The 140,074-nt window shown below is 45.6% G+C and overlaps 12 protein-coding genes, 1 long non-coding RNA gene and 2 pseudogenes across 15 annotated transcripts in view; 10 read left to right on the top strand and 5 right to left on the bottom strand.

Moving 5' to 3' along the window:
* The first annotated feature begins 19,608 nt into the window (after positions 1–19,608).
* Positions 19,609–23,098, top strand: LOC133895464 (heterogeneous nuclear ribonucleoprotein Q). Of its 2 annotated transcripts, none has more exons than XM_062335795.1 (9): positions 19,609–19,678; positions 20,018–20,440; positions 20,528–20,644; positions 20,735–20,875; positions 20,955–21,134; positions 21,769–21,973; positions 22,281–22,441; positions 22,534–22,619; positions 22,718–23,098. In XM_062335795.1, exons 2-9 carry the CDS (start codon positions 20,027–20,029, stop codon positions 22,824–22,826), a joined length of 1,413 nt encoding a protein of 470 aa, XP_062191779.1. In that variant the 5' UTR covers positions 19,609–19,678; positions 20,018–20,026; the 3' UTR covers positions 22,827–23,098. The 2 variants fall into 2 exon arrangements, with proteins under 2 accessions (XP_062191779.1, XP_062191780.1); XM_062335796.1 differs by lacking the exon at positions 19,609–19,678 and adding an exon at positions 19,728–19,864.
* A 698-nt stretch (positions 23,099–23,796) lies between these two features.
* On the top strand, positions 23,797–24,536 carry LOC133895950 (uncharacterized; annotated as a pseudogene).
* Positions 24,537–31,621: 7,085 nt separating this feature from the next.
* On the top strand, positions 31,622–32,800 carry LOC133896400 (uncharacterized). Its single transcript, XR_009905749.1, has 3 exons — positions 31,622–32,124; positions 32,238–32,408; positions 32,499–32,800. It is a non-coding gene; the product is annotated as an uncharacterized LOC133896400 (long non-coding RNA).
* Positions 32,801–33,449: 649 nt separating this feature from the next.
* On the bottom strand, positions 33,450–35,164 carry LOC133895949 (endoglucanase 19-like; annotated as a pseudogene).
* Positions 35,165–42,584: 7,420 nt separating this feature from the next.
* Positions 42,585–51,151, top strand: LOC133896151 (uncharacterized). The gene is made up of 8 exons (XM_062336674.1): positions 42,585–43,195; positions 43,941–44,064; positions 44,411–44,496; positions 44,596–46,342; positions 46,989–47,095; positions 49,339–50,166; positions 50,265–50,420; positions 50,519–51,151. The coding sequence occupies exons 4-8, from the start codon at positions 46,264–46,266 to the stop codon at positions 50,903–50,905; spliced, it is 1,557 nt and encodes a 518-aa protein (XP_062192658.1). The 5' UTR covers positions 42,585–43,195; positions 43,941–44,064; positions 44,411–44,496; positions 44,596–46,263; the 3' UTR covers positions 50,906–51,151.
* Positions 51,152–55,611: 4,460 nt separating this feature from the next.
* LOC133896299 (uncharacterized) lies at positions 55,612–60,519 on the top strand. Its single transcript, XM_062336877.1, has 5 exons — positions 55,612–56,488; positions 56,923–57,035; positions 58,732–59,559; positions 59,657–59,812; positions 59,902–60,519. The coding sequence occupies exons 1-5, from the start codon at positions 56,410–56,412 to the stop codon at positions 60,286–60,288; spliced, it is 1,563 nt and encodes a 520-aa protein (XP_062192861.1). The 5' UTR covers positions 55,612–56,409; the 3' UTR covers positions 60,289–60,519.
* An 8,922-nt stretch (positions 60,520–69,441) lies between these two features.
* LOC133895808 (endoglucanase 19-like) lies at positions 69,442–71,562 on the bottom strand. Its single transcript, XM_062336326.1, has 5 exons — positions 71,326–71,562; positions 70,987–71,196; positions 70,574–70,867; positions 70,300–70,461; positions 69,442–70,199 (listed from the first exon to the last, which is right to left on the bottom strand). Exons 1-5 carry the CDS (start codon positions 71,539–71,541, stop codon positions 69,585–69,587), a joined length of 1,497 nt encoding a protein of 498 aa, XP_062192310.1. The 5' UTR covers positions 71,542–71,562; the 3' UTR covers positions 69,442–69,584.
* A 4,121-nt stretch (positions 71,563–75,683) lies between these two features.
* On the bottom strand, positions 75,684–78,151 carry LOC133896087 (beta-carotene isomerase D27, chloroplastic-like). 2 transcript variants are annotated; one of them, XM_062336601.1, is made up of 5 exons: positions 77,470–78,151; positions 77,287–77,393; positions 76,310–76,405; positions 76,069–76,199; positions 75,684–75,989 (listed from the first exon to the last, which is right to left on the bottom strand). In XM_062336601.1, exons 1-4 carry the CDS (start codon positions 78,003–78,005, stop codon positions 76,150–76,152), a joined length of 789 nt encoding a protein of 262 aa, XP_062192585.1. In that variant the 5' UTR covers positions 78,006–78,151; the 3' UTR covers positions 75,684–75,989; positions 76,069–76,149. The 2 variants fall into 2 exon arrangements, with proteins under 2 accessions (XP_062192585.1, XP_062192584.1); XM_062336600.1 differs by having other exon boundaries at positions 75,684–75,978; positions 77,470–78,150.
* A 10,681-nt stretch (positions 78,152–88,832) lies between these two features.
* Positions 88,833–90,285, bottom strand: LOC133895710 (uncharacterized). Its single transcript, XM_062336200.1, has 2 exons — positions 89,860–90,285; positions 88,833–89,761 (listed from the first exon to the last, which is right to left on the bottom strand). Coding segments are annotated over exons 1-2 (324 nt in total). The 5' UTR covers positions 90,183–90,285; the 3' UTR covers positions 88,833–89,760.
* A 10,273-nt stretch (positions 90,286–100,558) lies between these two features.
* LOC133896359 (uncharacterized) lies at positions 100,559–104,126 on the top strand. Its single transcript, XM_062336948.1, has 9 exons — positions 100,559–100,922; positions 101,005–101,149; positions 101,824–101,992; positions 102,078–102,333; positions 102,881–102,969; positions 103,094–103,276; positions 103,358–103,443; positions 103,519–103,603; positions 103,688–104,126. The coding sequence occupies exons 1-9, from the start codon at positions 100,709–100,711 to the stop codon at positions 103,820–103,822; spliced, it is 1,362 nt and encodes a 453-aa protein (XP_062192932.1). The 5' UTR covers positions 100,559–100,708; the 3' UTR covers positions 103,823–104,126.
* Positions 104,127–105,758: 1,632 nt separating this feature from the next.
* Positions 105,759–108,702, top strand: LOC133896360 (GDSL esterase/lipase At1g71691-like). The gene is made up of 5 exons (XM_062336949.1): positions 105,759–106,052; positions 107,500–107,624; positions 107,712–107,951; positions 108,071–108,320; positions 108,401–108,702. The coding sequence occupies exons 1-5, from the start codon at positions 105,800–105,802 to the stop codon at positions 108,619–108,621; spliced, it is 1,089 nt and encodes a 362-aa protein (XP_062192933.1). The 5' UTR covers positions 105,759–105,799; the 3' UTR covers positions 108,622–108,702.
* Positions 108,703–110,817: 2,115 nt separating this feature from the next.
* LOC133895616 (peroxidase 47-like) lies at positions 110,818–112,223 on the top strand. Its single transcript, XM_062336067.1, has 2 exons — positions 110,818–111,133; positions 111,268–112,223. Exons 1-2 carry the CDS (start codon positions 110,912–110,914, stop codon positions 112,003–112,005), a joined length of 960 nt encoding a protein of 319 aa, XP_062192051.1. The 5' UTR covers positions 110,818–110,911; the 3' UTR covers positions 112,006–112,223.
* Positions 112,224–124,220: 11,997 nt separating this feature from the next.
* On the top strand, positions 124,221–126,655 carry LOC133895601 (fructokinase-2). Its single transcript, XM_062336031.1, has 4 exons — positions 124,221–124,530; positions 125,433–125,978; positions 126,078–126,194; positions 126,314–126,655. Exons 1-4 carry the CDS (start codon positions 124,321–124,323, stop codon positions 126,443–126,445), a joined length of 1,005 nt encoding a protein of 334 aa, XP_062192015.1. The 5' UTR covers positions 124,221–124,320; the 3' UTR covers positions 126,446–126,655.
* Positions 126,656–127,646: 991 nt separating this feature from the next.
* LOC133895447 (uncharacterized) lies at positions 127,647–137,142 on the bottom strand. The gene is made up of 16 exons (XM_062335762.1): positions 136,852–137,142; positions 135,638–135,771; positions 135,439–135,496; positions 134,865–135,353; positions 134,240–134,374; positions 134,017–134,142; positions 133,034–133,078; positions 132,823–132,912; positions 132,602–132,741; positions 132,402–132,525; positions 131,547–131,621; positions 130,371–130,763; positions 130,203–130,295; positions 129,257–129,413; positions 128,498–128,737; positions 127,647–128,076 (listed from the first exon to the last, which is right to left on the bottom strand). Exons 1-15 carry the CDS (start codon positions 137,065–137,067, stop codon positions 128,511–128,513), a joined length of 2,502 nt encoding a protein of 833 aa, XP_062191746.1. The 5' UTR covers positions 137,068–137,142; the 3' UTR covers positions 127,647–128,076; positions 128,498–128,510.
* Positions 137,143–138,885: 1,743 nt separating this feature from the next.
* The window catches only part of LOC133895813 (E3 ubiquitin-protein ligase CHIP-like), a 4,496-nt gene continuing 3,307 nt past the window's right edge, over positions 138,886–140,074 (top strand). The window contains exon 1 of the mRNA XM_062336330.1: positions 138,886–139,146. Coding sequence (XP_062192314.1) covers positions 139,042–139,146 — 105 coding nt within the window. The 5' untranslated portion in view covers positions 138,886–139,041. The remainder of the gene's footprint in view (positions 139,147–140,074) is intronic.

Below are 140,074 nucleotides of genomic sequence, written 5' to 3'. Positions count from 1 at the left end.
GCTCCTTGTTCTTTGGCTGAGACTAGGCTCAGCCTTCCTCACAGTGTTCTCTTGCGATATGTTCTTCGTGTCGGCTCTTGGTTTCTGTTTGGCTATTCTTCATCTCTTGTCTTTTTTTCGGCCTCCCTCTCCCTATTCTCTTCCCCCCCTTTGCTTCTATGTCGCCGGCTGCCTTAAGTATTCACCGGTCGCGACATGCCCCGAACGGAAGGAGGGGGCCTGAGTTCCGAGACGCCATAAAAGGAAAGGGCGTCATCATTTCCTCTCGACTAAGTGACCGAGAGTGGAAAATGCGTCGCACGCCCGGTCATCCGTCACCATAAATGCCCTGGCAACGGGCGTCATAGAGAGGGCCCACCGGGCAATCGCAGAGCAACCGGCGTGCCCGCCCTGTCTTGTTCCCCTGCCATAGCAGCGCGGCAGACGGAACGCCTTGGTCCTTACGACGTTATCTCGAGAAAAGCCGGATAGCACGGGACGGGACCCGTGCAATTAATAACCCCACGCCTCTCTGCCAGAACGTGGCAGGAACTGACGCTGAGCGCGGCGGGAGCAGTTGGGGGTGTCAGGCCACGCATGCTCATTAAATGCGGCCTCGGGCCTTTGACTGGTTGACACCTCATCGGCGGGCCCCTCGGGGGCCTTTCGGGGTCGTCGGGGTACCGAGTGCTCGGGGTACTGTTCACCTCCCTGAGCACTCTCTCCCGAGCACTCTTGTACGGAACTTCGGGGAACCGAGTGCTCGGGGGCTGCCGCACGCAGCCCCGAGCACTCTTGTACGGACCCTCGGGGAACCGAGTGCTCGGGGGCTGCCGCACGCAGCCCCGAGCACTCTCTCCCGGAACTTATCTCTTTTGGTCGTCGGGGTACTAGGGTGCTCGGGGGTGACCGTACACCTCCCCGAGCACTTTCTTCCCGGTACTTGGATTCCATGGATCATCGGGGAACTGGGGTACTCGGGGCCCACTGACTGTGGCCCCGAGCGCCTTCTTCCGGGACTTAATCTTTTCTCATCTTACAGGAGAGATCCCGCGGATGGCGCCATGTGGTGGATGGCTGGCTCGGCCTCGGGATTCGGGGACCCCCGGTTCCTGATACACCGACAGTAGCCCCCGGGCCCATTGGCAGGCAATGTTCCAGAGACCGCGGATGGGCCCTTCATTGCGAACGAGGCCGAAGCCAGCACGGACGCCACGTGGCGAGTCTTCAGAAGGTGGTCCCTTTGGTCCGGACCTTTGGTACGGCCCAACGGGGAGCCGAATGGACGCGTGTCCACACAACTCCCGAAGGGTATGACAACAGGACAGGCGGTGCGTGATGACGGAGCAGGCGGCACGCGCGGCAGCCGCGCGAATCGAGAAAAATACGCCTGACAACCGCTGACACCGCACGACCTGCGGGAGACCCGCCTGGTGGTTGCGTCGATCGAGGAAATCGTCCCGCCGAGTGTGATATGGCAGGAGACGTTTGAATTCCTTGGGGTATAAAAGGAGGAGGGGAGCGAACCGCCCTCCTCTTTACGCCATCTCGTGATCCAGCCCTTGCTTCCTTTGCGCTCTTGAGCCCTTAGACTTTCCTCATGCGATCAGAACTTCTTCCCTTCTCCCCCGTCCAGTTCATCTCCCGTCCCGACGAAATGCAGAGAGCAGGAGGAAGCCGACGCGACAGGACTCCCGACGGCGTGTTGCCGGAGTCCCGTCTGTCGAACGAGGAGGCGGCCAAGAAGATTCGGAAGTTGCTGGTCCCCGAGGGCCAGCAGGGGGCCCTAGTGGTGACGTCGGTGAGCTTCCCGCCAGCGACCAACCGCCCGGGGCGCATCGTGCTCTTCACCTCCTTCGTGGCGGCCGGGCTGGTGCCGCCATTCTCCATGTTCTTCCTTCAAGTCCTCGACACCTACGGGATCCAGCTGGTGCACCTGAGCCCCAACTCGGTTGTCGTCCTGGCGGTCTTCGCCCACTTCTGCGAGATGTTCGTGGGGGTGGCACCATCGGTGACACTCTTCCGGCATTTCTTCGCGCGGCGATCTGCCGGGAAGAAGAGGGGCTACTCCACCGCGGACGTCGCGGGCTGCTGCAACTTCCGACTGCGGGACGGCCTGGGGGAGCGATACATCCCCTAGGTGCTGCAAAGCAAGTGGGAGGAGTGGCGACGCGATTGGTTCTACGTCGACGTCGACCCCCATGACCGTCTCACCCTGCCGGAGGTGGCGGCGGAGCCCCAGAAGGCGACCTGGGAGGTACCGCCACCGTCGGATGCGCGGCTGGAGCCGGTCTTCGAACGCATCGGGTTCCTGCGTGACGCCTGGCTCACCTCGGTGATGGTGGTGGCGGACTTCCTGCGCCGTTGCTTGGCGCCCCTGCGGGAGCGGGCCTGGCCCTGCTGGCTCTACACCGGGCCTGAGGACATCACCCGGACCCAAATCGGCGCGGACTGGGACCTGGGCACGCTGGAGTTGAGAGGCATGCTCCGGGTGGTGACCGGGGTGGATGACATGAGCCAGGCGGAGCTCCCGTGGAAAGAAATGGCGCTCTGTGCCAATCCTGAGCGGGTGGCGATCCAGGCGAAGCTGCCGGAGTTTGACGCCTAGGGGTTGGTCGACCGGCCAAGGCGTCGGAGTCCCGAGGCCGCTGAGGTCCCCGGGTTGGATGAGGCGGCCGGCGAGGGGGCTGCAAGCGGTCCGGCAAGAACTGGCGGCCCGGGCGCCGCGAGCGACGAGCCGCAGGCCAGCAGTGGGGCCGCTGCGGGCAGCAGCCGCCGCACCAGAGGAGGAGGCGCCACCGGCGCCGGAGGACCAGGGGAAGCGCCCCCGGCTCTTCATTCCTGTGCCGGAGTCCCCTCCGTCGCCGTCGCCAGGCGAGGGGGGAGCCGGGACGGCCAGCCGCCCAGCGCGGGGCCATCGGCGGGGGCGGCATCTGCGGTTCTGGAATCGTGCCTTGTTCTGCTTGGGCCCGATCCGGCGCCCGGAGACCACGCGGCGGCTTCGCAGAACCCCCGGCGGAAGAGGAGGAGGGAGGACTCCGAGCCGGCGCCATCGAGCCCGGAGTTCAGGATTCTGGCAACACGATGGCAGTACCGAAGACCCACAACCGCGTAAGTTTTGTCCTTCATTCTTTCTTGGGCGTGCTTTGCCCGAACTAAGTTCTGGATTTTGATTTTGGTCTTGTCCTGCAGGCCGCCTACGGGCGCCGCTGAGGGCCAGGGCGGCCGGAGGCGTCGAGGCCGGCGCCAGCCCCCGAGCCGAGCGCACCGGCGGAGCCAGGGCTGTCAAGCGCGACGGCAGAGTCAGGGCCAGCGGACACGGCGGCGAAGACAGGGCCGACGGACGTGGCGGCGGAGCCGGAGCCAGCGGACGCAGGGGCGGTGCTGGGGCCGACGGACGCGGCGGCCGAGAGGGGGCCGGCGGATGCGGCGGCCGAGACAGAGGCGCAGCCGCCGCCCGAACATCCAGCGCCGACCGAGCCCGCCCCAAGCGCACCGAGCGCGAAGCTGGCTACCGCGTGGCAGTTTTCGGGGACCCCGAGGCCCCCAGGGAAGGCTCGCTGGGGACCCAGCGCCCAGCTGCCGCCCAGCCAACCCGCCGAACCTCTCCCGGTCGTGCTTGGGAGCACCCAGGAGGTAATCGGGCGGCTGGAGGCGGCCGTAGCGGAGGAGATGGCGCGGCGAGAGGCGGAGCGCGCCGCTCTGGCCGCGGAAAGAGCACAGCTCGCTGTGGCGCGCGTCGCCAACAAGGACGAGTGGCGCGCCACGGAGGAGGGCTGGAAGGCCTTAGAGGAGGCCCGCGCGGAGGTCGCGCAGGAGCAGAAGGTTGTAGAGGACACCCGCGCGGAGGTTGCGCGGGAGCGGGAAGACGCCGCCGGCCTGGCCGAGGCGTCGCGGCAACAGGCTGCCGAGGCCCTTGCCAGGGAGAGGCAGGCGCAGGAGCGGGAGGAGGCGGCGGGGAACCGCGAGAGGGCAGCGGAGGACCTCCAGGCCAACCTATCTCACCAGAAAGGCGAAGTTGACCGGACCCGCGCCGAGCTCCAGCACTGGGCGGAGGAACTCCAGGACGTCGATGGGGATCTCCAACGCCGGGAGGAGGACATCGCGATCCGGGAGACCGACGCCGAGATAACGGCAGTGGACTTGGGCGCCCGGGAGGACCTGTTGGCCCGCCGGGAGGCGGAGGCTGCCGGGGAGGCGGCGGCCGCTGCTGCTAGGGAGGAACGGATCGCCAAGTCCGAGGCGGAGCTGGCCGCCCGCGAGCAGGCCTTGTCCGTCCTGGCGGGGCAGGTAAAGTTGGCCACGGGTCATGCACCCGGCGCCGGCTCTTCTGGCGCGGTCGGGGGCCAGGGGCTCGAGGAACGGCTGCGGATCGTGAAGGAGGAGCTCGAGGCCGCCTCGGTCGCGCGGGCCAGCCTGCAGCTGATGCTGGAGGACACCCTCTGGCGGATGTAGCGGTCCGTGGCGACGGCCGGACTCGGGCAACTCATCTTGGAGACGAAGGGGGGAGGCCCTGGCCGGTACGCCCTAGGCTTCCAGCAAGTCTGCGAGCGCCTCGAGGCGCTGCCCTGGGCCGTCCGGGAACTCGCCGCTCGGGAGGGGCGTGGCTTGGCCCAAGCAGTGGCCGAACACGTCCTGGCTTGCTACCGGAGCCGAGACCCGAACTTCCCGCTGGAGCCGGCTTAGGAAGGGGTGGTTGAAGCCGAGGAGGAGGCCGCCCGGGAGGCAGTTCGGAGCACCACTGCAGAAAAGATGTCAGAGTTGAAACTCATATCCAACGTACCCATCAGGACGGTGTCACCCTCCTGATCCTCGTCGGCGGTAGTATTGGCGAGCTCGAACACGCTTGGGAACGTGAGTCGCCTGCGAAGACTGCGGTGCTGACTGAGCCAGCGGTGGTCGCGGGGCACTCACCGCGGCTCCCGGCCTCGGATACGGGCACTCCCTCGAGAAATGGCCGACGCGGCCGCAGTTGAAGCACGGACCGCCTGAGCCACCGGTCACGCTCACTTGGGAGCCGGCTGGTCGTGCAGCCTGCCCCTGTGGAGCGAGGAATGTAGGACGTGGTACAAACCACATCGGTCGTGGGTAGCCAGCCGACGGCACCTGAGACTGTGGAGGCTGACTCTCAGTCCGGGCGTGCTGCGAGCTCCCGCCCACGGAAGACGAGGAACCCCTCTTCCGCCTCTTCTCCTCTTGGTGGCTCTTATAGTTGAGCTCCACCGTGATCGACGTGCTCACCAACTCGTTGAAGTCGATGAACTTATGCGCGGACAACCGGTCCTGCATCTTCGAGTTCAGGCCATTCACGAAGCGGCGCTGCTTGCGCGCATCCGTGCTGACCTCCTCGGTAGCGTATTGTGGAAGGTGGTTGAACACCTGCACGTACTCCATCACCGCCCGACCTCCTTGCTTGAGGTCCTCAAACTCCCGCCTCTTAGCCTCCATGAGGCCACTCGATATGTGAAACGAGCGGAAGGCCTCACGAAACTCCGCCCAAGACACGCGGTGATCGGCGGGGTGCATGGCTAGAAAGCCGGACCACCACGCACCCGCCGGGCCCTGAAGTTGATGGGCGGCGAAGAGCGCCTTCTTGTGATCCTCACAGCGAAGAAGGGCGAGCTTCTGCTCGATCGTCCGGAGCCAGTGATCAGCATCCAAAGGATCCTCAGCTCGCGAGAAGACCGGCGGCTGAGTCCGCAAAAAGTCCGAGAAGTCGTCTCGGCGCACGGCCCCACCTCCTCCATGAGGAGCCGCGTTGCGCACGAGAGCCTCAGGAGCGCTTGGTTCGTCTGGAGGAGAGCGTGATTCGCTTGGCGGTTCTGCTCGATCTGCATGAGCACATCCGCCATGGTTGGCGATGGAGGAGGGTTGTTCTGACCGGAACCCTCCGGAACCTCCCCACCATGCCGAGTGACAACCATTCTGAAATGTAAAACAAAAGGGGGAAACGTCAAATTCCGACTTAGCACAATGCATTCGCCGGATATACTGTTAGAATCCCGTAATACATGAACAAGTATGAATGCATGCATGAATGCCATGAAATGATGCATGCTCGAACCTAGCTACCGCTTCTTTCTCAAAATAAGAACCGCACCTGCAAGCATCAAAATCACAGGCAGTATATAACATCCAGAACGTATCCTTCGCGCTAGAAAGGGTAAGAGCGCGAACGACCCTTGTACCACATGCCGTACAAGCGACAATCCATACGTCGACAACGACGTATTCACTTCCCGTAGACCCTACGGGACATCTCGTGTAATCGCCACATGAGTAGACGACCATGTCTCCCATCACATGGTGGATGTTCATACGCTATCGCTAGCGTATTCACTTCCCGTACGGATCGCCGTACGGAACACGCCGGGTCCCTGCCTCGCATCCGGCTGAGCCCTCGGTGATTAACCGCCACCGAGCGTCGTACCTTACCTTCCGACGATGCAAAGCCGAAGATGCAATGCTCAACATGAATCAATGCAGGGTCGAAAGCGAAACAATGTGGTATAAGACATATAAATGCCACTCATAATACGCATTTTAACTTAGGGGCATAAACGATAGCAGTTTAATACATATTAAACATGAAGAGGCATAAACATAAATTGTGGGTTGTTTAGGTGGAGTTGTCGACTTGCTAAACAACGCACTAATTAGGTTTAGGCTACTAAATTAAAATGAGCTCTGATACCAAGCCTGAGCGGTAGGACCACCCGAGGACCCTGAGGGCCGAGCAGCGACCTAGGCACTGAGGCCCTCGCGGTCGAGCTACTTTTGCTTTTGATTGTCGATCTGTGACTTGAGAAAAAATAGAGAAATTATTTGCTTGGTGCGCTCTGTTAGTGCGGTACTCGTTATAGACTGCTCTCGTTTTCGACCCGAGACCTCTCAAATATCCAGATTGGTGGACAAGAGCGACAGAGGCATAACCCAGAGGTCCTGTGGTTCGGTGGCGCCCGGGTATGACAGACCAGACCAAGCACCGACAGCCCGCCCCTGGGGCCTAGGCTCCGGACTACTCGAGCAGCTCGAGCGACAGGATTACCCGAGAACCCCAGGGACTCGGTAGTACCCGGGAGCCTGCCACGACACCGAACACCACAGCCTACCATGACAGACGTAAGTCAGCGACAACTGCCCGCGCGCATACTGATCGGGATTCTTTTGTCAGCGGGGAAAATGAGAGAGCGAACTTTTCTCGCACAATCGAGCACCTCACCAGACAGATTAAACATATGGAATCCAGAAAAACGAAATTGACATACGATTACACATTGATATACATACTGTATTGACAATTTTTTTTACAAGGTTGGGTGACTTACCCAGTTAGTGGTAGCCCCCGGTCAACTTGGGCGGGCGGGCGGGGGGGGGGGGGGGGGTGGAGCCCCCAGCCTGCTTGACCTGAGCCGCGAGCATAGCCATCTACGGGAAGAACTTGCGCAGGTGCTCGATGTTCCACGGGTTGGGGAGCGGCTGCCCATCCTCTGCCGCCAACCGGAAAGAACCTTCTCGCGGGACACCGATCACGGTAAAGGGACCTTCCCACATAGGGGACAGCTTATTCCTTCCTTCGCGCGACTGGACGTGTCGGAGAACTAGATCCCCCACCTCGAGAGACCGGGCCCGGACATGGCGCTGGTGGTAGCGCCGCAGGCTTTGCTGGTAGCAGGCTACTCGGACGGCGGCACGCCGCCGGCGCTCTTCCAAGTAATCGACGTCGTCGCGCCTCTGCTGCTCCTGCTCGCCTTCAGAGTAGGCATGCACCCAAGGGGAGCCTAGAGTGAGCTCGGAGGGGAGGACCGCCTCAGCGCCGTACACGAGAAAGAAAGGAGTCTCCCCGGTAGCGCGACTCGGCGTGGTCCGGTTGGCCCATAGCACGGCGGGCAGCTCGTCGACCCACCCTTTCCCGTGCTTTGCGAGCACGTCGTAGGTCCGGGTTTTGAGCCCCTTCAGTATCTCCGCGTTGGCGCGCTCAACCTGCCCGTTACTCCGAGGATGAGCGACGGAGGCGAAGCAGAGCTTGATGCCGAGATCTTCGCAGTAGTCCCCGAACAGGGCACTTGTGAACTGAGTGCCGTTGTCGGTGATGATCCGGTTCAGGACACCAAAGCGACTGGTGATGCCGCAGATGAACTGGAGCGCCGTGTTCTTGGTCACCTTGATGACTGGGACCGCCTCCGGCCACTTGGTGAACTTATCGATGGCGACGTAGAGGTACTCATAGCCCCCGATTGCTCGGGGGAATGGACTCAGAATGTCCAGCCCCCAGACCGCGAAAGGCCACGACAGAGGGATGGTGTGAAGAGCCTGAGATGGCTGGTGAATCTGCTTTGCATGGAACTGGCACACTCTGCAGTGCCGGACCAGCTCGGAAGCATCCTGGAGAGCTGTAGGCCAGTAGAAACCTTGCCGCAAGGCCTTCCCGACCAGCGTGCGGAACGATGCATGACCACCGCACTCGCCCTCGTGGATCTCAGTGAGAAGCTCACCGCCTTCTGCCCGAGAGATGCATTTCAGGAGAACACCGCCTGCGCTACGCCGGTAGAGATCCCCAACTACTATGGCATAGCGTTTGGACTGCCGAGCAACTCTTTCGGCAGACGCCTCATCTTCGGGAAGGGACTTTTCCTTCAAGTACCCTCGGATGTCGTCCATCCACGAGGCATCTTGAGAACATTCAGCAAGTGCAGTGCACTCGCCGGACGGCGGCACCCTGACGGGGCTTCCCACTGAGGGCGCCGCCGGGGTCCCCTGAATTGAGTTTGAGGTTTCCCCTTCGTCCTATTCGGCAGGCAGGACGGAAGACCGTGTGAGTTTTTCTTCAAAGACTCTGGCAGGGACGCGCGCACGGGAGGAGGCCAGGCGGGAGAGGTCGTCGACCAGAGCGTTGTCACGGCGCGGGATGTACCGCAGCTCCAGGCCGTCGAAGCGCTTCTCCAGCTTCCTTACCGTCGCCACGTACGCCGCCATTTGAGGATCCGTGCACTGGTACTCTTTAGATACTTGGTTGACCACCAGCTGGGAGTCTCCCTTGACCAAGAGGCGACGAATCCCAAGACCCACCGCGGCCCGGAGGCCAGGGATGAGACCCTCATATTCCGCCATGTTGTTGGATGCGCGGAACTGCAGCTGCACGACGTACCGGAGTTCTTCACCCGTTGGGGAGGTGAGAACCACTCTGGCCCCCGCGCCTTTCACCGAGAGGGAACCGTCGAAATGCATGATCCAGTACCCGGGCGCATTGTGCCCGGGATATGTAGAGATCTCTTCTTGGACGACCTCAGGGACGGGCGTCCACTCTGCCACGAAGTCAGAGAGTGCCTGGCTTTTGATTGCCTGGCGGCTGACAAAGTGCAGGTCGAACTCCGCGAGATCCACCGCCCACTTGACTACACGCCCAGTGCCTTCTCGGTTCTGGAGGATGGGCCCCAGTGGGTACGTGGTAACCACCGAGACCTTGTGCGCTTGGAAATAGTGGCGCAGCTTCCGGGAAGCGATAAGCACTGCGTAGAGCAGCTTCTGAGCTTGAGGGTACCTTGTTTTTGCCTCCCGGAGGACTTCGCTGATGAAGTACACCAGTCGCTGTACCCGGTGGGACCGGATTGCGGCCTCGCCCGAGGGCCTACTACAGCCCCCAGGCTTGGCGACGTGGTCGGGGCTGACCGGGTGCTCGGGCTCTACTCCCTGGCCGGGGAGAGCCAAGTGCTCGGACTCGACTCCCTGCTCGGGAGGAGTTAAGTGCTCGTGCTCAACCCCCTGCTCAGGAGGAGCCAAGTGCTCAGGCTCAACCCCTTGCTCGGGGGGAGCCGCGAGGACTGGGTAGTGCTCGGGGGCGGCCGGGAGCTGGGACCCAGCACCTGACCCCGTGCACTCATCGCGCTCCACCACCAGCACCATGCTTACAACCTGAGGGGTGGCCGATACGTAGAGTAGCAGTGGCTCGCCTTCGGACGGGGCCACCAGCACGGGTGGTGAGGTGAGATACTTCTTCAGATCACGGAAGGCCTGCTCGGCCTCCGGCGTCCAGTCGAAACGACCAGTCTTCTTCAGAAGCTTGAAGAGGGGGAGCCCCCATTCTCCAAGTTTGGAGATGAAGCGCCTGAGGGCCGCCATGCAGCCGGCGAGACGCTGAACCTCCTTGAGCCGAGCCGGGGGTCGCATCTGCTCGATGGCCCGGATCTTCTCTGGATTGGCCTCGATTCCTCGGCTGGAAACCAAGAAACCGAGGAGCTTGCCCGCGGGTACCCCAAAGACACACTTCTCGGGGTTGAGCTTTAGGCGGGTAGTGCGGAGACTGTTGAAAGTCTCGGCAAGGTCTTCGAGTAGGGTGGCACGGTCTCGGGACTTGACCACGAGATCGTCGATGTAGGCCTCGACGTTGCGGCCAACCTGCGAATCAAGGGTGATGCGGATAGCGCGCTGGAAAGAAGACCCAGCGTTGCGCAAACCAAAAGGCATCGACATATAACAATAAGTCCCCACCGGGGTGGTGAAAGCAGTTTTTTCTTCATCCTCTACGGCCATGCGAATCTGGTGATAACCAGAGTTTGCATTAAAAAACACAAAAGATCACATCCCGCGGTTGCATCTACAATTTAATCTATGCGGGGCAAAGGAAAAGGATCTTTTGGGCAAGCCTTGTTTAGATCGGTGTAGTCCACACACATGCGGAGCTTGCCGTTGGCCTTCGGGACGATAACTGGGTTCGCCAGCCACTCGGGGTGGAGGACTTCTCGGATAAATCCGGCGTCAAGGAGCTTGCTGACTTGCTCCCGGATGAATTCCTGGCGCTCAGGCGCCTGCCGCCGGACCTTCTGCTTCACCGGGCGTGTGTCCGGGCGCACAGCCAAGTGGTGCTCAATCACCTCCCTAGGGATCCCGAGCATGTCGGACGGCTGCCATGCAAACACGTCGGCGTTAGCCCGGAGGAAGGTGACGAGCGCGCTTTCCTATTTGCCGTCCAAGTCACCGCCGATTCAGATGACCTGGGAGGCGTCTTCGCCCACCACGACCTCCTTCGTAGGAACGGAGGTGTCGGCGGTGAGTCGGGGTTTGGATGAAGAGGGTCCCGGGCCCCCTTGGCAGCCTTCGACCTCGGCCTGAGCTGAGACCAAGGCCAGGTATGATTGCTCGGCGTAGGAGACGGCACCGTCGGAGTCGGCGGTCACGGAAATGGGGCCTGATGGGCCCGGCATCTTGACCGTGAGATACGCATAGTGCGCAGCCATCATGAACTTAGCAAGCGCCGGACGCCCGAGGATGGCGTTGTAGGGGAGGGGGAGCTCCACGACATCGAAGAGGACGTTCTCCGTGCGGAAGTTATCCCGACTCCCGAAGGTCACGGGCAGCTCGACCTGCCCGAGGGGCAGGGAGTGCCCGGGTGTCATCCCGCAGAACGGAAGTGACGCCTTTAGGCGTCTGGAGGGCACCTGCAGCTTCTCGAAGGCCTCCTTGGAGAGGAGGTTGAGGCCTGCGCCCCCGTCGATCAGCACCCTGCCGACCCTTACATGGCAGATGGTGGGGGACACTACCAAGGGTAGTCGCCCCACGCCTGTAGTACTAGCGGGGTGATCGGGGCGTCCGACCATCTCAGGGGCCTGGTGGCCTCTTCGCTCGGGGTTGCCGATCATACCTCGCGCCGTATGGTCTTGATGCCGCGCCGAGAGGAAGGCGTATAGGCGCCTCCCTCGATGAAGGCGACGGTATGCTCGGGCTCCTGAAATCCGAGCTCTGTGTTGCCGGGGGTGGCCTCAGGGTCGCCTCCCCCGCGGGACTCGTCGCGCTCCCTTTGGCGCTGCTCGACGAGGCCCTTGACCGTACGACACTCCGTGAGGTCATGCCATCTGGTCTGGTGGATTGGGCACTATTTGCTTGGCTCGGGCCCCGCAAGAGCGGGGGCCCTTGCGGGAGCCGGAGCCCTAGGAGGGGCCCGGGCCGGGGCTCTCGCGGGCGCAGGCTGTCTGTTGGCGGCCGCCCGGTGTTCTTGCCGACGGTCGGGCTCTTGGGCCGGCCTTTGGGCGGGGCCCTGGGCCGGCTCGACAGGGGCGGCCTCGCGCCTCCTTCTCTTTTTCTTTTCCCGCCTGTCGGAGCGGGAAGAACTTGGTTGATCGGCGGCGGGGCGCTCGGGGCGCGGAGCGTGCCAAGCCCGAGCCTCCGCCGCCTTGGCGCACTTGTCGGCCAGCGCAAAAAGTTCCGCAGTGGTCTCGACCTCGTGCGTACCTAGCTTCTCGAGCATCCGCTCGTCGCGAACGCCCTGTCGGAAAGCAACGATGACAGCGTGGGGGGTTATCCACGGGATGGTGTTACGGACCTGGCTGAAGCGCTGAATAAAGCGCCGCAGCATCTCCCCCTCCTGCTGCTTGACGGCGTGGAGGTCGCACTCCAAGCCGGGGCACGTGAACGTGCTCTGAAAATTAGCCACGAACTGGTGGCAAAGATCATCCCAGGAGCTAATGGATCCTGGGGGTAAGTTCATGAGCCAAGAACGAGCAGAGCCTCTCAAGGCAACATGAAAATAATTAGTCATCAGCTTTTCGCTGCCACCAGCCGCCTAGACAGCGATGGTGTATATCTGGAGAACTCAATGGGGTCGATGGACCCATCGTACTTCTCCGGCAGCTCGGGAAGGAACTTGGAGGGCCATTTGACCCGGCGGAGCTCACTAGTAAAGGCACGGCAGCCGGTGCCGTACCCTGAGGCGCGGTTGGCGTTTTTGGGCGGTGAACGCCGGGGATTTGGGGAGCCACGGCGATCATAGGCCGGCAAAGAGGAGGCCTGGTCCTCAGCTTCAGCCTCCTGCCGGATCTCCCGCTGGCGCTCGAGAGTGACGCGGGCGTCTTCGAGGCCCCTCCGCTCGTTGAGGCGCAAGCGGAGGTCTTGGGCTCCGTAGGCGGCCAGGGGGCGGCGCTCCGCCTGGAGGCTCCCCGGCCTGTGTGAACGTTACCCGACGATGGGCCGATCTTGGCGGCGCCACGCTCGGTGGTGGCGCGAGAACTCTCGGCCAGCACCTCGCGGCGAGCAGTGCCGACCAGGGCAACGACTTCTTGGAGCCAGTGGCCCTCCGGGGTTTCCGCCGTCGCCTGGACAGGCGGATGCCTGAGGAGAGCGTGCGCCGCAAGCAGCGCGCTCCCGGGGCTGGCCTCACCGAAGGCGAGCCTACGCCGGAGAGACGCCCGGGTTCGGGCCGCACGGGGGCGTAATACCCTACTTCTGTATGGATACTATAACTGTCCTGAGGAAGTCCCTCAAGGATGTTGCTAGTTACAAGAATGTTGGTCTATCTAAGAGCTTGAGGCTCCTTGTTCTTTGGCTGAGACTGGGCTCAGCCTTCCTCACAGTGTTCTCTTGCGCTGTGTTCTTCGTGTCAGCTCTTGGTCTCTGTTTGGCTATTCTTCGTCTCTTGTCTTTTTTCCTGCCTCCCTCTCCCTATTCTCTTTCGCCCCCTTGCTTCTGTGCCGCCGGCTGCCTTAAGTATTCGCCGGCCGCGACGTGCCCCGAACGGAAGGAGGGGGCCCAAGTTCCGAGACGCCATAAATAGAAAGGGCGTCATTATTTCCTCTGGACGAAGTGACCGGGGGTGGAAAATGCGTCGCACGCCCGGTCATCCGTCACCATAAATGCCCTGGCAACAGGCGCCGTGGAGAGGGCTCACCGGGCAACCGCAGAGCAACCGGCGTGCCCGCCTTGTCTTGTTCCCCTGCCACAGCTGCGCGGCAGACGGAACGCCTTGGTCCTTACGACGTTATCTCGAGACAAGCCGGATAGCACGGGACGGGACCCGTGCAATTAATAACCCCACGCCTCTCTGCCAGAACGTGGCAGGAACTGACACTGAGCACGGCGGGAGCAGTTGGGGGTGTCAGGCCACGCACGCTCATTAAATGCGGCCTCGGGCCTTTGACTGGTTGACACCTCATCGGCGGGCCCCTCGGGGGCCTTTCGGGGTCGTCGGGGTACCGAGTGCTCGGGGTACTGTTCACCTCCCTGAGCACTCTCTCCCGAGCACTCTTGTACGGAACTTCGGGGAACCGAGTGCTCTGGGGCTGCCGCACGCATCCCCGAACACTCTCTCCCGAGCACTCTTGTACGGACCCTCGGGGAACCGAGTGCTCGAGGGCTGCCGCACGCAGTCCCGAGCACTCTCTCCCGGAACTTATCTCTTCTGGTCATCGGGGTACTAGGGTGCTCGGGGGTGACCGTACACCTCCCCGAGCACTTTCTTCCCGGTACTTGGATTCCGCGGATCATCGGGGAACTGGGGTGCTCGGGGACCACTAACTGTGGCCCTGAGCGCCTTCTCCCGGGACTTAATCTTTTCTCATCTTGCAGGAGAGATTCCGCGGATGGCGCCATGTGGCGGATGGCTGGCTCGGCCTCGGGATTCGGGGACCCCCGGTTCCTGATACACCGACAAAATCCAACGGAGAATTAACACTTTTAACTCGAGATTTATTTCTTCTTGAGGAATTCAAGTTATGTTGTATAGGACTATAGAGTATGAAAGTGATGGGTCACAACTATCCTACTACCTAAACTGAGCCAAATATTTGTGAATATTGTCATTAGTGACGGGTAATAACTTGACCCGTTACTAATGATTGGCCTAGGAGACCCGTCACTGATGAGTTTGTTATGAGTGACGGGTCAAAATTTGATCTTCACCAATGATTGGCTTAGGATGACCCATCACTGATGAGTTGTTATTGATGACAGGTCAAGTTTTCACCGGTCGCCAATTACTCGCCTAGGATGACCCATCACTGATGACTTATCATTAGTGACGGGTCACAACTACGACCCGTCATTTTTATCATAAGTGACGAGTCATATTACGACATATCACTTATATAGTATCTTCTTTATCTATTTTTCACGTAGTGATCAGAGTGGGCAGATGGTTTAGGCTCTTGAAACCCATGAAAGATCTCAAGGCTTCAAGATCCGTTTGGAGTTATAGGTTTGAAGGCCTCACACAAGAGGACTTAGCTTCATATGTAGGTTTTCAGACATCCGAGATATTACGTCTCTAGGGTGTCATGAGGGATTGATCTGCATATTTTGGGCATCAAACACTTGAGAGAATACGTTTCTCAGGTGCCCACACTGAGGCCTAGACATGTATGTGGGGCACCAACATGAGAAACTAAGTTGAAATGTGCCTTGATTTATTTGTGATGAGTGATTAACACTGTCATTTGTTTAGTTTGACGATCTTCGGTTTTGCATGTACTTTGATGTGATTTGAATTGATTTGGGATTTCATTTGAGCATATTGATTATGGACCAAATTTTTTCATGTAAGTTTGTCAGATAAGTTAAGAGCAAAGTTTTTGATATAAAGCTTTACTGGGGAAGTTTATTGTCTCCAACTTGTTTATTCAAGTTTGAAGCAAGTCTTGTAAGAAAGTTACCAGTATAAAGTTTTTGATGTAAGTTTGTTGCATAATTTATAAAGTTTTAGATATAAAACTTTATTTGCAAACTTTTGTGTAGAACTTGTTTGTTTAATTTAATTTACTAGGATAAACCTTTTTATTGCAAGCCTGTTATAGAAGTTACTAGGATAAAGTTTTTCATGTAAGTTTGTCAGATAAGTTAAGAGCAAAGTTTTTGATATAAAGTTTTACTGGAAAAGTTTTTGTTTCCAACTTGTTTATTCAAGTTTCAAGCAAGTCTGGTAGGAAAGTTACTAGTAGAGAGTTTTTGATGTAAGTTTGTTAGATAATTTATTAAGTTTTAGATATAAAACTTTATTTCCAAACTTTTGTGCAGAACTTTATTCCCAGAGTTTATTTTTGTAGTTTCTCAAGCTGTATCATCACAACAACTCCCCCCTCTGAGGGAGCAAGGCGCTGTCATGTCTATGGATACATTTAATTCGTCAGGAACACAAATGTGAATGTAGCGGTGCCATCCTGGGACAATGTTCTTGTTCAACCTTTCAGTGCAAGTCATGTGCAAGGTTTTTTATTTAACATTGTTGCGACCTACATAAAATATTGCTAGCTTGTGAAGGAAATTCTAACTTTTCACATATTTGGAGGAAATTCTACATTAATGCTCCCAGAGAGCTCATTACGGTTGAGGTTGATGGACTTGTGGAATAGACTATAGTACTAGTTAATTATTTTCTTTTTCACATCAGAACAATGACTGGATCTATATCAATCGGGGTGCATCTTTGATATCAGGTGCATCTCTGATATCAGTTATAGGTCCATTAACTTGGAGTCTAGCATCTGCTAATTAAGCCAGTAAGGCACATCACAGAATAGGATAAAATACTAGTTAATTGTTTTTTTTTCACATCAGAACAATGGCTGGATCTACATCAAGTAAAGGATTTGATAATTATGAAGATGGTACCTCTTCTCCAAGGAACAATTCTTCATCTGCAGGAAATAAGGAAGATATATGTGTTCATTTCTTGTTTTTTATTGCTATATTTTTCTTGTGTGCATTCATCAGCCATATTCTGATAATTTATTGTTTTTTATATTGATCCATCCTTAATTTGTTTTTTGTTGTATAGGAAACAAATATGGACATGGGCAACTGTGAATCATACAATATTGATGATTCGCCGTACTCGTCATCTCTTATAACTGAAAGCAAGGAGGTATATAAATCTGACTTGTGCTTTTGTTACCTTGTTTAGTGTATGCAATTGTCATTCTTCTGGTATATTTTTTTCTTTTTGGGATTTATTTCCTTGCAACAGAATTTTTTTTAGGTTAGAGATCAGCTACACAAAAACTTTCAGAGATGTGCATTGGATGTCTGAAATAACATTTTCCTCTTTTTTTTATTTGTTGTGGCACATAATGTGGATTTAAATATGTGATTTCTAACAATGCCATTTATCAAAAGGTAAGACACATTGTTCAGAAACTTATACAAAGGTGTTTATATTGTATTTTTGTTATTTATTTTTCTAACAAAGTTTATCATGCACATTTATCTAAACATGATAAGGTTCTAACAAAACTTATACTGAACATGATATACTAAAAAAAGTTGTCCTCAATAAGTTTAGATAACTTATCTTCATTATTTTTTTTGCGTAAGTTATAATTTATTAGTTATCAAGATAACTTATGTTTGAAAAGTTTGTGGTAAACTTATTGTAGATAACATTTTTTAAATGTTTTCAGTCAACTTATCTCAAAGAAAAGTTATCTTGAATAAGTTATCCTAAATAGTTTTCTAGGTAATATTTGCATATATAAGTTATTCGATAAACTTATACAAATAAGTTATCAACTTTTAAGGGGATAACCTTTTTTGGACGTTATTCTCGAATAAGTTTTACAAATTAGTTTTCTCAAATAAGGTATATTTGAAAAGTTATCCCGAATAAGTTTTCTAGGTAATGTTTGCATAGATAAGTTACCTAACAAATTTATATAAATAAATTATATTGAATAAGTTATCAACTTTACGGTTTATGTAAAAGGTTTTCTGGATAATTTATATCGATTTAAGTTTTCTAGATAACTTTGTTTGCATAAATTTTCCTATTAACTTTGTGTTTAAAACGATATGTTGAATAAGTTATGTTCAAACATATTTGAAATAAGGTATGTCGAAAAAGTTATATCATTTTTTTTGAATAAGTTTTCTCTGAATAAGTTTCCTATATAACTTATAGTGAGTTATATCATATTTTATAAGTTTTTTTTTGTTTTTTTACTTCTGTATCTAAGTTACGTTTAGGTTTTAGACAAAAAGCATAGATCAAGAAGATACTGTTTTCATTTGAACTATGTTATGATTTGAAAGAGAAATTTTGCTTGTTGCGTTTCTTTTTTGATTTACTTTTCAATTTAATGCACACTGAACATTTATTTATAATATGAAACTGAATATACAAACCAGTTGAAAGTGTAATTTCACTCCTCAACCCTTTTCTTACCCTTATATCCCACATCCAAAAATGATTTGATCTTCGCGCGGAAAGAGAAGCGCCGTTTGTTGCAAAAAGAGAATTAATTAGCGCTAATCATAACTACTGTACTAAATGAGTCACAGAGGAACTACCCATAAATGGTTTGTCGGTTGCTTTCCATTCATTTGCACTCCCACGAATTAGCAGCGTGCTTTGTCAGGTTGCTGTTCGAGATTATTCATGCGGAGACCTGCTAGCGCGCGCTAATTAGGCCTGTCCATTCACGAATGCTGGAGAGACATCTCCAACAATAATCTTTGTATCAAGGGAAAATGCAAAACCCCTGAAAGTCACTTGGATTTTAATTTTTCTCATAAAAGTTATTTTTTTAAAAAAACTTTTTAAAAGTTTAACTTTGTTGAAAACCCCCCTCAAAAATTCAAAAAAATAAAAAAATCGTAAAAAAAATTCTAAAACAAAATTAGAGACAATTCTAAGACCTTCTGTGAATTTTTTTTTCAAAAATAATATCCTTTGCATCATATTTTATGGAGAAAAAATTTAGAAAAAAAAAGAAAAATATGTAGCTCATTTATTAACTCATGTTATTTTAACTTTTTCATGTCTACCATTATTTTTACTAAACAAATAATTATTTAAGTAAACTAATAAAAGTGGTTTTACTAATTTTGGGGGTGTTATGAATTAGTTATGAATTAATTTATTTGCAACACATTTACTCAATCCTACACGTTACAATAACTATTTCAAGATTTCATGTATTTTTTGAAGATAGAGGATCATGTAAGAAGACTAAAAAATTTGTTTCATGATTTTTAGATTAGTATATAATTAACTGTGCATTTAACTCGAATTAATAAATGAGCTGCACATTTTTCTTTTTTTTTTCAAACTTACTCTCCATTAAATATGATGCAAAGGACATTATTTTTGAAAACAAATTTCACAAAAGCTCTTAGAATTGTCTCTAGTTTTTTTAAAGATTTTTTTTGTGATTTTTTTAATTTTTTTTGAATTTTTAGGTGTGTTTTTTAACAAAACAACTTTTAAGAGAGAAATTCAAAATCCAAGTGATTTTTGGAGGGATTTTTGCATTTTTCGCTTGTATCAAATTTGTAGTTCGAGAAATAGACCAATTGTGCGAACTGAACTATGCTGGCAATCTCGGTGAGATATGGACGCCTCTCCATTGAAATCCGCGAGAACTTCCTCACGAAACTCTTGCATTCAAAACACACCAAAAGTTTCCCAGAGGATCGAGCTGCCCATTATCCCGTTTTTAAACGAGGTTAGATCATCTTCAATCGTTTCTCGTCAGGACCCAAAATACCTTCACGAAGAAAATTTTGTTCCCTTCAGCGTTTCAACAGTTTTCCTTTATAATTCCTGTTACAAAGGAATTCTTAAGTTCATTCTCTTCAGTATATGATTATCTCTTCTTTCTCTTCATGATAAGGAAAAATAAAGAGAACGAGAAAGAGAATCACAGAAAGGAAAAAAATAAAAAATAAAAATGATTAAAGATGATCTTAGATAATGAGATGCTATGAACTGTTGGACTGTGGTTGCTGGACACAAGAGCCCAGATGGATGGTACAGGCCAATATACGGACGGGCCTCCATTCCTCCCCCATCTCGCTTTCGCAGCCCATCCAGGACGAAGAACTCGCTCGGATAGGGACCCTCCACCCGCCGCTATAAAAGCTCCCCTTCAATTCCCCTTCCACCCCACTCACCGGTGGAGGCAGCCGCACCCCCAAAAATTCCCCAACCCACACAGCTCCAGTAAGCTCCGCCTCCTCCTCCTCATCTCCTCCTCCCCCGATTCGTCGTACTGCAGTCACATACATATCAATCGGATCGAATCCTCGCACTCCACTGCTACTGATCTATATACTACTACTGCTCTTTCTCTCGCATCATGCCGCGGTTTTCGAATCTGTCGATAGGTTTTTTCCGGTTGGTTCAAAGGTAACCACGGTTCCCGACCCCCCCGCCGGTAGATCCGTAGCGCGCTTGTGCAGTTTCCTCTGTCCCGACGCGATTTCCTGCGTTTTTTTTTCCGTCGATTTTGTGGGTGGTTTCTGATTGTTATTGTTTTTGGCGATTTTTTTTTATGGTTAGGGTTTGGGGATGTCGGATCGGCAGCAGTCGGAGGAGCCGGAGGAGCAGCTGGACCTGGAGGGGGACGACGACGTCATGGACGACGACGACGGGTACCGCCGCCGCCGTGACGACTCGGAGGAGCCCGAGGAGGATGACCATGAGGAGCGGCAGGCCGAGGGCGATGGTGACGGCGACGTCGACGGGGAGGATGACGCAGGGATGGGGGCTGAGGGCGAGGAGCCAGCCGCAGGAGGAGGAGGTGGCGACGACGTGGATAAGGGGGCAACTGATGGGCCCGAGGACGAGGAGGAGAAGAAGAAGTGGGAGGAGCTGCTCGCGCTGCCGCCGCATGGGTCCGAGGTGTTCATTGGTGGCCTTCCCCGTGACATCACCGAGGAGGACCTCCGTGAGATGTGCGAGCCACTGGGAGAAATCTATGAGGTCTCTGGAACCTCTCGTCTCTTTTCGTACTGTTTTTCTGGCTTGTAACATGGAATGTGATGTGTAGCGCTGTGTGTTGAATGACAGGTGAGGTTGACGAAGGATAAGGACACAAAGGAGAACAAGGGATTCGCCTTTGTCACATTCACCGATAAGGACGCGGCACAGCGTGCTATCGAGGATGTGCAAGACAGGGAATACAAGGTAGGGTGGATCTCTGGGCTGTTGAGTTGGCTTACATTCCGTGGGAGTTATGTCATGCGGGTTGCGCTTATATTGGATGGTTTGGTGCAGGGGAGGACTTTGCGGTGCTCATTGTCACAGGCAAAGCACAGGCTATTTGTTGGGAATGTGCCCAAGGGGCTGAGTGAGGAGGAGCTGAGAAACATAATCCAGGGCAAGGGGCCAGGTGTTGTGAACATTGAGATGTTCAAGGTATGCTTTCTGATTTCGTGGCTGTTTTCCTTTGTGCAATAAAGGTTTCATATTTGCTAAAAGAGATTTTGTCTTGCAGGATCAGCACGACCCAAGCCGTAACCGTGGGTTCCTCTTTGTTGAGTATTATAACCATGCCTGCGCAGACTATGCCCGGCAGAAATTGTCATCACCAAACTTCAAGGTTGATGGAAGCCAATTGACTGTCAGCTGGGCTGAACCCAAGGGTTCAACAGATCCTTCATCTGCTGCTGCTCAGGTAGGCTCATGGCATGTACTAGCAAATAGCCTTAGGCGAACTTTCCTATTATCCTAGATGAATTAGACAGTTTATTTGTAAGTGAAGTATTGCACTTGCTTTTTTTACTGTCATCATCCGTTAGAAATTAGCTGAAGCCACTGGAAAATTAAATAAAGAAGCATGAAATATTTGAAGCTCAATAATAGTATTTGCTGATTGGTCATTTCTCACCTAGATAGTTAGATTAAAGTTTAGTACTTGTTTGTTTGGAATAAGATTAGATAGTGTTCCGAAAAGCACTAGGGGCCTGGTGCCTGGTGCCTAATCTCTGCCTAGACCACCTAGATGGCTATTCAACAATTTTAACCATTCTTTTCCTAATGTATTCCAGCAGCGCAAAATTAGGCATACCTGCATTATGAATTGAGCTTCTATGTGGAATGTTAGGAAATGAATGTGCATTGTGTTGAATCTACTTATTGACTTGCCATGGACTCAACCTGTGCAAGCTCTATTTTATAGATGCATGTATTGTTTGTTCAAGACAATCTTGGTTTGTTTTCTTTTCATGCACAAAATTTACATTGAAATACCAACCCCTTTTTTTTCTGAGGCCTTGCAATATTTACTACAATTACATTTTGTTCCACAGGTCAAGACTATATATGTGAAGAACCTACCTGAAAATGCTTCTAAGGAGAAGGTTAAGGAACTGTTCGAGAAACATGGAGAGGTCACAAAAATCGTTTTGCCACCTGCCAAGGCTGGGCATAAGAGGGATTTTGGGTTTGTTCATTTTGCTGAAAGATCAAGCGCACTGAAGGCAGTTAAAGGAAGCGAAAAATATGAAATTGATGGTAAGCTTCCCTCCCTGTTATCATCCACTCAACAGTGAAATTTAATGTTCTAGTGTTAAGGGACTTACAATTTATTTGTAATTGAATCACTTGAAAATCATATCGATTTCTATTATGCTGATTACATGGGACCTCTCAGTGTGCACTACAATTGTGTAACATACTGTGTACAAGGATTTAGTAGTTTAGTGGTTTTTGATCCTGAGGGTCATCCATTAGTAAAAGGAAGACTGTTAGTCGCTGGAATTACTTACTGTAACCTGAATAATTGCATCTGAGAGTTAACCTTTGGCTGACTAAAACACAGGTCAAGTGCTGGAAGTATCCATGGCCAAACCTTTGGCAGATAAGAAACCTGATCATTCACACAGGCCTGGAGGAGGTCCTAATTATCCTCTTCCTCCTTATGGTGGTGGCTACATGGGAGATCCTTATGGTGCTTATGGTGGCGGTCCTGCATACAACCAGGTAAGCCAAACCAACCATTCAGACAATCAGGCTGCCATCTCTGCAAGACTGCAATGTATTAATTTTCTGTTCTAACATCATTTTTTTTGCAGCCCATGATATATGGTAGGGGACCAGCACCAGCTGGAATGAGGATGGTACCAATGGTTCTTCCTGATGGTCGTCTTGGCTATGTTCTGTAAGACTATTTCTCTGCAACCCTAGTGTCAATCCAAGATTGTAAAGATGTCTGGGTGCATATCTGCGGCGCCTCACAATATGTTCTCTTGTTGACAGGCAACAACCTGGTGGAATGCCCCCTCCACCCCCACCTCGGAGGGGTGACCGAAGGGATGGTGCCAGAGGCGGTGAAGGGAGCCATAGTCGGCGATACCGCCCTTACTAGCTTTTCCTGTGCCTTGTGCTCTTCATCCAGTATAAGATCTAGCTGAGACTTGTACCATCTTTTTTTTTTTTTGCTTCCCGGTAATTTGTTTATTATGCAATGTTTGTCACCTGAAACTGCGTGATCGCATTGTATCTCATCCTGCCTCCTGGCACCTGTAGCCGTAAACCGGTAAACCGAGACGCGGATTATATGTGGACATCGGGTTGTAGCTTTGTTACCCTTTATTCGAGAGAATGCATGTGTTATGCTTCTCTTCTAACTGCAACCAATCGAATTGTTTCAAATGAACTGAAACTGGAGTGTGATTGAAGGTTTGTTCACACTTCACAGTTCTGATCGTTGCGATTCAACAGTTTGTGGCTTGTAGTGCTGGTCTGCAGGTTCTTCAGCTACTTCACGCCGATTTTTTAAAATGAACTGGTAGAACTATCTATTGTATTAAAAAAAGAGTTTTGCCTTGAATGGCTAATTTATAAGTTTTTGCGGAGGCCACAACAAAAGTTTTTGCCATGGCGGGCCACCGTTGGTGGACCGATTCGCTGTGTGTCCCAGACTGTGACTGAACCTCATAGTGAGCTATACATACATTGCGCAAGTTGCTCCCAAATTTGGTTTTGAGTTTTTTTTATGTAGTTTTTCATGCGAAGCTCCCATGTCACGAAGATGGTATCGTCATTAATTTTGACACCGTATCATTGGCAAATTACAATTTGACAAAATCTGCACAATCTTTGAAATAAGCAAACTAGGATTAGTATGGACATTTGTACAACGTTGAGAATTTGGAAGTAGTCGGGAGGAGACTTAAGGTCTGTTTGTTTTTTATTTTAATTGTGGATTTTAGCTTCAAAAATCAGAATTTAAAATAAATAGGACGATTCTACGATTCATAATTTGAGATGAGATTATACCACAATCCAAAATCCAGGAAAAGACTGCTTCTAGCAGATTGACATATTTACCCACCATGCCATTACAAAATAACGGTTCGTTTCTTTCTCCTGCACGGCCTCCTGGCCTACCGTCCCACGCCGTCGGCCTCCGCCGCCTCTCCACCCGAGCCTCAGCACCCTTCACCCCGCACACCCAGGCTACGCCATCTCCCTCCGCCGTGTCGGGCTCCGCCCCCTCCCTCTATGCTGTTCTAGCTCACCTCGCGTGCCACTGGAGTGGCAGTACTTCCAGGTCTCTCCACCACTGAGCTCGCCCTCGGGGAGGCTGTGCTCGACGGCATCCAGCTCCCTCCCAACCTCCGCGAGCTACTCGCCCTCGGCATGCCCTCAGGATGGCTTCCTGGACCCGGTGTTCCACGTCTCTGGCTCCGGTCTCACGTTCGTCGGTGCCAACATCGCGGACTTCCTCCTCCTCGCCTTCACCGCCAAGTCGCCCCTAGCGCGCAGCTCTGGCGCCAGCTCTCCACACCGGTCCCACCACTAGTGCCATCCCCCGCGCTGCCATTAACGACCCATCAGAGCCTGGACTCCGTCATCGGCAAGGCCCCGCGTTGGATCGAGTTATGGACCCCGCGGGTGGGGCGTCGACGAGGTGAAGGAGATAACGGGGGTGGGTCCCAGCGGCTACGATGAGGCGAATCTCATGGCACTGGCATTAACGGTGGACCAGTGCTACGGGCAGATGATGAGAGGAGGGTGGGGCGCGGAGGGGGTGGTGGATATGCTTGGGGCGCTGATGAGAGGAGGATGGTGAGCGAGTTTGTAGGGGAGGGGGAGAGGGGAAGATATTCTAATAATATGGTACTGTTTATTTTAAATTGTACAATCCAGATTTTAACAATTTAGATTCTAGATTGTGAGAATCGAAATCTAGATTGTTAAAATCACAATAAAAAAACAAACAGGTCCTTAAAAACAATGCAACATATTTTCATGACACGACGCCTAGCTAACAGAAGCAACGCTACTCGACCGATCAAGCAGATGAATGCTTGGCGGTGGCGACGAAGAATGCGCGAGTCCCTAGGGTTTGGTTTGGTTTACCTCTGCCCGTGTGTCCTGCATTCTCAGCGGACGGGACAGAGTCCAATTGAACACGCAGATCGATGCTTGGAGCGATTTCTTTCATGCCTTGTCGAATTCCAATCAAAATTATGTTCAAAACTAGACCAAAAACAGAGAGAAAGAGGGAGGGGAAATCGGAAGGGAAGTGATTTCTTGGCTCGATCCGAGGGAGGGATGGGAAGCATCGTTGTCTTGTTGCAGCCGGTGCCCAGAGTGCTGAGACGGCTCCGACTGAATGACACCATCGTTGTTGTTCGACAAATGGAAGAATGACGCTGTGTGTGTGTGTGTGTGTGTGTGAGAGAGAGAGAGAGAGAGAGAGAGAGAGAGAGAGAGAGAGCTGGCGCGTGTGACTGGTGCGTGCGTGTATGAGTGTGTTATCCCGCTAGATGCTAGCGTGTATTGGACCATGTGGGCCCATGATGATAGGTGTGCGTGGGACATAAAACCTATAACAGAATCATTGCTTGTCATCGAAGAAAGAAAAACAATCCTTCCGCCTAATTATGTCTCTTCTCTTCTAAACCTCCCTCTCTCTCATCTCCGACGAACTTTGCAACTCGCTGGTGCTTACACTGGTATTAGAGATAGGTCCGGTTCTCTCGGCTTGTGCGGTAAAATCCGAGGGGGAAGGTTGGCGCGACTTTCGTTGCGGCTGTAAATCTGTTAACCTGGTTCGCTCGGTTTGGAGGAGAGACCGCGACGGTGCCCACCAAGCAACGGGGTCCAAGTCTGACAGGTGGTGGAAGCCATGGATGATTTTGAGAGACGCCTCATGGAGTGGCTGCAACATAAGTTGGATAGGATTGAAACCAAGACAGATCATGTAGAGCAGCTGAAGGAGAAGCTGGAGGCATTGGATCTGAAGGTCTCAATCCAGGTGGAGCATCTCGGTCAGCTACAGGCAAAAGTTGACTTGTCGATGATCTCCATCAGCAAAATCCAACATGAGCAAGAGTTGGTGGCGATCGCAGGTGCGCTTCGACGACATGCTCTAGCGTCATCATTGGTGATTCCACTGAGGGACGGAATTATTAGTGAGTACCCTTTTGCTAGATCGGCACCACCGCAGCAACCACCATCACCACCGCCGCCGCCACCTTCCCCAACTATGTGCGGCTCACGCATCAACCATGGTGCTCACCAATCTAGCACATCAGGTCATGGATGTCCAAAATGGAGTTTCCAAAATTCGACGGGTCTAATGTTAGTATCTGGATTGACAAGTGTGAGGCCTTCTTTGAGTTGTATCAGATTCCTCCAAGGTTTCAAGTACCAACAGCCACCATGTATATGTGTGGTAGTGCAACCCATTGGCACCAATCCTTCAAATTTGATAACATTTGCATTTCATGGGATCAACTAAAATATGCACTATTGGGAGAATTTGATACACATATTCATCATGATAAAGTAACCGAGTTGCTGCTGCTTAAACAATCTAGTTATGTGGAAGAATACAAAAAGTAGTTTGAGGCCTTAGTACATCATATCAAGCTATATGATAGATCAATCAGTGAGACTGTTCTGGTATCACAATTTATTTTGGGTCTGAAGGAGGAGTTGAGGTCTGCAATTGAGATGCAATTGCCTGAGTCTGTCAATAGAGCAACTCAGTTTGCATCTATTCAAGAATCTGTGATGGACAGACACAAGAAGACCACCACAAAGCAACCTCACTCCAAGAGCTTACCTGTGCAGCAAACCTAATACTAAACAGCCTTGGAATGCTGGGGAGCTGTGGAAGGCCAAGCAATTGAAGGAGTACCGCAAGGCCAATGGTCTTTGTTATAGATGCGGTGACAAGTATACTCCGTCCCACAAGTGCAGTTCATAAACAGAAGGACATCTCCATTCCATGGCTCTCTCTTCACATGACGGAGGTTAGATTCTGTCTGAAGAGGTATTGGACACCTTAGAATTACAAAATCTTCAGTCTAGCACTTCTGAAGCATTTCTGTCTATGAACGCTATATCAGGTACTGATCACACCCAAGTTTATTCAATTGAGAGCATTAGTGGCCAATCAAGTACTCTTGATTCTGATAGGTTAAGGTAGCAATCACACTTTTATAAATTCTCATTTGCAGGATAGACTTAAGTTGTACCCTTCCACCATATCTCCACTGAAAGTTAAGGTTGCAAATGGTACCATATTGTCTTGTGACACTGAGATTCCATATTTTTAGTCGATGGATACAGGGCTATACTTTTACCCATGGTGCTAAGGTGTTACCTCTGGGGGATATGACCTCATATTGGGGATGGATTGGTTGGAAAAATTTAGTCCCATGAATTGTGATTGGCTATCTGTTGATAATAAGATTTGATATCTATAGTGGTCATGACAATGATGATAGGTTTAATGGGATATTGTTGGGACTGGTCGAATGGGTGAAGGGTCTCTGACTAAGGTGGTCTCTGGCTAAGGTGGTCTCTCGCTAAGGTGGTCTCTGGCTACAATCTTCGAGTGATCACGACCAATGACCACGACCACCGACCACTGACCGTGACCAGCGACCACGACCAGCGACCACAACCACGGTGATCTCCGAACATGGTGAATTTCAACGGTTGGTCTCTGAACAAGTGGAAGAACTGGACGGATTTGTCTCTAAGCAGGTAGTCAGATTGAAAAGTTAGTACGCGAGCAGATGTTCGGGTCGGGCATGTAGTCGAATTCAAGAAGGCTGAACTGCAATAAAGGATATTTGTGCAAATATATGGGAGTTTACGTAGTTGACTAGGAAAGATATGTTAGTTACAGAAAGTTTGAAGATCATAAGGCATGGCCGAATCATATCTGTAAGTCTTGTTCGGTTTGTATTAGAAGTCCTGATCTTGTACGGCTAAGATCTGTCGCCCTTTAAATATGAGAGGGTCCTGGCCGATTGAGAGAATCATCATATCGATCAAACACAATTTACATTACCTTTCGTTCTGCCTAGTTCCTATAGTCTCGTTCTCTTTTCCAATCTATATCGCTATCTGTTCTTGATCTCGATGACCAAGGACAAGCCGCCTGCCATCTGCGCTCTAACGGGGTCTCTCCTGAGCGTGGGTGACGACAAAGGTCCGACGACACAGCGCCATGACCAAGGTATCCTGGGTGTTGCTTGCCAGATATTGCACACGAGGTGCTCGGTGTTTGGCGTGGCATCTTTTCGCATCAACACTATCTAAGTGGGTTGAATTTGAGCACCAGCATAAATTGATCAGATTACAGGGTGTACTTCATGATGAATCTTCTCAATTTTTAGAAGTCCACACTGAGCAACTCACAAAGTGGTACATTGGTAATGATATTTGAGCCACAATGGTTCTCAAATCTGAAGAAAAGCTAACAATTCCTGCTACCGGCCATATACCTCCAGCTATTCATACAGTTAGACAAGTTCAGTTCCATTTTTCAGGAACCCAAAGGCCTCCTTCCCACTCGTGTGTATGATCATACCATAACATCGCTTCCTAGTTCCACACCTGTTAACAGTAGATCTTATAAGTACACTCCTTTGCATAAGGTTGAAATTGAGATGCAAGTCAATGCAATGTTACAAGCTGGAATTATCACACATAGTCTCACCCATTTTTCCTCCCCTATCATGTTGGTCAAAAACAAAAAGATGGCTCATGGAGGTTTTGTGTGGATTATAGGAAGCTCAATGCACTTACAATAAAAAATAAGTTCCCATTGCCCATTGTAGATGAGCTTTTTGATGAAATTGCAGATGCAAAGTTTTTCACAAAGCTAGATTTATACTCTGGATTTCATCAGATAAGGATGGTGGAGGAAGATGAACCAAAGATTGCATTCAAGACTCACCATGGCCATTTCCAATTTAAGGTGATGCCCTTTGATCTTACTAATGCACCTGCTACATTTTAATGTCTTATGAACCGTGTATTTTCTTCATATCTGAGGAGATTTGTCTTGGTTTTCATGGATGCTATATTAGTGTATAGTAAAACACTGCTAGAACACACACGGGCATTTGGAGCTAGTGTTTCAGACTTTGTTGCATCACCAACTATTTGTTAAAGCTAGCAAATGCTCCTTTGTTTAAACTCAGAGTACTTACGTCACATCATATCAGATCAGGGAATATCTACTATCCTGACAAAACTGCTGCTATGACACACTAGCCACCCCAACTACATTCACTGAACTGAGAGGATTTTTGGCTTAACTAGTTATTACAGAAAATTTGTTAAACACTATGCTATTTTGACCAAACCACTCAATGATCTGTTGAGGAGGAAGACATTTGAGTATTCACCAACATCCCAAACTGCCTTCCAGCAGCTCAAACTGGCCATGAGTTCTACACCTACATTAGCAGTACCCAACTTTCAGAAACAATTTGAATTGGAGATTGATGCTTCTAACACTGGCATTAGTGCTATGCTGGGGGACAACCTCTAGCATACCTTAACAAAAGGATTGGGTAGTAAAAATCAACAACTGCCAACATATGAGAAGGTATTGCTCAAACTACAGCCATATGCTCAATCATCGGTTGTCAATAGACCATGTCCAAAGCTGTCATTCAAGTACTTCGGTCCATTTGAAGTTCTGCAATGCATCTGTTCAGCAGCTTATCGCCTCAAATTGCCGGAGCACTGTAAGATCCACCCAGTCTTTCATGTGTCTCAATTGAAACCTTTTATTGATGACTACTCTCCAGTTTTCAATGAGTTACCAGATTAGCCTGAGTTCGGGCAGTGTAATCTACAACCGGAAGCGATATCGGACAGACGCCTTGTTAAGAAAGGGAATGCTGCAACAACGCAAGTGCTGATCAAATGGAGTTCACTACCCGAATCGATGGCGACCTAGGAGGACTATTACATCAAACACAACCGCTATCCACAGGCATCGGCTTGGGGACAAACTGCTACTCAAGGGGGGAGCACTGTTGCAGCCGGCGCCCAGAGCGCTGAGACGGCTCCAACGGAATGACAGCACTGTTGCTGTCCGACAATTCGAAGAGCGACGCTGTGAGAGAGAGCTGGCGTGTGTGACTGGTGCGTACGTGTATGCGTGCGTTATCCAACTGGATGCCAGCGTGTATTGGACCATGTGGGCCCAGGATGCCAGGTGTGCGTGGGATATAAACCCTGTAACAGAATCGTTGCTTGTCACCAAAGAAAGAAAAACGATCCTTCCGCCTAATTTTGTCTCTTCTCTGCTAAACCTCTCTCTCGACTATGCAACTCGCCGGTGCAGGCGCAGAAGCAGCTCATGTCCGTGCAGCACGACTGGCGGCGGCGTCACCGGCAAATCCGAGCCCGGAGTAAGCCTCCTTTCTCTTAGCAGCTCCCTCGCCCTCTCTCTGTTACGTTTGGCTCGGTCGATATTTTCTTCAGTTCATAAAAAAAAATATTTTTACCTCTTGTGTTCTCTAACCGATTTATTCACATTGATGTGAATTATGAGGTTACTTTTGGAGGAGATTTCAAGACCTTTTCTGCTTTCTTCTATTCATTCATTCATGTCTGGGCTACCATGACCATCCTTCTTTGTGTCGCAGATCGATCGATTGCTTCAACGGGTAAAAGGGCTCACACTGTCAACAAGATGGTGATGCTGATTCTCAAGGTGCCAAAATAATGAGATGTTCAATCCCAGACCTTCCTGAGGTACGACGGCATAAAATTCTGATGGTGCAGGCTTAGATTGCAAGCATAATATCACCATGACTGCTCCAACCGGACTAATTCTTTGGACTATGCTAGGCTAGCTGAATGATATTATTTATAAACAGAGAACAGATCTTTTAGTGCTACGATTTGGTCACAGTGCTACACTCCTATTGAACTAGTAGCTTCGCTTTGTTCTAACTGCAAATGTTTTCTCTGAAAAGGCTGGTAAGTGGAGTGCTTTAGTACTATGTCGATAACTTAGCATAAGTGGGGTTTTTTAGTACTACGTTGCTAGTGTTGTGCTGTAACCAAGTTCATGCGATCATTGCTTGGCATATTCATTCCAGAAGAAAAATTGGAAAAATGGTTAATCTTTCCACCTGCTTCACAATTCACGCCAGAGCATTGATCCTGCTATTGTGGTACCTAAACCAGAATAAATGACGAGATTTCGCTAGTGTGCTCTAAACGCTGGAGCATTGATTTTTGCTATTGTGCTACCTAAATCCAGAACAAATTATGAATTGAATTGCGTATTCTTTTACGATTCGTTCTTTTTATCTATATGATCTTCTTGGTCAAGTATCTCTTCAGCTTACTTTCGGAGTTAACCATACACTTCCATGAGACTTCTATTCATGTAAAGTATTTTGCAGACTAATTTGCCAGTTACAACATACTATTTTTTTATCTTGCAGAAATAATCTTAGTTGCCTAACCTAATAGATTGCTTCCTTCAACAGATACTGTGACTTAGAGAAAGTAAGTGTTTCGAAATTCAATTAAACTTCCGCGAATCTGCCTAAGTATATTCTAACGGTCTCTGCCGCCTGCCCGTCTGCGACACCACATCTTCGTGGCTCTCCTCTTGGTCACCTGTGTAAAACTAGCGACCGCAAGTTGTTCGACGACGACGACGACGTTGTTGACGATGGTGCCTTCCTGATCATCATCTAGCTCTCTCTGGACTTGCCGAGCTCGTCGCGGTTCGGCGTCGCCCCCTACTATCTTGGTGTCAGCTTATCTGTCGCATTACGTGATGCTCCCCCTCGTCGCCCGTCGATTTACTTTTGCTGACTGATGCGTGGCCTTAAGCCTGCATCGCAGCCTTGTAACCGTCTGTGCCCCTGATTGATCGAACAATGAACATTTCAGGTGGGCAAAGATTGCCCTCCGTTGTTTCCCTAAAAATTTTCAGGTGGGCATGCTAGGAAATTGAAGCCGTACTAGAGTGGCAGTTCTAGAGACCAGGAGATTCATGGCGCATCAAATCAGAGTCACACAATCAAAGATAATCATTGAATAATGGCAAATCAAGTACTTCAACAAGCATTTGAAGATATGGGGTTACATATGGATCTTAAAGTTTTCTGGATGATTCTTTATGTTACATTCAAATCATGTCAACTAAAATGCAGTGGAACAGTAAATTGACATTTTCCACAGTTTGCCTTTTTTGTGTCAGATATTTGTTGACCAAGTTGGTTTTTTTTTTTTTTTGGTTCAGATAAACTCCAGCCGACAAGGAAGATCCAGGAACCTGAAATATACTTTAGGGAACATAACAGCTGTTACCAATGCTCGAGCCTGAAAGTGATCCAAATCTCTCCAGTTTTTTCCTTAGAGGACACAAGGTGAAGTTCTCACTTGGGGAAACTTTAGGTGTAGTAGGCTAGCGATATGTACGTATTGAATTAGTCATACCTTGTGTATAGTGAATCTTAGACATGACGTATTTGGTGTGCAGGTGGTCAATACACCAATGTTTCCTACCAAATTCCTCTACCTCAAGCACCTGACTGACACCTGACTGACCATTCATTTGATATCAGGAGTGACCTTTTCCCCCTCCTATGATTATGTTTCTCTGGTTTCTTTCCTTGACGCGTCTGCTTCCTTGGAGACTTTGATCTTGAATGTAAGGCCGGCAGTGTTCGTTCCATCCTGCAAAGATATCTGATCACTCTGGGTCCATTTAATTCAATCATATTATCCTTTTCATCTTCAGGTGACTCAGCGACGTATGGAGCATGAATCGATTTTGGCAGATTCACATTTGAGGCAAATGCCTGAACACCGCCATGGCTACCTCAAGAGTGTGAAGATCAGTGGTTTCAGCTCTGCGAAGAACTTGGTTGAACTATGACATGTTATATTCTCCAGAGTGTGAAGTCACTCGAGTGTTATCTAAAAACATTGGACACCATTTATGGTGATCTTAGGTGTTGTCTAAAAACTTTTAGAAGGTGCGATGCCAAAGTGGATGGTGTTCTCATGAGGATAAATACATTCTGGATAAGGTTCCAAATCTCCAATTCCATCCAAATCATTAGCACGAGGAGCGAGATACAATACAGGCACACTTGGGCATTAGCCAACACTACAACTGACGGGGGAGCAGGGAGGAAAAAATGGTCTGAAAAATCCGATAAACCCGATTTTTCGGTTTCCGGAGATGACTGGTTAAAAACCAAACCATTCAAAAAATTCAGTAGAATTTAAAAACCCTGTCAAAAAAACCCGCCCACCGGTTGCTATCGAAACCCTATCCCCAATTCCCAGAAATAAATTCTATGCAGCGCTACTGCAGATGCATCCTCATGCAGCACCACCTAAATGGCCACCACTTGTCCTTAATGTGTATCTCAGTGGTGGTGAGATCCAATCAACGCTAATCATATATGTCAAGTAATAAGCATGCGTAATAATTTTTTATTTGAGATGGCCACCACTTTGAGATGCATTTTGAGAACAAGTGGCAGCCATCCAAGTGGTGCTACACAATAGGGCTGGACAAAAAGCTAGCGGCAACCGAGCTAGCTCGCGAGCAGCTTGTGAGCCAAACCGAGCCATGGACCCTTGGCATGTCTGGCCCAGTAGTTCAACACTCCAGCATCAGTCTGCTTATTTGTAGACAGTGCGTGTGTGCATATTTTTGCTCCATCGATTTGCTTCCCTGCTTATTCATAGCTAGGCCTCGTGATGGATGCAGTGCAGAGCTATATAGGCATATAGCTGGGCGTGGTGATGAAGAATGCAAAGCCGCAGCAAGTCCAAATCATTAGCAGGAAGAGCGAAATACAATACAGGCACATTTGGGCATTAGCCAACACTACAACTGACGGGGGAGCTCGACCGCATCTTGAGCCTTGGCGCTCCCACACTGCCACGACACGACGACTCCTAGCGCTAGCAGCAGCCACACTTCACTACTTGAGCTTCAATTCAGCTGGTGCTCGCTTAATCACTCATTTCTTGGCGGTGCCGGTGAAGAACGCGAGCACACCGACGAGCAGCGCGTTGATGTATGTGGCAGGTTCCAACTGCCCGTAGCTGTCGCGGTCGTCGGCGAAGGCGTCGCGCGGGTCGGGCCCTCCCACCATAGCACCCACCAGCTCATTGGCGTCAGCCGCCACGAGTGCATGTACCTGAACCCCTCGTCGCACTAGATCCACCTCCGGTGCGCGTGCACCGACGGCATCGACACGCCGCGGGTACCGCGTGCCGAACCCCACCATGTACGACATCCTCGCTGGGTTCTTCCCCAGGATGTAGTCCACCTGCTGCTTGGCCAGTATGATGAGATCGGTAGGGGAGATGTCATTGGCGCTGTAGACCATGAACACGGCGGATGCACCGCTGGACCGGAGGTACTTGGCGTACGCGAGCAGCAGGAACATCGTCGTCGTCACATACTGCATGTTGCTCGCGCCCTCCTTGTAGATGAGCCCACCCGACGTGTACTGAGCAGATTGGAAGCTGCTCATGCTCGACACTAGTGAGCAGATGTAGTTGTCCGAGTGAGCCTTGTATAGCTGCAACCCCCGCGGCTTCTTCCACCTTCATGGCGGCGTGGAGCAGCTTGGACAAGTAGGCGGGTCAGAGCGATGGAAGACGATAGTGGACGCGGCGAGCGTGACGGCTGTCTTTGTGGCAACGTCGGAGCCGGGCCTGTCCTTGGTGACAGTGTACACGCTGCATGGTGTGTCCATGTCCTCTGGGCGCTCCCAGCACCGGTGGTCCTAGTTGGGGGTCCGCGACCTGGACGTAGAGCGTGTCGGGCGTGACGGTGGCGGCCTTGAGGAGGTAGTTGGCACCCCAGCATATGGCGGCCCTGGCGTGGGGCAGCTCGGTTGCCACGAACTTGCCAAAGTCAGCGACGCTCCATGCTAGCATCGTGGTGGTGAAGGCCATCAGCAGCCCGAACTTGATGTTGTCGCTGGCGTCATAGTACCCACCCACCAGATCCGCCTGGAAGAAGACATCAGAAATTAAATGTCTTTTTGCATCACACACAAAACGCCAACTGTGACACAAGAAGAAGAAGAGGGCGCACGCACATTGTACTGGGCGCTGTCCCTGAGGCCGAAGTCGCCGCGCCATGGCATGCGGTTGCCGGGTGGCAGCTTGCCGGAGCACTAGCCCTTGAAGAAGATGACGGACTTGGTGACCTCGTCGGCGTAGTTGAACGCTGCGGCGAACCTTGGAGTGAAGAGCAGCAGGTGGAGCATGGCTACTCCTTGGCGCCATTGCTTGCTTGGCCAAGTGGACTAGCTAGCCAGTGACAATTCTGTTGGTGTTTGATCTTAGTGGCTAACAACTGACCGAGCCTTAAGGGGTCACGACTCCAACTCACGCGTCTTGGTCTTGATCGGAGGCACAACCAACCGATGGTTGCGGTCTCGTTCTATGCAGCGTGTAGCATCTAGGCCCCTAGGTAAGTGGTAAGTGTTTCGGTGATTAATGACAACCATATTACTGTGACTAACAATTTATTTTGAAGGGAATCAAAAATTCAGTATACAATGACATTTGGGTAATCTTGGTCCCTAAAGTGCTTATATGGACAATGAAATGACATATGCTTTAAGACTAAGGATCTTCTAGTTCTAAGTGTCACAAAGGAGATGGAGGATACTTAGAGTAGTATAGGTTTTCTTTTCTTTTAGTCTTTTGACCGTACTATAAAGGGGGGCTAAAAGTAGTAGTTTGACTTAGTGAGTCTAGATATAGATGATGCACACTTGTTAAATTCTAGCACTAGGTAGAGCATACAAGTCCGTGGTGAAGCTGTCAAGGAATTAGAGCTCAAAGAGAGTTGAATTGGACGAGCTCACAAAAAATTTATTCACCGGATTATCCTCTGATGGATGTCTAATACTCACCGGATAAACACTAATTGAGGCATCCGAATTATATGAAAAATTTCAGAAGTGTTACACCGGAATATCCGGTGATGGAAGTCCGGTGACCACCGGAGCTTTTCCAGCAGAGAAAATTTTGGGAGAAAAACAACTTTGTATTCACCGGATTATCCGATGCTGCATAATATGAACACCGGACTATTTCTTGCAGAGAGCATTGCTTCGGGCCACAGTGGAAAATTACAGTCACTGGACTATCCGGTGACTTAGCTGGCAGACCACCGGAGAAATGTTGTGAAGAAACTCGGACAAATTGAACTCACCGGATTATCCGGTGAGAGCAAAAAAATCACCGGAGTATTTCTTGCAGAAGGTTCTGAAATTTAAAGGGTCGGGTGAGTTGTACTCACCGGATTATCCGGTGATGACTGTTGTTCACAGGAGTTTATCACCGGACAAATGTTGCCATGCAACGGCTAGTGATAGCTGGCTCTGGGTTTGAACCGACCGGATTATCCGGTGATCTTAAGGATATAGCCAGCGGATTATCCGGTGATTACAGAAAAATGAGAGTGGTTAGCCAACGGCTAATTTTTTATCTCTAGGCTATAAATACCCACTCAGTTGGTTTCAACAGGTGCTCTGCGACTCTGTAGCAGCTCATACACTTGGTGTGTCATTTAAAAGCAAGAGAGAGAGCACTTGTGTCCATTCCAAGTTCTTAGTTGAGGATTAAGGACTTCTTTGAGTGCTTGAAGAGTAGCAAGTGTGCATCTAGTTATTGTTTAGGCTTTGTCTTTGTCAAGCGAAGCTTGAGGCTTGTTACTCTTAGTGGTTGGCAACACCTAGACGGTCTTGGTGATCGAAGGATTTCCCGGTGAGCTCTTGGAGGAATTGTGGGAGCCCCGGGAGAAGGAGGATGTACTTGGTTTGATACCCGCCAATCCGGAGATGGAGAAGGGGTAATCAAGAGAGAGCACTTGAGCCTTGGTGACTCAAGGGGGAGCGACATCCTTGGTGGATGCTCCAACGAGGACTAGGGGGAAGTGCCAACTTCTCGAAACCTCGGGAAAAAATCGGTGTTGTCTTCTCCAACTCCTTACTTTCTTGCATCTTATTTTGAGTTTTGTTATTATTGCAAGTTCTTCTTAGTGATTATCTTTCTTAGTTAATTCTTGCTTGATTAGCTATCTAGTTCTAGTTAAATCCTTTAGTCACATTTCCTTTTAGTTTTATTTGCTAAAGCGGTAGAAGTTTTAATTAATATCCCAATTCACCCCCCCTCTTGGGCTATTCGATCCTTTCACAGCGCCACACATAAAAGGGGAGCTCGGGACCTCACAGGAACCAAGGCTCCCATGAGTCCCTACCTCACCCGACACTCCAAAACCCTATGATCATAAGGGCACTGACGATGGAGCAAAGGCCACCACCACCAGAAGGATGACTCCGATGATCACCGACTCCCCTACGCCCCCCTGCATCGACTCATACTCGAACTGATCCCTGTCGCTGCTCTACATCGACTACGTGAAGACCCGATGGCTTCATCCTCCTCCAATGACGGTAAATCAAGCCCTAATCCTTTTGTTCTTAGGTGTTCATGCATTAGGCTTCACGATTTAGGCATAACAATGGTATCAGACGCCTAATTGACCTAATGCATGAACCCTCAAGTTAGATTAGCCCCTGATTAGCCCTTAATTATGTTGTTTTCACGTTTACATGTCTCGGATTAACGCGCATTATCCTTCTTAAGCCCCTTTTAGATCCCAATTGCCTCGGGTTTTAAGCAATTAGACCTATTGCTATAGTCTAATCATGTTGAAGTTGTAATTATTTTTCATTTTATGCTAATTGTCTACTCTTACCCCTAATTGTTCATGTTCAGAATCCCTAATGCCCCTGCTAGTTATCCATTACATGTTAATGTATCTAGGGCCCTTGGTTAGTTCATCCCTAACAACCATCGACTCTCGGATTTGATGGCTAGCATATAGAAGGAGGGGATCATGACACATTTCGAAAACCTAAGAAAGATCCCCCCTAGAAACCCTAAGAATTTGCCCCCAAATCCAAAAACACCCAAATTAGAAACCCTAACCCTAAAATTAGATGTCGTCGGGAGCTTACCTCTTATGCCGACATGTCGCTGTCGCCGCCTAACACCTCAGCTTGCCGTCAATTCCCTACGGCCAAAGACCTACTAGTCGATCTCGCCTTCGAGTGCGCTAGCAAGGTAGCATACCACCGCGCCGTGGTCCTCGCCATCGAGGTTCTCGCTTTGCTATGTGCCCCCTTAGTGCGCCACCACGGATCTGCTCGACAGAACCATGTGCAACCTGGGTCGCACGCGTGCGCCAACGAGAAGATCCACGTCGGCGCTCCATCTCCAGCGACGGCACCTCACACCACACCCTCTCTCTTTCGTGCGTGTTTCTCGAGAGGCTGGGGTTCGAATGAGCTAGGGTTAGGGTTGGAGTGACGCCGCTGCGCGGTGTTGTTCCGAAGTCGTGCGTTCTTGTCCGTCCGATTGATGTCCATGTCTGGCGTCACTCGGGAACTGACATGGGCATGTGTGATAAGTTGGGCCGGGCGCGACTTGTATTTTGGCTGGGCCAGATGCTGCCCCTTGTGGGTGGTTTTCTTGGTCTATTAGCTTAGGGCCACAAAATTCAATTATGGGCTGAGCTGTCCGCATAGGTAAGGGTAGTTTTTATTTCGTTTTATTTTCTGTTTTCTTTATTTTGGGCCTGCTTTTGTAATTGGGCTAAGCCACTTGTGCAGTAAGGCTTTTGGGCCATTTTTTAGGCTTCTCCTTTTAGACTTTTTGGGCTGATAAATTGTTTAGTTTATGTTTTTTCTTTTTCAGTGCATCTTCATTAAGCTTTATTTTCAGATTATGATTATGCACTGTTAATTATTGTACATTGCTCAAAATAATGTCAGTTTCCACAGCAAATTAAGTAGAGTAAATTTCACAAACCTACAACTATTTGCACTAAACTATCACAAAACTACAACTTTGAGATCTATTTCACAAAACTACAACTACTTATACTCTGAGTAACACAAAAATACAACTTTTCTGCCCGGTCCCACCCGTCAGCCATACGAGCTGAAAATGTTGTAGTTTTGCGAAAATGTGTGGCTGACGGGTGGGATCGGGTAGAAAAATTGTAGTTTTGCGGTACTCAAGCCACAAGTAGTTGTAGTTTTGTGAAATATATCTCAAAAGTTGTAGTTTTGTGATAGTTTGATGCAAATAGTTGTATGTTTGTGAAATTTACTCAATTAAGTAATGTCTCTAGTTAGATGGAACCAACACAAAGTCTAATTAGAGAATTTTATGATGTTATTTTGTGATGTCATATAATTATGTTCTAAACAACATTGTTTATAATTATGTGTCATTAAATTAAGCTATTGTTCTTATTTCATTTTCTACCCAACGGTGATATGGATTAGAGCAATAAATTTGCATGTTGTTAATCAGACCAACGTAGGGTTAATAAATTTGTATCTTGCTACTCCTATTCCTTGTAAGGAAGTTAATCCAAATGGGTGCTTCTTCTGTGGGAAAGGTGGATACGTCCAGAAGGAATGTGTCGGTTTCTTAAAGTGGCTTAACAAGAAAGGTAATGATGAAGTTATATTCATAGATGAATCCCTTTATGCTTATTATGCTATTAATTTTTGGTGGATTGATTTTGGTGCAACTGTGCATGTTACCAATTCACCGCAGGGATTCGTTACGAGGAGGATCCTAAGAAGAGGGGAAAGAAGCATTAGACTCACCAACGGCGTAGAAGCTAAAGTTGAAGCAGTGGGATCATTTCCATTAACATTAGATAGTGGCTTTATTCTTCAGCTTAATAATATAATTTATGTCCCTTCTATGAGATGAAATTTGATTTCCGTTTCTATGTTAGACGATGATTGTTTTAATTGTAATTTTGGGAACAAGAAGTGTGGTATTCAGTTTAATAATAATAATGTTGGTCTTGCCATTACAAGCTTTATTTGCTATCTCTCAGTGATTACTCTGTATCTATGACTGTTTATGATGTAATTACTAAGCGTAAGAAAAGTGATAATGAGACTTCGTCGAAATTGTGAAGGGGGAGAATGGAGCGTCTCATTAAACCCCTTAGACCTCTATGACTCAGAACAATGCATTGATTGCATTAAAGGAAAATATGTTAAACAAATTAAGAAACTAGCCACACGAAGCACATGAATCTTAGAATTGATCCACACTGATGTGTGTGGTCCTTTTCCTATGATGCCCGTAGATGGTTTTGATTCTTTCATAACATTTACTGATGATTCTCACATTATGGATATATCTATCCCATTAAGGATCGATCTGAGTCATAAGATAAATTTAAGATATTTAAGGCTGAAGTTAAAAATCAGTACAATTTAAGGATTAAAGTAGTGAGATCAGATTGTAGGGGAGAATATTATGGAAGATATGCTACTTATGGCCAAATTCCCGAACCTTTTGCTAAGTACCTCCGGGAAAATAGCATAGTAGCTCAACATTCAACACTGAGTGAACCTCAGCAAAATGGAGTAGTTGAAAGACGTAACCATACTCTTATAGATATGGTACGAAGTATGCTAAGTTACTCTAGTCTGCCGGCTAATTTATGGATGGAAGCTTTAAAGACAGCCGCACTTATACTTAATCGGGTTCCAAGTAAATTGGTACCTAAGACACCTTATGAATTATGGACAAGGAGAAAACCGACCTTAAATTATTTACGTGTGTGGGGCTGTCTTGCTGAAGCTAAAGTTTTCAATCCAAGTATTGGGAAATTAGACCTAAGACTGTCAGTTTTCATTTTATTGGTTACCCTGACAGATCAAAGGGGTATCGATTTTATTATCCAAATAAGTTTACTAAGTTTGTTGAGACAAGACATGATGTGTTCTTAGAAAGTGATGAGATCAAGGGGAGCGCCGAGCCCAGGAAAATAGGTCTCGAGGAAAAACGAGTTTATGTTCTGTCACCTATTGTCCAAGAGACTGTTTTTCCAGTGCCTTCAGTGGTTACACCTTCAGTTGAAAATATTATTGATGCACCTCCAATTGAGGTGGTTGCACCTTCAGTAGACAACACTGTTGTTGCAACTCCAATTGAGGACTCTGTAATTTCTAATGCAACACCTAATGAAGAGCCTCAGCAACCCCCTATAGTAACTAATGAACCTATTAGAAGATCATAGCGGGAAAGAAGATCAGCAATCTCGAGCGACTCCAAATGTTGTTGAGGCCGCATCAACCAGTGCCTTGGAACTCCACCAAGGACACATCTTCTGACACACTGAACGAATTTTGGTCGTCGCCCCGCCGATGGAAGCAAAGGAAAGAGACCGGCGTGACCACACATAGTAGAACTCGAGTAAAGGCACCCGAATAGATCATCCAACGTCGTCAGCACTGCCGCCGGCGACGAGGAAAGCAAACCCACTAAAGGGGATGAGCAAAACTTCCCCCTTTTCGCAAAAAGAGGAAGTAAACTAACCTCAAATCCGCCGACCCAGTGACCTCCTTGAAGGTGAACCGTTCCGTCCCCTGCTACAGGAGACAGAGGCGACTCAAAGGCGATTAGCTTCCCACTGCTGATTCGGCCGGCCCCCTCGCCTCCGACGGCCTCGTCGGCGTTGGAGGAGGAGGGTGGCCCAACCGTCGGTGTCTGGCTTGTAGATTACTAGGTAGCTTAGATAGATCTACCAGTTAGCTTGCTAGGTTACTAGGGTAGGGTTCCTGGTGGAGATGGTGTGGTGTCCACCGGTGTTTTTGGCTCTCCAATGCAAAGCTGGTGAAGGAGACGACGACGGCGTTGGCATCTTCAAGGTCGCAGTTCCAAACTCTTAACATAAGATATTATCAAGGGGCAACCGTAAGTGTTCACATTGCAGTTGAATAACAGTAATAAGAAAATAGCCGTGCATATTACCTCGAGTATCACACTTCCTTAAAGACGTCCCAACAATGACAGCTAAATCATTCAAGTAACAATGTTCAAGAAAAGGACCCCACTAACACTATTTCTAAATCGTAAGTCTGTTTTCGAATCAATTTGAATGACCATATTGTTTATAATTAATGCAAAAAATGATATCACAACATGAATATATTATCTTAATTTTAGTTTTCTAAAAAGGCTCAACATTTTGAATGTACTTGTTCAGCATCTCATGTGAAAATGTTGGAACAATATATTCAAATTATTGAACTGAGTTCTGAAAAATATTGATGTATCTTATAATTTTGAGTGCATGTAAGTGCATAAAATCATAAATCAATAAACATAACAAATGAAGAATAGGTACTAGAAAAAAATGCACAACTAGAAATACGAAAAAGAAAAAAAAAACACACCATGGTGGGCCATGGCCCTTTGTTGTTGGGCCATGTTGCGTTGATGTTTAAGGGTTCCTTTGGAACAAATGATTTTTAAAGGAATTTTATAAGATTCTAATCATATAGAATTTTAAAATTCCTATAGAATGCCTTAATTCATAGGAATTTTTTTTTGGAGGAAATCTAACATGAGCTTCAACCTCTTGAAAGATTTCCTTTGTGTCTTTATCTATCCTCAAATTCTTATATTTTTTTTACGCTCCATCCAAACTACTATTCCTGTAATTTTACTGTGTTTTTCATTCCTAAAGATTCAAGAAGATAGACAACTTCAATCCTACCTTTTTTTCTATTTATGTATTTTGGGCAATACACACAACAGGTAGCCCAGGCGGCGCCGGAGCGATTTCCTTCCCGCCTTGTAGGATTATCAATCTATATATAGTATTTGCCGTCCATTCTTTCAATCCTCGCTGAGCCACGTCAGCATCAAAACGTGAGCTGTCCGTTCAAGCCAGCAACGAAGGAGATCGAGTGAATGAATACACAGCGTCCCGATTCTTCTTCTTCTTCCTCCCAGCTCTGCTACATCCGCTCTGCTCACCCTTGCCACTCCCGCCACCACACCGCCTCCAGCATCGGCACCGCTTCCTCCCCCACCACCTCCCCACCCCTCTCCGCCCTGCCTCCTCCCCCTTCCGCAGATGGTGGCGGCGGCCCCCTCCTGTCCTATGCGAGATCTTTTGGTCGCCACCGCGTCCACCTAACTTGGCGCCAACACCGCCTCCCCAACCATCACAGCCGAATTCCGCTGGCGTTCAGCCTCTCCTCTGCCCTCTTCCTCCATCATGGCAGACGCCTGCCTCGGCCGCATCCCCATCCTATCCCAAACCAAATCCCCATTCTATCTCCAATCATATCCAGTGTGGTTCCCTCGGGGTCGATCTCTAGAGTTGCCTATATAAAGGCAGCTGCCACCACCGATTGGAGGGGCGGGCGTAGAGGGGGATAACGGGCGAAACCCTGTTGCTGCCGCTGCCCATTGGAAGAGCAGGCCGAAGGTCCTGCCGCCATGGAGTCCGGTCGCCAAGAGCTTCTGTTGCTGTCGAGCCGCCACAATTGTTGCTGGGCAGTGATGGAGTTCGAGGCGCTCTGCATGGCCCGCCTCGAGCGGTTCAAGGTCCAGGTGCTCCCCTCGCTTGGTGCTTTGGATTTGGTAACGGCGGGTGCTTGTGGTGTGCCTGGGTTTAGCTTTTGTCGGGGGGAGAGGTGTCGTAAGCTGGTGTTTTAGCTTGCAAGGTGCTGGATGTGTTGCCAATGATCAAGCATTTTGCATCGGCCGAGTGGGAAAATTGAGATAAATTTGTACATTTCCCTTCACAGGTTTATGAATTTGCACGAGCTGATTGGCCCAGTGATTTGGAGTTCTGTTGATTGCGATGCTTTGACTGGACACCATTTTGCTCGATCTGTTTGTGCCTAACTGAAGGTTTACTAGTGGGTATAGAGCTCACGGTGGTAGTTTAAATGCAGATAGGTGTTGGAGATTTTGAAATTTGTTTGGTTGGCGAGCCAAATTGGACTGTGTTCAATCGGCTCTGCCTTCGGTTGAGGTGATTTAGATTATGCGCTTGTTGACTTGAGTCCGTGTCCTTTGGTTACTGGTGTTGGTTGGACAATAGCTGATGATAGTGTGATAGGCTCTAGGTATGGATTTGCAGCATCAGAAGTGATGTAGCTACCTGATCACTAGGAATCAAGGACTGGAAATGAAAAATTGAGCCAAAAAAAAGGGAAAAACAAACCCTGGGCTTCTGTATGACATCAAATCTGATTTATCGGGCATGATAGTGTATTTGTTCAGTTCATGCTTTTTGTCTATCTGTGTTATCATTAGTCACTTATGGCACATTTTTATACTCCGCCTGTAGCTTGCTAGAGAAGACTGCTTGGAACTTAGACAGGAAGACAGCGACCTTCTCGAGTACTCCAATGCAAAATTGGGTCGTGTCACTCGCTATCTTGGATTTCTTGCCGACAGAACTTGAAAATTAGGTAAGCATAACATCTCTTTTTCATGTGTTTCAGTAAACTGAAGCAGAAGCCTTGATTATGCTATTAATCTATTATTGGATTATTGAGGGAGCACCATTGATCATCCACGGAACTATATTTTGTTCTTTGTTTTGCCTTGGTTCATCTTGATTATGTTAGTCTTCACAATGTTTTCTTTCCTTGGATTAGTAAGATGGGGTTTAAAGGACTCTTAGAACATGTTAAATACTTCCAGTGAAATTTAGTTGATTAGCAACTCTCATACTTCCACACTCGTGCTCTCATTTGAGTTATCATCTTTGTGTTTTATATTATTTTTCTTCGTTTCCTGATATTTCTACTTTAGATCAAGCTGCCCTTGAGACTGAAGCTAGAATCTCTCCCTTGATTCACGAGAAGAAAAGGCTTTCAAAGACCTGTTAACCTTGAAAGGTACACCACTATGTTCCTTACTGCTCTGCTTGCACATATGCTTTACTTTGGTGTATTTTTAGTGTTCGGAATAAATGAATAGTTGTCAACATCTTGTAGGCAATGTCAAAGTGTTTTGTCGTAGCAGACCACTATTTGAAGATGAGGGTCCATCAGTGGTAGAGTTTCCAGATGATTTTACTATCCGTGTAAACACTGGAGATGAGTCTTTAACCAATCCTAAGAAGGATTATGAGTTTGATAGGGTATATGGACCCCACATTTGTCAAGGTAAGAATGGTGGAGTGGGGTTCTCATATATCCATATAGCAAGGTAAAGAGCTCACTGTTTTCTCCTCCCTTTAACCCTTCAGTTCCCTTGACTATGCCAGTGTACCGAAGAACAAACACATAGAATCCGAACAGGGATTGAGATCCATCCAAGCTTCAATTTGTTTTTTCATTTTTTACCCAGGGAAAAAAGGAAAAAAAAAGACTAGAAAAACTATCTTTTTACTACAGCTTACTATATGTCGGATTTCAGAGCAGAGAGCAGAGAGCATAGATCTGTTAGTCTTTTGAGAAACTGGATGTTTCAATTGACCAACAATACTGAAAATAAGAAAATAAATCTCTCATAGTTTAGTATGTCAGAACCTTCTAAATTATAGTGATTATTTTAGAGTTCACCTCCACTGGCGTGAGCTGCAGACATATTTTCTATTCTATGTCAAGCTAATGTTGTGATTGGTTTGTCCATCATCAAGCATACATTCAATTAGTTAACAGCTGAATTGTGAACTTATAACATTTCACCCAATAATTTTTTTCTCTGCTCATATGAAACAAAGTAGTAAGGCAATATTGTTTACCCTAACTGAAATTTACAATCTCCCGCCCCATCAATTATCATTTTAGCTAACTTTTCATATACCATGTACAGTTCATGAAGATGAACAATGTAAGAGATCAGACGAAAACATGGAACTAAAACTGACATGTTCACTGTGAGACGTTTAGGTAGCAGAGAAGTCAACACTCAATTAAATGGCAACAATCTCAGCCTGTTTTATTATACTGCAAAGGTCATAACAATACATCTGTTTCAAATTTTTATGTTCCTGCTCATCAATATGTTTATGTTCCATGCGCTTGAACTTAACTTAGTTCTTTGTTTGGTCCTACCACTGCCATTGCTTACAATTTACATTAGCTCCAAAATCCTTCAAAAGAATGTAGCAATGCTGCTTCTCTTTTTTTTTTACCCTTTCTTTATTCTACTACCAGATTCAATTAAATGTTGACAACAATAGCTTTAAACAAATGGCTATAGCGGTGATGATCATTGATACTTTAGACGGTATGATTTCCGTTACAAATTGTCTCTTGCATTTAACTTACAAATTTACTGGTATGACTGGTCTGTTAATGCCACTTTGTAAACTAAAACTATATCAATGGAAATTACAAAAATATCAGTGAATAAAACCTTGCATGCCAATTAAAAGGTGTCATACATAGGACTACATCCGTCGACCATTGCCTTATCAGTAAGTTTAGCACATAAATCTTTTAAATTGGTACTAAACCATATACACAGGCCATAAGGCGCGGCAATTGCCGCGCGCCAAACTTCTAGTTTCGAATCGAAATTGAGTCCAAAACCAAACCGAAAACGTGCTGCATATATATAGATATAAAGATAGAGATCTGAGAGGGGGAAAACGGAACTGAAGTGGTTTCTCGGCGAGATCCCTCGGGAGGGAGGTATCGTCGTCTACTCGTACCATGGGGCTGCTGGCGCTCCAGCGGCTCATGTCCCTGCAGCGCGACCGGCAGCGGCGTCACCGGCAAATCCGAGTCCAGAGTAAGCCCCCCTAGCAGCTCTCTCGCCCCTAGCCCTCTGTTCTGTTATGTGCATCTTCCGGGTCCGGCATCTCATCTGTAACTTGTTCAAAATCATCTTTTGCAACGGGACTCGGTCGCTGTTTTCTTCAATTCATGAAAAAAAAATCATATTTTTATTTGTGTCCGCAGTAACTGGTTCATATAAAATGATGTGAGCTGGCTACCAAACTTTTATTTGTTTGAGCTTATTAAAAAAATCACTTTGGTGTTCAATTTCAGGTTGCTAGGTTCCCAACCGAGCTCCGTTTAGCCCCCTATCTTCATTTATTGGGTACAACAATGGGTTTTTTATTTTGTCTTTTAGTTTTTGCGAACATAGGCGCGTGTTCACAGTTAGTGGAGGTAATTAGTTAGTGTCCTTTCTCCCCCGTCTGTTTTCTCTCCGTGATTGCGTCTCCCATACGCGTCTGTCGTTGTTCAAATTTCTCATCAGTAAGCAGTGAGAAATTTCAGGTGGGTTTACACCCTCAGTTATTAATTCCTTCAAAAAAACTGAATTTGGGAGAAGTCAAGATGTTGTTGCCTTTTCTGCTTGAGTTCATTTAGATGTATTCATGTCTGGCCGTCTGGGATGGGCTATCATAACCATGGTTGTTGGGTTGCAGATGGATCCATTGCTTCAGTGGATAAAAGAAAGGGCTCCCCCTGTCAACAAGATGGTGATTCTCAAGCTGCCAAAATAATGATATGTTCAATCCCAGACCTTCCTGAGGTACGACTCCACAAAATTCCGATGATGTAAGCTTAGATTGCAAGCATAATATCGCCATGACTGCTCTAACCATGACACTAATTCTTGGGGCTATGCTAGCTAAATATTATATATAAACAGAGAACAGATCTCCTAGTACCGCAATGGGTCGGTCCTACACTCCTAAATTTAGTTGCTTGGCTTTGTTGTTACTGTTGCATCTTTCATCTGAAAAAAGACCCCTATTGGCTATTGCAGCTTTAACTCCAGCAGAGAACTGTGTCATTTTTTTTCCAAGAAAAGAACTGTCTGTCATGAGGCTTAGATCCACTGTTATCTTTATAGAAGTAAACTTCGTATAAAGTAAACTTCCTAGAGTTATTTTAGTTTCTCTCAAGGTAGCAGTGGCTTGTTCCTCTATTGCTGTGATTACTGTGCATGCTCTATATGTTTTCCAGAGCCCTAAATGCGCAACTTATCTTAGTCTCTTCGACATCTATTACATGCCATCCTCGTCTAGCTCAACCCCATACACTATTTTATCTATGAACGGTATGCCCAAAAATTACCTCCACTTTTCAGGTATAGATTCATTTCGTTCTTCACTATGTCACCACTCTTCCAAGCGTCCAAAGCCTGAGTGTATATCCACCAAAAAGAGTAGAATGCACTGTCGGTCCTTAAACTTGTCATGGAGTGCCATCTAGGTCTATGAACTTTGAAAATGCTGATTTGGGTTTTTAAACTTGTTAAAAGTGTCATTCAAGTCCAAAATACCCAACGTACTCCTCTTGTTGCAACTGAAGGGTATTTGAGGTATTTTGGACCTGGATGACACATTTGTTTAAGGACCTCAATCTTCATTTTCAAAGTTCATGGTCCTAGGTGACACTGCATGACAAGTTTAAGGACTGCCCATGCATATTACTCTAAGATGAGGTACACGACTTGATGCTGTTTGATACACTTTTCCCTAAATGTCTAATAAAGATATACAATTTACTCTTAAGCAAACTCTTAACACATGGTCTCCCACCTTGAGCTGTCCACTTCGCAGATTCTGGAGATATGCGACTGCGATATTACCAGCCTTTCCAGAGGGAACAGTTACAATAGCAGCTCCACCAGAATCTTTAATCCTCCAGATTGGAAGTAGTCATGTAGTGCTTGTTGTTAAGCATATTGAGATTGCAATCATATTTTCCCCATAAATACATATGAAGCATGTCTTTAAGCCTAGAGTTTGTCAAATTACTGTCAGCCACCTTTGTATTGATGCACTTGCAATAAATTTTAAGACTGTCTCTAGCTTCCCGAGGAGGTACAATGTGATAAGATGGTTGCATTTTAGGTTCCCCAATGGCCATTAGGCCTGGCAGGCATCATTAAGCCCCATTTTCCCCAAATTCCAACAACTGTAACTTGCCATCTCCAACATAAGCAATCAGAAGGCGTGCCAAGTATGCATGATTAGAACAGAAATAGAGTCACTCCCAACCATGTCAAGTATGCATATTCATTCGAGAAGAATGTGAAAAAGGGTCAGTCTTGATAACTTAGCACAAGTGGGATGCTTTAGTCTTATGCTGCTATAGCGTTGTGCTGTAACCAAGCTCCTGTGTGCATTGATTGGCATATTTGTTCTGGGGTAAATTTTTTGAACAAATGGATTGATCTTTCCACTGGCTTCACAATTCATGCTAGAGCATTGATATTGTTATTGTGCTACCTAAATCCAGACAAATGACTGTTTAAATGGCATGTTATTCCATGATGTTTTTTTGTTTATATGATCTTTTTGATCTATTATTTCTTCTATCCAAGTTGCCAAGGGTTTATGTCTTATATTACACTGTAATTGGCTAAACTGTTTGATTCTAGTTTCATCTGCTTCCTTTTGTTTAAATATTTAGGTATACTATTTGTACGCTATGCATTAGTTACATATTTAGTTCCTTTTCTTTTCTATTTTGACCTATTTATATAACAAGCTATTGCACAATAGAGCATCATCTTGCACATTTTGGTTGAAACCTCTTCTTTTTCCCCCTCAGAATGAAAATAATAACATTTTAATGGAAAAGCTTTGTTACGCAATGCTCATATTACCTAGACCTTGTGCAATCATGTGGCTTTACAATTTAATAGAAAAACTTCTCATTGTTGAACTTTGATCCTGTTTTTTTTTTCTTTTGCTCTGATGAAGTAACCATTTGGCTTTACAATCCCATTATTGAACTTTGATCCTATGCTTGGGCATGCAGGATGTCTGGCGCCATATACATTCCCTATTACCATTGCGTGATGCTGCTCGCGCTGCTTGCCAGTCTCGCGCCTTTCTACGTTCCTGGAGATGTCATCCCATCCTCACCTTGAATAGGAATATCCTTGGCTCAAATGCAACAAATGCGCGTCAAGAGGATTTCATCTGCAAAATTGATCGCATTCTGAGGAACCACTCAGGCATTGGCATTAAGATATTCAAGCTTCAATTATTTGGTATTTTCGATGCCTGTCCTTATCTGGACAGTTGGCTTCAGATTGCTGTTAAACCAGGGATTGAAGAACTCACCCTTGAGCTATGTAGTAGATGCAAGATAAAGTACAATGTCCCATGCTCACTTTTATCTGATGGGGTTCGAAACTCCATTCGGTATCTTCGACTTGGCTTTTGTGCCTTCCGTCCCACAGCTGAACTTGGCCCCCTGAGAAACCTAACTAGTCTGTCCCTGTATTTGGTTCGTGTTTCGGGGGAGGAGTTAGAGTGCTTTCTTTCCAACTCTCATGCTCTGGAGCAGTTGGACCTCAATGATTGCAAGGAGATAATTTGCCTGAAGATACCTTGCGTGCTGCAGCAACTCAGCTGCCTGAAGGTTTCTAGTTGCTTTAGGCTGCGTGTGATAGAGAGCAAAGCTCGAAATCTCTCCAGTTTTTGCCTTAGGGAAGACAGGGTAGAACACCTCTCACTTGGAGAAACATTGCAAATGAAGAACCTGAGCATGCACCGTTCAAACCTTGTCTGTTATGCTCGTACTGAGCTGCCGTCCAGTATGCCAAATCTTGAGGCTCTTAGCATTAGTTCGCATTATGAGGTATACTTGTCCGAAAACTTTAGTTGTTCTAGTGATATATGCACATCACAGTAGTCGTACCTTGTGTATAATTAATCTGAGACATTTTTATTATGCAGGGGGTCAATACACCAATGCTGCCTACCAAATTCCTGTTCCTCAAGCGCCTGACTATTTCTCTGGTTACTGGATGTACCTTTTGCCCATATTATGATTATTTTACTCTGGTTTCTTTCCTTGACGCTTCTCCTTCCTTGGAGACTTTGATCTTGGATGTAAGGCTGGCACTGTTCATTCCATCCTGCAAAGATATCTGGTCACTCTGATGAATCCATCTGTTAAATCTGTTAAATTCTGTCATTTTCATCTCCAGGTAGCGCAGGAACGTATGAAGCATGAGTCAGTTTTTGGAGGTTCGCCACAGTTGAGGCAGATGCCCGAACACCGCCATGGGTGCCTCAAGATTGTGAAGATCACAGGCTTCAGCTCTGCCAAGAGCTTGGTTGAGCTAACATGTTATATTCTTAAGAACGCAGTCTCACTTGAGTGTCTTACACTGGACACCATTTATGGTGCTAATAGGTGTTATTTAGCAAATTCTATTCTCATGGAATGCGATCCCATGAGTAAGGGTATTCTCATGGAAGCCACTAGAGCGGTCGCGGCTATCAGAACATACATTGAGGATAAAGTCCCCCCTGCAGTTAATCTGACTGTTCTGGAGCCCTGCAGCCGGTGCCATGCTGATGGAGGATTTTGAGTTTGAGGTGTTTAATAAGTTATCGTAATAGGTAATGTGTGATTATCTAATTTAATTTTAAATGAACCATGCTTTGTTTCTTATATTATTGGACCTGTTCATTGTTTATTGTAATACTCCTAGATACGACATGTAGGCTTTGTTTCTTGTATTATTGGACCTGTTCAATGCAGGGTTTAACTTTTCGACGGTTACCGCCGGGGACCAGTTTTCAGGGTCTAAATGGTTTTGTGAACCTTGGTTCAATGTTGAGTTTCCTTGATGACATATGTGGATTTTTGTTTCTGGATATTAGCTGGCATCATAAATGGATTTATCTGATGATTGAATGTTTACTCGTTGTACAAAGTGTCTGTACAAACATCTTCCAGCTTATGAAATCTAGCAGGTGATTCATGGCATATGCGAAATCAGGACTATAGTGCAGATATAGCGATGTACCAAACTCAAACAAAACCAACATTATTGTGTATGTAACCTGGACTTTTGAAAAGGTTTATCCTTGCATCTGGCTGGCCGCCAACATCAAGGGTGTGTTTGGTTGTCCGCATGAGGTTTTGTAGAGCTGCATCGTATATCCTGGATGAGAGGAAGCAGGTTGAGGGGATCCGTATTCTAGAAAAGAAGTGTGTTTGGTTGGTTGGATGAGCTGATGCAGGTTAAATTTGAGTTTGTGTTTGGTAGGCTGAATCTGAAGCTGTATGAAGGAGCTCGCTGTCGCTGACGAGTGGACCCAGCTGCATCCGGTGAGCCAGGACGGCAGCTACGGCCGAATCGGACGCACGCACGGATGCAGCATCCAACCGTATGCCTGCACCCGCGCGTGCAAAGCTGGTCTGATCATTCACCCATCCAAACATCCATCTCAATCATCCTGTACGCTGAACGCTGCACCCGCAGATGCATGCACGCGCGGAAGCACGCATCCAAACACCCCCCAAATGAGCGCTACCTGCTTGTAAGTATAGCCATTGTATTGGGGTAAAATCCAAAAATAGACAACATACCACAAATATTTGAAGATATTCGGAACATTGGTTAATGTTATTTTGTTTTGGCCCTAAAACATAGCATGTTCATTTGAAGATATTCGGAACATTGCTTAATGTTATTTTGTTTTGGCCCTAAAACATAAGCATGTTTCATCCAAAAAGAGAGAGAAAAGGTCCACATTCCAACATTCAAGTACGATCTGAGTTCCTTAAAAAAACCTGTGACATGAGATTGTTTTCCAACCCGCAACTCCAAAACGATCTAGAAAAGGACCCTGCAGTACAAAAACCAGATCAATTTACCCTTCACTAGTTTACAGAGGTGGTTCTGGTGTGACGTGGCGTCTAAGTATCGCTGACTCAGCAAAGTTCACTTGGGATAAGTAAAAAAAAGAAAAGAATTCGCCGTGGCCCACTTGCCACGCGCCTTTTCTTCTCTGCGTGCACACAAAGCCAGGCTAGCAGACTCGGCTTGCCTGCTGCAGGGCCTCGCCGACGGCCAATGCCCACCACCTCCTCTCTCAATCTGGCTCCTCTTCCTTCTCTTTCTTTCACCATCTCTCCATTTTCTCGCAAGCTATGGACGCTAGTAGTACTCCAATGAAACAAGAGTGAATTGAACTTGATGGCATGCTCTCCATCCCATCCCCGATTTTCCACTTGTCAGTTTTCAGTAAACAGGATTGCTGGATCTATCGCAGCTCAGGCCATGCTTGTCTTACCGATTGCCCGTTAATTGTTGGCTCCAAATGTGTTTGGATTTGGGCTGTACAGAGTGACTAAACAGCCATGAAAGAAACTTGCATGCGGTGCACAGGTTTCACTTTTCAGTGCTCACTGAACTGAAGGAAGGTTCCAACAACCTTCGCCTGATTGTCCATTTCATCCGCCTAAGCGTGCATGCTCAAGTCCTCGATGGCAGAGGTGCACATCTAGATCAACGGTGGTCCGATAGCCTGTGAATAATCTAGATCAATGCAGGTTGGCCGGGGCAAAAGGATATCCGTATCCTGAATGAGGTTGGGATCAGCTGGAGCTCCCTGGGAACTGCATGTAGTTCGCATTGGCTTCATCACCATATGCTGGTTGGATTGATTGACCATATGCTGGTTGGATTGATTGTTGGATACCAGCCTTGTTGTATGCCTTAATTTCTTGCAGGGCTCTGACCATATGAAGCCGGTGCTTGCTAACCCTGCTGTGGGTAACTTCACTACTCTGCTGAGCACTGCATACCCATCAGGTCCAGCAGGTGCCCCATATGTTTGACCATAAGCAGGAGGTTGCCCAGATAGTGGCGTGATTTTTTTGATTTAGCCCTTTTGTAAAGCACTTTTTACAAATGGATCCTTGAGCAAACGTTTTTTCAATAATAGGCTTTTTTACATGGAGCTATAGCACGGCGCTATGATCTTTGACCTTTTGCGCCGTGACTTTTGGCGCTGTGATAGTTGTCACGCACATTGTTTTGTGTTGGACTTGTAGAATCCTACGTGGCAAGTAGGTCATGGTGTTGTGCTATTCAACAATAGCGCCAATGGTCATCGTAAATTGGATCAATTCTTGAAAAACGTATATCTAAGAATCTATTTGCAAATATAGTTTCACAAAAGGGCCAAATCGGAAAATTTTCATGATGGTGGCTTATAAGATGCAGGAGGTGGTGCCCGGCACGCGCCATCCCCAGCCGGTGCACCTCTTGGCGGGTGTCCATGGCCAGGCTGGGCTTGCAAATGTGGCTTCCCACTGTACTGTGAAGCTGTGCCATGACCCCGGAGGCTGCTAATTTTGCGGACCATATCCACCAGATTGAGTTGTACATCTTGAAAATGTCTGTATAACAAAGCATGTTAGGAACCAAGAATGAAAACTAAATAACAGACATAGCACCAAATATTGCGGTTCCAAACTCTCTCTTTTTTTTTTGCGAAAGGGGAAATATATTAATAAAGTAGCACAGTACATCTCCAGTTACATAAAGGACCTTAAGAAAAAGGAAAATTACAAAGAAGCCCTTGAAGGTCCTATCCATCTTCTTCCATAGCTCTGATCCCTTTAGCCGCAGCGCAAGCGAATCGAAGACATATCCTCTTGCTTCATCGATGAGGGACTCCAAACATTGTTAAGGCCGCATCAACCAGCGCCTTGGAACTCCACCCAAGACACATCTTCTGACACATTGAACGAATTTCGCCCGTCGCCCCGCCGATGGAAGCAAAGGAAAGAGATCGGCGTGACCGCACACAGTAGAACTCGAGTGAAGGTGTAAGACCCCAATCCCGGGTTCTCCTGTACCTCCAGTATCAATATCTGGATTAAATAGCTGATACACACAATATAATAGTTGTAGTATCACAGTCAAACTTTGTACATAATTATTAAGATTACAGAGTATAAAATGTTACAAATCATAGCGTATACATTACAAACCTGGCCGAACAGTCAACTAAAACACAGCGGAGAGCAGAGACCTAAGCCACAAGCAGCTAGGGTGCGAACGTGACTTCTAAGACTACTCCTCATCCTCGCCTTCACCTCCGGCGAAGTCGGCATTAGCTTCCTCATCTGAATGACAGCAAGAGTGAGTACGGAAGGTACTCAGCAAGCCCTATACTACTTCAAGGTGTCGATAGATGCATAAAGGCGGGGGGTGTAATTCAAGGATAATGCTTTACGGTTTAGTTTTAAGCGTAAAACGGTTTATGTAGGTATCCAATTGTATTATCTAGGATTAACTTTAAAATAGTTTAAACAGTTCAAAACCAGGTAATAAGCTATATCTGGAGGTTTCGATCCTGCGAGGGGCTACACCTCACTCTGCAGTCCCTTTCATCACATCTGGTATACCTCTAGTACCACACAGATCCTAGTGGATTTAGCCAGCAACCTCATCACACGGACATCTAGTCCACACACTCACTCATCAAGATACACGCACCTAGAGTCTAGTCAATGCCGTTGCTGCTTTTGCATGTCCATGACCATGGACACGGCTATTCGAATAGGTTTACACTCTGCAGAGATTGTACAACTTTACCCACGCGATATACTCAGTCTCCAACCGTTGTAAGCGGAGGAACGATTCATACCGAGACACTCCAAACACCTTTCCTATCGAGCTTTTCTACAAGATTTACCTCAAAGCACCAGAGTCCATGTACTGAAGGCCAATCCCCTTTTTAAGCCTAGGCCGGTACTAGAAACCTCCAAACAGAGGGACAGATGACCACTTGACTGCTCACTGCTCTCAGGCTCCTAGTATGATGCTCAACTCAGTCTGGGGAAGGAGAAATAAAGTTTTATCTATTCAGGACGCATAGTTGCATGGGGTGGTTAGGCCAGACAACGCAATGACGAGTGGCTACCACATGAACAGTACAAGGGCCAACTAAACAGAAACCTGGGTCGCATGAACAGTACTGGCTGGGCCGAATTAGCGTCGGATTGGGCCAGGTCCGGCTGGATGGATCGGGCCGGGCTTGGTCTATACAGTGTTGGGCTATATAGTTCTGGCCCACTCAGGTTTGGACTGGCTGGTTTAACGGGCTGCAGAGCTTGGCCGGCCCATTGGGGCGCGGACTTTGGTGGCTGGGCTGGCAGGCCAGCGGTGTGTGGGCCGAGCCACGGCTCACTCAGTCGGGCTGCACAGGCGCTAGAGCAGGCCCAACCACGCGCGCAGGCGTGCGCGCGGGCTCGCTGGCTAGTGGAGCGGCAAGGGGATCAGTCGGCGGTGAGCAATCGCAGGGGCGCCGGAGAGCTCACCGGAATAGCGCTCCCGACGAGGACTCACGACGACGAAGACCTGACGGGCATCTAGGCACTACGGGGAACTCGTCTAGAAGCTCGTCAACGGCAGCGGTGCTCGGGGCGGTGCCAGACGGCAGTCGGGGAAGACGATGGCGGCGCGGAGAATTTGGACTGCACCACCCCCAACTACGCGTGGTCGACCCGCACGGAAAAGGGGCCTAGAACTCCTGGGCTACTCGGCACGAAGGCCGGACCACACACAAGGGCATATGCGCGCCGGCGACGACTATGGCACGGCGGCGGAGGACCCAACGCACGGCTGCACGGGTCGCGCGAAGAGAGAGCATGCTAACGACAACCCGCTAGTTAGGAGGGTGCGCGAGGGGACTGAGATGCTGACCGAGCTTGAAAACGGCTAGAAGCTGGACGGCGGTCGGCGAAGCGACGTCGAGCTGAACGGCTCAAGCCCACACAACAAAATAAGGTCACCTCCCTAGGGTTTGCTTGCGTTTCCCCATTTTCCTCTCGTTCGTAGCAGGGCAGAGTAGGTAGCCCCGCCCGGCGGCGCCGGAGCGATTTCCTTCGCACCTTGTATGATTCTCAATTTCGAATCGAAATTAAGTCCAAAACCAAACCAAAAACAGAGAGAGGGAGGTGCCGCATATATATGGATATAAAGATAGAGATCTGGGAGGGGGAAAACGGAACTGAAGTGGTTTCTCGGCGAGATCCCTCGGGAGGGAGGTATCGTCGTCTACTCGTACCATGGGGCTGCTGGCGCTCCAGCGGCTCATGTCCCTGCAGCGCGACCGGCAGCGGCGTCACCGGCAAATCCGAGTCCAGAGTAAGCCCCCCTAGCAGTTCTCTCGCCCCTAGCCCTCTGTTCTGTTATGTGCATCTTCCGGGTCCGGCATCTCATCTGTAACTTGTTCAAAATCATCTTTTGCAACGGGTTTTTTATTTTGTCTTTTTAGTTTTTGCGAACATAGGCGCGTGTTCATAGTTAGTGGAGGTAATTAGCTAGTGTCCTTTCTCCCCCTTCTGTTTTCTCTCCGTGATTGCATCTCCCATACGCGCCTGTCGTTGTTCAAATTTCTCACCAGTAAGCAGTGAGAAATTTCAGGTGGGTTTACACCCTCAGTTATTAATTCCTTCAAAAAAACTGAATTTGGGAGGAGATGTCAAGATGTTGTTGCCTTTTCTGCTTGAGTTCATTTAGATGTATTCATGTCTGGCCGTCTGGGATGGGCTATCATAACCATGGTTGTTGGGTTGCAGATGGATCCATTGCTTCAGTGGATAAAAGAAAGGGCTCGCCCTGTCAACAAGATGGTGATGGTGATTCTCAAGCTGCCAAAATAATGATATGTTCAATCCCAGACCTTCCTGAGGTACGACTCCACAAAATTCCGATGATCGAGGCTTAGATTGCAAGCATAATATCGCCATGACTGCTCTAACCATGACACTAATTCTTGGGGCTATGCTAGCTAGATATTATATATAAACAGAGAACAGATCTCCTAGTACCGCAATGGGACGGCCCTACACTCCTAAATTTAGTTGCTTGACTTTGTTTTTACTGTTGCATCTTTCATCTGAAAAAAGCCCCCTATTGGCTATTGCAGCTTTAACTCCAGCAGAGAACTGTCATTTTTTTTTCCGAGAAAAGAACTGTCTGTCATGAGGCTTAGATCCACCGTTATCTTTATAGAAGTAGACTTTCTAGAGTTATTTTAGTTTCTCTCAAGGTAGCAGTGGCTTGTTCCTCTATTGCTGTGATTACTGTGCATGCTCTATATGTTTTCCAGAGCCCTAAATGTGCAACTTATCTTAGTCTCTTCCACATCTATTACATGCCATCCTCGTCTGGCTCAACCCCATACACTATTTTATCTATGAACGGTATGCCCTCACATTACCTCCACTTTTCAGGTATAGATTCATTTCGTTCTTCACTATGTCACCACTCTTCCAAGCGTCCAAAGCCTGAGTGTATATCCACCAAAAGAGTAAAATGCACTGTCGGTCCTTAAACTTGTCATGGAGTGTCATCTAGGTCCATAAACTTTGAAAATGCAGATTTGGGTTTTTAAACTTGTTAAAAGTGTCATTCAAGTCCAAAATACCCAACGTACCCCTCTTGTTGTAACTGAAGGGTATTTGAGGTATTTTGGACCAAGATGACACATTTTTTTAATGACCTCAATCTTCATTTTCAAAGTTCATCGTCCTAGGTGACGCTGCATGACAAGTTTAAGGACTGCCCGTGCATACTACTCTCAGATGAGGTACAAGACTTGATGCTGTTTGATACACTTTTCCCTAAATGTCTAATAAAGATATACAATTTACTCTTAAGCAAACTCTTAACACATGATCTCCCACCTGGAGCTGTCCACTTCACAGATTCTGGAGATATGTGACTGCAATATTACCAGCCTTTCCAGAGGGAACAGTTACAATAGCAGCTCCACCAGAATCTTTAATCCTCCAGATTGGAAGTAGTCATGTAGTGCTTGTTGTTAAGCATATTGAAATTGCAATCATATTTTCCCCGTAAATACATATGAAGCATGTCTTTAAGCCTAGAGTTTGTCAAATTACTGTCAGCCACCTTTGTATTGATGCACTTGCAATAAATTTTAAGACTGTCTCTAGCTTCCCGAGGAGGTACAATGTGATAAGATGGTTGCATTTTAGGTTCCCCAATGGCCATTAGGCCTGGCAGGCATCATTAAGCCCCATTTTCCCCAAATTCCAACAACTGTAACTTGCCATCTCCAACACAAGCAATCAGAAGGCGTGCCAAGTATGCATGATTAGAACAGAAATAGAGTCACTCCCAACCATGTCAAGGATGCATATTCATTCGAGAAGAATGTGAAAAAGGGTCAGTCTTGATAACTTAGCATAAGTGGGATGCTTTAGTCCTATGCTGCTATAGCGTTGTGCTGTAACCAAGCTCCTGTGAGCATTGATTGGCATATTCCAATTATTTATTTTTTATTTTTTTTGCTCTGATGAAGTAACCATTTGGCTTTACAACCCCATTATTGAACTTTGATCCTATGCTTGGGTATGCAGGATGTCTGGCGCCATATACATGCCCTATTGCCATTGCGTGATGCTGCTCGCGCTGCTTGCCAGTCTCACGCCTTTCTACGTTCCTGGAGATGTCATCCGATCCTCACCTTGAATAGGAATATCCTTGGCTCAAATGCAACAAATGCGCGTCAAGAGGATTTCATCTGCAAAATTAATCGCATTCTGAGGAACCACTCAGGCATTGGCATTAAGATATTCAAGCTTCAATTATTTGGTATTTTCGATGCATGTCCTTATCTGGACAGTTGGCTTCAGATTGCTGTTAAACCAGGGATTGAAGAACTCACCCTTGAGCTATGTAGTAGATGCAAGATAAAGTACAATGTCCCATGCTCACTTTTATCTGATGGGGTTCGAAACTCCATTCAGTATCTTCGACTTGGCTTTTGTGCCTTCCGTCCCACGGCTGAACTTGGCCCCCTGAGAAACCTAACAAGTCTGTCCCTGTATTTGGTTCGTATTTCGGGGGAGGAGTTAGAGTGCTTTCTTTCCAACTCTCATGCTCTGGAGCAGTTGGACCTCAATGATTGCAAGGAGATAATTTGCCTGAAGATACCTTGCGTGCTGCAGCAACTCAGCTGCCTGAAGGTTTCTAGTTGCTTTAGGCTGCGTGTGATAGAGAGCAAAGCTCGAAATCTCTCCAGTTTTTGCCTTAGGGAAGACAGGGTAGAACACCTCTCACTTGGAGAAACATTGCAAATGAAGAACCTGAGCATGCACCGTTCAAACCTTGTCTGTTATGCTCGTACTGAGCTGCCGTCCAGTATGCCAAATCTTGAGGCTCTTAGCATTAGTTCGCATTATGAGGTATACTTCTCCTAAAACTTTAGTTGTTCTAGTGATATATGCATATCACAGTAGTCATACCTTGTGTATAATTAATCTGAGACATTTTATTATGCAGGGGGTCAATACGCCAATGCTGCCTACCAAATTCCTGTTCCTCAAGCGCCTGACTATTTCTCTGGTTACTGGATGTACCTTTTGCCCATACTATGATTATTTTACTCTGGTTTCTTTCCTTGACGCTTCTCCTTCCTTGGAGACTTTGATCTTGGATGTAAGGCTGGCACTGTTCATTCCATCATGCAAAGATATCTGGTCACTCTGATGAATCCATCTGTTAAATTCTGTCGTTTTCATCTTCAGGTAGCGCAGGAACGTATGAAGCATGAGTCAGTTTTTGGAGGTTCGCCACAGTTGAGACAGATGCCTGAACACCGCCATGGGTGCCTGAAGATTGTGAAGATCACTGGCTTCAGCTCTGCCAAGAGCTTGGTTGAGCTAACATGTTATATTCTTAAGAACGCAGTCTCACTTGAGTGTCTTACACTGGACACCATTTATGGTGCTAATAGGTGTTATTTAGGAAATTCTATTCTCATGGAATGCGATCCCATGAGTAAGGGTATTCTCATGGAAGCACCTAGAGCGGTCGCGGCTATCAGAACATACATTGAGGATAAAGTTCCCCCTGCAGTTAATCTGACTGTTCTGAAGCCCTGCAGCCGGTGCCATGCTGATGGAGGATTTTGAGTTTGAGGTGTATAATAAGTTATCGTAATAGGTAATGTGTGATTATCTAATTTAATTTTAAATGAACCATGCTTTGTTTCTTGGATTATTGGGCCTGTTCAATATTTATTGTAATACTCCTAGATGCGACATGTAGGCTTTGTTTCTTGTATTATTGGACCTGTTCAATGTTGAGTTTCCTTGATGACATATGTGGATTTTTGTTTCTGGATATAAGCTGACATCATAAGTGGATTTATCTGATGATTGAATGTTTACTCGTTGTACAAAGTGTTTGTACAAACATCTTCCAACTTATGAAATCTAGCAGGTGATTGATGGCATATGCGAAATCAGGACTATAGTGCAGATACAGTGATGTACCAAACTCAAACAAAAGCAACATTATTGTGCATGTAACCTGGACTTTTGAAAAGATTTATCCTTGCATCTGGCTTGCCGCCAACATCAAATGAGCGCTACCTGCTTGTAAGTATAGCCATTGTACTGGGGTGTTGGCCAGCAAGTTGGTTCTGCATATTTGTAGTGGCGGTATCATTTTGCAAATTCAACATAAAGATTTTGACACACTAGGCTATTAGTGTTCCTTCAAGCATATTTGAGATAATATGGCAAATCAACTACATATACCGAGAAATGGAAGCAGAAATATCAATAGGAGAGACCATATAGTATTAACTACATTGCCAAGCACTAATATTTTTTCCAATTAGCAGCACACATTGCCAACCTTCTTTAGGACTGTAGTACGAGTGTATCTGGATTGAAATTAATTTTTATCAACTAAGAGAAGTACCCTGTGTAACATCATTATATTCTCATAATCAAAACTATCAAAGGAATATAGAGAATTGTACTTCAGAGGTAGAACTCAGCAAGATTTGTCGAGGAACTTATTAAGCCCTGTCATTGTCCCTTCCCTGTCCTCGGACTGTGGTGAGGATCAAATGTAAAATTTTGAGACCAGCCAGTTTCAATAGCAGTAGGTCGAGAACATATCTAGTGCTCCCAACGGGTTAGGTGCTCCTGTACTCCTGGCGCAGTGTTGCATCTTAAAAAGTGCATGAAAATTCCACAAAAATATTCATAACTATGGATGGAATGCTTACAAGAGGACGCGCAATCAACAAAGTTCCAGAGTCTGTTATGGCAGCACAACCGTCCATACTAATTCCTATTATGACATTACGTTATCTCTCAGATGAGGAATGTTGCAACTGTCAGTAGACATGGTGGTTGAAACAACAAATAAGCGTAGCACATTACCAGTGCTCTTCCCACCAATAAGAAAGTCAGCCATTTCAAACTGCAAGTATCAACAATAGTAGAACAAGTAAACTATAAAGTGTCTTGTGGTTGGCCGGTCCTGTCTTTAGGCCTGTTTGTTTGGGCTGAGAAAAGCTAATTTTTGCTGAAAGCTGGCTTTTGGTTTTTACGATAAATTTTTAAGTTCTCAGTACACCAAGAGTCAGAAAAATCACTCTCAGCTAGCTTCTTAGTTTTTATTTTGTTTCATCAGAAACTAGCTTTTCAGCTTTCAAAAGCCAGCTTTTCACGGCTGGCTTCTGCTTCTCAGAAACTAAAAGCTGAAACAAATAGGGCTTAGTGCTTGGGAGGTGCATGGGTAGAAGGCGGCGACGCATCAGGGGTTCGGGCCATCGGCTTTGTCTTCTTCGTTTGTGGTTTTCCTGGGTGAGCTCTTGCGCTGGCCGTCCTATCTTTTACTTCCGTCTTCATGCTTTGCTATGGATCTTGCCTGTTTGTTGGGTCGACTGGATTTAGTTTCTAGGTTAGGGTGTTCATCAGATGGGGATTCTGCGTTGTAGATTTAGTGCTTGCTGTCTTTGGTCTGTGGAGCTTCCTTGTTTCTTGGATCTTGCAGCGATTCTATGCTGGATGCGTTCTTCTTTATTCCTCTGTTTTTTTGATGGGTTTGTTTCGGTCTGTCGTTGGTTTGTGTGTGGATTTCGTCGGTGTGCAGGTTTTTTCGGTCCTGACCTCCTCTATCGCATCTGTTGTTTCTCGTCGCTCTGTGCTGTCATGACCCAGAGGCGGGAGAACACAAGGACGACCCAGATTCGGCGATAAGCCCCCATGCCGGAACTTGATGCGTCACACTCAACCACGAAGATCTGACAAAAATCCGACAACTATAAAACGGGAGCTATAGAGAGAGCCTTCTTGAGCATCAAGAAAGCCTGAGTTGCCTCCGAAGACCATGCGAAACCTTCCTTCTTCAGTAATTTTGTTAATGGATCCGCAATTGCCATAATCTTTGATGAAACGTCGATAGTACCCTGCGAGACCAAGGAATCCATGAATTTCTCGTACCCTACGAGGCTCCGGCCATTCTACAACAGCTTGTACCTTCTGGCTATCCATGGCGACGCCGTCAGCTAATACAACGTGACCAAGGTAAGATACTGAGGATACTCCAAAGGAACATTTGGAACGCTTTAATACAAGGTGGTGTTGCCGAAGTATGTCCAACACAATGCGGACATGGCGGAGGTGATCGACCCAAGAAGAGCTGTAGATCAATATATCATCAAAAAAGACAAGAACAAAACGACGTAAATACTGATGAAGGATATCGTTCATCGATGCTTGAAATGTGGCTAGCGCATTTGTTAATCCAAACAGCATCACAAGAAACTCATAGTGGCCGTGATGAGTACGAAATGTCGTCTTCTCGATGTCAGCTTCATGCATGCGGATTTGATGGTATCCAAAATGGAGGTCTAATTTGGTGAAGAAACGGGCGCCATGGAGCTCATCTAACAGTTCTTCAACTACCAGTATCGGAAACTTGTCTTTAATGGTTATGGCATCGAGGGCACGATAATCGACGCAAAATCGCCAAGACCCATCGTGCTTCTTGACGAGCAGTACTGATGAGGAGAAGGCAGACGTGCTGAGGCGAATGGACCCGTATTGAAGCATCTCAGCACATTGACGTTCCAACTCATCCTTCTGAAGTTGGGGGTATCTGTACGGGCGCACGGCCACCGGTCGAGCACCGGTCTCTAAATGAATGCGATGGTCATGTGCGCATGCCGGAGGCAAGCCTGTAGGTTCTGTAAAGAGATCAGCATAGGAATCCAGAAGGCGATCCAAAAGAGTAGTGGCGCACTTAGCTGCACATATGGACATTCTTGGCCCCGGCAAACCTTGCAATGTAACAGAATGTCCATTGATGTGACAAGACAAGGTGAGCTTGTTAAAATCCCATAGGATTGGACCCAAGGAACGCAACCACTGAGTTCCCAAAATGATGTCGTAGCCTGCTAGTGGTAAGGTATAGCAATCGAGCAAAAATGAGTCTTGATTGATGAGCATGACCAGTCCCCGGCAAACTCCTAAACTGCATAGATGGTCACCATTAGCAACTGTGACCCTGAGTCCAGTGCGGACTGGGTGAAGACAAAGGCCCAGGCGTTCGGCGACATCATCCTGGATGAAGTTATGGGACGACCCAGAGTCTACGAGTGCCAATCTGAATTTTTAGTCGTACTGTATCTGACCTGAAAATACCCGCCACTGCATAAAGGGAGATGTGACGGGCCTGCTGAAATTCGTCCGTGCTATCGTCATAGTCATCGGCTGTGGAATCATCATACTCGATGTAGAAGAGGTGGGCACAACGGTGACCGCGAACGAACTTCTCATCGCAATTAAAACAGAGACCTTGTCTTCGGCGTTCGGCCATCTCAGTTGGTGAAAGACACCGGACTTCATGAGAGGGAAGGAAGTTAGAACTTCCACTGTTTGGGGCAGGCCCTGCTGATTTCGACTGAGGAGGTCCAGATGTCTGCGCTAGAGGCCCACGTGATGACATATACGAACGTGTGCCGCCTGAACGACCTGTGCCACTAGCCTTCTGTTCATATGCACGCGCCAGACTCATGGCGGCCTCCAGATTGGCTGGATCCTGGAGCTCGACATCAGTACGGATCTCATCACGAAGGAGGCCGGACATGAACAACTGCTTCTCTTGACGTGCCGTCAATGGGTCCGCTCGACTCAGGAAAGCCAAGAATCGACTTTGATAATCTTCCACCGTTCCCAACTGTCGAAGATGTCGAAGTTCTCCCAACGGATTGCTACGAATGGGGGCCCCGAAGTGCGTGTTACACAGTTGCTTGAATTCAACCTAAGAAGGCTCGCCACGACTGTGTTCCAGGTGATGGTACCAATGGTGGGCATTGCCATCCATGTGATAGGAGGCAAGCCATACCTTGTGATTTTCGTCAGTCTTTTGACCATGGAAGAACTGATCACATCTACAGAGCCAAGGGTGCGGGTCATCTTTTCCGTCATAGTGAGGAAAACTCAATTTGAAAAATCGTGGAACTCCGCCATCCATGTACCACTCGACCCAGGAGAATCATATGTTGTGTTCCTTAACCGATTCATATAGACTGATGTGAGCCGGCTACCAAATTTTCGTTTGCTTGAGATTAAATTTTCACTTTGGTGGATAGCTAAGATTGTCGCCTGTTCCCTTTCTCCAACCGAGCTCCTTTCAAGTTTTAATTCCCTATCTATGTTTCACACGAGTAAGCCATGGGAAATTTCATGCGGGTATCACCCTCCGTTGATTCCTCAGAAGAAAAAGGATAGGTTGATTTTGGGAGGAGATCTCAAGAGACTGTCTTTTCTGCATTTCTTCTATTCATGGATGGGCCACCATAACCATCCTTTTCGTGTCGCAGATGGATTGGCTGCTTCAATGGCTAAAAGAAAGGGATCACCCTGTCAACAAGATGGCGATGGTGATTATCAAACTGGCAAAATAATGAGAAGTTCAATCCCAGACCTTCCTGAGGTTCTGCGCCATTAAATTCTGATGATGCAGGCTTAGATTGCAAGCATAATATGACCACGACTGCTCTAACCGGAGTAACTCTTTGGACTATGTAGGCTACCTGAATATTGTTATTTATAAACAGAGAACAGATCTTTTAGTACTGCGATTTGGCCACAGTCCCACACTCCTGCTGAATTAGCAGCTTCGCTTTGTTCTAACTATAACTTTTCTCTCTGCAAAGGCTTGTATTGTAATATCACCTACACATCTCTCCAGAATTTTATGCATAAGTGAGGTGCTTTAGTACTATGTCGATAACTTAGCATAACTGGGGTGCTTTAGTACTATGTTGCTAGTGTTGTGCTGTAACCAAGTTCACGCTATCATTGATTGGCATATTCATTCCAGAAGAAATTGGAAAAATGGTTAATGTTTCCACCTGCTTCACAATTCACGCCAGAGCACTGATCCTGCTATTGTGGTACCTAAATCCAGAATAAATGACGAGATTTCGCTACTGTGCTCTGAACGCTGGAGCATTGATTTTTGCTATTGTGCTACCTAAATCCAGAACAAATTATGAATTGAATTGTGTATTCTTTTACGATTTGTTTTTTATCTATATGGTCTTCTTGATCAAGTCTCTTCATCTTAGTTGCCATGGTTCATGTCTATCTTACGATGTAACTGTCAGACCTGTCGAATTCTATTTCATGGGCTTCCAATTGTTTAACTTTTCAGATATACTATTTGTATGCTATGCACAAGTTACATATTCATTTCTGTTCCTTCACTGTTTTAACCTATTTACTACATGCTATTGCACAATGACACATCATCCTCACAAATGCACAGAAACCAATATCTTTTGACTCCTAATGCAAGTAAAAGTATATTTCATGAAGTAGTAGTTAATTGGTGCTAGTTGTTAGCAACTGTCTCTTTCCCCCTTCAGAAAGCCACTAATAACACTGTTAGGAAAACTTCTCTATGCAGTGCTGAGTTTACCTACCATGGTTACATTCCTCTGCACTATCTAATGTACCTATGTAATGCAGCGCACCCTGTGCAATCATGTGGAGAGCTTCCTGGGGTAGAATGTCACTCCATGTGGTTCTACTGTTTTTCTTTCTCCAAATGACCTTTTTTCTCATCTTGAATAGGGATACAATTGGCTTGAATGCAAGTAAGTGTGAAGGGAATTTCAGCCACAAATCGACTGCATTCTCAGGAACCACTCAGGCATTGGCGTGAAAATATTCAAGCTTGAATACAGTGGCATCTGCGGGTTTGATGCCAGTCGTTATCTTGATTGTGCGGGTTCAATGCCAGTTGTTATCTTGATTGTTGGCTTCAGGTTGCTATTAAACCAGGGATTGAAGAATTTTTTTTCTTGAATACGCAGAAGAGCTGCGTATCTTTGTATTAAGAAGACGAAATAGCAATTTACACAACGATGACCTTGAAGGTAGGTCGATCAAAGGACAACTAAGCACAAGACGTTGCAAGAACTGGGTACACAAGAATGAGACAGCAAGTTGGAGTGGAACTAGCACTTGATCATATGACCGTTGGACTGGAACTAGCACTTGATCATATGACTGAGCCCAAACGTCGCAACCGCTCCATGAGACAGGATAGATTCTTAGCCCCGGCTTGACACCACAGGTCCATGTCTGCTCGGATGAGGGCCACGAGAGAATCAATAGAAATACGGTGGTTGTTGAAGATGATGTTATTGCGCGATAACCAGATCCTCGAGCAACTAAGAAGTACTAAGGAGTCTAGCCCCTTACGTTGCTCTCTAGCCACATGCCGCTGTAGGTCGAGCCACCAATCAGTGATAGAATGTGCATCCTCAGCAGCTTGAATTCCTAGAACCCGACACCAAATCTCCCTTACCAAAACGCAGTGAAGGAGCAGGTGGACCGTGGTCTCCGGTTCATGCGCACAGTGTGTGCAGGTTGCAGTCCATGTCGTCGCCTCCTTGTCGCCGTCCATAGCCGGCTGTGGAGCCCTAACCAACTGAAGAACTTCACTTCCGATGGAGCCTAAAATCTCCACACCAACTTAGCACCTTCGAAGGGAATGCAGTCTTGAAACATGAGAAGATATGCCGATTTAGCCAAGTATTGCCGATTTAGCCTTAAGGGGTTGAATAACTCACCCTTGTGTTGTGTGAAACCGAGAGAGTATACAACTTCCTATGCTCACTTTTATCTGATGGGATTGGAAACTCAATTCGGTACCTTAAACTTCGTTTTTGTGCCCTCCGTCCCACAGCTGAACTTGGTCCCTTAAGAACCTTGACAACTCTGCATCTGTGGTTTGTGAGCACTACGGGGGATGAGTTGAGTGCCTTCTTTCTAACTCTCGCGCTGGAGCAGTTAGACCTCACTCATTGCACGGAGAAATTTTTCCTGAAGATACCTTGTGCCCTGCAGCAGCTCAGCAGCCTTAGTGTTTTACTGTTTTTGAATGCTCGAGCCTGAAAGTGATAGAGCAAAGCTCCAAATCGCTCTAGTTTTTTCCTTAGAGGACACAGAGTAAATTTCTCTCTTGGGGAAGCATTGCAAATGAAGAAGCTAGGCATGCACCGTACAAACTATGTCCATTATGTTCGGGCCGTGCTGCCGTCCACTATGCCAAATCTTGAAACTCTTCTCATAGGTTCAGACCGTGAGGTATATATACTCTCAAACTTTAGGTGTTGTAGGCTAGTGATATATACGTATTACATTAGTCATACCTTGTGTATAATGAATCTGAGACATGAAGTATTTGTTGTGCAGGTGGTCAATACACCAATGCTGCCTACCAAATTCCTCTACCTCAAGCACCTAACCATTCGTTTGATATCAGGATCGACCTTTTACCCATCATATGACTATTCTCTCTGGTTTCTTTCCTTGATGCGTCTCCTTGGAGACTTTGGTCTTGGATGTAAGGCTCTGTTCATTCATTCCATCCTGCAAAGATATCTGATCACTCTGGGTCCATTTAATTCAACCCTATCATCCTTTTCATCTTCAGGTGACTCAGCGACGTATGGAACATGAATCAATTTTTGCATATGCCTCACATTTGAGGCAAATGCCTGAACACCGCCATGGCTACCTCAAGAGTGTGAAGATCAGTGGCTTCAGCTTTGCAAAGAGCTTGGTTGAACTAACATGTTATATTCTCAAGACCGCAGTGTTACTTGAGTGTCTTACATTGGACACTATTATGGTCATCTTAGGTGTTATCTAAAAACTTGTAAAAGGTGCATTCCCATAGATGATGGTGTTCTCATGGAAGCCCCTAGAGCGCTCTCAGCTATCAGAACATACATTGAGAAGAAAGTTCCGGCTACAGTCAAGCTAACTGTTCTGGAGCCCTGCAGTCAGTGCCATTTAAGAGGAAGATTGCAGATATCATCGTGATCGTGCAATGTATAATCATTTTGATTTAATTTTAGATGAGCCATACTTCGTTTCTTGAATTATTTATGGCGGCAGCCCAATGTACAACAAATTTAATTTAATTTTGGATGGACCATGCTTTGTTTCTTGAATTATTTATGGCGGCAGCCCAATGTACAACAAATTAAATTTAATTTTGGATGGACCACGTTTTGTTTCTTGAATTATCAGACCTGTTTAATATTTAGGTTTGGTAGTATGACAAGCGGATTTTATTGTAGAGATAAACTGACAATTTATGTGGATTTGGTCCAATGTTGAAATGTTCAATTGCAAGATATGTTGCCATTTGTTTCTCAAGATATGTTACTGGTAGCAAACTAAATGGTGCTCAATCTGCTGGCCTGCCAACCATGTGAGATGTGAAACTAAGGCCGTGAACAATGGGGATTCATAATTTGCCCTTTTTTCTCTGCAATGGTGATATGTTACTGACTGGTAACGAGAGCCAGACATGCCAATGGTGATGGTTGTCTTGGCTATGTTCTGTAAGACCATTTCTAGGCAACCCTTGTGTCGATCCAAGGTTTGTTCATAACTCTGATTTTGAGGCCCATAGTGCTGGTTCTGCAGTATTACCCTGTCTTCCGTTTTGTAACCGTAAGTTGTGTGGAAGTTCCTCCGCCTTTATCCTGGAGGCTCGGTAGATTTTAATCCCGTCCTGAAATCTGGATTTTTCCGATTTCGTTTGAGAATTGAAATGTTTTTTTTAGATTTCCTGTGAAGCTCAAGAGTTATGAATAGTGTATTAGTAGTGATGCCATATCATTGACAAATTATAATTTGAAGCATTCTAATTCTTCAATTCCGCTCAACTAGCAGGTTGAGCGAAACGCAATACAGCCAGGTCCACTTGGCCATTAGGCAGGCAATCCTACCGGCGGCACAACTGACGGGGGAGCTCGGCCACATCTTGAGCCTTGGCGCTCCCACACTCCGGCCTCGCGACTCACACTCGACACGACACGATTCCTAGCGTTAACAGCAGCGACACGACTCGACTTCACTACTCGAGCTTCAGTTCAGTTGGTGCTTTTGGCGGTGCCGGCGAAGAACGCGAGCGCGCCGACTAGCGGCGCGTTGATGTACGTGGCGGGCTCCGACTGCCCGTAGCTGTCGCGGTCGTCGGCGAAGGCGTCGCTCGCGTCGGGCCCTCCCACCACGGCGCCCACCAGCACGTTGGGGTCGGCCGCGCCCGAGTGCAGGTACGCGAACCCCTCGTCGCACCCGATGCGCCCCGGGTGGGCGCGCACCGACGGCATCGACGCGCCGCGGTGGTGCAGGCGGCGCGGGTACCGCGCGCCGAACCCCACCATGTACGACATCCCCGCCGGGTTCTTCCCAAGGATGTAGTCCACCTGCCGTTTCGCCAGAGCGACGAGCTCGGCGGGGGAGACGTCCTTGGCGCCACAGACGACGGAGGCCCCGCTGGAGCGGAGGTACTTGGCGTAGGCCAGCAGTAAGAACGTCGCCGTCGTCACGTACTGCATGTTGCTCGCGCCCTCCTTGTAGATGAGCCCGCCCGGCGTGTACTGGCCGGACTGGAAGCTGCTCGTGCCCGGCACCAGCGAGCAGATGTAGTTGTCCGAGTGAGCCTTGTACAGCTGCAGCCCCTGCAGCTTCTTCTTCAAGAACCCCTGCGTTCACAGTCCGGTTCATGTTGTCAGTTGTCACTGAACTGGAGGAGTGCATTGGTCGCCGGCATGGAGGTGGAGAAGAGTAGAGGATGAAACGAACCTTGGAGAGGAGGACCTTGGTGCCGACCCGCTTGTCGTCCCAGCTGAAGGAGTAGTCGTCGTCGCCGGCGCCCAGCTGCATGCCGTTCACCTGCACGTACGACATGAACGACACGTTGTTCGACGCGCGGTGCAGCCACGACGCGGCCCACAGAAGCTCGTCCTGCATTTGCATTCATGGTAAACTCTGGCCACGTTTAGTATTGCGATTAAGAACAGAGGTGAGCAGATTTGGCCGGCCGGTGGTCGTGGGAGAGCGGGGGAGGCTCACGTACGTGGTAGCCGGAGTAGGAGCAGTAGAACGGGCACACGAACGCGCTCAGCGAGTCGCTGTACGACCCGCGGTGCCGGTCCGCGAAGTCGAACACCTTCATGGCGGCGTGGAGCAGCTTGGACGAGTAGGCCGGGTCCGAGCGGCGGAAGACGATGGCGGACGCGGCGAGCGCGGCGGCGGTCTCGGCGGCGACGTCGGAGCCGGGCTTGTCCTTGGTGACGGCGTACACGCTGCGCGGCGTGTCCATGTCCTCCGGTCGCTCCCAGCACCGGTGGTCCTGGTTCGGGTCCGCCACCTGCATGCGCGCCATGTCATCGCAAGATTAGTCACACTCCATGATCCAGACCAGTCCACACAGGCGCAAGACAGAGACGCTGTCCTGTCTTTTGGGAAAAGAGTTGTTCGCGTGCGTGCCTGGACATAGAGCGTGTCGGGCGTGGCGGTGGCGGCCTTGAGAAGGTAGTCGGCGCCCCAGCGCACGGCGGCCCTGGCGTGGGGAAGCTCGGCGCCCATGAACTTGCCGAAGTCGACGACGCTCCACGCCAGCATCGTGGTGGTGAACGCCATCGGCAACCCGAACTTGACGTTGTCGCCGGCGTCGTAGTACCCGCCGACCAGATCCACCTGGAGGCAAGAAATCACAACCACGCGTGACCTCTTCGTGTCACTCGCAGACAAGAGACGACGACACCAAGCGCGAACTTTACAACAAAAGGAAAAGGAAAAAAAAGAGAGGAAGGGCGTAGTACGCACATTGTACTGGGCGCCGTCCCTGAGGCCGGAGTCGCCGCGCCAGGTCATGCGGTTGCCGGGCGGCAGCTTGCCGGAGCGCTGGCCCTCAAAGAAGATGATGGACTTGGCGAGCGCGTCGGCGTAGTTGAACGCCGCGGCCAAGCTCGGAGCCAAGAGCAGCAGCTGAAGCACGGCGGCTGCAACCACACACAAGCTGAAGCTGCTCTTCGGCTCCATTGCTTGCTGGGCCAAGTGACGGTTAGTGTGTCTCGTGAGCAGAGCAGAGCAGAGGAGAGTGAGATGCTATTTGTAGAAGAGGCGAGAGAGACGGTTAAGTTAGTTGGAACCAAGCTTTTTGTCTGCTTACCGGTATCAGCTGCGAGAAATGGGGAAGTTGATTCCCAGGAGTTGAGAGGAAAAGGGGGAAAAAGAAATCCAAGTGCGCAACTTTTGACCAGCGTGCGTTTCGGCTTTGGCATTGTTCGAGTATCAACCTTTTTTTCCTCCCTGAAAATAGGCCTTGTGATTGTATTTGAGTAAGATTGTTTCCTGAATATCGAGGTTCACGCTTTGACAGTCAACCTAAAATGGCATGTAATGGAGTTTCACCTTGTCTTGCAACAGAAGAGTATAATCAGATGGGAACAAACTTGTCCTAGTAGCAGTACATAAAGATGATTGATTGCTAGATTATGTCTGTTGCAGTCTGAGGACAAAATGCTGGCTTAATTCTGATAATAATGATACGTTTGTTTCAGCTGTGGATTATAAAAACAACCTATAAATTATGTATTGTAAGAAGCTAAATTATGAAAGTTGAATTGTATAATCTGCATAAGTTAGTAAAAGACGGATTGCTAGATTGTTATATTATAAATATGCTTTTACAATCTAGCATATTTATTTCAGTTTGAAGATTATGGTCACAATCTACAATCTGCAAGCTAAAACAAATAAGACCTAAGTGAGATTAACTAAGGATCAACTAGACACCAGCAAGCAGCTAACTGCCTAATTCTTATGTGTAAAAATGGATCAGATACAAATCAAATAGTCTATTTTTTACATAGCTATCTATATTTTAATACGAATACGAATATGAATCCAAATATCCTGAATGCGAATACGAATCAGATTGTTCGAACATGAATCCGCATCCAAATACATACTTAGATTCAGTTGTATATAAATATCCTACAGCTTTAATAACAAGTTGTGAGATAATAAATTTATTTAACACAAGCATGATGGCAATTCAGCATAAAGAACTTTATTTTTAGTGGATTGATTATTTACCTTAAGGCAAAGAATCACTTTTAATACAATACCATGACTGTCGGGGGTGATTCCTGATAATAATCCGAGGTATACCGGACGATGTGTGCGTTGATCTGTGTTTCCTATACGCGTGTATCAACCTGAACTCAAGAACACTGAGGTTTATCTAGGTTTAGCCCTCCCGTAGGATAATAGCATTACGACATATGTATTGTGTTATAAAAATAAGTGAACTTGTTACAGAATGTCCCCTTCTCTTTACAAACACGATCTCAACCACTTTATATACCAGAGAAAAGATGCACAAACAATCAGACCATACCAAACCCTGCAGCAGACCTACACATGATGGAGCCAACCACCCCTAACACATCATAACGTTGAATAGACATGCCTATCCTACTCTGATCGTCCTGCGTGTCCTGACAGAAGATATGGCTCCTGCTAGAGCCGTTTGCCTAGCAGTGTATCTGATGCTACAGTATCAATAAGATTTCTATTAGAGCTGCTCTACTGTCATCTTTAGTATATATTTTAACAATTCAATATCTATAATATTATTATAGTTTTTTTTAATATTATTACAGTAATCTTTATTTTTTCTATTTTCAACTGTTACCTTATTTCAATATTTCTTTACCCTTGTCCTCTCTAACCCAGCCGTAGTCGGCCTAACTGACGTTTGCTGCTGCGAAAGGAGTCCGCTGGAGTCGGCCTAGCTGCCTAATTCCTGCAGCTTTTTCCATGTTCTTGGCCGGCCTGAACCCCAGCCGTACTCCTACTCCCTCCAGAAAGGCAAAGGCAGTGGAGGTACAGCGTAGGATGCTAGCTCGTAGCTAGGCCCTCGGCGACCGGCCGGTCGCTTTTTCAAAGCAGCACGCAGGGAAGCAAAGCGAAAGCAGGCACAGGCATTTGCAAATTGCACTTGACAGTCACTTGTTTCTCAGTACGAGCGGAGGAGTACTCCAGTTTTCTCAGTACTTGTTTCTTCTCTCCGATCTCCAAGGCCTCTGCGGCTCGGCCCTCTGTCTAGTCTCCATGGAGTGATTGATGGATGCCCCCTCTCTTTCTTGTACATTGAGGCAGCTTTGGGGTTGCCTCTGACTTGCTTGCATGTCTAGTAACCCACGTCAAATAAAAAAGGCGTACTAGCATTGCTTTTTGTTCTTTACCCAGCAGCAGCAGCAGTGGAAGGCAGTCGAGTAGCAGCATTGTACTACCTTCGTTTTTTTTATTTATCATCAATTTTTTACTATAATAATTTTGACCTTATATTTTTTTTACGAAAAATTTATAAATATTTAAAACTTTCGTATCATTAGATTCATCGTAAAATGTACTTTATTAGTATTAGATACTTTTAAGTATTCATAAATTCTATTAGAAAAAATCGTCAGATCAAAATTGCTACAGTAAAAATAGACGAAAAAGGAGTAGCAGCAAGCTACTGTACTCTAGTATTCTGCTATGAAAAACAGAGCTCGAGGCATATACACACATTTCCTTGTAGTACTCCTATGCCGTAAAATTTGTTCGTATCTTGCCACCCTGCGAGCGCGCATCTTTCCTCCTATCCAAACAAATCACGGGGCGCGGCGCAACGCGCAATGCTCTTTCTCTCTCTATGTCATACTGTAACATGACCCGGTGAGGTGAGGTAAGGAAATAAGACAAGACCTGTCAAAACTGACTGGCAGCATGCATCAGTGCAGCAGTGGCAGTAGCTATAAAGCCTTGAAGGCCTGCTGCTGCATGCCTCCATGAGTGACGGCAGAGAATCCTAGAACGGTACTGTACTCTCTTCTTTCTTTTGACTCTGTGAGGGCCAACATAAAATACGATTGCTGGACAGCCAAAGTGCTGAAAACTAAGGGTATGTTTATCAGACCTTCTAGAACATCTTTTTGGTTAGAATGAGAGAGGGGGGGGTTTGATAAACAGTAGTTTTCAGTTTTTAATTCTCTGAGTGAAATTTACGAGAATAGTTCTTTAAAATAAGTTCGAGTTAAGATCTTAAAAAACAGTTTTTTTTAATTCACTTCTCATAAAGAATTATTTTCTCTATATATTTTACTTTAGACAATCATTTTTAGCAACAGAATCATTTTCTCCGAAAAATCACTCCTTATAAAAAATTTAAATCAGAGAAAGTAAATCCCGGCCGCTTCTAGTTCAACAGCTCCTCGTCGGCGACTGGCCTCCCCAGGTGCTGCTCACCTCGTGCGCTGCCGATTTTCTGGTCCAAACTTGTCCCCGCACCGTTCTGGTTGTCCACCGGCATCCCGCGACATCCATCGTTGCCGCACGCCAAGAACCCCAAGCAGGTGGTCAGGATCTTGCCATGTAGCCACCTCCGATCCTCCGGCATATGAGACAGCTTGACGAGTTATCAGGCGGCGTTGCAATATACGTTGAGGAGCTTGCAGAGCAACTGAAACAGGAGGAATTTGAAGGCCAACTTCTGGTTTGCCCGAGGTGCAAGAGAAGATTGCACATGGGGTTGGACTTTGAGGAAGACCCTGCTCTGAACGGTGCTTGTCTCGTCATACGTTTCTGAGCCCGAAACAGGTGTTCGCAGATCAGGCATGTCATCAACGATCGTTCATGTAACCAATCCGACAATGCAGAGACAGGAGAAGCAGCCACAGAATCCACTCCCAAGTAGCTTGGGGAATGGCCGTAAAGAACTACAAACGGGTGAACGACAAAGAGCTGAGTGAAAGCCGGTATTATACCAGAATTTGCCCAGAAGTATTACTAGCAACTTTTGCTTTAAGATTCACAAATTGTCTATGTAGAGGATTATTGAAGGAAATCACATATAAATATTAAACTTTACAACTTGCATATCTCAAAACCGACAATTATACTTTGCAGTGGCGTATATTTACGTAACTCATAAGAAAAATCTGGTGAAAAGTAGCTCTTATCTTTCCATTTATTCCATCTTTATTTTCCAATAAACATGTTACTTTCAGCATGAGGATATACTCGAATTGCTTCAAAAAAGGTTATGCTCAAAAATTGATGAAATCCACAACACTGTGATGGCTACGTGAAAAAGGAAAACTGTGCACGTAAAAAAGACAAAACTGCAAGCGTGAAGCAAAGCGACAGCACGTAAACAGGAACAGGAAATTTTAACTTGACTCCCATTTTGGATCGAGACCATGGTGGATCTTTACATAAATAACTTATTAGCATAACAACTTCTTTCAATAAAAACTACATTATGTACATTCCGTATAAAATTGTTATTGCTGGACCAATCCAATGTTTTTGTGCAACCGTTCCTCAGCTAGGTTATTATTTACGATTTGATGTACCTATTTTCCATACGCCAAATTAATTAAAAATCACGCCAAATGATGAAGGTTCAGAATTTGACTGGCCAGCCTGCAAGTAAACTTAACAAAACGAATCAGATTATCATAGTCATCCACATCAAGAACAAGGGCAATGGTGTCTGCAGAAGCCGGTTCTTACCTAGTATGGACGATGAAGTATCAACTTCGTTTGATCCAGCCTTCGCAGATCTGAACTGAACTCAGCGATAAAATTCCTTGTCTAATTCTGAAGTTTGGGACAGACTGGTGCAGATGGCGTCGACATGGAACCTGCAAAAGGAAAGAAAAAAAACATAACCGGTTTGCGGCAAACACTACGGCTAGTGCAAGTACATTGCTTGAGTTCAGGCTGAGATGCTGGCAAATTTAGGCAGACTCACAGAGGTTGGGGTAGCAAGGTTGCTTTGACACCGGATCATCTTCCAAGGGAGGTGGTACCTGACCATATATCATTTCGCAGCTCATGTCTTCAAAATCTGTAGAGTTATGAAAGGTCAGCGTGTATGATGATCAAACGGGATGTTAATTATTTCAGAAGGAAAAAGAACATAATGGAGCAATGCAGACTGCGATGTTGTATAGAACAACGTCAGTCGCACAAGGTATGTGTGTAGTGTAATTCTAACATAGCAATTTCTGTGATTATTTGTTCAATATGCAGCTTCTAATTCGTTTATGGGAGGAGCTAGCTTCTGCTTTAGTCCACTAATGGAAATACCGAAATACCGCAAGGTCCTCATGTAAATACACTCTATTTCTCTCTTAATGAATCCGGCAGTGCTCCTGCCGTTCCAGCAAAAAAAAAAAAAAAAAAAAAAAAAAAAAAAAAAAAAAAACCTCTACTTCAACTTCAATGAAGCTTTTTTATGAACACGGATCCTCTGCATTAATGATGATTAATGCAGAGGATTACTGTTTGCACAGTAATATGAGTTTGCTGCTTACAGTTCTCTGCATTAATTAATTACTGTTTACTGCGTATTACTGTAGCTGAACTGTTCGATTCTACTGTAACACGAATCTGTACTGTAGCATCAGGTACTGTAGCGTTATTGTAGCGATCGATCCAATCCATCCGTCCTTTTTGGACACGGATCCTCTGCATTAATAATGATTAATGCAGAGGATTACTGTTTGCACAGTAATATGAGAATCGTCTGTGCAATCTCAGTCAGTGAAAACAGGTACAATGCATGATAGGCTATCATAGTTACCTTCCAATAACTGATAACGTGCTGATTTCATCCACTCGCAAAGAAAAAGGTGCTAAGTACGTTTGCAACAGTTACATTTTTAAAAGAAGAACAATTTTTTTTCTTCCTTGAATCAGCGTTGAACAAGCAGGGACAGAGCTTACTCGGATTCATGGTCAGTGGAAGTCCAAATTCATTGGTGAAAAAGTTCTGCGTTGGAATTTTACACATGTTGACGCACATTCCGACGCATCCGCTGTTCTCCAAGTACCTGTTGGTTCATTTCTTCATTCCTTTAGGAATTGTGTCATCTGCAAGGGACAGGAGCATCACGAAGGAGGGCATACCTGCATTTCTTGATGAGCACCCCGCTCTTCTGCTTCACGCCATTGAGCTCCACCTCGATAACCTCCGACGGGCCGACGAGCCAGTGGAAGAAGGGGACGGTGAGCGCGGCGTTGAACTCGCACGCCCACCGTGTCGGCGGGAAGAGCTTCTTGAACTGCTCGGGCGCGCCGGGGGGCAGCATGGAGAGCAGCACCTCGCGCACGGCCTCCTGCTGCTGCGCGCGCGTCCGCCCCGTCATCACGCGCCGCGACACGTCCACGAAGCTCTCGTAGTCCCACTCCCACACCGCCTTCTCCTTCTCCTGCTTCTTCTTCCCGGCGAACTTCTCCATCTTGCGCGCGAACAGCCCCATGAACGCCCGCTCCAGCGGCCCGTCGCGGTACTCCGTCTTCTCCCCCATCGGCGCCGGAGCCGTCGCCGCGCACCGCACGGTGCCAGCGCCGGCGGCGCACCTCGTCGACCTCTGCTTCGGCCTCCCGGTCGCCGCCGGCGCCGCGCTCGCGGCGAAGCAGAGCTCCATGGGCAGCGACGCCATTGATGGATGGATCGACCTTGACTAATCTGCCGGCGTTGCTGCTGCGTACGTGCTGCACTGGTTGGTCGGGCAGCGTTGCGGTTCTCGCCTTGTTGGCATTGCCGAGATGCGCGCGTTGTGAGGCTGCGAGGGCGACACGATCCGGATGTGGCCCCGACGAGAGCCTCTCCGGGTGGCACGACGGCGCGCGGTTTGGATATGGTTTCATCGATCGGCAGAGACGAATCGGCCGGCGTGTGGAGTCCACCGGCCTGTGCGTGAAGTGACGACAGGCCCGTTAGGCTGAAAACCGACCAACTTAAAAGTCTCCGTGGGATATTTATTGTTGGGCTTTATATGGGGCGAACTGGGCTGAATGGACTTGAAGCAGTAATAGAGATTCTTTTAAGTTTTCCCTTTTCTTTTCTTAGGGACGCAAGTATATTAGTTTTTTTTTGTTGAAAAAAGCCATTTTCCTCCCTCAACTATTGCTCGAGTCTATTTTTCCCTCCTGAACCATAAAACCAGATATCTCACTTCCTCCAACTATTCAAACCAGTGCAATTTGCCTCTTTAGTTGATTTTGATGATGGTTTCGTCCTATGTGACGCTGATGTGGCAGTGGCCACCCACATGTCAAATGACATGTGGCATTCTCAGCTAGCCACAGCTATGAAAGTGGGGCCAGGGCCACGTTGACCCGATCAAAATGGCCTTGAGCTCTGGTGCACAGTGCAGGCCATGGCGAGTCGCGACCAGCGGAGGGCAGCAGCGGCATCAGCGCACACACGTGATCCCGTCCGAGGCACACGTGGTCGACAGCAATGACCAAAAAGTGACAAGAGATGACGAACAACGGGCAGCGACAACTGAAAAGCGACTAGAGACGACAGGCGACGGGCGACAATGACCGAAAAGCGGCTAGAGACGACGAATGACGGCGCAAGCTGGCTGGCCAAGGACACCCAAAGCACCTACGCATGCATGTGAACTCGATGGAGTCCCTCTTGGCCGATGGCTCAGCCGGAACCAGGCCGATGGTGAGCATGGATAGGCAGCAGCACTCGGCTCCCATGGAGAGCCATGCCGGCGTTGGGCTAAAGGAGAACCAACACGCTTAAAAGGAAGAGGAGGACTCGGGGAAGCTCACCATGGTACGGATTTGCGAGGGGGAGCTCGGATGGGGCGACTCGATGGCAAGGGGTGGAGAAGGTTGGCCAGTGCCGAGGAAGAAAGCGTTTGTGCGGTGAATCTGACCGAGGGAGATGGGGATTCGGTGGGGGAAAGCTCGGTGGGCGAATCCTCCTTGCTCCCCTAACCTTTTTGTTGTGTTTCCCTGCTAGTTCTAGCACCCGGGCCCCATTTCTTCTCCAACTCTGGCGCTTCCTTTCCACCATCCCGCTATCAAGCAGCCGCATCAGTGTTGCTTCCTTCAAATCGGAGCCTAGGTGAGCTTCCCCTTGGTCTGCCCATGCTCTCGTGCACGTTGGCTCCCCTCGGGCCCATCCACAGCGCGATTTGTAGCGAGCGTTGAGAGTCACCACGCTTGGGTGCTTATTGTTGGCCCTTTTCGGCCATGCCTGCCCAGCGATAACCCCTCCATCGAGTTTGCCTTGGAGCACTGATGCTCACACCACTGGCCTCATGCCATTTCCTCACCAAATTTGTCACCGGCACGTCACGCCGCCGCGTTCGCACATGCACGACAGTGAGCTGGCCGGGTCAAGCTGCAAGCTCCACGATTTTGCTATCATAGATAGCTAGGGATCGAGGTGGCGGTGAGCACTTTGGAACCTCGGCTAAGCTCCTTGATGAAGACGGCAGGAGCATAGCAGCAGCTCGAGGTGGGAGCAATTGCGATGGCACATGGCCAGCTCGTCAATGGGCTTGGCAGTGATAGCCGCAGGAGTGACGGGCGGCCATGGGATCTCAGCACGACAGGGGCTTGGCGAAGCACAGCAGGGACATCGCAACCTTTGGTCGTGTGCGGCCAGGGCTCGGTGCAGCAAGGCCTCCGGCTGGCTTCCTTCCTCCTTCCTTGGGCGAAGTAGTAGGGGGCTCGGCGCAGCAACACAGAATGGCGGCAGTAGCAGGGTTGGCGCCATGGCACTCAGCAAGGCAGCCAGCAGGAGCAGCGGCTGCACTGGGCGGCCAGCAGATGCAGCAGGCTCTATGTGGCTCAGGGATGCAGAAGATAATGAGATGTCACTTGTGTTGGTAATATGCCCTAGAGGCGATCGAGTTTGCGGATTGGATCTGCTAATGGGCTTTAATGTTGATTAAAGGCCCATTAGCGTGCTCTATATAAGAATAGGCAGGGGCCAAGGCGCATGGTGTTCTTTAGAAACCCTAGCCGCCTCCTATTCCCGAACTCCCTTCGAAACCCTAGCCGGGCGCGCGGTGCTAGCACACCGGCGCACGGCGATTCCATCCTTGTACGTGTGGATACCGTGGAGGCGCTGCTACTATTGCGGTGCTGATCTGCTCGGGAGTACTCGGGACGTACCCGCGAGTACTCGGAAGGTGCTCGGGACGAGGTTGACGATCGACTACTTGACGCGCACGACGTTGGATTGGTCTGCTCCAACTCTTCTTCCGCTGCACTGCTCGTCAAGTGGTAACGATTCATGATCCCCTACTCGCATGGCTTCCTGGTTGAATGCGGTAGAGAAAATTTATTTTGTGCTAGCGTAGCCTACCCGCAACCCTTCAGTGGCATCAGAGCCATCCTGCGTAGTTTTCGATCTGGATCAGTCACATATAGAAGATATGTGATAGAAATAGATTAGATCTATTGTTTTTGATCAGTTCATATGATGGATTGATCAATGCACGGTTGGTTAGGTGAATTAGAGATCGGATGAGATGCCAGTCGATGAAACCACATAGCCAAAAAGATTAGCTCGATCTCCCACCTGTTTTTGCGTGCGACTTGCCCCTACCGGCTGGAATCACCATCGGGGCTAACTGCATGCATCGCGACATGGTCGGGAGAACAGCAGATCGAGGTCGTGTGTGCTGTCATCGTTTCTGGAAAAACCTCACGCGATGATCAATGTGATTGATCTAATGGAAATTGAGGCATTATGAATGACTCGGAATTGGCTCGATACGATCGATCCGATGAGATTTTCATAGCGATTTCATAGATGCGATCTATGTATTTCCGAGAGGTTGCGTACACGCATAGATTGTTGTAATAACATGATCCCATCACGACATTAGAATTCGATTCTACGCTTAACTCGTTTTTGCAGAGAATGTTGTGACTGGTATGGCCTTGTGATATGTGATGCATGTGTGTAATTTTTCATGACCTGCGTGTCATGGTTAATTGCAGCCCAAGGCTGTCATGTTATTGTATAACGGCCTGCGTGTCGACTTGTGATGCTTCTTCTCATGTAATTTATCTAGTGCTATTAGGTGTAATAGACTAGAACAAGATCATGGAGATTTGAAGCATGATGACCCGGAGGACAGGAACCGTGGCGATGAAGATCACCATGTGAAGGGGCCATACTATGTCACAGTTAATATGATTGCCTGTGATGTTTTTATGTTCCTGTCATACTATTCTTTCATGTTTTATATGTGGTGGATATGATTTTCATGATAGAGTAGTTTCCCTCAGAAAAATCAAGAGTAATTGATGCCCTTCCAATAGCTGCACCTACAAAGGTTTTGATCATTGTGTGGTAGATCTGCCAAAGCAGGGTGCCATCATTTATCTTAACCAGTTAGAGTGGATGTCGGACATCCACACGCATAGTATTGGTTTACTTGATAAAGCTATCAAAACGGTTTTGGGCTTTGGGGCATGATGTTGGGCGCCGGGGCATTCGATGCCACCCAGCAAACAAGAGTCACATAGGGATGTGATTAGCAAGGCGTTGCTTACCTATGTCACTAAGTTTCTAGCAGTGATGCCAAAGCTCACTAGAACTTAGTTGAATATGGATCTTGATCCTCTATATGTTGTTAGAGGGAAAACACATATAGTGGAGTATCTTTTGTTAAATTGTTTAATAGAAGATTCACATAGGCATAGTGCTGAACCTGCATTTTCTGTTGTAGATCATGGCACCGGCCGCTAGTAACACTTCCAGTTTTAATTTGCGATCGATTCTTGAAAAAGAGAAGCTTTCTGGAACAAACTTTATTGATTGGTATAGAAATCTGAGAATTGTTCTCAAACAAGAGAAAAAGGAATATGTTCTAGAGGTCCCCTATCCTGATGAACCAGCTGATAATGCTCCTGCCGCGGATCGGAGGGCTTATGAGAAGCACACCAACGATTCACTGGATGTTAGCTGCCTCATGCTTGCATGTATGTCCTCTGAGCTTCAGAAGCAATATGAGAACAGGGATGCCCATGATATGATTGTGGGACTCCGAGGCATGTTTGAGAACCAAGCTCGGGCCGAGAGGTACAACACCTCAAAGTCCTTGTTTGCATGCAGGTTAACAGAAGGCAGTCCAGTCAGTCCTCATGTGATCAAAATGATTGGTTACATTGAAAGCCTGGAAAAACTTGGTTTTCCCCTTAGCCCTGAGTTGGCTACGGATGTAATTCTCCAGTCGCTCCCTGCGAGCTTCGAGCCGTTCATTTTGAACTTTCATATGAACAGCATGGAGAAAAGCATGGCTGAATTGCATGGGATGCTAAAAACTGCTGAGGAAAGCATTAAGAAGAGCTCTAGTCATGTGATGATGGTTCAAAAGGATAGCAAGAAGAGAAAGCGCAAGGACAAGGCTAAAACTTCGGATGAGATCTAGAGTTCTAAGCCTAAACCTGTTGGAAAGCCCAAGGCTGGCCCTGCCGCTTCTGACACTTGCCACCACTGCCATAAGACTGGTCATTGGCGGAGGAACTGCAAATTGTACTTGGAAGAACTCAAAAAGAAGAAGGGAAGTAAGACTTCATCTTCAGGTATAAATGTTATTGAAATTAATCTTGCTACTCGTCCTGATGATTCATGGGTATTTGATACCGGATCAATGATTCATACTTGCAAATCGTTGCAGAGACTGAAAAGGACTAGGAAGTGTGCAAGAGGCGAACTGGATGCTCGCGTCGGCAATGGTGCAAAAGTTGCTGCGTTGGCCGTTGGCGTTTACTCCTTATCGCTACCCTCAGGATTAGTTTTGGAATTAAATAATTGTTATTATATTCCTGCCTTGGGCAAAAACATTATCTCTTCTTCATGTTTGGAAGAAGACGGTTATGAATTCATAATAAAGAACAAGTGTTGTTCGATATTTTTGAATGGTATGCTCTATGGTAATTGTCCATTAGTAAATGGATTATATATATTGGATCTTGAGGATATAACTATCTATAACATTGATACAAAGAAGCTTCGGCTTAATGATTTGAATCCCACTTTTGTTTGGCATTGTCGATTAGGTCATATAAATGAGAAGCGTATGCAGAAGCTCCATAAAGATGGTCTTCTACATTCATTTGATTTCGAATCATTTGATACATGCGAGTCTTGTTTACTTGGCAAGATGACTAAGACGCCTTTCACTGGTCGAAGTGAGAGGACAAATGAATTATTGGCCCTAGTACATACAGATGTATGTGGACCGATGAGTTCTACAGCTAGAGGTGGTTTTCAGTATTTCATTACTTTCACCGATGACTTTAGTAGATATGGTTACATCTACCTAATGAGGCACAAGTCTGAATCCTTTGAAAAGTTCAAGGAGTTCCAGAATGAAGTACAAAATCATATAGGCAAGACAATTAAATTTCTGCGATCAGATCGTGGAGGCGAATATTTGAGCCATGAATTTGGTGATCATCTAAGGCAATGTGGAATCGTTCCACAATTGACTCCACCGGGTACGCCACAATGGAACGGGGTGTCCGAGCGGAGGAACCGAACCTTGTTAGACATGGTCCGGTCGATGATGAGCCAATCTGATCTTCCATTGTCCTTCTGGGGATACGCTCTAGAAACTGCTGCTTTCACGTTAAACAGGGTTCCATCTAAGGCTGTAGAGAGGACACCATATGAGATATGGACCGGGAAGCGTCCCGGATTGTCTTTCCTTAAGATATGGGGTTGTGAGGCTTATGTAAAACGTTTGTCGTCTGATAAGCTCACTCCCAAATCTGATAAATGCTTCTTTGTGGGGTATCCTAGGGAAACCAAAGGATATTATTTCTATAACCGGGAAGAAGGCAAAGTGTTTGTCGCCCGGAATGGTGTCTTTCTTGAGAAAGAGTTTCTCGCGAAGAGAGTTAGTGGGAGCACGGTGCAACTCGAAGAAATTCGGGAACCACTTGAAAGTGTTTCAGCTCCTATTGAACCACAACTCGGTATGCAAGATGTTGCAGAACCTGTTGTCGAGACACCAGCCCCACGTCGGTCGGAAAGGTTCAGTCGTGCACCCGAGCGGTTTATGTTCCTAACCACGGGGCAGCGCGACATATTATTGTTGGACAATGATGAACCTAAGACTTACTCGGAAGCAATGGTGGGACCAGACTCCGAAAAATGGCTTGGAGCCATGAGATCCGAGTTAGAATCCATGAGAGAAAACCAAGTTTGGAACTTGGTCGATCCACCTGATGGTGTGAAAACTATCGAGTGTAAATGGGTTTTTAAGAAAAAGATAGACGTTGATGGAAATGTTCACATCTATAAGGCACGATTGGTGGCGAAAGGTTTCAGGCAAATTCAAGGTGTTGATTATGATGAAACGTTTTCGCCCGTCGCAATGCTAAAGTCTATTCGGATTCTCCTAGCAATTGCTGCATATTTCGACTATGAGATATGGCAAATGGATGTCAAAACGGCTTTCCTTAATGGAAACCTAAGTGAGGATGTGTACATGACACAGCCTGAAGGTTTTGTCAATCCGAAAAATGCTGGGAAGATTTGCAAGCTGCAAAAGTCCATCTATGGACTAAAGCAAGCTTCTCGGAGTTGGAATCTTCGTTTTGATGAAGTGATCAAAGGGTTTGGTTTCATCAAGAATGAAGAAGAGCCTTGTGTTTACAAAAGGAATAGTGGGAGCGCACTTGTGTTTCTGGTCTTATATGTGGATGACATATTATTGATCGGAAATAATATTCCAATGCTCGATGCTGTCAAATCTTCATTGCAAAAGAGTTTTTCAATGAAAGATTTAGGAGAGGCAGCATACATATTGGGCATAAAGATCTATAGAGATAGGTCGAAAAGACTAATCGGATTAAGCCAGAGCACGTACATTGACAAGGTATTGAATCGGTTCAATATGCAAGATTCCAAGAAAGGTTTCTTGCCAATGTCACATGGCATCACTCTCAGCAAGAATCAATGTCCTAAGACATCTGATGAGCTCGAGAGGATGAGTGCGATCCCGTATGCTTCTGCTATCGGGTCCATCATGTATGCTATGTTTTGTACACACCCAGATGTCTCCTATGCTCTAAGTGTTACGAGCAGATATCAATCGAACCCAGGTGAATGTCACTAGGCTATAGTAAAGAGTATCCTCAAGTACATGAGAAGAACTAAGGATATGTTCCTAGTCTATGGAGGTGAGGAGGAGCTCGTTGTAAATGGTTACACCGATGCTAGCTTCCAAACCGACAAGGACGACTCGAGATCGCAGTCTGGTTTTGTGTTCTGCCTCAATGGAGGTGCGGTGAGTTGGAAGAGTTCCAAGCAAGAAACGGTTGCTGATTCCACAACGGAGGCCGAGTATATCGCAGCTTCGGAAGCTGCAAAAGAGGCTGTTTGGATCAGAAAATTTGTTTCTGAGTTGGGTGTGGTCCCTAGTGCGTCCAGTCCAATGGACCTCTATTGTGACAATAGTGGTGCCATTGCACAAGCCAAGGAGCCTAGGTCGCACCAGAAGTCCAAGCACATACTTCGGCGCTATCACCTCATTCGAGAGATTATTGATAGAGGTGATGTAAAGATATGCAAGGTGCACACGGATTCGAATATTGCTGATCCGTTGACGAAGCCTCTCCCACAGCCCAAGCATGAGGCACACTTGAGCTCTATGGGTATTAGATACTTGCGGGATAGACTCTAGTGCATGTGAGAGAATGTGTTCTGTCTATGCTAATGTACTTTTGGATAATTGTTATCTGGTTCCATGAATAATTATCATTTACATTGATCAGCAAGTATGTGACTTGTTTGTGAAACTCTTTGTTTTTATGATGTTATTCTAAATAGTCCCTAATCTCATATCATTGTGTGGGACAATAATGATTTATAGATTAGCACATTTGACTGAATGATGATCATGTTTCACGGATCATAGATATGGAGATATCAAATCAGTAATGTGGACACATGTTAGAGAACATGATGTTGGATAGACCCACCCTGAGATACTGCTGGGATTGTTATTTTTAATGTGCCATCAGTTGTTATCTCAAATGGCGTACCTACAGAATCCTTTGACCTGAGATCATCATTGATTCCAGAATGTGTAGTAACACACTTAGGGGCTTCCAAACGCTATTCCGTAACTGGGTAGTTATAAAGGTTGCTTTCGGGTATGTTATGAAACATGTCGTGGGATGTGAGTGATCAAGATGGAATTTACCCCTCCTAAATAACGGGAGAGATATCTCTGGGCCCCTCGAGGTAGTTGGATTGGAAAGTGCATGGCCATGCCAATGTGATTAAAGAGTTAATCATGGTGAATCCACTACTTGATCGAGTGAATGGTCGAGCTATCACAAGGGTGGCACGAATCTCGCCTTGAGCTTGATTGGTATCGTGTGGTAAAGGGATTGGTGCATGAGTATATCAAGGTTCAGCCGATATGATCTTTGTGTGCATTCGGGAGTCAATATGTCCTGCTAGGTACCGCTATTGACTTGCAATTCGGAAAAGGGTTTCCGGATAGCGGCCGTTTACACATGAACCTAACGGGTCACACACTTAAGGGGATGGAATATAAAACTTGTGCTGACTCTAGTGCAAGTGGGAGATTGTTGGTAATATGCCCTAGAGGCGATCGAGTTTGCGGATTGGATCTGCTAATGGGCTTTAATGTTGATTAAAGGACCATTAGGGTTTAGAGTCATAATGGGCTTTAATGTTGATTAAAGGCCCATTAGCGTGCTCTATATAAGAATAGGCAGGGGCCAAGGCGCATGGTGTTCTTTAGAAACCCTAGCCGCCTCCTATTCCCGAACTCCCTTCGAAACCCTAGCCGGGCGCGCGGTGCTAGCACACCGGCGCACGGCGATTCCATCCTTGTACGTGTGGATACCGTGGAGGCGCTGCTACTATTGCGGTGCTGATCTGCTCGGGAGTACTCGGGACGTACCCGCGAGTACTCGGAAGGTGCTCGGGACGAGGTTGACGATCGACTACTTGACGCGCACGACGTTGGATTGGTCTGCTCCAACTCTTCTTCCGCTGCACTGCTCGTCAAGTGGTAACGATTCATGATCCCCTACTCGCATGGCTTCCTGGTTGAATGCGGTAGAGAAAATTTATTTTGTGCTAGCGTAGCCTACCCGCAACCCTTCAACTTGACATGTGGGTCCTACCGTGACGTGTGAGCTACGTAGGATGAAACCACCATTAAAACTAGCCAAAGAGGTAAATTGCACTGGTTTGAATAGTTGGAAGAGGTGGGATATCAGTTTTTACGATTCAGGGGTACAGACTCGAACAATAGATGAGGGAGATAAAATAGACTTTTTTCTAGTTTTTTTAGGTCAAGTATATTAGTTTTTGTGCACTGCATGTTTGGTAACAATTTTTTTGCTCAAATTTTTTGTTACTTTTTGCTCAAATATTTGGTTAACTTTTTGTATGTTTTTCCTCAAATGTTTGGTTACAGCTTAGGGGTTGATTGGTTGTCTGTATGGGGGCATCATGACCTAGCGGATACGTATAATCCTACGAAGAAGCGTGTTTGATTACCCGTATATAATGTTCTAGCCTGGTTCAATAGATGCAAATGTACGTACTTAGTCTAGTCCGAGAGGAAAACTCGATTCAAGTTTCCCTCAACAACCTAACTTAGCGGATGTAAACTTCTTATCCGCTCATGCAGCAAGAGCCACTTGTTAGTGTCACATAATCGCTTTTTTCAATAAATATGACCCGCTCAGTCTGTTCTCGCTCAGCTTGCATATACGGTCCATACAACAACCAATCACACACTTAAAAACACCCCTAGTCCTGTTTTCAAAAATCGAGCTTGCGGGAGTTTTACCATCTTGAAAGTACCATAATATACAGCCTAAGAAGACGCACACGCCTAATGCGAGTTTTTATATATTATAAAACCTACAACAGTCGACAACATGGAGAAAACGGAGGCGCCTCTCCCCATCGACCACCGCGATGAAGAAATTAAGCACCGGCGAAGGAAAGATCGGCAGGGCAAGAAAACGAAACCTTGTCTCTCCCCTGACTTGCTGTGTCAATTTTTCCCGTCCGTCCAAGCCTGGAAGGGATCAGCAGGGAAGACACGGGCGCCATCGTGCCTGGCATGAGCTGTTCAGCTCGACGTTGCGACGACAGGCATGCATGGCATGCACAACCCGTAAGACCAGAGATGGGCTGGTGGCGGCGGTCTGCTACTAGCAGCAAAGCAAGCTAAGCCTAGCTAGTTTGTTCCGGTCCAGATGAGACCGGCACAGGGGCTTCCATGCCCACATGAGCCCCTCTTCGATCTCCGTCCTCGTCTCACATGCCTCATCACCCGGTATGCATTAATGCATGTGATGTGAACCAGTGAGTGTGACCCCTTCCCCCAGCCTAATCAATCAATCTCACATCTAAAGATGAACTAAACACAAACGCAACTGCAAGCTAGCTAGGTTGTTCCCAGCCCTGAGATCGAGAGAGCATGCAGAGACAGGTATTTCGATCCATATTTTTTTCTTTGTTCCAACAGATCGATCGATCAGGAGTGTATGCGTATCTATACAGACTGTTTTGCAAGCTGCAAGTGTTGCAACAAGGCCGGCCTTTTATCTAGTAGCTGCATGCATGCTGTCTCTTTCCCAGGTGTCACCGTTTCTCGCTTCAATTCTCACGAGAGCACATCCAAGGTGGAAAATCGGCACAGTACATGTCTACCTCGGGTCAAACTCCAAGGGTAAGAACAAGGGAAGGTTCGATCTCTTCTACATAATTTCCACGGTGAAGGTATTCGTCGGCCGACCCGGCAAGCATCGACCAGCTGGGTCATGAATGGAATATAACTCGTACTCACCAACTAGACGTTAGCCTAGAATATATGGACTTGACGTATTATATATTTAAAAATAATTTCTAAAAATCTTAAACATGTGAAGGGAGAATATAGTTTTTTTTTTGTCAAACCTTGTTAGTGAAGATAGAGAGCAAAGGGTACTTAAAAGGAATTGGGTCCTCAAACCTATTAGCTCATGTGAATGAAAACTAGAAGAACATATGCGCACGCTTGCATCGGGGCCAATACCGGGCTGTTACATACAAGTTGAGAGCCCTGATGATCGAGTGCTAACAATGATGCCAAGTAATTACCTTCTTTTAGAAAAAGTTATATTAATTTTGGTATTCCATGGCACACATCCATCCCCAAAACCCCCCCGGGCCACCATGTCGTCGCTATCATCGGCGCGGGCAAGACTATCGCCGGCGAGCCTCACAAAATCTGTTGGCCAGTCGACTGAAATCAATCATCAGCTGGATTTCGGCCATTAGCTACATGCATGGGCCTCAATTAATAATCATGATTCTTAACAAATTAGGATCCATCTAACGGCACAATTGAGTGAAACAAAAAAAAAAAATGAATCCAAGCGCCTGAAAAATAGCAACACGTACTGTTCTTAGTTAATTACATCAGGTGTTCAATCTCTGTACATATTTCCTGTGGAGAATTCGAGAGGATGCACACGTACTACTTGTCGACGACCACCGCGGACAACGGCAGCGGCGCACCAGCGACGCCTTTGCCCGGCACGCGCGGGGCGGAGAAGTGGAGCGCGACGCCGACAACGACCGGGGTGCAGGCGAGCACGAGGCCGAGGGGCACCATCCACAGCTGGGCGTAGGACGGGTGGAACGCGAGCGCCCACCACGCCAGCAGCGCCGCGCCGACCATGGCGGCCGCGGCGAGGCACACGTCGACGGCGGCTGCAGCAACTACCACCTCGCGGCCAGCCGGGTTTCCTTTCCGGAAGTGCGGCGCCTTGCAGCTGGGGAGCATCTGCGTGGGAAGCATGTCGATAAGCTGGTCCACATGGCCTCTCCTACTCCTACTAATACTGAGAGCGCGCGAGGGAGACGACGGCGAGTCCACGGAACGGAAGTGCGCGGGAGAAGTGGGAAGGTGGTCAACAGCGGGACACGTCAATTTCTTCTTGTGGTGCGGGTTGCCAGGTGGGTTACGTCTACGTACGTTGGACGTTCAATAAAATTAAGCTGATCTGGGGTTGCACTACTCGGTGTAGTGTTGAATTACACCCTGCTTGGCTAGGCTCCATAGGATAAAATAGTACTTTCAAATTTAATTTAATTTTTAAATATAATAGGAACAGGATGAAAATAATCAATTTTGATTAGGTACTGACTAGCTCTGACGAGCTCCGACTAGATCCGAGTAGGATTCTGATTAGATCCGACGATCCCGACACAATTTCGACAAACTCTGACTAGGTAATTAAAATCTGTAGCGTGAGATGCAGAGGCCCTCGTGATGTCGAAGCAGTAGATGACGATGAAGATAAAATAGTCGAAGTAGATCGCGATGATGTAGAGGAAGCAGATCGAGAGCACTCGCGCTGAGCGCTTCCCAAAAACCTTATTCGTCCTCTCCCGGTGCAGGATCTCAAGAGCAACGGGTTCCAGAGACCTGATCTCCCGTTTGTTGGTGCACGCCAGCACAACGAGATGGAGTAAACTATGTGAGACAGCGCAGTTGAAAGAATTAGCAAAACCCTAATTGCGTATGTTTTTTTTTTGGTATCGGCTGACAGATATATATATATATATATATATATATATATATATATATATATATAGATGGAGAATCGCACGATTGAGACGCGCCACGATCGTACTCTTAACCGACACGATTTTCATATATTTATATGTTTGCGCACGCAACAAAAAAATAAAACTGCAAAAGGAAGCTGCATCTACGTAAGCAATTGGACTTGATTTTGGCATACCATTCACGCAGGTGCCGCGTGTCCGCGCCTCAACCCTGGGCCGGCGAGGCGAGCGAGCGCGCGTGTTCTCCTAGTTCTCTCATCCACACATGCTAAATGGGTGGAGGAGAGATTCCTTTTTAAGTTGGTCTCGCTCCACCTCCATTAGCAAAGTAGGACTAAAAGATACACACTCATCTCCATATGGTTGAACTTTTGAGATTTATTTGGAATTACACAAATATAATGGGCCTAGCCCTTATATTCTAACAATCACCCACCATATATCAAAGTCCTACGAAGATTTACATTTTTCTCAATATTGTTTGATATACTAGTGTTTCTATGAAGACATGTTAGGGTTAAATATCTATCTAAAATATTAAGTTACACTCATTCACAACGTGGACAATATACTAAGCCTTTAATTGCAAGTTTTGTACAAACAAGTTTCATTTAAAGTCATAACTAATACTTGGTTGTCAGTAGACTACTCCTCAGGTGGAGCATATCAGTTGTACAGTTGTACTCCATAGTCTCTTCATAAGTTTATTAGAGATCTCCCAAGTCTCATAGACTGCGACTAACAGTCAGGCTCATATAGGTGTGTTCTTTCAAGAATAACATGTAGGATAGTATCTTCGCTAATTAAAGCCAACATAACAAATTAAGGCGGTGGTCAACCCGCCTTACAGATTTTGAGAGTATTGCATCTTCACTCGAGTGGGTTGTGTGGTACTCTTTTTCAGTTAACCAATAGCTTATTATTCTTATGTCCTAATTCATGAGATCTCCGATCACATAAGTTTGATTACCACTATGGTATAACTCACATAGGTCTCTTACACATCTCCTTTGATGCATCATCTATCACATTCCATGATAGTCCCTTTGTAAATTGATCTATCAGGTTTTTAGCTGTTTGGATATAATCCAACGCTATTACTCCGGAGTTTGTCGGTTTTCTAACAGTTTTCAATCTTCTCTTTACATATCTTGAGGATTTCATATTGTCCTTAAAACTGTTCACTTTGACAATAACCTTTTGATTATCACAGTTCATAAGATAGCCGATATCGGTTTTTAAACCACTGGTAAATCCATCAAGAGTTCACGTAGTCATTCTGCTTCAATAGTAGCTGTGTCTAACGTTGTCAGTTCTGCTTCCACAGTTGACCTTATCAAAATGGTCTGTTTGCAAGACCTCCATGAAACAACAGCACCGCCAAGAGTGAATATATATCCACTTGTCGCCTTGATGTCATCAATATCGGATATCCAATTTGAATCACTATAACCCTCCATACTGATGGGCTCCTGATATAGTGAGGTCCAAAATTCGTAGTACCTAGCAAGTAGCGCATGACTCGCTCAAGCGCACGCCAATAATCATCACCCGGGTAGAAGTAAACTGGCTCAATTTGCTCACATCAAATGAGATATCATACCTTATAGCACTAGCTAGGTATATGAATGATCCGATTATTTGGGAGTATCTCAGTTGATCCATAGCAATCCTTTTATTCTTACGAAGTATTAAGCTAGGATCATAAGATGTTAGAGCGATCTTATTGTCCATGTAGCTAAAGCAGCTTAAGATCTTTTTCACATAATGGGATTGTGAAAGTGCAATCATATTCTCACCTTTGATCAACTTGATATTTAAAATCACATCAGCCTCTCTCAGATCTTTCATATCAAAATTTTGAGATAAAAATGACTTAACCTCATTAATCACATCAAATTTGTCCTAAAAAATCAGTATGTCATCATCATACAAGCACATAATAACTCAATCACTCCCACTATGGTGATAATACACACACCTATCAGCTTTATTAACTGCAAAGCTCATATATGTTAAAGTTCTATCGAACTTCTCGTGTCATTGTTTAGGAGCTTGTTTGAGACTATACAAAGATTTCAGCAACTTACATATCTTGTCCTCCTGACCTTCTAATACAAACCCATCAGACGGATCCATATAGATTTTCTCATCTAATTCTCCATTAAGGAAAGTTGTCTTAACGTCCATATGGTGAACGATAAGACCATGTGAGGCAGCTAAGGAAAGTAATACTCTTATTGTGGTTAGTCTAGCGATAGGTGAATAAGTATCAAAGAAATATTCACCTTCTTTTTGGTATAACCATTGCCCACAAACCGAGCTTTATACTTTTCGATAGTAACATCATACCTAAGCTTATTTTTGAACATCCACTTGCAACCCACAGGTTTACAACTATAACATCCATCTGTAACTTCCCAAGTCCCATTGGCAAGAATGGAATCCATCTCGCTACAAATTGCTTCCTTCCAATAGTCTGCATCTAGAGATGCATATGCTTCTGAAATAGACTTAGGAGTACACAGTGAAATCATCATCAAAGGATTTTATTGTCCTTTGTCTCTTACTCTTTCTTGGAGCTTTACTATCAACCTCCTTAGAAACTAGCTCATGTGGTTATTCAGAATACTCAATTGGTATGACAGGTTCATGAATTATCCCAGAAGTTTGACTAGAAGTATTATGCATATCCTTCATAGGAAAAATATTCTCAAAGAAAGTAGCATCTCTAAACTTCATAATTGTATCGACAAGCAAGTAGGGTATCTCAGATTTAACTACTAAAAATCTATAGGCAATGCTGTGATGAGCATATCTCAGAAAGACACAATCCACTGTTTTAGATCACAGCATGCGCTTTTTAGTTATTGGTACATTAACTTTCACTAAGTATCCCCAAGTGCGTAAATAAGAAAAAGATGGTTTTCTCTCTTCCCATTCTTCATATAGGGTTTTCTTTTTATTCTTAGTATGAACTCTATTTAGAACATGACATGAAGTCAATAAAGCCCCCACCATGTCTTAGATAAATCCGTAGTGTCTAACATGGTATTAATCAAGTCAGTCAGGGTACGATTCTTCCTCTTGACTACCCTATTTGATTGGGGCGAATAGGGATGCGTTCTTTCATGAAAAATTCCATGTTCCTTACATAATAAGTGAAATCACTAGAGAAATACTCTCCATCATGATCTGATCTAAGTCTTTTGATATTTCTTTCCAATTGATTTTCAACTTCTGACTTGTAGATTTTAATGAAGTCTATAGTCTCATCTTTAGATTTTAACAAATACACATAACAAAATCTAGGTGCATCATCAGTTAAAGTCATGAAATATCTTTTCCTATCCTTCATCAACAAACCATTCATTTAACATATATCTAAATGTATGAGTTCTAATAGTACCAAATTTCTGTCATCAGCTGCCTTATGAGGCTTACGAGGTTGCTTAGATTGCACATAACTTTAGCACTTAGAACCTTTAACACTGGAAAAATTTGAAATTAAATTCAAGCTAGAAACCCGAGTCATACAACCAAAGTTTATGTGACATAACTATGAGTACCAAACACTAGTCTCATCTCCATTAATATTGTCACAAATATGGTTCACAGATTTATTGCAGAAATCAGAAAGGAAAAAACGGAAAAAGCAACCGCACTCACAGCCTTTACCAATAAAAAGTTCATGCTTTGACACAACTACTTTATTAGAATCTAATATCACTTTAAAACCGTCTCTATAGAGAAGGGAACCGCTAATTGTATTCTTATTTATTGAAGGGATATGCTGCGTGTTCCTCAGCTGCACGATCTTTCCCGAAGTAAACTTCAGATCTACCATGCCAACACTATGAACAGAAGCATGAGACCTATTCCCCATTAAGACAGAACAATCCTGAGCAACCTGATAAGAAGAGAATATTGAAATGTCAGCACACACATATATATTAGCTCTAGTATCAATGCAACAACTGATAGACTGATTCACTAAAAGAACAATAGGTAAATTACCATACACACTAGCTCTATCTCTAGTGTTGTCAATGGTCACATTGACAGACTTGACGTTCTTTCCTTGATTAACCTTCTTCCATTTGCGTTGTTGGCAATCTTTAGCCTAACGGCCAATCTCGCTGCATATGAAGCAAGGTTTATCATCTTTGTTCATCTTCTTCTTCTTTAAGTTAGTGATTTGTTTGCTTTTGTTATTTTTTCCTTTAAACTTGTCATTAGAGGATTGTTGCACCATATTTACGTTAGACTGTCCATCGCCTCCTTTGTTATGCACGTCCTTAGCCTGAGCTATCTCCTCAACATCAAGAGACACGATCAGACTCTCAACAGAGATTTCTTGTCTCTTGTGTTTTAGAGTAGTGGCAAATTTCCTCCACGAGGGAGGAAATTTGGCAATGATGCCCCCAGCCATAAACTTGTTGGATAAGGCACACTTTAAGAGTTCAAATTTCTTTACAATGCACTAAATATCATGAGCCTACTCGACTACCGACCGATTATCAGTCATCTTGTAGTCATAATACTGCTCCATTACATATAGTTCACTACCTGCATCTGAAGCACCAAATTTTGCATTCAGTGTGTCCCACAACTCCTTTGCGTCATTTATATGCATGTACACATCACAAACACGATCGACAAGAGCACTAAGAACGCATCCTACAAAAAGTGTGTTAGCTTCCTCGAACTTCTTCTCCTCATCAGAGGAAAGAGTTCTTTCAGGCATGCCAGACGCAACCCAGCAGCAGTTCATAACCGTAACCCACAGAGTGGCTTTGACCTGCCATCTTTTAAAGTGCACACCGGTAAACTTGTCCAGCCTCAGTGCATCGATAAAACCAGTCATCGTTAAATCAAAGTACCTACAATAAGATTTTTAGATTTTTGGATAAAATAGCAATTTCAAATTTAATTAAATTCAATTCCTAAAAATAACATGAACATGAGTAGATGCAAATGATCAATTCCGACTAGGTTCTGACTAGCTCTGACAAGCCACGATTAGATCCGAGTAGGATTCTGACTCGATCTGATGATCACCAGCACAATTTCAATAAGCTCCGACTAGGTAATTAAAACAGATTGCAATGTATGTACCCGACAACAGAGGGAGATGCAGAGGCCCCCGTGATGTTGAAGTAGTAGACGATGACGAAAATAAAGTAGTCGAAGTAGATCGCGATGATGTAGAGGAAACAGATCATAAGCAGTCGCGCCGAGCACTTCCTAAAAAGCTTATTCGCCTTCTCCCGGTGTAGGATCTCAAGAGCGACGGGTTCTGGAGACATGCTCTCTTGTTCTTCGGTGCATTCCGGCACAACTGGATGGAGTAGATTACGTGTGACGTTGCAGTAGAGAGAACTTGACAAAACCCTAATTGCGTCTGTTTTTTTTTGTGTGTGGCTAGCATATAAATATATAGAGGGAGAATCACGTGTTGAGATGCACCATGACCAGACTTTTAACTGACATGATTTCTATATATTTATTCGTTTGACTACGTAGTAAAAAGAATAAAATTGCAAAAGGAAGATGCACATGGACCCGATTTTAGCAGACCATTCATGCAAGTGTCACCCGCCTCTACCCTCCGCCCTGACCACGACCACGGCGAGGCGAGCGAGCGCACTCATATGTTCTTCTAGTCCCCTCATCCACACATACTAAGTGGGTGAATGAGAGAACATCTTTTAAGTTGGTCTCCTTCCACCTCCACTAGCACAATGTGACTAAAAGATACTCATACACGTCTATATAGTTGGACCTTTGAGATATATTTAGAATTACACAAATATAATATGCCAAGCCCATATATTCTAACAGGCTCCAGCTTCTAGCTCTATCTCAGATCGGTAGTTTATATATTAAAATAAATAATTTAAATATATATTTTAATCTAAAATAAAAATAAAATGTCTCATACAAACATCACCGGTGTAACTATAGCTCCAACTTTACAAATTTTTAGAGCTAGCGGTATCTAACTCAAAAAAAAAAAAGATCTGTAGCATTGCCAAATATGACCTTATTCTGTCCATCTATATCAACTTCAGCTTCAAAGAACAAAGCTATATAAATGGATCGATCGAATTCCTTTTCCATTATGTATCCACAGACATGTAGGATGAAAATCTAGGAGATGCTCACAGACATGGGCAACACGGAACAACTATAGTACTAAAAAAACACGGAACAATTATATTACCAATCTCTTTCAAATAACCTCTTCTCCATTCCAGATTTTTTTCAGTACCTCAAGGTACACCAATGTTGGATCCGCCCCTGGTCACATGTGCCTCTTCTGCCGGTTTACGTTTTAATTTCTCAGTTGAATCACAGAAAGTGGTATTTTAACTAGAATGTGAGAAATCAAATTATAACATGTCTTGGTTTATATGTGATGAGTGATTGATAATAGTGTTGATTTGGTTTGATGATTTTAAGATTGTATGGGCATGTTTATGTACTGCAATTATGATCATAATTAACCAAAATTACAGAGAAAATAGAGTTAGCGTGTTTGTCTCTTAGTCTAAAAAAATTATATATGCCGGATGATCTGGCGTTGAAGAAAATGAACTCGCTGGATAATCCGGCAGTCATATGCACTACAGGTTGGAGCATTTCAACAAAGAAGTAAAAATTGAAGTATATGCTGGTTGGTTCGGCGCTGGGCGTCAGTGAACGCCGGAGCTTTTCTTGTAGAGAGGTTGCAAACTGGCTCTGGCGGATTTGTATATGCCAGATGGTCCGGTGCTAGGCAATGTGTACGCTAGATGCTTTGCCAGAGTAATTTTTCTAAAGAGGTTGCAAAACGGGTTCCGGCAAGAATAGATATGCCGGATGGTCCGGTGATACGCATGAACACACGCTGGACTATTTCTTGCAGAGAGGATTTCAAGCGGTCTGGTCTGCTGAGTTCAACACGTCAGATGGTTTGGCGCTCAGGAGGAGTGAACACATCCGGTGTTCATGATTTTTCAAAGATGTGTCATTTCTGTAGGGATTTTGATTTCAACTAACTTGTGATGGAGTTAAATGGTGTTGAAAGTACATATTTTCTTGTCTCATGATGTATAGGTGGTGGATACAACTTGGTGGCAGACGATAGGAAGATCGGGGCTAAGTGGGGAGCTTGGTACCGAACGATCATGGGAGTGGGGCAGAGTCAAGGGTGATTCTATTTGTACACGTGGATGTTAAGAAAAGCATGAGATGGAGGAGTAAGACGACGTGTTGACAAAGTAAAGTAAAAGAGATACCAATGCAAGTGACAATGCGGCCCGATGGATCGGGAACAAGAGAGACTTACTGGCGGTCAAGATTGCAAGACAGAGTACACGTGTCATCATTGGGATTCTTGCATAAGGTGTATACAAGTGGCTGTGAGTCACGCTTTGAGAAGCGTGTAAGGCGGTTTCACGGTTTAGCCGCAAAAACTGCGGGAGGATGGAGTACACGTGGCATCATCACGAAGCTTGCGTCGAGGTGAAACTAAATCATGAATACGCCATGGCCATCCAATGGATGGAGAAAAATTCGAACAAAACTATCTCTGATGATAGGTGGGAGTGCATTGTAAGTGAAGGGCGGTTTAACGACATGATTTCTTAAGAGTTAAGAAAGCCCGTTAGACCTATAAATAGAGGGGTATAGCTGGTGAAAATACTTTATCCTTTGAGAGTTTTTGGAGAGTTTTTATAGCCTTCCACTTGTATTGTGAGGAGAGGGAGAGAGGAGTGTTAGTCTATGTGTAGGTGAGAGTTTTTGTGAGAAAAATACTTTGTAAAATGCCAAAAGAGCGCGTTCCTCTGATCTTAATGAAGTGTTTTTGCATATACTTGAGGTCGTCTCTTTCTAGTCTCCTGCTTTTGACTCTCCTATTTTCGCGCAAGTTTTTGATGTTTTTTGATTGATTTTTGTTTTTCTAGAGAGCTGCTTTTTTATTGTGTAGGATGTGTTCTTCTTATTGCTAGAGGGTTAATCATTTCATATGAGTTGGTCTCGAACCATCATAACCTTCTAGATCCATCAACTTGAAGAATCGTTTCTTCCGACTGCTAGTTCTCTTGTGTTTAGAAGTTTATCGTCAAGTTGCTTGATTTCTTACGCTATGACTTCTAATATGGCATTAACCAGAATGTAGAGTTCACATTCATTTAAGAGGAGCGTTGATTTTAAAAAATTTGCAATTTGTTCTTGTCTCTCTTACTTTCTGCATTGGACTCAGGAATAGGAGAAACTCATCAATTTCGAAAGAAATTTGTTAAGATGCCTATTTACCTATCTAAGTCATATATCTCGGTCCTACAGAACACGGTTAAACAATTTCATCTTTGGTATCGAAAAGTGATCTAATAAGATAGTAACTTTGCACATATATTTTATGAAGTATGTTTTGTAAAGTTTAGTGTGCTAATGTCCAAAACTACATTATTTAGATGGAAACTCTATTCCGGATGCATGGTACACGCTGATGGGTTGTGTGTGTCGTACCGTCATATATAGCGGGCTTGACACGTTTTTTACCAATACAAAATTTTGATGGTTTATTCCGTTGCGTTTCTTCTTGATAGTTCAGTTTGCACGATCTGCGTTGGCCATGGAAGAAAATAACATGTACTTAGTCCCTGAAGGCTGCGTTGAGTTATGGGCAAATCAAGTCTGATAGGTACAGATTCCAAAAGCATGACTTGTGAGGTATGAAATTGACCTTTTTCGTAGACACTATTAGTACTTTAATCATGTTTGGTCGTGTATATGATCTCTTCTAAGAATGAGTACAAACATAGGCAAAGAGATAGTCAAATCTGTTGGCATTATTTCCCTGCCATTGGCTTTTGCTATCCGATGAATGTAGGCCCGTACTAGAAAGACGCTCCAAAAATCATATAAGGAATCCAGAACCTAACTGGTCTAAAAGCAATCTATTTGCACATAAAATTAGAACATAAGCTCCACCATAAACTTGCAGAGAATTCTCCCTCGGACTCATAAACCTTCAGATATTCAAAGCGATCCTATGCATGGGACAATACAAATCTCCCAATCTAAATTTTGCTTAAATAAATTAAAGGAATTCTCCCACTAAATTGCAAGAATAAATTTTTTTGAGTGTGTGGAAGTTGTAAAAATAGAATAGGATCACCACAAATCTATACTTCCTATTAGATGAGTTATGACAGATCCGAACGATCTCCACCATACGTATTGAAAGATAAAACGATTCACAATCAAAGTTGATACTCATCTCCTCTCTCTCAATTGTTTGAAAAGTTTTAATCAATATGGAAACTTGCAATTAATAGGTATTATCAGCATTAAAAAGTAGCAATACACTATTATTTTCATCATCTATAGGGTCACATTCTCAGCTTTTTGTTTTTCAATTATTATTTTTTCTACAAAATTTTTTAGCACACGTCACGTATTTTATAGATTTCATATAGGTGAACACATGCGTGTTGCTAGTTACATTATAGTTCTAGATGGGCCCACTTTGTTTAGAGGAATTTAGAAGGGCCCACTAGAAAGCCCGCCAGCGGCCCAAACAGCTCAGTTTGTCGTCAAGCGGCCCAAACTTACACCGCGCCCCCCGTTTCCTCATTCCCGTCAATCTCGCCGGCGACACCACTACCCCGCCGGCGCCTCCACCTCCAGGTCCGATCCAGCCCCGGATCGTGCAGAGACAGCCGCGGGGGCTCCTCCGCCCTCCGCAGATCGAGTCCGCTGATGGGGGTGGTGATCGAGCGGGAGGAGTGGGCGCTCACCCCTCTCGCCTACCCGCTCCTCTCCGCCGTCGCCCTCGCCGCCGTCGTCCTCCTCCCCTACTTTTCCGCGAGGACCACGACGCACGCCGCCGGGTCCTCTTCCCCGTTCGACGTGGGCACCGCCCCCTTCCTCCAGTTCCGCCGTTCCTTCCTCGTCCTCTTCTCCCTCGCGTCCGGTGAGTAGCGCCCCCTCCGGATCCCTGCCTTTGTCGAGCCGGCATGCGGGACCTAATGATCGTGATGGTTGTTGGCTTGTAGTGGTTGAGGGGATCCATGCCGTTTTTGGGGAGGATGAGTACGAGCGGTGTGGGCTCGGCAAGGAGCAGATGGCCGCGCGGCTTGCCGCCGCAGCGGCGGCTGCGATGTTCCTCGGTGGCATTTCCGGCATTATCTCCGACAAGATGTGAGTTTTTTTTAGAGGAATGTATATTTGCAGTTGTGCTATTACAAGTATCCATTTCAGATTTTAGAGCATGATTTTATACCAGATGGTGAAACATGTTGCATAGCTCGTTCAATTCCCCTCACATAAATCACATTGGTTGGTGTGATCTGGCAATGCATGTATAGTCGGTACCAGCTTATGTATTCTTCTTACACACTTTTTTTTTTTTACTAGTTCTAATGTCGCTGATTGACCATAGTCTAGAGATCGGTTCATGGCCCTTTACCATGCTAGGCTTAGCCATGTCATTTTGTGATGGAGAGTGATTGATAACCAATATCTGCACTTATATTTTTGAATCCAGCACTAGAGTAAATTTCCTATTCTTATACCTTTACACAACCTTTCATCACCTACTTAACTAGCATTCGTTCTCCTTAACATATGGCCTTCAAGTCTCTCCAACAACTATGGTGACCTGATACTGTTTGTCTGATGGTACACCACAAAAATTCTGAAGACTAGTTTTAGGCGCATGATGAAGTTTGGATGATAGAATGCAGGTTGTGTGTGTAGATTTTTGTTTCTTCAGCTGCACTTAATCCTTCTTTCTAGTAATTACATATTAATTGTGCGATACATTTTTATCCTTCCAATAGTAGTTATAACAATTTATGCAATGATATTCATAGAGGACCACGAAGGGCTTGCATATTTTACTGGATACTTCAGCTAGCAGTGGGAGCCATGAAGAGTTTCAGTGCGCTTCGTTGTGCATGGATCAACAATTTCATTCTAGCTCTGGTCTCTTCAGTGTTCTCTTTCTGTTTTGAGACCTGGATTGTGGTGGAGCATGAGAAGGTTGTGTTTTTTAAACTCTTTATGTGCTATTACTGCATTGTTAAATGTTGTCCGTATTGTTAACTGTTTTATCCTGACTTTTCAGCAAGACCAGAAGCAAGATTTGCTGTTTGATACCTTCTGGCTGATGACATTCTTTGAATCAGTGTCCCTTGTTGGAAGTCAAGGAATCACAAACTTATTGGTTAATGATAATGACAACGGTTTCTTGCTTCCCTATGCATTTGCAGCCTCTCTATCAATAGTGGGGATTCTGTATATCAGAAATGCATCAAGTAGCACTCAGCATGCATCTGCCATTGGGAGCTACCAAAAATCATTTTTTGCTCATGTCATTAGAGGTGAGTGGTGAGTCATCTTGCTTCCTCATTTTTGTTAATGAAGCTCTATTTATGTTCAATAAATAACTTCATGTTTATCTAGATGATGAGACTGAAAAATATAAAATGGTCAGTGTTTGTTGGCATTGTGTTTGAAACTTTTTAGCCTTCTGTATTAGTCTTTTCGTTTTCATCCTTTAGCCTATGCAGTTCTGTAACCTTCTAAAGATAATGCCATTGGCTTTGTGAATATTGACCACAAATATTTTTGAGCCATGAGGAAACATAATTGTAAATAATTAAAAAGATCCAGGACTGCTGGCATGCTAATACATATTTGTGGGTTTGTCGAACTAAATTTATAGTATCAGGAGCTGCGATAGTTAAGTATAAAAGCTGTTTCTGATGTGAAAAATGCATAAACAGACGCAGTCTTTCCATCTCTCACAAATATGAACTAGTGATTCATCATTGTTACTTCTGTTGCAGGCTCTAATTTATCTAGTTAAGCTTTTGAGTGCTTACATGTTTCATTTTCATTTCTGATTGTACTTGCTGTGTGTTTCAGACAAAAGAGTATTGATCCTGGTCTTAGCTCAAGCAAGTATCCATTTCGCTGTCTCAGCATTTTGGTTTCTCTGGGCACCAACCATAGTGGTATTAGTCTGTACCGAAGTATTTTTCCTGCTAGTTTGTTGTCTGGTGTTCTGTATGATTAGGTTTTCAGAAGCTGAAGACTGAAGTCGTGCTACCTTGCTCATAGATCTATTGATTGGTGCAGGCTGACGGAAGGGATGCTCAACTGTCACTAATTTACCCCTGTTTCCTGGCCTCAAGAATGCTCGGAAGCGCTGGTTTTCCATGGTTTTATGGAGCCACGTCTCCTTTCCGGAATGAAGACAGCTTGACAATAGCTTACATTGGTGCTGGGCTCGCTTTGTCTATTGTGGCTTATGATTACCAGGTATGCCATACATATCTCAAGGCAACATGCAGTTGAAAATTGGTGTCCTATGTCTAACAAGAACAGCTGTTCTTTCAACAGGAGATTGGAACATTGGTGATATTGTTCTGCATCTTCCATGCATGTGTAGGTTTTATTTTACCTTCACTAGCAAGATTGAGAACAATGTAAGTTAATGGTGCAAATATAATCGAGTTAAAGTTACTTTAGTGCTCTCTGTTTACATAGCGGACACGCTGTAGGTACCTGCCAAATGAACTGCGTGGGGGCATGATGAGCTTTTCGCTGTCAGTGGCAAATGCTGCTATCTTCATTTTCATATTACAGGTAACCATCTGAAGTCCTCTTGTCCGTGAACAATTATGTGTCCGTATTTCTACACAATGCTGAAAGCATCTCTTTCCTCTGCAGGGTGCCTACCATCGAAACGTTGCAAATTCAACTATTATGGGTCTTGCGTCCAGTGGCTTGTTAGGAGCTGGGGGCTGCATTCATATGTTGCGGCGGTGGAGGAAGCACACTCGCCAGAATACGCGTAGTTTATAGGATCTTGAGGCGTCTAAGACTACACAACACGTCCAACTTTTGTAGCGTTCTAGTATTTCACATTTTCGTCAACTCCCCTCATCTGGAAACTCACTGTAACATTATTAATTAGTGATCACTTGTGCAGCATATCAGAAGATAGGTCCAGAACAAGGTTTTCTGTTCAAAGAAATTGTTCAGTTGATGGCTGACATACTCTGTATACCGTTCACTCTGCATGTAGTCTCACCAAATGACTGTCGACTGAGCATAGAACCATTGGTTCAGTGGTCTCTGCATGTACTCTGCGCTTGCTTTGATGCTACTGGACGATAGACCGATTGATCCCATGAAGTCACAAACTTGATATTTTTTTGTTGGTGTCGTCCTGTGTGCGCGCATTCTGATCTATCATAGACTAGCATAATTGTTTGCCTAGAGAAAAAAAATACATGAACGATTTCCCCCCATTTTTTTGAATTAGGAAGAGATTTATTACTTAACCATTTGTGTTTAATTTATTACATCGACACGATCCCTAACAAATATATTGAACATTGATCGTTACTCCGGCCATTCCTTGCTTCCGTCCTATTGCTTCAGGAGCCCTGGCAGCCGGCCTCTTGCATCATCCGACTGCTGTGCGCCATTAGCTACCTCTGCCGCAATACAAATATTACGTTTTTGAAAAAGTAGTACTTCCTCTGATTAGAAATATAAGTCGTCTAGGTCATCGATATAGACTAGAAGGTGAAACTTTGACTATCAATTTCTATAAAATTATATTATATTAAATAAAAAGAGTTATATATTACGAAATTATTTTTTACGAAATTATTTTTTACAAAGTAGTATCAACTTTATGTTGTAAATCTATGTAGATTTTTAACTATTGATGATCAAAGCTAAATGTTTGATTTAGGATAAATCTAAAACAACTTATATTTATGATCAGAGTAAGTACGATAATATAATGCAGGTCTACAACTCCCATACGGTGATTAGCGCAGCTTCAGACTGTTATGCAGATTTCCCCTGGCATGGTGCATCGATTCCACTTCTAAAATTTCTAGGATTGCTCTTCTCTTCTGACCCTTCTCTTCTGGCACAGATTACACCGAATCAGGATTACACTGAGTGACTGAACTGAAACACAAGGGAGCTCTCAAATCCAACCCTGAACCTGCATGATAGCTCTAGCTGTTTCATTGTCAAATCTTAACGTTCTGCACGCTAGGCAAAAACACGATGACCGGCGAATTATGATCGGTGACAAGGCCAGCTGGCCGCTCACTCACGGCGGCTGGCGGCTGCGATACGCAGCAGCAGTGCTCTGACCATCTCGGCTTTTGTATCAACCGGATGAGGGCTCACCACGACAAGGGACTTATGATTGTCTAAAATGATAATTATTGATGACAAGTTATAAGTGATATGTCACAATTTGATCTATCACTGATGACGACTAATTTAGATGGATTTATCACTGATGATGAATAATAGGTGACGGATTATAATTACGATTTATCAATTTTAATATAAATAATAAATTATATAACGATCCGTTGGTAATTTTATATATTCTTTATTTATTTTTCACATAGTGACTGAAGCATCACTCGACCTCGGGGCGGAACCAACCGAAAAAACCACCGGGGTTAGCTCCGTTAGACAACGGGGTTTTTCAATTGAATTTAGTAAATTTCGTCGGTGTCGATTGACCCCGACGCCAAGCTGTAGCTTCGCCATCCCGACCGGCCGACGCGATCATGATTTCTGCTCGAGTCACATCGCATGCCATGGCATGTCAGGTGCCCCACCATTACTCCTCATGACTCATGACTGCGTCTGCATGCCCACGCCACGACACGTACGTCCACACCGGCCGCCATTAACTCCTCCACCTCCACTTTCTTTGCAGTGAAGTCCATTGCCTAGCTAGCTGCTGCACTGCAACACGACCACAAGTGTTAGCTGCAGCATTGGCTGGCACCATCCATGGCCGGCGGCCTCCGGCAGTGGCGGCTGCTCCTCGGCGTGATGCTCGCGCTCACGGCGCCTGTTGTGGCGGCAGAAGGCGGAGGGGCGAGGGCGCCGGCGCTGTTCGTGTTCGGGGACTCGCTGATCGACAGCGGCAACAACAACAACCTGGCGTCGCTCGCCAAGGCCAATTACTTCCCCTACGGCATCGACTTCGCCGACGGGCCCACCGGACGGTTCTGCAACGGATACACCATCGTCGACGAGCTCGGTGAGCACGTTTGGCCTGTCTAGAGTTTCTGTGCTTCTTTCAGAGCTAGCTCGGTACGTCTTTCAGAGTTGAGGTACAGGTACATTTTCTGCATGATGTTGCTGACACCCATTAATATTTCTGAATGTGCTTAATTTCCTGCGACGGGTATGCTAAGAGCTTAATTTTCGAATATATATGTTGCTACAACAAGTAGGTCATACTTAGGATTTCTCATTCATTACTCCATCTGATAGGTACAGTATTATGCTTCCTAGAAACTTAGAACACTTGTCTTCAAGAAGTGTGGAGTGCAGATTAGGATGCAAGCCGTAGAGGACGTTCCTTAATATTATTTCTAGTTCATGAACCGAGCTATCTCTCGATGTGACGATAAAATTTAATAAAGCTTTCTTAATAAAAAAAACTAACCATCCAAAAAAGAGTTCTTGAGCTAAGCCGTAAGAACCTTAAGTTTCTGCCTACTTTATCAAACTATATTTATCTTGATACATACTTAGTCAAATTATAAGTATATTTAATATATAAAAATTATCCAACTAGATTTATATTTTAAAATATTTTCATACTATATTGGTTTTGTATCTATCAATTATGTATTTTATAAGAAAACAATGGTTAAAATCTAAATTTGAAGACCGAACTAAAACAAAATATCTCATAAATTTTTCTATTTTGAACGGAGGGAGTAATATTTTCCTGATACGAAGAAGCTCACCTCCGAAAAAGGGATCAGGTGCTCACCGTGCCAAGCTGCCAAGTGATATTGCTTCTTCCTCTTCAAAAAGGAAGAGATAATGTTGCTGTACTTGTTGTCCTATAGCACTCTCCACAGAGCATTGAATGAACACAGTTTTCAGTGGTCGAATCAATTCGCGTTTATGGGACACGGTCAAATGGCAGGCATGCAGCTCTGCCGACGGGAATCCCCTAACGGACATGTGAGGTCTGAGTTCCCATGTTAGCATCCGTGCAGTATGTTAGAGGAATCCTATCCGATCTCTGCTGCCACAGAGCAGAGCACAGATCAAATGGCATCTTCTGTTTGTAACTTCAGTTTCGTGATCGTGTAAGTTGACTTGAGTACTAGATTGTACCACTGCGGCCTGAAATTGTTGAAGGGAAATGGTACAGAGTTCATCAATCTAACTGGGACAAGTTCATGCTGAACAAAGCCAATTTGGCACATACAAATAGACGCATGCATGCATGTTAGGAGCCGAGCAGTTTGTGCAGGTTGGAAATTGTTGAAGGGAAATGGTAGAGAGATCATCGATGTAGCTGGGACAAGTTCATGCTGAACAAAGCCAATCTGACAAATGCAAATAGATGAATGCATGCATGCGTGTTAGGAGCCGAGCAATTTGTGTAGATTGGAAATCTGAAGATGATTCTGAGCAACGCTGGATCAACTGAAGCAATTGCTGTGTGTTTGTGACGTTTGCAGCTCAGCTGCTGGGGCTGCCCCTGGTGCCGCCCTACTCTCAGGTATCATCCGTCCAGCAGATCCTGCAGGGCGTCAACTACGCTTCCGCCGCCGCCGGGATCCTCGACGACAGCGGCCAAAACTTCGTAAGCAGCTATCAGCTTCCATTCCATCCATTCACCCTCTGTCTGTCTGCTCCTCCGGCAGCGATAAAATATAATGCACGTGCGCAGGTGGGGCGGATCCCGTTCAACCAGCAGATCAGCAACTTCGAGTCGACGGTGGCCCAGATCGCCGGCGCGGTCGGCGCGGCGGCGGCGGCCGGCAGGCTGGGGCGGTCCATCCTGTTCGTCGGGATGGGGAGCAACGACTACCTGAACAACTACCTCATGCCCAACTACGACACCAGGCGCCGGTACAACCCGCAGCAGTTCGCCGACCTCCTCGTCCGCCAGTACGCCTCCCAGCTCACCGTAAGAACCCGTCGTCATCGATCGCCATTGCCATTTTCACAATGTGTGTTTTTGCTGCAAATTAAGCACCTTCTGCTGTCTGATCGAAACACCCGGCCAATGCCAATGCGTGCGTGCAGAGGCTGTACAATGCCGGGGCGAGGAAGTTTGTGGTGGCCGGCGTGGGGTCGATGGGGTGCATCCCGAGCGTGCTGGCGCAGAGCCTCATGGGCCGGTGCTCGCAGGAGGTGAACGACCTCGTGCTGCCGTTCAACGCCAACGTGAGAGCGATGCTCGACGGCCTGAACGCCGACCTCCCCGGAGCCCGGTTCACGTACCTCGACAACTTCCGGGTGTTCCGAGCCATCCTCGGCGACCCAGCCTCCTTCGGTAATACAAGATGAGCCGGGTGACTTGCATCCATGGCTCCATAGTGATCTTTGCATCCATGTGTGCGTGCGTGCGTGCAGGGTTCAGCGTGGTGGACGAAGGGTGCTGCGGGATCGGGAGGAACGGCGGGCAGGTGACGTGCCTGCCGTTCATGCCGCCGTGCGCGGACCGGGAGCGCTACGTGTTCTGGGACGCGTACCACCCGACGGCGGCGGTCAACGTGATCATCGCCAATCAGGCGTTCCACGGCGGCGCCGACGTCGTCGCCCCCATCAACGTTCGCCAGCTTGCCAACCTCTGAAGATGATCAGAACCTAATCTGATCGATGATGCTACCTTTATTCTATTTTACTGAACAAAAGCTACGAGTAGTAAATTAACTAATAAACTGAGGCCACCATGATGTGAACCATACATGTAGTACAACACATACATGTGAGGCCAAACCTGTAATGCCTTCGTTTCGCAATAGCTAAAATCAATTGTGTGCAGCTCAACTTTTGAAACTCAGATCAATTTTTTAATAACAAAAGTATAACTTCCGATCTCTGCGCTAACAAGATCAATTACCTCCGGTATATTGTTTATCATATCGAAATCGCCGTTGTTCGCCCGCACCACTGCCACCGGCCACTGCTAGTCGCTGACGTGTCACGAGCTTTACTACGACAGATGATAAGCCAACACTGGAGCCAAGAACAAGAACCGACCCAGAGAGAAGCCATCTTCGTTAGGTGACATGCAGATCAAGCTGAATATATAGCTGATATATACTATAGTCCACTTCGGTTACAATTATATATATCAGCTTTTCTGATGCAACCACAGAAAAATCAATAGCTTATTGTTACTCCAATATATGCCATGTACTATATCAGATTCTTGTGTTACAAGAGGACACTAGGATGCTTGGGGTTGGAGTACTCTTTGTCTTTGATCTATTATATATATCAATTTGTATCGCGGGAATTTCATAGAAAACAGCTCAAATCCCTAAGAATGGATAGAATTCTTACGTTCCAAACGAAACGAGGCCTTACAGGTCGACGAAACATCGTAATTGCGAGATTATTCCGAGATATCCATGACATTCTGCAACGACTGCTGTAAGATATATACAATGTACAGTCCAATCAATCAGTAGATGGATAACTCACAACTTGCAGAAATGTTTTCCCCCTCAGTATCACTACTTCACTAGTGCTAATGATCACTTTCGGACCTCGCAAAGAGAAAACGTCTTTTTCCGGTGCCAGTGATTAAACCACTACATTGCAGAGCTTGTGGACTGAAATGTCTCATCAACTTATCTTACTGCCCTGCAATGCAAGACAAATACCTCGATCCTCTCTTGTAGTCTTGTACAAATTAAACCAATATACAAAGTGAGTAATGCTCGGTGACGCGCACTACGCAGGTCCACGAACTGAAGCACGCGTGCACTGCTCTCGTCTCGTGCGGTGAACAGGCAATGTCAACTCCAAGCTCTTATGATGGTTGATCAGTGCTAGCTGCCATTGGCAGGGCGGCTTGCTACACCTTCATGCACCGGCACTATTTTTTTTTCTTCCGATAAAGATGCACCAGCACTATGTGTACTGCAATCATGGATAGATAGATTGATATATCTGGAGAAGAATTTCACTTTCAATCCACTGCCTATTACTGAACTTTGAAGAATTTCACTTTCAATTCACTGCTTGTTACTGAACTTTTATTTGGGGGTCTGCCTATTACTGAACTATCATGGCAGGCATGCTTTCATTCAGCCGAACGGGAAGAGGAATAGATAGTGAGACACTTACGCTTGCGACGGCGACGGCAGGATGCGCCCGTCCACAAAACGATCCATCTCTCATCAGGACGAATCCGGCGACAACCCAATCATCCGCCAACACTCTCACGATCTTCAACTCCAGCAAAACAAAACGATCCATCTCTCATCAGGACGAATCCGGCAACAACCCAATCATCCGCCAACACTCCCACGATCTTCAATTCCAGCAAAAAGTTTCTTCAGTTTTGTATTGTACGAATTGGGCAGAGTATGATATATATTTTTTGTTTTTAGATAATAGAAATACAACTTCCGACCTCTACATTAATAAGACATCAGGACCTCCTGACGTTTTGGTGGTACTTCTATTATCTAAATAAAAAATGATGCATAATTTTATATGGCAATTGTTCATCATCATGTGTTGACTACTTGCCAGTAGCAAAATTCTTATGTTTCAGTTGCATGACGCTATAGGGCACTGTGGCGATGGTGAGTGATCTATCAGGCATGCAGTTCTTTTTGACTCCTGGAAGTAGGCCATTCTTGGTAAGATGATGGATCTCCTAGTGGCCAGGTTTTGGATTCATCCATGTAGTGCACTATAGCACTAGTACATGTTATATTGTATTTATATCATGTTGCGTATACAGTTCATAAAAAACAATAACAATTCGATGAATTATGTTGCGTTGGTGCATTATAAATAGCTGCTCCCGCTGCACTCGCCATATCAAGCAAGTGCTCACTCGCTCATCTTCTTCTTCTTCCTCTTCTCACTCGAGGTGAAGGAATAGTTAACACTGGTGTGAGCATGAGCGCGGCCAAGAACCTTGTCAGGCTCCTGATCGTCGTGCAGGTGGCCGCCGGCCTGGCAGGGGCGCCCGGCGTCGCCGCGCTCAGCATGGACTACTACGGCATGAGCTGCCCGTTCGCGGAGATGATCGTCCGCAGCGTCGTCGGCGAGGCGCTCATGAAGGACCCCACCCTCGCCGCCGGCCTCCTCAGGCTTCACTTCCATGACTGCTTCGTGCAGGTACTTTATATATACTCTGGTCTTTTGTTTGGCACGACCATGCATACGGCGATGCACGTGTGACGGTGTGCTGAACGATGAATCGTACGTGACGTGCTCACGTGCATGCATGTGTGGTGCATGCACATATGCAGGGCTGCGACGCGTCGGTTCTGCTGGACTCGACGGCGGGGAACACGGCGGAGAAGGACGCGCTGGCGAACAAGAGCCTGCGAGGGTACGAGGTCATCGACCGCATCAAGCAGATCATGGAGGCGCAGTGCCCTGGCATCGTCTCCTGTGCCGACATCATCGCGTTCGCCGCCAGGGACGCCGTGTTCATGGCGGGCGGGCCCTACTACGGCGTGCCCAATGGGCGGCGCGACGGGACCCGTTCCAGCGCCGCCGACACCATAGCCCTCCCGGCGCCGACCCTGAACGCGTCGACGCTCATCCAGATGTTCGGCTCGCACGGCCTCAACGCCCGGGACATGGTGGCGCTGTCGGGGGGCCACACGCTGGGCGTGGCCCACTGCGCGTCGTTCAAGAACCGGCTGCAGGGCGAGGCGGCGACGCTGGACGCGTCGCTGGCGTCGTCGCTGGGCGCCACCTGCGCCAACGGTGACTCCGCGACGGCGCCGTTCGACCGGACGAGCAACGCGTTCGACGGCGTGTACTTTCGGGAGCTGCAGTCGCGGCGGGGCCTGCTGAGCTCGGACCAGACGCTGTTCGAGTCGCCGGAGACGAGGGCGCTGGTGAACATGTTCGCGACGAACCAGGCCTACTTCTTCTTCGCTTTCCAGCAGGGGATGCTCAAGATGGGGCAGCTCGACCTCAAGGAGGGAACGCAGGGCGAGATCAGGAAGAGCTGCCGGGTCGTCAACTCCTACTAGACGAAGACTGCAAGCTAGCTACTATGTATTGTGGCCGATTGTGTCAGGAGAGTGTGTGCTTAATTATGTCTTGTAAAACTAGAAAAACAAAGCATGGCACTAAGCATATATATAATACATGTGCCCATGCATGCAAATTAGAGGCAGAACTTGATAAGGCGAAAGCAAATAATCCAATGATCTAGTATAACTATATAATGTTACAAATAAGTAAACGATCAAGGTTTTTAGCTTGTATAAAACCTCTGCTTCATCCGAGGTGTTCTACTGATTTTCTTTGTTACTTTTTAAGGGGATTCTTTTTTTTAGACCAAGAGGGTGTTTTACTAAACTTGAAATAACGAAAGCTGTCAGATATTTTTGGTTTATTTTTTAGAAGAATACGGTAGTTTTAATCATTCAAACGAAGTTTACATGGACATTGACAATACATGGAGGTTCATGGAGCCAACACATGGCGTGAAGTAAAGTACATGCATGCTTTGCTTTCTTTTTTTTTTCTAGACGAAGGAACATGTAACATCATGAGTTTCAAGCATATTAATTAATTATAAATTTCACTCTAAATTAATTTTTTTTATTAATTAAGCTAACTAAAGTCAGGGAAGTATGTGTATATATATGAGTGTATATATATCAGTGTGTATGTATATTCATATATGTAATTGGACTAAGTATTCTAAGTTGAGCCAAAATTTATTCCTAAACTAATCTCTGTATTGAATTAATTCACATACATTGGTTTATGATTTTTATAGTTCTTTGTGTGGAAATTTGAAATTGAATGTCTCTTAATTTCAAATCCATTCTTAGTTTCTATTTAGCTCAAATCCAAATTAAATTTGAATCCTCCCTCAAGAATCAAGATCCAGGTCCAAATCTCAATTCAAATATGTTTATTTGAATTGATATTAATCCAAATTTAAATACCTTAATTTGAATTTAAACCTGATTCCTTATTCCTTATTCCTTTTTCCTTTTTCTCTCTTCCCGGGCCAAACCTCTTTCCCTCCTCTCTCGCGTGGCCCACGGCACCGGCCCGACCTTCCTTTCCTCCCCCTCCTTCCTTCCCCGCGTTGGGCTGCGACTGCGCCGCTTAGCCCACTCGGCCTGCTCGCCCTCGCGTTGGACAGCACGCCCGTGCTCTCGCGAGCGTGGCGGTCCACGCGTTGCACATCGGTCAACCGCCCCACCCGCGCCTCTCCTTCCTCCTTCAGCGTGACGTCACGCCACTCGCCACTGCGACAGGCGCCTCCTCCGGGGAAAATATCCCCGACCGACCTTCACCTCTCCTGCTCTCTCCCTTCTCTCTTTGCCCATGCCGCGCTGCCCATACCTCTGCAAGCCGTAAGATGTTCGCGCTCTCCCCACGCGTGGATGACGCAGAGCGCCCACACCGCGGGAAATGCGGTGGGCGCTGCCCCGCCACCTCAGCGCCGACAACCGCGTGATGCCAACGCGCATGTTGCCTCTCCACTCACCTCTCTCCCTCTATAAATAGGGCCCCCGGTCTCCCTCCCTCCCTCCCTCCCTCCCTCTCTCTCTCTCTCTCTCTCTCTCTCTCTCTCTCTCCCTCTCTCTCTCCCTCCCTCCCTCTCTCTCTCTCTCTCTCTCTCTATCTCTCTCCGTTTTGCCATGCCACCTCGCTGCCATCGCCATTCACGCCACCACACCTCCGTCGTCGCCAATCCGTTGTCCACAAACCACTGAGGAGCTCCAGGGAGCCATCACCATCCCTGTACCACCGTCCGTTCGGCGGAAGCCTAACAGGAGGCCGTCTAAGCTGAAGCCGAGCCGTCCGCTGCTTCGACGCAGTTGCTCCGCCAACCGTCGTCCCATCTCTCGCCACCTCCGAGCGCGGTGAGCACCCCAGATCCCTAGCGCCCCCTCCTAGTAGCATGCAGGCGTCCCCGTAGTTCTTCCTCGCGCGTAGCCGCGCGTTTTGACCTTCCGCCGTCGTGTTGTGCTCGTCGCCAGCATGTTTGTGCTCTGTGTATGAGGCCGATCATCGTGCTGTGACGCCTAGGTTGGCACCTCCCAGCGCAGGGGAGGTGCTTCCCGATTTTGCCCGCACCGCTGCCCCCTCTTCGGCCAGCGTCTGGAATCGCTCTCGTCGTCGACCGCCGTCGATGAGCCCCCGACTGAATTCCCCGTCGCGTATAGATCCCTGGCGTGGACTTCCCGTTGTGAAACCCTCACCAAAGCGTGTCGTCGGCGAGCATTCCGACGCGGCTCTACCGTAATTCCTCACCACCGGCCGCTTTCCCTCTCCCCGCCGCCGCTCACGCGGACCGGCCACAAGCCATGGCTCGGCCTGGCTGTGTGGGCCACGGCTCGGCTCTATCGTGTTTGTCCACTAGGCCGACCCAGCCGCCAAAGGTCGCACCCCCATGAGCTGGCCTAGCTCCCGTAGCCCACTAGCCACTAGCCCAAAGCTTGGCCCGGTCCATTCAGGCCCGAACTAGCCCAATCTAGGCCCATCTTGGCCCACTTGTTAATGTTCAGGTGGGTCCCACCAAACCACTATTCATATGGACCCAGGCTATTGTTCAATGGGCCCCACCTATGAATAGTGCTATTTCATAATTTCTCAATTTAATTTTAGATTAAATCTTTCAGGAGGCATAACTTCTCCGTTCTAGCTCCGATTTCGACGATTCTTTCGTCGAAATTCATCTAAAATTGAGACCTACTCATATGTCACATTGTGATATCCATTAGGACTCATTTGACTTTCAATTTAGTGTTATTTGATTCTTCTCAAGTATAGCCGTTATTGATCATAGTCGTAATTGCAGAGCAACCAGAGTTCTACGAGTGCTGCACAGGAAGCATCAGAAGCGAGGAGGATCCTGACTACAACCAAGACTTTAAAGAGAATTTCAGAGAAGGCAAGTCCTATCTCTTTGATCATATTGAACCTATATTTTCAACTAATCTACATGATCAATTAAAACTGGACTTATATCGCATGTGTTACGTAATACGCTTTTACAAACTGCTTATAATAGTTAATCTTATTAAACACTTACCATGCTATAAATGTTATCATTCAAAATACATATCACCTTAGGATTACCTATTATTATCTATATTAATAACAAACGACGTCTTGATATCTAGTATACTTAGGATTGAATAAGTCTCCTCGAAGACATCGTTTCTAAAAACACCTCTCCTTAGAGATAAGATTACTCTTATCAATGATAACTCATATGCCATGAATGTTATCATTTAAAATACATATCACCTTAGGATTACCTATTATTATCTATATTAATAACAAACGACGGATTGATATATAGTATGTTTAGGATTGAATATGTCTCCTCGAAGACATCGTTTCTAAAAACACCTCTCCTCGGATATAAGATTATTGTTATCAATGATAACTCATATGCCATGAATCCTTGATGGCTATGAATTTTGTGTTAGTTGTGAAATCCTTGATGTCATGTAGGATGTGGAGGGTGATATATAAAAATGGGTGAAAACTGTTTTGGCGGGGGCAGGTGGAGTAGTACTCTGGATAAGGATGCTCCTGGGCACTTGATTCACCTATATGGTGTTCAGGCCAGAAGATACCTACCCTGGTCACTTAAGGATCAAGTCTTGCGCCGTCATGCTTAGCCACCCCCATGCAACCATGTGTCCTGAATTGGCAGGGCATAAGTTTTCTTTTACCAAGACTGAGTTGAGCATAATACTAGGAGACTGAGAGCAACAAGCGATCAAGTGTCCATCTGTGTCTGAAGGTTTCAAGAACCGGTCTAAGCTTAAAAAGTGAGCTGGCCTTCAGTATATGGCCTCTGGGACTTGGGGTGTCTCATAGAAAAGCCTGGTATGAAAGGTGTTTAGAGGGTCTCGGTATGATTCGCTCATCCGCTTGCAATGGTTGAAGGGTGAGCATATCGCGTGGGTACAATGTATAATCTCTACATAGTGTAAATCTATTCGAATAGCCGTGTTCGCGGTCATGGACATATGAAGGCATGGTCACGCTTGAGTAGACTCCGGGTGCGTGTGTTTTGATGAATGAGTGTGTAATACTAGAGGTACACCAGATGTGATAATAGGGATTGTGGAGTGAGGCGTAGTCCCTCTTAGGACTGAAAAACCTCATATAAAGCTTATTACCTAGTTTAAAACTATTTAAATGTCTTTAAAGTCAATAATAAATGATACAATTGAATACCTGCAGAAACCGCTCAATGCTTAAAACTAAGCCGTAAAGTTTTATCCTTGAATTACCCATTTATGCACCTATCAACACCTTGAAGTACTATAGGGCTTGTTGAGTACCTTTCGTACTCACCCTTGCTGTCATTTAGATGAGGAAGCATACGCTGCCAACGCCCGAGGCGAAGGCAAGGATGAAGAGTAGTCATAGAAGTCGCGTTCGCATCCTAGTTGCTTGTGGCTTGGGTCTTTGCTTCCCGCTGTGCTTTTGTTGGCTGTTTGGCCAGGTTTATATTATATTATATGGTTTGTAACCTTAATACTTATATATGAAGTTTAGCTGTGATACTACAACTGTTATCTAGTGCGTATCAGCTACTTAATCCAGGGACTGATACAGGAGGCACAGGAGATCCCGGGTTCAGGGTCTTACACATGCTTTGCTAGATTACAAGCGTCTGAATTGGATTCCTAGCTGTTAACATGAAAAGTTGCTATGCCAAACACTGAGCACCTCGTATGCAATCTGTAGCATCACACGCAGGGTGTTCAGCAATGGAGATAACTATTGCGTTTTTGCGGCAACGAGCTACCACTTTACGAGTAAACCGACAAATGATAACTAACCCAGCGAGTAGCACCTTGGAAACTCAGTCTGTCACTACGTCGATAGATCTTCGTCAGCAAATTGCACCTCATAAGAGACCCTATCAGGGCACGGTCAGCTGATGACTTGTCCTTGGTTGTCGAGATCAAGAACGAGTAGCAGGAGGAGTAATAAGAAGAAGGAACGTAATTACAGGAGCTAGGTAGACAAATAGTAGATGCATATTGGTATTTGATCGATTGTTGGATATTTTAATCGACCATGACCCTCTTATATTTAAAGAGTGACAAGTCTTAGCCATACATGATTAAGACTCCTAATTCAAATCGAACAAGACTTACATATATGATTCAGCTATAACACATAAGTTCAAATTTTCTATAACTAACATATCTTTCCTATTCAACCATATAAATTCTCATATATCTATCAGAGTGTCCTTTATTGCAGTTCGACTACTTTTCGATTTGAACATCAGTCCGTATCAACTGGTCGTGGTCGGGGCTATTGTTCACTGGTCGGGTACCATTCATCTGATCGAATGTACTATTTATCTAATTGATGGTATTGATCGCTACAATGAGCACTATATATACAAAATCTTGTCATCAACGCTAGCCTTGGTGGCAAAAGATTCTCATAGGCTTCGATCTCATTAATTCAAAATGGTATAGTACGGGCACTTGGTAATTGTTTGATGTCCATCACTTCTAAGCAGTCCAAAGCCACACAAACATTGCTTAATATTTGCTATATGCAGCAAGGCCATGGTTTTGGTCATTGCAGCCCATGGTTTTGAGCGTGGAACTTTTTCATATTTTAACTCATTATAAACTAATGGCTTTTAAATAAATCCCTTACCAACTAAATTTCTAAGATCTGGGCCTTTTCGTCATGCCATCGTAGGTGTGAGTGGCACGACAACGCTGCCACGTTATAAACTTGACATGATAAATTATGGTAGGAGTGGAAGGGTCAGTACAAACCTATTGGATGGGTTCGGACCTTCCATGTGATGATGCTGTTAGTCTCCTCTTTGCAGCTTGCTCTAGCATCGTCATCGACAACAGTGATGAACTGTCCTTCTGGCACTCTGCCTGGCTGCAACGGCAACGACCCAATTGCAAGGACGTGGCACCGATAATCTTCACGATGTCACGAAACAAACAATGTTCGCTCCGTGAAGCAGTCACAGGAAATCTTTGGTTCCCCAATCTAACGCAACTATGCGACATCTCCGGGCAGTTTATTCATGAGTTCATAATCCTTTGGGGCAATGTAAATCGGTTACAGCTTCGCCCCGGTACCCAAGATGACATCATGTGGAAATTTACAATGGACGGAGAGTACTCCGACTGCATCGGTCTACAACGCCTAATTTTTCGGTTCCGTGGGGATGGACTTTCAACTCATCATCTGAAAACTATGGAGGGCGTTAAAATGAAAATTCTTTGACTGACTGGCCATCCAAAATAGGATTTAGATCTCGCATAGGCTTGCCACCAGGGGAAGGCCACACGCCCCATTTTGTTCGATTTGTAGAAAGGAACTAGAGTCGAATCATCACTTGTTCGCGACTTGCAAATCCAACCTTGCGCGATAGACTTCACAATCGGCTCTAGAGCTAGGCTTTAGGTAGGACTGTCAAAAAGGCTCAAAACTCGTGAGCTACTCAAGTTTTACTCACTTTACGCTCGATTCGAGTTCGGTTCGATCTCAAAACGAGTTAAACTTGAGCGTGGGCCAAGTCTCACGAGCCTCACAAGCTCGAGCTCGAATAGCTCGATAAAGCTCGAGTTAATGAGTATTGCGATTTTTATGTAATTTTGCTACCCTGCCAAGTCTATACTTTTCTTATGTATCGCTAAAGCCTTTAGTCGAAAGAGACGTTGCAAGGATTAGAAGGAAGGGATCATCCTCATGCTTACCTATTTGGCATAATGTTTGTTTTATCTATATTAACATAACTCTTGTTTCTCGAGATTTCTTTTGTTATCGAGCTTAGACGAGCCGAATTCAAGCCTACTCGAGCCGAGCTTGAGCCCATCCCAAGCTTGGTCGCTATCGTAGACTCGCTCGAGTTCGGCTTGATCTTTTATTGAACTCGAGCCTGACAGCAAGCCCACTCAAATTCGGCTTGTTGACAACCCTAGCTCTTGGTTTGCTACCCTCTCAACTCTTCAATGGTGGACTGCCATGGTGATGGGGTCCAACCATCCCCAAAAAAAAGTCTAAGATCTCTTATCATTCTGACAACTTGGGAAATTTGAAATGAGCGAAAATGAGCCTACACTTAGGCTGCCTATTTCGAGAATGTTGTTTGTATCTCCTTTGCTTCTGGGCGTAACTTCTTCTTGTTAATATAGCAGGCAGCTCTCCTACCGGTTTATTTTAAAAAGTTAGTTGGCAGGGATGATTTTTAGAAAATTCTCCAGCGTGCTGGGCTGTGGATGCGGCAGCCCAGTCATCGATCAAAGAAAAACTACACCGCTGCTGGACGCAGGCCGAGTGAAATGAAATGGTGTCCGCGGAGCACGATCGGCCGAGCCGTTTCGTGACGATTGGTCGAGGCCCATTATTCGATTCCGGGTTGGGCTGGGCCTGTTGTTGAGTGGTGCCTGCCTATTGTTGACTCTTATGTTTTCACGAAAAAAATAAAAACACATCGACTCTTAGACCACGCCTCGCGGAAGAAAATCCCGGATTTTTGTTTTAATAGTTTTTTTTACGGTTTCCGTCACGAAGGGATTTTCAAATTATTCCATTCAGGATAGAATTCTCTCTCATTTCCTTTCGTAATTCCTCTTAAAGAGAAACCGTTGGAAATGAGAGAAAATAAAGGGAATAAAAACGGGAAAGGGAATCGAGAAGTAATCGAAATGAAAGGAATAAATATAGTTGGAGATGATCTTATTTCTCAGTGGATGCTCTCAATAAACCCAAAAAAAAAAACTCTGTGGATGGATGATGATCATTGTTATGCGCAGAGTATGGCTCGTCATGAAATGGACACGCACCCAGTACCTGTTTAAACTCTTGTCCTGCACTTTGGTGACATCCATCCATCTCGAATAGAACCCGATTCCAGAATCCAGAAATGAACGCTACAGTTTCTTTGTGGAGATCGAATCCACGGTAATCTCACTTGTTACGATATGTTCATTTTACTTATCCTCGCGAACAAATGCTAATTTTAGTTACGTACCAAAAAACATACAATTATATATGTAACGTTGTCGGTACAGAAAGAAGGCCTTTTATATATAATCTGCACGTTCTTCCTGCAGGTTGGTCGTCCATCGTTTGTTTGCCAGATCTGATTTTGTTTGATAAACTAAATGTGGGCAACAGCAGAGGCGACGGTATTGATGGGATGGCATGGTTTGGTCCAACCCACCAAACGTGAACTTCACAGAATCAACGGACCGTGCACTTTGCTTGCAAACTCAAACCAAATAAAGACGCCCGGCCAGGACAGATCAGATGTCAATATGATATTATACAAATATCAGTAACAAAAACAAAAACCGTACTAGTACTATGTTTGGCACTATTTCACGAGATGACAAAAGCATCATGCATGCCATGTCCGTATATGTGCTAAATGTTAGAAAGTGTTATTGCTAGCAAGCAAAAAAGGCAAAAGCCACCCTGCATGGTTGGAAAATACTTCAGTTTCCTGCAGGAATCTACACTAGCGACCGATCACAAAGGAGTAAGCTTGCACGTATAACTGAAAATTTTCACGAGTAAGCGTACGAGTGTAAGATCTTGTCGAGTGGCAAGGTTTTAGTTACTGTTGGAGAAACGGTAACCGATTACTAGTGTTAACCGAAAATACATGGTTATTGTGATAATCGCTGGAAATTTAGTTAAAATTCGTACAAAATTTATTTACTAAAATTTAAAATTTAGAAAAAAAATATCAGATTCTACTTTCATTAACCGGTTGAATCGGACCAGCTACCGAGAGATTTTATTTATTTATCGAGCGGTTTTTTCGAAATTTTTGCATTATCGGTAACAGCTCGGTTTTGTCAGTAACCGCTCGGTTTTCTCGATTTATAAGCAGTTTTCTCGATTTTCAGTGAAGTTCAACAAAAAATACCCAAAAAGTGGTTTAATCTTGTAAAATCAATAACTAATTCATTTAAGCTTCAAATCAAGTGAAACAAATTTTGTTGGTTTCCTTATAACATGATCTACATGATAGAAGTATTTATACTCATAAAATGTTGAAAATTTTCTGTGAAAAAATATATTTGTTAAATCAAGTTAAATACATAGTTTACTCTTTGCTAATAAAAAATAATGAAACTAATTTTGTTAGTCTTCTTACATGATCATGTCTTTTAAAAATACATAAACCCATGAATTAATTATTGTAAGATGCAGGATTGTGTAAATATGTTGCAACTAGATTAATTCATAACTGAACCATCACATCTCTAAAATTAGTGAATTCACTTTTATTAGTTTATTTATACTATGCTTTATGTAGGAAAAATAATAGTAGACATGAAAAAGTTAATTACAATGTTATTTCTTAACATATTCACTTTATGTATGTGAACTTTGTAAAAATTATGGAGAAATTAATAAAACTCTAAATGAAGTGAAATCAGTTTTAAAGATCCTCTTAAGATACGTCCTACACAAGAAAAATATGTGTTTGCATGTTAAGCTTTTCCTTAATATGAGTTAATAACCGAACCACACGCTTCAACTTTTTTCATTTTTTTCATACTTCCTCCCTATATAATATGATGCAAACGACATTATTTTTGAAAATTGTTTTCACAGAAGGTCTTAGATCTTTCTCTATTTGTTAAGGAGTTTTTGATTTTCTTTTTTCAAATTTTTTGAATTCAAATTCGTTTATCGTTCGGTTTCTAAAATCGGACCGGAGCGGTAAGCTCGGTAAACTCGAATTTCGACCGGTTACCGTCGATAAATTGAACCCTGGTTGGAGGCTTCTGCTAGTTGTTACGCGTCGCCGATAAGTCCGAGAATGTCCTCCAATCAACGTGCCACTTTAGAGTACTAGCTAGTACGCTGTAATAAAAATATAAATATTAGACGCGGTAACATCAAATATAAACTTAAGGTATGAAAATGTAGAAATGTTATGGAAGCACCGTCCAACGAATACATCAGGAGATTATTGTGATTTGATTTTAAATGGGATCTGAAAAAGAAGTAGAAGATTATCCGCTAATTTTCCTTCTAATTTATTTATTTTCATTAGTAAAATTGGTCTCATATATGTAGCCAATAACAAGATAGAAAGGCCAAAGGATAAAGGTGGATGGCAAAAGTGGGTAAATTATTCAAATTTTATAGGTTTTTATTAGATGGGAGGAGAGTACCGGAAGAGGTGGTGCGGAAAATAACTCGTATTTTATATAGTAGAGATTCAACAATCCTTGAGACAGATTGGAGAGTAGGGTTTTTACGTCTTGCAAATGTTGGGTAGTACCGAAAATAAATTGGCCTTTGTTACCTTATCGGCCCAATGAGCCAAAAATCATATATGCAGTTAGCGTTTGGTGATTCTCACGATGTTCATAATCATCTCGAACGTATACTGGTGTGGGATGTCTTTATGGATTTGACTCTTCTTATCGTGCCCCGTTATCACTGTTACTTATATCAGGGTTCTTATGGCCATGACTAACCATCACCGGGTCCTCCGACTAACCAACAAAGAGTGTACTAACACTATAATCTTGTTTGTCTTCTTTGTCTATAGATGCGTTGAACTTCAAGAAGTAAAGTTCATCCTTGGGAATCAGTGCTCTATATTGGTGACTATTCGGTGCTAAAGACCACAGGAATTGAGGTCGCGGTCGTAGTCGTGTTTTCCGATCCGTTAGACATATGATCACGTGGGTAATCATCTTGATCTCAGTAGTGGTGGTGCGCTCAGATGGCTGTACCTCGGTGACTTTGCTGTATCGTTGCATGTCTACGACCTCCCGAACTCGACGTTGGAGAGAAGGTTGGATTGGGTTTTTTTTTTTGCTTCTCGGTAGCAAGCACGACACTAGGCATATTGTTCTCTTTAGCTCTAGAAATTAATTTGCATAAACACATTCACAAATTCACATTTGCGAACGAGCAGTGGCCCGAGTGGTCAGCTAGCTCAAGTAGCATTCGTGAAGCTGAGTCCGGTGGGGATTCGATCCCCCATTCCGCTCTTACCCTGGGCCTCCAATAAAGACCATACAGATAGAGTTGCACTGTTTAAAAAAAAGCCTCCAAGTTCCACCATGATCTGTGCTGGTTCATCTAGGACTTCCCCATCAGATATATTGCATCACACATATAATATCTCTCCCTTCAATCTGATAGCGTAGGGTGTGTTTCGTAGCAAGAAACGTTTCGAATTCTAACCAGAATCAGTGGAATCACTGTCGCACGGTGATTTGGCAAGTGATTTGAATTCAAAACGGAAGAAACGATTCTCTTTTTTACAACACGAGGGAGAACGGCGAAATGTGGGTTCTCCTATTTCTAAATCACTTTATTCTTATTTGACATTCTATCTCAAGAATCAAAATTCATCCAACTAGCCAAACGATTGTACAAAGTGATTATGATTCATCAGAGAAATATTTTTAAAGAGAAATCAGAACCGAAACATTTTTAAAAGAATACAGAACTCTACCAACAATTGTGACTCCACTCTTCTATCTTTCACTTTGTTTCAAGACAGTGGTTGCATTGCTAAGAAAGGTGGAGGGAAAAGAAATTAGATTGTCAGATTGCCTTGCGGCTTCCAAGCGCGAGGAGCCATACAATTAGGAATGTTCTCCGCAATGCACAAGCTCGGGAGGGTGAGGACAAACACAATTGGGAGAGGAGAAGGGTCATCCAAAGACTCTTAAGCCGTTAGAAAATACGATGAATCATCAAATCAATCTAGATTGTTAGATGAAATTAACGTTGCTGGTAACTGCACCAACAGCAAATCGATCTAGGCGACAAATGCTGTTGGTAGCTGCACCAAATCTGAGTTTCGAGTCTTTGATCAGAACGGGATAAAACCAAGGGATAAATCCCGATAATTACTGCTCGGAGGTCGGATCGGAGTAGATCACAAACCAACGATAGATTCGACAGGTGGCCGGTCCCGAAAATATCCACCCTGATCCAACCCGACCCGCTCTGCACCGACACGTGGGCCCGGAGATCCACCAACCCGACACTGTCCCACTGCCAGTGGGTCCCCCCAACCCAGCTGGAACCGATAATAATTTTAAATCCAAAAACCACCAGGGTTAAGATAAGATTAACGGCTAAACACGAATCGAAATCCTTTTTGTTTAGCTATCGGATTAACGATTAATTATCGGATTAATGATTAATAATCATCTAATCCCCTTCGGCCAAGTCGTCGAGTCTCCCTTTATAAACCCTCCCTCCTCCTCCTCGGCATCGCATCACCACCATCACCTCTGCTCTTGCTCTCCTCGTCGTCGAGGATTAGGATTCGTTTCGCGTAGCTAGATCCTCGCGGAGTAGCAATGGCGCCTCTCGGAGAAGGAGCTGCCGCAGCGGCCGCGTCGGCGAGCCTGGTGGTGTCGTTCGGCGAGATGCTGATCGACTTCGTGCCGGACGTGGCCGGCCTCTCGCTGGCCGAGTCCGGCGGCTTCGTCAAGGCCCCCGGCGGCGCGCCCGCCAACGTCGCCTGCGCCATCTCCAAGCTCGGCGGCTCGTCCGCCTTCCTCGGCAAGGTACTGCACCGATCCCATATCATCCGCCTTCCTCGGCGCGTTCTGTTCTACCAGTAGTTCAACAGCACCGTACAGATCTGTCGTGCTCGTGCTCGTGCTCGCGTCCTAGATCCATCTATGCTTCGTTCGGTAGGCTTAACAGATGCGGCGGATCTGGTGGATCTGGATGCGATCGTGCTCCGGCCGGCGGATCCGCGAGATCTGATCACGGCTGGCCGCCGGCGTTGACCGACGCGTCGTGTCACGTCACGATTGCAGTGCCAGTTTGCGACGACGTGGTGTACGTTTGTTTCTCGTCGATGCTATTCATGGGTAGCAAAATCTTTGCAGCTGTGGCGCCGTATCATTCGTTTCACGCTACCATTGTTGGGACAGACGAGCTGAGCTGTTCCGCGTGACCTCACGCTTTTTTTTTTTGGTTGCCTCCGCCTTGTTTTATTAGCCGTATCATCTGCTCCAATTCTAACGTATATAATAAAACCTGCCGGATTTTTGTATCTAGTTTAGATTTTAATCGCCCTGGTAATCTAAGATTTTTAAGCGTTAAAGGTCGTTTTGACACTGACCTCACGGAGCAGAGCAACAAAAACTTTTCTGCCACTCGTGTCTTCTATATATAACATCACACTCACGGGTGCATTGAGGTCATTGACCTATGGGATCAAGATTTGTCATTCGGTGCCTCTGGGTCCCGGCTGACTCGGATCTGACAGCGTCTCGTCGGTTAGTGGCGGTTGCAGGCCGGTCACCGCTGGGCGGGCTGTCATAAAAATCCTTTCTTTTCCTCACTGCAAAATCATTTGATTGGATGCATTGGCAATCTAATTGACTTGCATTGGTAATCTTGTGATGCTCTCTGCTCATGGTTGGTGGTGGTGGTGCATGGATGCTTTGTGGTGCAGTTCGGCGACGACGAGTTCGGGCACATGCTCGTGGACATCCTCAAGCAGAACGGCGTCAACTCGGAGGGCTGCCTCTACGACCAGCACGCGCGCACGGCGCTGGCCTTCGTCACGCTCAAGCGCAACGGCGAGCGCGAGTTCATGTTCTACCGCAACCCCAGCGCGGACATGCTGCTCACGGAGGCGGAGCTCAACCTGGACCTCATCCGCCGCGCCAAGATCTTCCACTACGGCTCCATCTCGCTCATCGCCGAGCCCTGCCGCTCCGCGCACCTCGCCGCTATGCGCGCCGCCAAGGACGCGGGCATCCTCTGCTCCTACGACCCCAACGTGCGCCTCCCGCTCTGGCCCTCGGAGGAGGCCGCGCGCTCGGGCATCCTCAGCATCTGGAAGGAGGCCGACTTCATCAAGGTCAGCGACGACGAGGTGGCCTTCCTCACGCAGGGAGATGCCAACGACGAGAAGAACGTGCTCTCGCTCTGGTTCGACGGGCTCAAGCTCCTCATCGTCACCGACGGCGACAAGGGATGCAGATACTTCACCAAGGTTAAAAACAATCTTTTTTCCTCCTTTTTTTACTTGCTTGCCATCTGATCATCGATCTTGTTAATTCACGTGCTGCTGCCTCGTCTTGTTTGCGTGCAGGACTTCAAGGGGAGCGTGCCCGGCTACAAGGTGAACACCATTGACACCACCGGCGCCGGTGACGCCTTCGTCGGCTCCCTCCTCGTCAATGTCGCCAAGGACGACTCCCTCTTCCACGTAAGAATTCTTACTAAGCAACTAACTCTTCCTCCTCAGACCGCATTCACATCATCGATTCGTCACTGTGTACGTTTTGCTAGCAATGCAACTAACCCCGTTGTTCTTGTCATTGTCAGAACGAGGAGAAGCTGCGCGAGGTGCTCAAGTTCTCCAACGCCTGCGGCGCCATCTGCACCACCCAGAAGGGCGCCATCCCGGCGCTGCCCACCATCGCCGCCGCGCAGGAGCTCGTCAGCAAGGGCAACTAGACGATGCCGCCGCCGCCTCGCTGCCTTCGTCGCCCCTCGTCGTCGTACTTAAATTGATTAGGAGATCCTTTAGCTGCTTCTTTTAGATGGTGTGCTCGTCTGGGTTAATTTTAGCTCGTGGTTTGGTGGTGTGGTGTGAGAGAACATGGTTTTGGCCCGGGGCTCTAATAAAAAAGTTGGCATGCGTGGTGGCATTTTATTTTAGCTTAATTTACATGGTGCATGTGTTATTGAGAAGGCTGCTGTAATGCCGTGCCTTCGTCGAAATTTGTCTTCCAAATGAATGTGCTCAGATGGAAAATTTTGTGTTATCTGTTGCCTCACGCATGAGGCGAATGTGCAATATCTTCAGTTTCATTCCGCTCTTGTTTCGTTATCTGCCAGACTTTATAAATACCAGCTAACTGCTCGTACGTTGGATATGGTAGCATGTCCACTTATGAAAACACCATCAAACGAATAAGTTAACACCATCAAACGAATAAGTTAGATGTGGTAACATCAAGTGTAAAATATATGCAAAATAATGAGGTTAGAGGACGAGAGCAGATGGCAAAATTAGTTTATTTTTAAAGTCCTCACTGTGATATTTTTAACTTATTCCACTCTCGTGTCCACTAGTTTGATTAGCTTCGCTAGATCTAGCGAAACCTAGAGAGGGGTTAGATTTAGAAGGGCAGGAATTGGACCTGATATGGAACAGTTCAGACCTGACTTAGAATCTGCAAACTCACCTTAAAACCACTTCAACTGAGAGTCAGCAGCATATCACAACGTAAATACTTTAGAGTTTGCCTGTTCTAAATGTTTCTATCGAAATCGACAATGTGTTCGAAAGGAAAATTGCAGCAGGCTTCAAAACCCAAGTGCAGTATGTTGGACTGCAGCTCTGAAATGATAATAGGATTGTACTACCTCCGTTTAGAAATAGTAAACATATTTTTTTTACTCGGTCTCGAAGTTAGATTTTAACAAAAATTCTCACAAAATATATTATTTATAGTTGCAAATCCTATATAGTGTAAAATCATTTTGAATCGTAAATCTAATTGTATAATTTTTATATTATAGACAATTGTATAATTTTTATATTATAGATATTCTTATAATTTGATTAAATGTTAATCAAAGTACACAAAGTTTAACTTTTCAAAAATAAATATGCCCACTATTTTTGAACGGATGGAGTACTTAATAAAAATTTGAGCATAATAGCAAAAATTTCTACTCCAAACATTATGTATACAAAATATTACTCTTTTTTTAGACGCTGAGATGTTTACGCCGCACTGCCGATGATAAAGAACCCTTATCTGCTACGACCATTGTTTTCGATTTAGATGGGCAGGCGTTTCCGCTCCGACGCAACGTCACGTACATAATCCCAGCCAAAGACTAGTTTCTACATTGCATATAATCTCCCTTAGTTAAAAGAAATACTCATTGCTCTTGGCCAATGATTCTGAATTCCCAGGTGCTAACTTGATTCAATGGAAGGCACAGTCTCCATTCTGTTCAAGAACGATTGTGGATCCCTAGTCGAAAGTGGAACAAATTCCGTCTAACATAAGCATGAAGCCACCAGAAATCTAGACAGATCAAGCTGGAAGGTAATGTGGAGATCCACGCACCTGCACACATTGCGAGAAGCTACCAGTTAACCCAGATCCCAGAACGATACCGGAAAAAGCGAATCAGCAATATGCAGTGGTAGATGTTTGAAACATAGATACAACATGGTTCTGCATGTGCTAATTCTTGAAGTTTGCAGCTGAGAGAAGAATAGAAGATACAGGACAGCAAGATCTTCTATTATACTTTTCTTTACGGCCTAAAGCAGGCACACCAGCAAAGTACTGAAACACATTCAGCATCACTACGAAAATTAACTGCTAATCCTAGAAACAAGTGGGAGAAAAATCAGCTGAGAACTTTAATCACAAATGTACAATGGTTTCACGAAAGAAATAAAGGGAAATTGGTTCAACAAGTACCAAGGCAATAATTGTAGCGTTCGATCAGCATCATCTGTAAAGATACCAAAGAACTAACCTGCCTATCAACATCACTTCTTAAGTAATAGATTTCTGAACTCCTCATTTGACTTCAACTCTCCTGCGCCACCATCTGATTTCTCATCCCTTTGGGTCCATCCAAGAGGTTTAACCACGGCTCGTGGTGCAGCGAAGGTGTTTTTCCCTGTGATTTCCATGTCACCTTTGGGTATTTCCTTGTCTGGTCTACTGGATCCTGGTGCGCTTGCACCATCATCACCACTCTGAGACAATTTATCTGGAGAAAGGAAAATATCACAAAATTCAGATAGGTCAGAATCTGAAGCTATGTAGATGTAGCCCATAACATCACAGGGATAATAAATATGCAAAAGTGGTGCAGGTCACTACTTTCAGCCTTATGCACATCTACTAGAAAAAAGAAAAAAAGCACAGGTGCAGTCTGATCTTGAAATTTTGCATGGTTGAAAAATATCACCTCCCCTACATATGGTATATTTTTGAGAATTTTTCACAACTTCAACATATGTTTTATGGAGTAGTTTCCAAGGTTCCACCGAATTAGTGGTTTCCACCCAATATTTTCCCTATTACTTTTAGTGCAAAACAGCAAAAGATCAGGCATGCCGTCCGGAAAGGAGCAGGTGCTGGTCTCCTGGAGCAATCTGCAGTTCTAAAGTTCTTATTCCTTATTGGAATACAAAGCAACTGTGGGCTTTAGGTTGATCCGTTTATGCAATTTTGAAATATGAAAACAGTCAAACACTAAAGGTCTTCAGTTGGGCAAAGAACATACCCTGGCCTTTGGAGGAAGGGCCTGCTTCACGGCTCTTCTTACTCTTGCTTGGATCTGAACGAGCGATACTCACTTTCTTTCCGAGCAACTTCTGCCTGTTTTTCTTAATGGCAGCCTCAAGATGCTCATTGTCTGAAAAGTCCACATAGGCCAACCCCTGCAAAAATATTCAGGAAAAACAAATCAACGAAAAAGTAATCCTAATGCTCTAATAATTCTCTTAAAATGCCAAGACTAATATTTTCTGAACGTAAAAATAATAGCAATGAGCGTAATGCGGAAAGCAACAGGATGATAGCACTGTGTTGCACTTTAATTCGCAAATGTGTAAAGCATGAGAAGGACTATTTGAAGAAAAAAAATCCTTCCTAACACTCTAATAGCCTGACACATTTGGAAAATACAACGCCAAGATGGTGGACATAAAAACTTACTAGAGTCACTAATTTCCTGGAGCATATATATACTTATTGGCAAACTCACTTTGCAGTTTGCACCAAGGAACTACTGGAACATCTAGTGTGTTTCTCAGCTAGCCACAGCCCCAAGTCTTTGCCATAATCGGCAGGCTAGGGGTGCCACTTGGGCGAGTCCCCGCATGCTAGGTGGGTGCCTGGGCAGGCTGGACCTCCAGATTGTGGAGGATCACGGTGCTGGGAGAAGGATTGAAGCAGTTTTCGGGCAGAGTGGGAGGTGTAAGATATATTCAGATCTGTACTCTGAGAAACCATGTGTACATCTTCAACCTAACATTGTAGTGTCAGCCTATGAAATTCAAACTACCAGAACATCTAGTGAACTAATCCGGGAGCAAGCATATTCTACTAGTGCCTTATTTCAGAGTGTAAAGATGATTTGTATGGAATTCAACAAATAAGCAATACATATCACATTTATGGGATGCTTGAGGCAAAAATTAAGAATAAGTGTAACTATGAACACATACCCTTGACTTTTTGGTGATTTTGTCCTTCAGCAACCTTATTGCTGTCACGCCACCAATGTCAGAAAAGAAATGTCGGAGGTGCTCTTCATTTGCCTGTAGAGAGAAGGTAATGGGTTAGTTTAGTGAATTCAGGAGCTAAGTGCATCTAAGAAATGGTAAATGGCATACCTTCAAATCTATATTTGACACAAATACCGTGCACTTGTCATTGTAGAAGTATGGCTTTGGTTCATTTGAACTTGTATTCCTTGTTCGGCTCTCACCGTCCACTTTCATTTCCAGAGATGCCTCAACCTTCTCCCTGCTAACCTCTCCAACTTCTACAGCCCCACTATTTCCGCTTTGTGCCTTTGGTCCTTGGTCATCCGATGACATGGTGCTTTTAGGTGGATTCTCTTTCCTTTTCTTAGCAGGGGGCTGCTGTTTACTGGTCATTTTACTTGGTTTTCTTTTCTGAGAGGAATCATTTGCATTAGAAGTATCATTGGGGACAGAGTAAGCCTCAACTTTAGCCTCCTGTTGAGCCTTGAACATCAAAAGCTCCTTTAACCGAGGGATGACCTGGTCAAATTGGAGGATAATTAGTTCAACAACTACAGTTGACATGATAACCCACGCTATCACCAAACTCATACAGTTTAGTTAGACACTTTAAACATGTTGAATATGGTAAGTGCTAACCCTTGCAAAAAATAATAACAAACACAAGGGGCTACCATCTGATGATTGCACAGAAGATTGACATGCATGCAAAACTAAAAGATGTCAAAAGCTTTAGTGTGTAATCACAAAAAGGTACCAGGAATCTTCAGAAACTTGTGGTGTCCTCATGATTATGAATGAATAATCAGTATAGCAGATCTTATTACTTGCTCCTTTTGGATCGAGTGCACCAAAACAAGTGATTCATGCGTAGATGCCCAATTGAAGGAGCATTCACTTGCATACACAATATTATATAATGTTGAAGGAACATGCATGGTGTGTCAAGCCAGTTCAATTTTTTGTTCACCAGGCAAAAAAATTCAGTTTATGGAACAAAAAAATGCTGTACTTTTTAATGATTATAACCACCACCCTCTCGCTGTCCCATACGCCAAGATTGTCAAAATAGCCTGATTCAAGTTGAAGTAAACTTGTGGAGTGTAGAGCTAAACAACCAACCTGATAACTCCACATCATCAAGATAGTGTTAAGCAAGTGCAACTTTATTTAAGAAAACTAGAAAGACATTTTTAGACCACTGTAGCTAATGTGGCTTCGATTCAGTCTAAGAAAAATGATAAAAGCACCAAAGACAAAGACAAATGCTCAGGTGAAACAGAAGAACATTCGGCAGCATACCTTTTTTAGAGCAAGGTCATAATCATCTAAGGTGCCATGCACCCTTTCAAATCTTATCCACGCATGACATATGTCCTAGTAAGTTGCAGATCATAACATTGAAAATTAAATTGTCAGTATTCTTTAGATTTGTCATGTTAAAACACTAATAATGGTGTACATAAAGGAGATGAGGCAATTAACTAATTGAGCTGCTATTTCCAGGACCGCGGTGCATATGCAGCTACAACAGTACATCAGTAACTACATACCAGAGGAAGTGTCGAGAGAAATAAGTTATTCAACTATTCATCAGTAATCATTATGTTGAGCAACCAAAGAAAACTATCAACTTAAGGCCGATGCCATGATGTTCATCTTTGGTGGAGAATTCGAGTGGCTAAAATGTTAACACTTTCTTAAGATGTGAACAAAAGGAAAGTAGACCCAAGCCTGTCAACGTGAAAAAAGAATATAAGTACACTAGACTGACCCAATTTGTATGTTGGATTCTTACCTTAACAAATCTCGAAGAATTCTCATAACATACCACTTCTAGACAGGTACCATACTCCTAAATTCAATACGAATACTAGTTCCTCGTTCTTTAACAGAAAAATGACATTTTTCTTTAACAATTTATTGCCATTGTTTCAGATTATTGTTAGTCTTGCCAGTTTCTATCCTTCGAGTCTAATTCTACTTTTCATTTCATTACATATTCGGCTTGATATGGTTTCAGATCAAGAACATCTCATTTCATGGCATCCCATTATTATATAGCATAATAGCTCATGCAGTATACACAAGAGTTCATTTCAGGCCATGATAGCGGGAAGAAAGAGATATTCTCCTAGTTGTTCGAGAAGAGCTTACCTCTGATCCAGACCCAGCGAATTTTTTGCTATAACAGCGCTTATAAAGTGATCTCGCCTCATGTATATGCCCCATTTCTATCTCCATTGAAATGTAGTGCTGCCAGACTTCCAGAAAAGACCCACTGGAAAAACAATAACAGATTTAAGGGTGCAAGGTAGGAGAACAATATATGAATTTGCACAAAGAAAAAAGTACACCTTTTTTTGAGAATGTTTTCCCAAACTCTACGAGCTGCAGTTAGATCTTTGCCAAGATTACGCTCTAATGTGGCCCAATACGCGTGAAAGAGCAACAACTCGTCAATTCCCAGTTGAGGTGAGAGAAATTCAGCAGCATCCTGATATTCTATCTCATAATTAATTTTAGTAAAAAAAATGCATGTGAACAGTGAGTCAGTGAGCTGATAGAGAGAATATACCATGAATGTCTGCCTAATCAGTTGGAAATCCAATCCATCTGAAATCCTCCGTCTTAAACTATCAACTCGAGTAAGATAAACGTCGAGATACTGCAACAGTGCGGCCATCCAAATAAAAGATAAATGAGAGTTAACAAGCAATGGGCATTGGGTAGAACAAATTCTTAAAAATAAATATGGTTGGGATAAAATAAGCAGATATCATGCTCACCTCTTTTATGGTTGGGAACGAACATTGTACTGCCTGTTCAAATACCTGAAAACATGTACAAGTACATATATATTGATAGCTCCCAATGTACATAAAAAGAAACAGATGATAAGACAAATAACAGCCTTCCCAAACTACTAAAAGTAAGGCAAACAATAAAAGAAATGCAGTGCACACATTAGACATTTCATGGTATACAGTTGTGTAAGAATGTGCTCTGTTGGCTGCTTACCAGGATGTTTTAGGATATTTTGCAGTTAGTAGATAGTTGTATAGTAAGATAATTATATCAGTAACATTATGCCATCCGCCAGCTTATAACAGGACTCAGTACATAACAGTAGCAGATATCTACAGGTGGATAATAAATACCCAAACATTTAACAGTATTTGGTTCCTATTGCAGCATGTGCCACCATGCGGTGGAGTTAACTGTTAAGAAGGCGAATAAGAACTAGGAAATGCTAGTCAAACACAACAATGACGAAAGCTTGTAGGTAGTTCCCTTGGTGTTATTTTGAAAACATGTGTGGTATTAGCAGCCAAGCAACCTCAATGAATATCTTTACTTAAAAGGGTATTAAGTTTTACTACCTACTACCTAAATGATCTTCTGTGGATTGATTTTTATATGCTTGTGCATGATCTTCTTTGGAGGTATTCTGCACATAACTGTGTTCATATGGCTTATCATACGGATATCTATGACATAACAATTGGTTAAAAGGTATACATCTAGATTTAAGGACAACTATGTGAATGATGAATATATCTGCTGGAGAGATTACGACTTGTAATTGTTTATTCAAGATCCATTGCAATGCACGAGCACCCGACTAGTAGAATTACAATAACCTCAATTATTAAACCATGGTGCCAGAACATTAAACTTTGCTGTCTACTTTGCATACAGATATAATACTTGATTATCTAAAATGTAAAATCTCCAGCTAGGTAGCAACAGAGCGAACCAAGGAACTTACATGCCGCAGCTCCTCTTCAGAAGCACGAATACGCTCCAAAGACAGCAGATAACGGACCCATAGATCACCAACCCATGTACAGTTTCGTGTGGCTCTGTGATAAACACTTCTAAGAATGGAAGGCACCTGCCAAAGAAAAAGCATGTCTTGATATTTAAAAGAAGAAAAAAAATATCATCATGATGGGATCTACATGTATTTCCATAAAAGTTTCTAAAAGGACCTTCAGGGTTCCATCCAGGTAACTTGTGTATCCCATCCATATATCACTTGAAACAGGAAGCGCTGAAACAGCTCGTTCATAAAGAACTTGAACACGAGCAGGGCCACCGAAAGACTCCTCAAATTTGATGTATGTCTGTTTTATCCCCAAAAAAAGCAACATTGAGTTTACTAAGAACAAGATTTTGGCAAGTAAAAGGTAATGAATATGTGTGGATAGCACTGTTAAAATGAAAAAAGCCACACAAAACATAAACCGAGTGGGCAGACAGGATAAAACTGGCAGAACACAGAAACTGAAACTTAAAAGACAGATAACAGAAGAATGAAATGTTTTTGCTGCAGGATCATCAAATGGAATTGTATTTCTATAACTATAAGCAAAACAAAGCAGAAGGGGGGGGGGGGGAGTTGGGTCAAAAAAAGAAAAAAGAAGAGAAGAATTCAAATAAAGAGATTTTTCAACAAAGATGTAACTGTTCCCCCAAATTTGAACCAGGAGATCTGCTCAGAGCCTCAGATAGACCTGATTTAAAAAATATTATAAATCCTGATACAATAATAGGATGAATTGTAAACAAGATTCAAGTTAAGCATTGACAAAACATAAACAATGTTCACCATACCAGAAACTCCTGCAGTTTGTCAGCTTCGGAAGCACATACATTGCTTAGTTGATCCTCATATTTCTTTCTTTCATTGTACATATCATTGGCCTTTTTGTAAGCATTTACGACGTTTGAGGGAACACCATCAAAATCAGAACCTGGATCGTTTGCATTGCCTTGCTCGGCTTCCCAGCTCTTATACTCAACAAGTGTTGATTCCATATCAGCCAAAGGAACAGATAATTGGCGGTGGAAGAGCGTGCGTATGCGCTGAACCTGCTTTGCCTTTTCCTCATCATTGCCTTCAGCAATGGTGATCAAAATGGCCATCTCGTATTCTCTATAAGCTGACCATAGTTTGCTGCCCTCAGTTACATGCAGCCCCCCAGCAGTAATAGCACGCTCAAACAAATCTCTCATCTTGGAGAGGCCAGATGGTGAACACTGAGACACTGACGGATCATGCTCTTCAATATAATCAAGGTAATCCCGCCATAACTTAATGGACTGCAATGTCATGATCACCAGAATAAGTTAACACTCCGCACGCTCAACGGTTTAAACCCAAGATTATAATAACAATTAAACATACCAGATACTCTTGCACCCCACGCTCATAGAGTTTTTCAATATCACCAAAAGATTTGGCGCTGTAACAAGATAGGTCAGGATAAGCAAACCACAAAACGAAACTCATTTTTTTCGCAACATTGAAGCACATAATTTTCACATTTTAGTGCAGATAAGACGATTACTTCAGGAAAGCAATTAAAGAGCAAAGAATAGCGAACCTCATGCTCAATGAGATCTCATCCTTCGCCCACTCCTGCCACATCTTTGGGGTAAGCGGGAAGTGCTTGTTCATCTCTTCCCTTGCCACACGAAGCTTCTCAATGTTTCCTGACTTCCTCAAGCATTGGATATACTGCAACAACCAATCCAATACATTCATCAACAGTAAGGTAATCATATGAGGAGCATATCAATCGACCTTGCCCACTCCGTCTAAGGCAACTGAAGAACAGCTACTAAGGGTTTGTTTGTTTTAGCTCTAGATTGTGAAAATCAGCTTATAGATTGTGGATTGTAAAAAGCTGGATTGTGAAAATTGGATTGTACAATCTGCATAAACTAGTGAAAGGTGGATTGTTAGATTGTTATAATCTAGGAGCTGGATTATACAATTCAACTTTTACAATCTAGGATCATCCTCATGCCATTGGGGTTGGGCACGCTGGCGAGGGAGGCTATTTCGACGACAATCACAACCCCAAACGCCATCTTGCAGCCACCGCCCCCACAGTGCTGCCTGCCTGCCGCTGCCGCCGCCCACACACGGTCACTAACGGTCAAAAATCAGAAGAACGGGGATGAGAAGAAAGAAAGAGGAAAAAGATGAGCCGGGGAGGAGATGAACTCACCGTTGGCAGGTGGTGGAGGGCGTCGCCGCCGGCGCTGCGGGCGTGGTGGTGATGGGCAAGAGGGAGGCGTGGGAGATACAGCTGGGAGTGAGAGATGCGGCTAGGAGATGCAATGTCATTAGGTTATGCGGCTAGGAGATGTGATTGGGCTAGTGTATTCTAAATGTATCCCACAAGTATCCAGGAAGTATCCGAATTTTCAATATTTATTTTTATTCCCTCGGCTGATACGTATCCACCGAGTATCCGGCACGTATCGGTATCGGATACGATATCCGATACAGATACGTGGACATTTGGAAGTATCGGTATTTCGGAGATCTCAATTACCCCACGACTTAGCTAATAATCAAGTGAAAATCCACATTGTATTTCTAAAATAGAGCTCACTCGCACCAAAATCAGCATCCTAATGGGTCAAAACTAGCCTAACAAAAAGGATCGAATGCGTAAGAGCACACACTAATTCGAACCCTAGTGTAGCTACCATCACAATGCTCGAACCAACAGTCCAACACTAGTGACTAAACCCACCAAAACCCTAGCGCGCCATGGCATCGGGAAGGAGAGGGCGCGAGGGAGACCTGCACGTGGGTCTCATAGTCGAGAGGCTGCTCCTGGAGGGTTTGCTCTAGGGCCTGGATGCGGAGCTCGTCCGCGCCGGCCGCCCCGTCGTCGTCGGAGTCCAACGAGTCCGAGTCGGAGTCCGAGGACGGGGCGGCGGGCACCTCCACGTCGTCCCCTCCCCCGACAACCGGCGCCGCCGCCTCCGGCACCTCCTCTTCCATCGGCGTCGCCATGTCTCTCTCTCCCTGTGTGCGCGCGTCTATGTCTGTCTGATGAGTCTTCAGGCTCTAGTGGAGGTCGATGCGGACTTACTGTTGCGTAGAAAAACGGTTCTTTTTTATTTCACGACGACGTAAAATCAATTTATAATATATATATAATTTAATTTTTATAATATTTATTTTTATAAAATTATATTGTTGGAATATTTTTATAATGATATATAAAATAATTATATTGTCACGTAAAAAATATATTGTTGGATTTCTCAAAAAAATATAAATAATTTAATCTTTATAATATTATTTTTATAAACGGGTAAAGGTCAACGTATCTATCAAAGACATGTCAATATCCAAAACATCTACATTTATAAACGGAGGCGGTAGCTTTTATGGACATGTCTGAGCTGCTCTTTTTTTAAGAAAAAACATTGCATTATTTTCGAAACACTTAGATATTTCGCTCAATGTGGTTTTCATGCCCTTAAATAATGTTTTGGTTTGGGTATTTTTGCTGATTTGCCTAATCAAATTCATTGGCCGATACTTCGTAGATCATCTATGAAGAATTGGACTGCACCATTGTTATTGACACATTGGCAGCTATTGCATGATCGAAGTTATTACAAACCCGTGATAAAAGAGAAGTGACAAGAGAGGATGCAATGATGTAGGGAATGCTTAGATCCAAGTTTCTAAAGATGTCATCATACATGATTATTACTGATAATACATATACACTGCTAAAAAAAAAATATTGCTGATTTATGTAATGAACCAGGCAGTAATACACACTATCATTTCCGATTCTTAAACTTATTTTACCAATTTATATACTTATTTTGGTGAGAGCGAGAGCGATCAAGTATAAATATTTAAAGACGCTTAGGAGAAGTCGAGCAGGCAGACACAGAAATTTATATGGTATTTTGGGATAGCACTGCCGGTTCGTAAATAAAACCGATAGCGATAGCTATTACCATTGTCAGTTATTAAGAGATATGTCTTTTGATAAACTAATATCACTACCGATTCGTAATAAGAACCGGTATTGATAATTAATTATTTACAATTCTTACTAGCTTGATTTTTTATTCGTGACTTGAGCTTATAAACCGATAATGATATATTATCACTATCAATTATTACTGAATCGGCAGTCCAACAGGGTAAGAATGACTTTTTTTTATAGTGATAGTGGCTATGTCTATAATTTCGTAAGAGTGGTAAGTTATGGATTTAAAATTCTCTACATCGTCGTAGCCTATGGGAATTGAACTTTTCCTTATAAAGTTTTCGCGTCTAAGAGACAGTAAATACTCAATCTATTTAAGAGTATAACGTGTATTTTATTTTAAAAAAGTCATTAAAAATAAACTTTGATTGTTAATTTTTTTAAAATATATTGTCAATTGCTATTAAATCAACATTATATTATAAATAATTTGAAATATAAATCTATTGAAACAAAATTTATATACTAAATATACAAATAATTTGAATAACTGTCAATGAAAACTTATAATTTTTGACTTTCTAAAAGTAAAATACTTCTTACGTAGTTGAATGAAGGAGGCAGTAGTTAGTATGTAGAATTGCGAACCGAGCTTAGCGTTCGAGGATTTTAGGCGAACGCGGTGCGCGCGTGCAGGTGGCGTGCGTGAGTTTGTACTAAAAAAATAGTACGTAGAATTTATGCCCCCGCTAATTAGATATTAATCGATTTATTTCCTTTTTTAACAAAAATGTCCTGAGTAATTTATCCGCCATTGACGATTCTTGAGATGGAGTCAAATCCACTAATCCAGGGACCTAAGCGCAAAACCACCACCCGCCTCCTCTCTTCTTCTTCTCTTCTTCTCTTCTCTTCTTCTTCCCATTCCACCGCTCCCCCACCAAACGAAGCCTCCTAGCGCACGCCACAATTTTTCTGAATCAAATCGCGCCTCCCCCCTTCCTCCCCGTAGCGAGCTCGAGGCGAGGGAGATGTCCCCAGCGGCGTCGAAGCGGCAGGCGGACCTGCTGAAGCAGGAGGGCAACGCCTTCTTCCAGAAGGAACGCATCAGCGCCGCCATCGACGCCTACACCGGGGTAAGGGTAACACCAGCCCCCGCCGGATTTTCTGCCTAATTCGCGTGCTACGCTTTCCGTTTAATCAAGTTGTTAGGAGTCGCCCCCCCCCCCCCCCCCCTGTTCAATCGATGCGCTGTGGAGTGAGTTATCGGTGAGGTCTAGTGCATTCTGCAGAGGGCTGCAGTGATTTTGGTGCGTCGCGCTGATGAATTCTCTGAAGTTTTACTGTATTCTCTCAACTGCTTCCAGAGTACAACTAAGTAGTAACCGGGGCTTGGTAATTTGATTTGTGGTGTTGGGCTGTTGGCATTGCTGGTCAGGATGGTTCGTGGCTCCTGTGTCGAGTTGTCTCACATTTATCTCAAAATAATAGTTGTCTCACATTGAAGACAATTTTCTGTTGATGTAGCTTGTTTGTGGGCAGCTGGGTGGTGTGATTACTGATTATGCATATTTCTGCCACAGCGCATCTGGACTCTGGAGTAGTTCCTTTGTTTTTAAGGGAGATGCCTGCTACCCAGTTAAGAATTGCTTCACTACAATGCAAGTTGAAGAGCATCTTAACTTTTAATGTATTGTGAGGCTAGCCAATGCTAATGCACTGCTGTTTGTAATTTGCTACACATTTAGTGCTAGGCAGGGAAAGGGGTTGCTGGGAGAGGGGAGGGGTTGATGGAGAGAGGACAGAGAAATTTACCAATCTTATAGCAGGGTGTAGAAGCATCAGAAGCCTCTAGAATTGTTATGCTTGTGAACCCTACAGAATTATTAAACATTAACTTTAGATTAAGGGACATGACATCGAATGAGTTGGTTTTAGCCATTCAGCTAAGACTATATCTTACCTCTAGCTACCTGTATAGCCCCTCTTGTTTGGCGATTTTAAAATTGATGGCAATTGTAGTAAAAACACGTACTTAGTTGAATCTGTGTTCCTGGTAAACAA

Source organism: Phragmites australis, chromosome 16 (assembly GCF_958298935.1).
Source record: "Phragmites australis chromosome 16, lpPhrAust1.1, whole genome shotgun sequence".
NCBI lineage: Eukaryota > Viridiplantae > Streptophyta > Magnoliopsida > Poales > Poaceae > Phragmites > Phragmites australis.
This window is presented reverse-complemented; position numbering and strand designations above follow the sequence as displayed.

Bases quoted from the DNA above. Each gene is read 5' to 3' on its own strand.
- LOC133895464 (XM_062335795.1), top strand. From the start codon at position 20,027: ATGTCGGATCGGCAGCAGTCGGAGGAGCCGGAGGAGCAGCTGGACCTG. The intron at 20,876-20,954 runs GTATGCTTTCTG...TTTGTCTTGCAG, and splicing joins TGAACATTGAGATGTTCAAG to GATCAGCACGACCCAAGCCG. The intron at 22,620-22,717 runs GTAAGACTATTT...TCTTGTTGACAG, and splicing joins GGTCGTCTTGGCTATGTTCT to GCAACAACCTGGTGGAATGC.
- LOC133896151 (XM_062336674.1), top strand. From the start codon at position 46,264: ATGGGGCTGCTGGCGCTCCAGCGGCTCATGTCCCTGCAGCGCGACCGG. The intron at 47,096-49,338 runs GTACGACTCCAC...TTGGGCATGCAG, and splicing joins CAATCCCAGACCTTCCTGAG to GATGTCTGGCGCCATATACA. The intron at 50,167-50,264 runs GTATACTTGTCC...TTTATTATGCAG, and splicing joins GCATTAGTTCGCATTATGAG to GGGGTCAATACACCAATGCT.
- LOC133896299 (XM_062336877.1), top strand. From the start codon at position 56,410: ATGGGGCTGCTGGCGCTCCAGCGGCTCATGTCCCTGCAGCGCGACCGG. The intron at 56,489-56,922 runs GTAAGCCCCCCT...GTTGGGTTGCAG, and splicing joins CCGGCAAATCCGAGTCCAGA to ATGGATCCATTGCTTCAGTG. The intron at 57,036-58,731 runs GTACGACTCCAC...TTGGGTATGCAG, and splicing joins CAATCCCAGACCTTCCTGAG to GATGTCTGGCGCCATATACA.
- LOC133895808 (XM_062336326.1), bottom strand. From the start codon at position 71,541: ATGGAGCCGAAGAGCAGCTTCAGCTTGTGTGTGGTTGCAGCCGCCGTG. The intron at 70,462-70,573 runs GTACGTGAGCCT...ATGCAAATGCAG, and splicing joins GCTCCTACTCCGGCTACCAC to GACGAGCTTCTGTGGGCCGC. The intron at 70,200-70,299 runs GTTCGTTTCATC...CTGTGAACGCAG, and splicing joins CCAAGGTCCTCCTCTCCAAG to GGGTTCTTGAAGAAGAAGCT.
- LOC133896087 (XM_062336601.1), bottom strand. From the start codon at position 78,005: ATGGCGTCGCTGCCCATGGAGCTCTGCTTCGCCGCGAGCGCGGCGCCG. The intron at 76,406-77,286 runs GTAAGCTCTGTC...ATAACTCTACAG, and splicing joins TCCACTGACCATGAATCCGA to ATTTTGAAGACATGAGCTGC. The intron at 76,200-76,309 runs GTGAGTCTGCCT...TTCCTTTTGCAG, and splicing joins ACCTTGCTACCCCAACCTCT to GTTCCATGTCGACGCCATCT.
- LOC133895710 (XM_062336200.1), bottom strand. From the start codon at position 90,182: ATGCTTCCCACGCAGATGCTCCCCAGCTGCAAGGCGCCGCACTTCCGG.
- LOC133896359 (XM_062336948.1), top strand. From the start codon at position 100,709: ATGGGGGTGGTGATCGAGCGGGAGGAGTGGGCGCTCACCCCTCTCGCC. The intron at 103,444-103,518 runs GTAAGTTAATGG...GACACGCTGTAG, and splicing joins CTAGCAAGATTGAGAACAAT to GTACCTGCCAAATGAACTGC. The intron at 103,604-103,687 runs GTAACCATCTGA...TTTCCTCTGCAG, and splicing joins TCTTCATTTTCATATTACAG to GGTGCCTACCATCGAAACGT.
- LOC133896360 (XM_062336949.1), top strand. From the start codon at position 105,800: ATGGCCGGCGGCCTCCGGCAGTGGCGGCTGCTCCTCGGCGTGATGCTC. The intron at 107,625-107,711 runs GTAAGCAGCTAT...GCACGTGCGCAG, and splicing joins ACGACAGCGGCCAAAACTTC to GTGGGGCGGATCCCGTTCAA. The intron at 108,321-108,400 runs GTAATACAAGAT...GCGTGCGTGCAG, and splicing joins CGGCGACCCAGCCTCCTTCG to GGTTCAGCGTGGTGGACGAA.
- LOC133895616 (XM_062336067.1), top strand. From the start codon at position 110,912: ATGAGCGCGGCCAAGAACCTTGTCAGGCTCCTGATCGTCGTGCAGGTG. The intron at 111,134-111,267 runs GTACTTTATATA...GCACATATGCAG, and splicing joins TCCATGACTGCTTCGTGCAG to GGCTGCGACGCGTCGGTTCT.
- LOC133895601 (XM_062336031.1), top strand. From the start codon at position 124,321: ATGGCGCCTCTCGGAGAAGGAGCTGCCGCAGCGGCCGCGTCGGCGAGC. The intron at 124,531-125,432 runs GTACTGCACCGA...TTTGTGGTGCAG, and splicing joins CGTCCGCCTTCCTCGGCAAG to TTCGGCGACGACGAGTTCGG. The intron at 125,979-126,077 runs GTTAAAAACAAT...GTTTGCGTGCAG, and splicing joins GATGCAGATACTTCACCAAG to GACTTCAAGGGGAGCGTGCC.
- LOC133895447 (XM_062335762.1), bottom strand. From the start codon at position 137,067: ATGGCGACGCCGATGGAAGAGGAGGTGCCGGAGGCGGCGGCGCCGGTT. The intron at 135,354-135,438 runs GTATGTTTAATT...ATGACATTGCAG, and splicing joins GTGGGGTGCAAGAGTATCTG to TCCATTAAGTTATGGCGGGA. The intron at 130,296-130,370 runs GTATGCCATTTA...TTCTCTCTACAG, and splicing joins TGTCAAATATAGATTTGAAG to GCAAATGAAGAGCACCTCCG.